General features: G+C 51.8%; 38 protein-coding genes across 38 annotated transcripts in view; 16 read left to right on the forward strand and 22 right to left on the reverse strand.

Annotated features, from left to right (window-relative positions):
• Positions 1–1,067: 1,067 nt before the first annotated feature.
• On the forward strand, positions 1,068–2,696 carry PV08_05736 (uncharacterized protein; the record flags this gene model as incomplete). Its single annotated transcript, XM_016380075.1, has 1 exon — positions 1,068–2,696. One exon carries the CDS (start codon positions 1,068–1,070, stop codon positions 2,694–2,696), a length of 1,629 nt encoding a protein of 542 aa, XP_016235902.1.
• A 654-nt stretch (positions 2,697–3,350) lies between these two features.
• PV08_05737 (uncharacterized protein) lies at positions 3,351–5,615 on the forward strand (the record flags this gene model as incomplete). The annotated part of the gene is made up of 2 exons (XM_016380076.1): positions 3,351–4,882; positions 4,997–5,615. The coding sequence occupies 2 exons, from the start codon at positions 3,351–3,353 to the stop codon at positions 5,613–5,615; spliced, it is 2,151 nt and encodes a 716-aa protein (XP_016235903.1).
• A 1,452-nt stretch (positions 5,616–7,067) lies between these two features.
• Positions 7,068–7,696, forward strand: PV08_05738 (uncharacterized protein; the record flags this gene model as incomplete). The annotated part of the gene is made up of 2 exons (XM_016380077.1): positions 7,068–7,187; positions 7,307–7,696. The coding sequence occupies 2 exons, from the start codon at positions 7,068–7,070 to the stop codon at positions 7,694–7,696; spliced, it is 510 nt and encodes a 169-aa protein (XP_016235904.1).
• Positions 7,697–8,457: 761 nt separating this feature from the next.
• PV08_05739 (uncharacterized protein) lies at positions 8,458–10,473 on the forward strand (the record flags this gene model as incomplete). The annotated part of the gene is made up of 1 exon (XM_016380078.1): positions 8,458–10,473. One exon carries the CDS (start codon positions 8,458–8,460, stop codon positions 10,471–10,473), a length of 2,016 nt encoding a protein of 671 aa, XP_016235905.1.
• Positions 10,474–11,108: 635 nt separating this feature from the next.
• On the reverse strand, positions 11,109–12,668 carry PV08_05740 (uncharacterized protein; the record flags this gene model as incomplete). The annotated part of the gene is made up of 1 exon (XM_016380079.1): positions 11,109–12,668. One exon carries the CDS (start codon positions 12,666–12,668, stop codon positions 11,109–11,111), a length of 1,560 nt encoding a protein of 519 aa, XP_016235906.1.
• A 430-nt stretch (positions 12,669–13,098) lies between these two features.
• Positions 13,099–14,838, reverse strand: PV08_05741 (uncharacterized protein; the record flags this gene model as incomplete). Its single annotated transcript, XM_016380080.1, has 3 exons — positions 13,099–14,033; positions 14,083–14,167; positions 14,260–14,838. 3 exons carry the CDS (start codon positions 14,836–14,838, stop codon positions 13,099–13,101), a joined length of 1,599 nt encoding a protein of 532 aa, XP_016235907.1.
• An 836-nt stretch (positions 14,839–15,674) lies between these two features.
• PV08_05742 (uncharacterized protein) lies at positions 15,675–17,174 on the reverse strand (the record flags this gene model as incomplete). The annotated part of the gene is made up of 1 exon (XM_016380081.1): positions 15,675–17,174. One exon carries the CDS (start codon positions 17,172–17,174, stop codon positions 15,675–15,677), a length of 1,500 nt encoding a protein of 499 aa, XP_016235908.1.
• Positions 17,175–17,861: 687 nt separating this feature from the next.
• On the reverse strand, positions 17,862–20,288 carry PV08_05743 (uncharacterized protein; the record flags this gene model as incomplete). The annotated part of the gene is made up of 1 exon (XM_016380082.1): positions 17,862–20,288. The coding sequence occupies one exon, from the start codon at positions 20,286–20,288 to the stop codon at positions 17,862–17,864; it is 2,427 nt and encodes an 808-aa protein (XP_016235909.1).
• Positions 20,289–20,892: 604 nt separating this feature from the next.
• PV08_05744 (uncharacterized protein) lies at positions 20,893–22,437 on the forward strand (the record flags this gene model as incomplete). The annotated part of the gene is made up of 1 exon (XM_016380083.1): positions 20,893–22,437. One exon carries the CDS (start codon positions 20,893–20,895, stop codon positions 22,435–22,437), a length of 1,545 nt encoding a protein of 514 aa, XP_016235910.1.
• A 460-nt stretch (positions 22,438–22,897) lies between these two features.
• PV08_05745 (uncharacterized protein) lies at positions 22,898–24,324 on the reverse strand (the record flags this gene model as incomplete). Its single annotated transcript, XM_016380084.1, has 3 exons — positions 22,898–23,232; positions 23,435–23,873; positions 23,989–24,324. 3 exons carry the CDS (start codon positions 24,322–24,324, stop codon positions 22,898–22,900), a joined length of 1,110 nt encoding a protein of 369 aa, XP_016235911.1.
• Positions 24,325–25,749: 1,425 nt separating this feature from the next.
• On the reverse strand, positions 25,750–26,298 carry PV08_05746 (uncharacterized protein; the record flags this gene model as incomplete). Its single annotated transcript, XM_016380085.1, has 1 exon — positions 25,750–26,298. One exon carries the CDS (start codon positions 26,296–26,298, stop codon positions 25,750–25,752), a length of 549 nt encoding a protein of 182 aa, XP_016235912.1.
• Positions 26,299–28,737: 2,439 nt separating this feature from the next.
• On the reverse strand, positions 28,738–30,255 carry PV08_05747 (uncharacterized protein; the record flags this gene model as incomplete). The annotated part of the gene is made up of 2 exons (XM_016380086.1): positions 28,738–29,944; positions 30,005–30,255. 2 exons carry the CDS (start codon positions 30,253–30,255, stop codon positions 28,738–28,740), a joined length of 1,458 nt encoding a protein of 485 aa, XP_016235913.1.
• A 1,107-nt stretch (positions 30,256–31,362) lies between these two features.
• PV08_05748 (uncharacterized protein) lies at positions 31,363–33,002 on the reverse strand (the record flags this gene model as incomplete). Its single annotated transcript, XM_016380087.1, has 2 exons — positions 31,363–32,622; positions 32,694–33,002. The coding sequence occupies 2 exons, from the start codon at positions 33,000–33,002 to the stop codon at positions 31,363–31,365; spliced, it is 1,569 nt and encodes a 522-aa protein (XP_016235914.1).
• A 305-nt stretch (positions 33,003–33,307) lies between these two features.
• PV08_05749 (uncharacterized protein) lies at positions 33,308–35,743 on the reverse strand (the record flags this gene model as incomplete). The annotated part of the gene is made up of 1 exon (XM_016380088.1): positions 33,308–35,743. One exon carries the CDS (start codon positions 35,741–35,743, stop codon positions 33,308–33,310), a length of 2,436 nt encoding a protein of 811 aa, XP_016235915.1.
• Positions 35,744–37,738: 1,995 nt separating this feature from the next.
• On the forward strand, positions 37,739–38,857 carry PV08_05750 (uncharacterized protein; the record flags this gene model as incomplete). Its single annotated transcript, XM_016380089.1, has 1 exon — positions 37,739–38,857. The coding sequence occupies one exon, from the start codon at positions 37,739–37,741 to the stop codon at positions 38,855–38,857; it is 1,119 nt and encodes a 372-aa protein (XP_016235916.1).
• Positions 38,858–39,899: 1,042 nt separating this feature from the next.
• On the reverse strand, positions 39,900–41,063 carry PV08_05751 (uncharacterized protein; the record flags this gene model as incomplete). Its single annotated transcript, XM_016380090.1, has 2 exons — positions 39,900–40,780; positions 40,832–41,063. The coding sequence occupies 2 exons, from the start codon at positions 41,061–41,063 to the stop codon at positions 39,900–39,902; spliced, it is 1,113 nt and encodes a 370-aa protein (XP_016235917.1).
• Positions 41,064–43,160: 2,097 nt separating this feature from the next.
• Positions 43,161–44,208, forward strand: PV08_05752 (uncharacterized protein; the record flags this gene model as incomplete). Its single annotated transcript, XM_016380091.1, has 2 exons — positions 43,161–43,586; positions 43,633–44,208. 2 exons carry the CDS (start codon positions 43,161–43,163, stop codon positions 44,206–44,208), a joined length of 1,002 nt encoding a protein of 333 aa, XP_016235918.1.
• Positions 44,209–45,403: 1,195 nt separating this feature from the next.
• On the reverse strand, positions 45,404–47,219 carry PV08_05753 (T-complex protein 1, theta subunit; the record flags this gene model as incomplete). Its single annotated transcript, XM_016380092.1, has 2 exons — positions 45,404–47,077; positions 47,127–47,219. 2 exons carry the CDS (start codon positions 47,217–47,219, stop codon positions 45,404–45,406), a joined length of 1,767 nt encoding a protein of 588 aa, XP_016235919.1.
• Positions 47,220–47,965: 746 nt separating this feature from the next.
• PV08_05754 (uncharacterized protein) lies at positions 47,966–48,490 on the reverse strand (the record flags this gene model as incomplete). The annotated part of the gene is made up of 2 exons (XM_016380093.1): positions 47,966–48,220; positions 48,308–48,490. 2 exons carry the CDS (start codon positions 48,488–48,490, stop codon positions 47,966–47,968), a joined length of 438 nt encoding a protein of 145 aa, XP_016235920.1.
• Positions 48,491–50,607: 2,117 nt separating this feature from the next.
• PV08_05755 (uncharacterized protein) lies at positions 50,608–53,354 on the forward strand (the record flags this gene model as incomplete). The annotated part of the gene is made up of 4 exons (XM_016380094.1): positions 50,608–50,681; positions 50,730–51,330; positions 51,380–51,532; positions 51,582–53,354. 4 exons carry the CDS (start codon positions 50,608–50,610, stop codon positions 53,352–53,354), a joined length of 2,601 nt encoding a protein of 866 aa, XP_016235921.1.
• Positions 53,355–59,714: 6,360 nt separating this feature from the next.
• PV08_05756 (uncharacterized protein) lies at positions 59,715–62,932 on the forward strand (the record flags this gene model as incomplete). The annotated part of the gene is made up of 3 exons (XM_016380095.1): positions 59,715–59,970; positions 60,021–61,707; positions 61,759–62,932. 3 exons carry the CDS (start codon positions 59,715–59,717, stop codon positions 62,930–62,932), a joined length of 3,117 nt encoding a protein of 1,038 aa, XP_016235922.1.
• A 1,587-nt stretch (positions 62,933–64,519) lies between these two features.
• On the forward strand, positions 64,520–79,042 carry PV08_05757 (uncharacterized protein; the record flags this gene model as incomplete). Its single annotated transcript, XM_016380096.1, has 1 exon — positions 64,520–79,042. One exon carries the CDS (start codon positions 64,520–64,522, stop codon positions 79,040–79,042), a length of 14,523 nt encoding a protein of 4,840 aa, XP_016235923.1.
• A 517-nt stretch (positions 79,043–79,559) lies between these two features.
• Positions 79,560–81,485, reverse strand: PV08_05758 (uncharacterized protein; the record flags this gene model as incomplete). The annotated part of the gene is made up of 1 exon (XM_016380097.1): positions 79,560–81,485. One exon carries the CDS (start codon positions 81,483–81,485, stop codon positions 79,560–79,562), a length of 1,926 nt encoding a protein of 641 aa, XP_016235924.1.
• A 235-nt stretch (positions 81,486–81,720) lies between these two features.
• PV08_05759 (uncharacterized protein) lies at positions 81,721–83,325 on the reverse strand (the record flags this gene model as incomplete). Its single annotated transcript, XM_016380098.1, has 1 exon — positions 81,721–83,325. One exon carries the CDS (start codon positions 83,323–83,325, stop codon positions 81,721–81,723), a length of 1,605 nt encoding a protein of 534 aa, XP_016235925.1.
• Positions 83,326–84,295: 970 nt separating this feature from the next.
• Positions 84,296–85,649, reverse strand: PV08_05760 (uncharacterized protein; the record flags this gene model as incomplete). Its single annotated transcript, XM_016380099.1, has 2 exons — positions 84,296–85,248; positions 85,334–85,649. 2 exons carry the CDS (start codon positions 85,647–85,649, stop codon positions 84,296–84,298), a joined length of 1,269 nt encoding a protein of 422 aa, XP_016235926.1.
• An 884-nt stretch (positions 85,650–86,533) lies between these two features.
• PV08_05761 (uncharacterized protein) lies at positions 86,534–88,987 on the reverse strand (the record flags this gene model as incomplete). Its single annotated transcript, XM_016380100.1, has 1 exon — positions 86,534–88,987. One exon carries the CDS (start codon positions 88,985–88,987, stop codon positions 86,534–86,536), a length of 2,454 nt encoding a protein of 817 aa, XP_016235927.1.
• A 1,142-nt stretch (positions 88,988–90,129) lies between these two features.
• PV08_05762 (uncharacterized protein) lies at positions 90,130–93,998 on the reverse strand (the record flags this gene model as incomplete). The annotated part of the gene is made up of 4 exons (XM_016380101.1): positions 90,130–91,703; positions 91,753–93,196; positions 93,252–93,662; positions 93,720–93,998. The coding sequence occupies 4 exons, from the start codon at positions 93,996–93,998 to the stop codon at positions 90,130–90,132; spliced, it is 3,708 nt and encodes a 1,235-aa protein (XP_016235928.1).
• A 736-nt stretch (positions 93,999–94,734) lies between these two features.
• On the reverse strand, positions 94,735–95,985 carry PV08_05763 (N-acetylglucosamine-6-phosphate deacetylase; the record flags this gene model as incomplete). Its single annotated transcript, XM_016380102.1, has 2 exons — positions 94,735–95,589; positions 95,677–95,985. The coding sequence occupies 2 exons, from the start codon at positions 95,983–95,985 to the stop codon at positions 94,735–94,737; spliced, it is 1,164 nt and encodes a 387-aa protein (XP_016235929.1).
• A 367-nt stretch (positions 95,986–96,352) lies between these two features.
• On the reverse strand, positions 96,353–97,363 carry PV08_05764 (uncharacterized protein; the record flags this gene model as incomplete). Its single annotated transcript, XM_016380103.1, has 1 exon — positions 96,353–97,363. One exon carries the CDS (start codon positions 97,361–97,363, stop codon positions 96,353–96,355), a length of 1,011 nt encoding a protein of 336 aa, XP_016235930.1.
• Positions 97,364–98,779: 1,416 nt separating this feature from the next.
• Positions 98,780–100,611, reverse strand: PV08_05765 (uncharacterized protein; the record flags this gene model as incomplete). The annotated part of the gene is made up of 2 exons (XM_016380104.1): positions 98,780–100,214; positions 100,265–100,611. 2 exons carry the CDS (start codon positions 100,609–100,611, stop codon positions 98,780–98,782), a joined length of 1,782 nt encoding a protein of 593 aa, XP_016235931.1.
• Positions 100,612–100,996: 385 nt separating this feature from the next.
• Positions 100,997–101,786, forward strand: PV08_05766 (uncharacterized protein; the record flags this gene model as incomplete). Its single annotated transcript, XM_016380105.1, has 2 exons — positions 100,997–101,275; positions 101,331–101,786. The coding sequence occupies 2 exons, from the start codon at positions 100,997–100,999 to the stop codon at positions 101,784–101,786; spliced, it is 735 nt and encodes a 244-aa protein (XP_016235932.1).
• Positions 101,787–101,953: 167 nt separating this feature from the next.
• PV08_05767 (uncharacterized protein) lies at positions 101,954–102,781 on the reverse strand (the record flags this gene model as incomplete). The annotated part of the gene is made up of 2 exons (XM_016380106.1): positions 101,954–102,188; positions 102,240–102,781. The coding sequence occupies 2 exons, from the start codon at positions 102,779–102,781 to the stop codon at positions 101,954–101,956; spliced, it is 777 nt and encodes a 258-aa protein (XP_016235933.1).
• A 511-nt stretch (positions 102,782–103,292) lies between these two features.
• Positions 103,293–104,198, forward strand: PV08_05768 (uncharacterized protein; the record flags this gene model as incomplete). Its single annotated transcript, XM_016380107.1, has 2 exons — positions 103,293–103,428; positions 103,495–104,198. 2 exons carry the CDS (start codon positions 103,293–103,295, stop codon positions 104,196–104,198), a joined length of 840 nt encoding a protein of 279 aa, XP_016235934.1.
• A 1,261-nt stretch (positions 104,199–105,459) lies between these two features.
• Positions 105,460–107,647, forward strand: PV08_05769 (acetyl-coenzyme A synthetase; the record flags this gene model as incomplete). Its single annotated transcript, XM_016380108.1, has 4 exons — positions 105,460–105,501; positions 105,555–105,583; positions 105,655–107,128; positions 107,180–107,647. 4 exons carry the CDS (start codon positions 105,460–105,462, stop codon positions 107,645–107,647), a joined length of 2,013 nt encoding a protein of 670 aa, XP_016235935.1.
• An 851-nt stretch (positions 107,648–108,498) lies between these two features.
• Positions 108,499–108,770, forward strand: PV08_05770 (uncharacterized protein; the record flags this gene model as incomplete). The annotated part of the gene is made up of 2 exons (XM_016380109.1): positions 108,499–108,589; positions 108,658–108,770. 2 exons carry the CDS (start codon positions 108,499–108,501, stop codon positions 108,768–108,770), a joined length of 204 nt encoding a protein of 67 aa, XP_016235936.1.
• A 164-nt stretch (positions 108,771–108,934) lies between these two features.
• On the forward strand, positions 108,935–114,862 carry PV08_05771 (uncharacterized protein; the record flags this gene model as incomplete). Its single annotated transcript, XM_016380110.1, has 5 exons — positions 108,935–112,411; positions 112,635–112,856; positions 112,910–114,399; positions 114,484–114,655; positions 114,761–114,862. The coding sequence occupies 5 exons, from the start codon at positions 108,935–108,937 to the stop codon at positions 114,860–114,862; spliced, it is 5,463 nt and encodes a 1,820-aa protein (XP_016235937.1).
• Positions 114,863–119,229: 4,367 nt separating this feature from the next.
• Positions 119,230–120,867, reverse strand: PV08_05772 (uncharacterized protein; the record flags this gene model as incomplete). The annotated part of the gene is made up of 6 exons (XM_016380111.1): positions 119,230–119,896; positions 119,947–120,046; positions 120,100–120,161; positions 120,210–120,321; positions 120,376–120,570; positions 120,618–120,867. 6 exons carry the CDS (start codon positions 120,865–120,867, stop codon positions 119,230–119,232), a joined length of 1,386 nt encoding a protein of 461 aa, XP_016235938.1.
• A 4,561-nt stretch (positions 120,868–125,428) lies between these two features.
• Positions 125,429–127,222, forward strand: part of PV08_05773 (uncharacterized protein) — a gene marked incomplete at both ends in the record, with an annotated part of 12,194 nt that continues 10,400 nt past the window's right edge. Inside the window, 3 exons of the mRNA XM_016380112.1 lie at positions 125,429–125,762; positions 125,842–126,484; positions 126,561–126,941. Of these exons, the coding sequence (XP_016235939.1) occupies positions 125,429–125,762; positions 125,842–126,484; positions 126,561–126,941 (1,358 nt within the window). The remainder of the gene's footprint in view (positions 125,763–125,841; positions 126,485–126,560; positions 126,942–127,222) is intronic.

A 127,222-nucleotide genomic window follows, 5' to 3' on the forward strand; every position in this document is an offset into this window, starting at 1 on the left:
ATCATCTCGTAGGCGATCGTGATGGTGGTAGATTTCGTGCCAGTGGAACTCGTTTCGAGTTTCTGAGCTAATGGAGTCGCCTCTTGTCCGGATTGTCCTTCAACTTCATGACTATTCCCTCGTAGAAGATTCACAGTGTGAGGCAAACGAGTCTTAATAATACGGAGGACATGGAACATTCAAGCGAAAGGCGCGACAGGGGGGATGATTATGCCATTTAGATAAGAAATGGCGCTTGGCTCTGTAGCTAAAATAAGGCCGTGAAAGGGCAACAACTTATTACAAAGTACCAGGACACAAGTACCTGCTGTAGCTAGGTAATCAGCAGATAATCCTTTGTACGCCCAGTGGGTAATAATTAGGCCAGCGAGACAGGCTCGTCAGGAGATTTGCATTGCAGCGTCATGCAGCACGTCTTCGCCTGCGGACTGGAGGCATCGTTGATCGTCTTCCGGGGCCAAGGATGGCAGGGAGGCCAGTGAGAGATTCTCCGTGACGAAAGGATGCCAGGTTCGCCCTGTTCCAGCTTCCCAGATTCACCCGGACCGTGCATTATCGCCCGATTGATTACATGCAAAGCGATGACTCGGTCACCACCAACAATTCAAAGCCAGCCCATCCATCCATCCATCCATCCATCCAACGCATAGACACCTAGACTCCTGTCACTCAACCCCCGTTCAACATTGATTAATATCCTCTCTCACTCTCTCTCTTTCATTCTATCAGCCGTGACATCCGCGTTTTCGGATGTCCCTATGTCTCTGCGATCGCTCCGAACTATAACTTAAACTTCGACTCTATCATCCCCACCGCATCTTGTGACTCTCTTGTCCAAGCTCATCACTCAGACTGCCTTGCGCAGCCTATATCGGAGCAGGCCCTTCACGCTTGGTCAACCTCGCGAACTTTGGCAGTGTCGATAGGACACAAAGACCACACAACAAAGAACCTCCTCCTCCTCCGCCGCCGCCGCTCTGCCTCGCTGATTCTCGCGAGTATAAAGACCGCCGTAATTATCGTGCCCCTATAGCACGACCAACCCGTACAACTGCGGGTTGGAGATAATGGCCTTCCAGCAGTCCGCCGCCCCTCGACCCATTGTCGTCAATCATGCTCAATCACCAGAATCATCATCATATCATTCCCAGGCACGAGCCACAGTCGAGGACTCACAAGAATGGATCCTCTTCACTCCGTCCGTTGCCGACTCAACCATCACCCGAACCCATACCACCCAGACAGCTGGTCTGTCCAGGGCAAGCGATGTGTCATTGAATACAGCAGGAAGGTCGGGCAGACTTGAGGCTTCAGTATTTGAAGAGGATGTCACAGAAGATGGTGAGCTCGATAGCCTGGACGATGGGCTACATGCGTTCCGGGAACCACCACTATACCCCACTATCTCCCAACAGACTCAAGGCGCAGTCCTACCGACCCATGATGGACTGGGAACTTTTCCAGCCTCTAGCCCCCCGGTCCTAGAACAGCTATGGCAACATGAAGCATTCAACTCGAAACGAAAGCATGATGGCCATCATCGCCGGCCATCAAGTGTACAAAGAAGACTCGACACTATCGACGAGATCGAACAACAAGCCAGTGAAGAGAAACGCATGCGAATTGAGAGATGGCGCATGGAGCAAAGTCAGGCTCTGATGGAAGAGGTAGAGCGAGAAACCCGTCGACGATTACGACGGGGATCTCGGCACTCCACTTATCAAGACAGTCATGCCTCGATTCACGATGATATCCTTGGGTCAACGCCTAGGCAAAGTGATTATCTGTCGAAACCTGAGGATGAAAGCGAAGAATCCGAACCTTTCTGGAGGCGCATCACGAGAAAGTTCATCCGGGATGTGATCGGTATCGATGAGCCACTGCTATCTGTCATCTTCGGAGAATCTCTCCCGGAAGATGTTGAGAATGTACCATCATCCAGCGGAATTCTGCCTACCATTCCCGAGCAAATACCAGATGTCCTCAGCGCCGAGGATTACACTTGGAGAGACAAGCTACTACAACGAATTGCTCGAGAGCTGGGTGTGTTCGTGCACCAAATCTCCCCACAGCCGGGACCCCTTACCACCTATTCTCGCAGTCCTGACTATGCTGGCATGCCTGTAACTGTACCCCAATCAAAACCTCGAGGAGCCGCAAGCCGTCGCCCAGAACCTCAAATCAAGGACACAATGACATCGGTCTTGACTCCCAACTTCCCACCGACTGTTCAGGATCCTGCTCATGCTGAGATCTGGGGATTCGAAGAGGAACCGGCATCCAACTCTTCTCCACCTGACTCAACAACCAATTTACAACGAGAGCGAGAGTATTGGGAACGCGAGCTTGATTTGAAGATGGTGTTCAGGTATCTACGAGACAAGTTTGCCACGCGACCAACTACCCAGTCACCACTACCATCTCAACAAAGGGTGGATGATGCGGCTACCAGAACCGCCATCATTCGTCAGCACCACCCACTTGTTGCTAGGGCACAACGGTCTCCTGTCCGCTTACGGCGAGAGTCACGAACCAGTGTGAGACGACCGACTAGCAGCTGTGCAAGTGAAAGTGTTCGAAGTAGTCGAAGAGCGTCGCTGGTGAAAAGTGGCTCGAGCCGTAATTATTGGGATATTGGTGGAAGTGTCGGCAGTGGGAGTATCTGGGCCAGTGGCGGCGGTTGGGGTGAGGTGTAATGTTCTAGCGTGCGACGGGCAATGGCTACACTACCTTATAGAAGGGGTTTTCGTGGGTTTTCATGTCTCTGTGAGAGGGATGACTTGTACGAATATATGTTGACGACTTACACTGGGTGTTTCACGGCTGATCATGGGCATTTATTGGAAACGACACCTGAGGGAATTGCATCGGAATCCCCAGGCTCAGGATAAGAATATATCAACAACCTACTCTGGACGATTTACAATGACTAGGCAACCGCACATGGTTTTCTGCTCTTTATTGCGGATCGTACTCGTATCGTGTCTGCCTTGAGAGATCGTCTTCTCGTCTTCCTTCTCACTGCCTGTGACGGCTTGTGAACAAGCATCAACCTTGGAGTTGCCACCTTCACGAGTGACTGCCAAATGACGTAGAAGCGCTGTCAGGTCACATGATATATTTCCAACTCTCTGATTGGTCTGTCTGTGGTGGGGTCTCCTTTTCGCCTCTAACTTTGCCTTTGTTTACTTTTGCACTTTAGCCCGACGTAAAGAAGTGAACCATCATCCGCCTCCACTGTTGTTCTGTTTCCTCTTCTATCCAAGTCTGTTGCGGTTGCGCAAGATCTTTGCTAAAGTTTTTCCAAGTGTAACCGGCCGCAGCGTTGCAGACCACAGGTCGTCGCCGTCATGGCCGAAGACAACGAACTCTATTATCTCCAACCTGGATTTGACCTCAGCACCCTCACGATCCCAAAGCTGCGGTCCATCCTCGTAAATCACGACATTCCATACTCATCCGCGGCTAAGAAGGGTCAGCTGTTGGAAACAATCGAACAAGAACTTTTGCCGAAAGCTTCCAAGTTGCTAAAGGCGCAGGCCAGAGTTCGTCGCACGAGCAAAGGCATCACGGATGTTCCCAGTGGCCAGGAAAGTACCATAGACGACGATAATGAAGGCGACAAACAGTTGATGCCACCTCCGAAGACGCCACGAAGCAGGAAGAGTAGATCAGACTTGGCCACTGAACATACTGACTCCGCACCATCGACCTCCCGCCGCCGCACGAAGACTCCAAGCCGACGGAGCACGACCCGAACACCAAGGGCCTCCGACACAGAACCAGAAGTCGAAAGAACAGCACGCAAATCTCGCAAAAGTATACCGCAGCCGATCCTTCCACCGGCCGTGAAGATTGAAGAGCCCGATGCCCGGTTGAAGCGAGAGTCGTTAGAAGCCGGAACCAGTCCGTTTTCAGATGAAAATCCCTTCCAGTCTGGCTCCAGTCCTCCATCCGGCGCAGACCGACGAAAATCTGCTTCTCGATCACGCAAGTCCCTGACCGCGACGAGCACAAAGAAGAGTCCTACCAAGCGTCGAGAAACGCGATCGCCACCGATCAAATCTGAAGACGCCGAGCCGTCCCGGGCATCTTATTCCTTCCCAGTATCAAGAATCACGTCAGACGAGCAAGAAGACGGAGTTCAGATCACGGAGGAGTTCACAGCCGACGCCGCTCGTGAGCTGGCCGAAGAAGAGAGGAATGGACAGGTTGTACCGAGTAGACCGTCGGCGCTGGTGCGGCGGAAGAAACAAAAGCCAACGAGTACAGTCGCCAAAACTGCGCCGTGGGCGGTGATGACCACCGTCCTGGCGGCACTCGCAGGCTGGTACAGACAGGAAAAGATTAATGTTGGCTATTGTGGAGTTGGAGAGCCTCACTGGTCGTTGGCTCAGAATCCACACATCCCTGCTTGGGTGCACCAGAATCTTGAACCGACATGTGAGCCATGTCCACAACATGCAATCTGCTATCCAGACATGGAAGTGCAGTGTGAGACGGATTTTGTTCTTCAGCCGCACCCTTTGAGTGTCAATGGACTTGTTCCTCTTCCGCCGACGTGCGAACCGGACAGCGAGAAGCAGAGACGAATCAAGGCTGTAGCAGATAGGGCCGTTGAAGACCTCCGGGAAAGACGGGCAGCATATGAATGTGGAGACACGGTCAGCAAGGCGGATGAAGCGGCTTCAAGTGCCACAGCCAACGCTCAGGCAGTTGCGAAATCTACGGCTCCTAAGCTCGAAGTGACGGAAGAAGATCTCAAGAAGTCTGTCTCAAAGCTCAGAAGAAAAGGCATGACGGAGCAAGAATTCGAAGATCTGTGGCGTGGAGCCTTGGGAGACATAATGGGTCGCGACGAAGTTGAGGTCAAGCACGATAAGTAAGTCATGTTTTCCTCTTGCTTTGCAAACAGCACGACATCGGACGTGTCTCCTCTTTTCTCACCTCATGCGAATCGCTGACTGACCAAGTGTCGCTACTTCTGTATCTGCAGATCCGGACGACTTGTCCTCTCAAGTACTTCCCTCGCCCGACTCCCCTTCGGATGCGCCGTCCGACGATCTCTGGTCCGGACGATTTCGCAAAATCGAATCCCTCTTGGAGTTTTGACGGGGATCATTGTGGCTTTGTTTTATGGACGAAATAAGATCATGGCGTACCAACGCGCCACGGCACAAATTCCGGGCCTGGTGGGCACGACTCTCGATAGGCTCGCGACGCAGGCGGCCTTGTACCACGACCAACGCACTCCAGAGGCGTTCATTAGCGTTGGACAGCTTCGAGATGATGTGTTGAGGCACGTGTTCAGCGCGAGTGAGAGGGAGAGAGTGTGGCAGAACGTCCGCAAAATCGTGGAAAGCAATTCGAACGTCCGAGCTGCGACAAGAGAAGGTGGGAAGACGGGAGAGTGGTCTCGAGTCTGGGAGTGGATTGGACCCGTGGACCTGGCGCCTGGGTTGGAAGGGAGAAGGAGTGGCGGGGGAGGGTTGATTGAAGCATCATCGTCGACTAGGAGAGCCGAGGGTGGTGTTGAAGAAGTATCGCGGACCCAGACTCCGGATCGATCGAATGTGGAAGTGAGACGATGGGATGAAGGACGTCCGATCTATTGATGTGTTTTGGATTTTGAAGAGACCACAGAACGTGTTTTATTTCGAGAGCTTTTAGGATGCACTCAGCTGTGTCTCGAGTGTGCGGATGAATGGCGCTTGCCATGGTGTCCGGGTTTCTCTTTTTTTCTCTACGCCTGTTTGTGTTTGTATTCGACACTCGGGCATGATGGAAAGCCACGGCGATATTTGCTTGGGCCACGACGCAAAGGCGTGGTCATCTTGTTTTCTCTTTCCTTTTTTGACTGCTCTCTTTCAAGTCTCCAGTGGCGGATCTGGATGGTTGACGAACATCACAGGCAGTGTTAACCCTGTTTTCCCATGTTTTTGTTCTTTCTTTGATCTCGGCTTTTTCCCGCGTGAGAATTGAAAAAGGCCAGTCAGACCGATATGGATGTATCGTTTCGGTTTGACTCTGTATCATAGGGAGCACGGACTACGACACGACTATGAGCATGACTCGAGGATGGTCTATCGGAATAGCTTGACGGTGTGGTTTCGGCTTACGGACACCCGATGCCGGAATCAGAATGAATGAGTTTTATTTATCGACGAGGACTGTGAAGCACACGACAAAAGAAAAGTAATATGTTACAAAATGAAGACTTTAGGCGATTACATTCTGTTATGGCGAAGGCACGAACTGTATCTCGACGATCGTGTCGTTCGTGTATGAAAGCACGTAGATAAATCATCTGTAGGTAGTATTGATGTTGGTTTCTCATCGTCTCCCGTGAAGCGCTGTCTCTCATGGAACATTGAAATGGCTAGGTAGAAGTGTAGAAGTACAAGTATAAACCATTCATCTGTTCGGCCCAGTACTTTCAGTACTCTTGTGTGTGTGTTTGGGGGGGGGGGGGGCGTGGGTGTGATATGCCTTGTCTAGTGAACCTCACTGGATACGAAAATCCCTGGTAGGACGAAATTAACGAAAGAACAAGGATGATCCCTTGCCCATATCCCATGTTCCCGTCCCATGACCGTTCCTTCAGCCTTACAGCCTACAGCTCACGAGCCTACGAGCCTACGGAGTACGAACCACGCAATCAGGCAATCCGGTCTCTCAGCCATCAGCCATCAGCCATCAGCCATCATGTGATGATCTGGACAAGCCACCCCTGCGCTTCCTGTTTGACGGGACCATGAAACAGGTTTTTGGGCTCTGGATCAAAAACACAAGAGAGGTGAACCCCATACACACGTGTTACGAGTGAAGAGGAACATGATGGACAGGGAGGGGCTCCCCGTTTCTCGTACAGTACAATAGCACCGTAGCGTCCGAGGTTTCACAACCAAGGCTGAAACAAGTTTTGAAGAAGCGTCGGCCAGGATCGTTCATGTCGAGTACTCCGTGTGCAGACGACGAGTATCTTATTCATGTCCTCGGAGGCACTGCGTATCCCATCCGAAAAAGCAACACATCCACACAAAGTCAAATAAATGCAACCTCTCGAAATGGCGACAACCGACCCGCGTGATCCTCCTGGGTTACGATGGCTCGAAACACTCATTCCGGGTGTATACTTTATATCGGGGTTTGGGAGTCTAATCACATTCACGTCGACGGTTGGAATTGTAAGGAGACTTTTGTCCTTTCTTTTTCTCCTCCCCCATCATCCATACCTGCCTGACCTTTAGCCAGCCGGCAACCCACCTTGAGTGAGTCCTGCTGACCGACTTCTTCTGAATGTCAGTTCGGATCCCCCAAACATTACTACTCCGAGATTCAAGTCTTCATCGCCCTGTCATGGCTATTCTTCACGCTTTCATTGGCCCTCGCGACCTTGACGTCCATGGCTTTGACGTTTCAGCGGGACCACGTCCGTGACGCCTTCTCGCGCGGCTACAAGGGATGGCGTGGCGGTGCCGGGAGCCGGACCGCGGGAGAGAGGAGTGTCGTGTTCGGGATTGTCGTGCTGGGTTCCGGAATGTGGTTGATGCTGCTCGTCTGCTTGGCCTTTGTGTTTTTGAGCCTGAGCGTGGCAGCTTATTGCCTCGCTGTGGGTTGGATCAGTTTCGTGGTGTGTCTCGGCATGATGATTTGCACTGTGTTGTTTTGGATCTTGATGGGTCAGAGAGATTGAAACCAGAGAGAGAAACGAACGCGCCGAAGAATATGAGGAAATGTACATTGACGAGAGTGAGACCGAGGATGAAAAAAATGAAAGTGATGACTTGGGGTGGTGTTGGAATGGATCGAGTTCAATCAACTGCACGAGACGACTTGTTGTGGTGTTGCCGCGTACGGCGCCGCTTGGGCTTGATTTTTGTACTTGTTTGAGATACCCGTGTGCTCTTTCTTTCAAGCACATTCATATTGAGGCTGGAAAGGCCTTTGCTTATGTTCCATTGAAGTGACCATTGTTTGGAGATGCCTTGACTCATGTGATACCCTTTTGCAATCGCAATTCCAACGCGCTTCGACTTTCCACGTCTGAGCTTACACTGGCTCAGAAGTTTTCGCATACATCGCACAAGTTTTCTAGGAATATCCTTTAGATGGGAGATCTCGGTAGTAATGAAGAGACATGACGATGCTTAGTTTACGTCCTTGTTGATTCCCGCAAGGTGTAGAGGAAATCCGGGATATGGTCACGTGGTCTGCATTGTTAAGACTTCGCAAATCCGCTTGGACGGCAACAAACCTCCATCCCCAAGATCTGTGCAGGGCAGCGCGAACTCACCAACGCGACAACCCCTGTCTCAATAACTGAATCACTGTGGTCACGGTCACTTTGTACACAGAAATACGCGTTCGGGCTGCACATTTCCTTGCGCGATCCTGGGCCCTTTGGTTTTGGCATCCCTCAGACCCTCCCTTCGATGAGCTCAATCCGAGCCCATCATGGCAAATGTCTTCGATGACCAGGGAGATACGGGTTTCCGTCGAAGAAGACCAAGACCCATCACCGACTACGGTTCGTCCATAATCCAATGGATGCACAATCGGAAACCGCCGTACCGAGGAAGCTATCACTATGAACAAGAACGACCTAGTCTCAGCTATGTTCTCGACATATTACCTCCTCCAGCGAAACGAGATTCACCAGCCGAATCAATCCCCGTACGTCACTTACACACCTCGTTGGGGAAATCGAAGAAACCTGTCACCGTGGTGAGGTGGATGCCCGAAGGTCGTCGACTTTTGGCTGGCGTCCACAACGGCGAATTCATGCTCTGGAATGGCATGTCTTTCAACTTCGAAACCGTCACAGCAATGGGATCGAGTTCACTCCGAGCGGCAGAATGGTCCAACCGCAAAGATTGGCTGGTTGCCGCCAACGACGAAGGCACAGTCTACTACCTCCAAGCCACACTTAACAACCCGCACCAGTTCAAGGGCCACGATGCTCCCATACGCGACATCGCCTTCGCGCCCGGCGACACCAAATTCGTAACCGCGTCCGACGACAACACCTGCAAGATCTGGGACTTCACCTCTTCCGCCGTGGAATCCGTCTTTAAAGACCATGGCTGGGACGTCAAAGCATGCGACTGGCACCCGACCAAGGCCCTCATCGTGTCCGGCAGTAAAGACCACAGCGTTCGGTTGTGGGATCCTCGCACGTCACGCAGCCTCACCACACTTCACGGGCACAAAAATGCACTCACCGCAACAGTCTTCAGTCGTCTCCGCGACCAACTCCTCGCTTCGTCCAGTCGAGACGGGCAGACGCGCATCTTCGACCTCCGCATGATGCGCGATGTCGCCATCCTCCGAGGCCATGAGAAGGGCGTGACCAGCGTATCCTGGCACCCCATCCACCCCAGCCTCATCAGCACTGGTGGCGACGAGGGTTCTCTCCACACGTATCTCCTCACCGAGCCAAACACACCACAGGGTGTTTCCTCTACTGTCATCTCTCCATACACATCGTCCGACCAGCGTTCTGTGCCTGCCCAGTCAATCTACCCTGCCCACCGCATCCCACACGCTCACGATTCTTCTATCTGGTCCCTCGACTGGCACCCGTTGGGCCACATCCTCGCAACAGGCTCCAACGACCACTTTACGCGGTTCTGGTCCCGCGCCCAGCCGGGCGAAACGACCTGTTTCAAAGATAAATTCCACCTGGGCGAAGAAGGAGCCGAAGCCCAAGGCACATGGGACCGTAAATTCGGCCAGCGCCAAGCAAAGGAGCAGGAAGAGCAAGAAGCCGAAGACGAAGCAGAGGGTCTCGAAGACCAAGCTGTCTCCGGCACCCAATCTGCCGCCGCGGGCTTTTCTATCCCGGGTTTACCTGGTCTGGGAGCGCTCGGCAACGGGTCAACACCGTCTCTGCCAGGTATTGGTGCCACCAACATTCCTCCTCCGCCCATCAACCTCCTTCCAGGTCTACCGAATCAACTTGGGGTTGCACCACATGGTCACCCCATCCCTCAGATCCCAGGTGTCGACGCCAGTTCTCTTCAACGCTTACTAGCCATGTCTCAACAGCAACAACCTCCTGCTTCCTTTCAACAATCACAGCAACAACCTCCGCCGCCGCCGCCGCCACCGCCACCCGGTCTGGGTATGGGTATGGGAATGTCCATGTCCCAACAGCAACAACAACCACCGGCAATTGACTTCTCACAACTGAACCTCCCACTGGGCTTTCCCCCACCGCCACCTCCACCCGGACAATTACCTCCTGGTCTTTCTGGTCTAGGAGGGACTCCGCCCATATCCATCTCTGGCATCCCGGGTCTCGGCGGTGGTGGTCCTCCCGCGTTGTCTCACCAGGGCGGTGGAGGAAATGGAACCAATTCCAGCACGCCGGGTAATGCTGACGGCGTTCGTAGACGAGCTCCTTTACCCAGCCAGCGTGATGGATTCAAGGCAGAGCAGGCGAGAGGGAATTACCGTGTAGCCAGATAAGGAGGAAGCTATCCAAGATGGGTAGGTGGCGTTGTGTGTAGCTGCTTGCCCTAATAAGAATATGGACCGTCTATCTCCATTTCCATTTGCACGGGTCTGATGGTTTGTATTGTTAGTATGCTTTGTGTGTGTGTGTGTGTGTGGTGCGCGTGAGATTTCAGTCAAGGCCTGTATTTCTAGTATTTCTATTTCAAGGTGTCTGTCTACATTAGCAGCTACGTACGTGCTCAGCCAGCATCTATTTCGAAGATTTGTAACTCTTCTGTACTGACGTACGTGGTCGGCCAACATCTACATCTACTACGTCCATTTTCTATACCACGGTCTCTCGCCCCCTGTCTATCCCGTACATCCTTTGCCTCATCCTAAAAATTAAATGAAAACCTGGGACGAAAACTATGAGTGCAAGCAAACAAGCAAGCAAGCAAGCATCAGGGCCCCGTCGGTTGGTTGACTGGCTGGCTGGCTTGCGAGACGAAAGAAATCAACATGCGTCTCAACAACGATAGTGGAAGAAAAACAGCCAGCGCCAGACACCTCCCTCATCATCTAAAAGGTATATATATTCTGACATGGGGGAAAAAGGAAAAGAAAGGGTATCTTCTTGCTCTCGTTTTTGTCACTAGTCTCGCCCTTCACGTATCTACCATTCTCGTATCATCGTCGTCAACTCCATTCATACCATCTCTCACACCATCACCATCGCCATCCATCTCGATACCCATATTCGGATCCATCTCGTCATCCCCTCTCGTCTTATGGCCTTCATCCCGACGTAGGTCGTCCTCCTGGAGAGTCCACACCTTGACATCCCTATCCTTCCCACCACTGACCAACAACCCTTTCCCGGCCTTGGTCCTTCCCCAATCCATACAGAGCACGACGTCTCTATGCGCCTTGCCCCTCCAGAGCACCTCTTTACTACTGACTGCCCAAACGACGATTTCTCCGTCTTCACTCCCACTGGCCACGAACGCTTCTTCTTCCCACCCGTTCATGCCCGCGGTTCTGTAACCCCCAACCACCCCGCCCAGAGTGTACTCGGCATTGACGTGGCCCTGGTACGTCTTGACACACGTTCCCTCGCTGTACCTCCACAGCCTCACGCAGCTGTCGAGGGTCCACGCCAGCAAGAACCGGCCGTTGGGCGTGAACCGCACGCTCGACACGCTCTTCCTGTCTTCGTCGACGAGCGTCTTGAGACACTGGCCCGTGCTCGCGTCCCAGATCCGAATCAGCCCATCGGAGCTGCAACTGCACACCATCGTGCCGTCGCGGAGAAAATCGACGCCGCGTACCGGGTCCGAATGCGCCGGCAACTTCCTCATGACTCGTCCGGCGCGCACATCCCACAAGAACACGGCCTCGTCGTAGCTCCCGCTCACCAGCATGTTACCCTTCGGGCTGAACGCCAGACTGTAAACGTAGTTGCTGTGTCCGAGCAAGGGCGAAGGCGATATCGGAGAGTCCGAGCTCAACGGCGACCACAGCAGGATGCTCTTGTCGTCACTGGCCGAGGCAAGTGTGTAGTGCGGACCTACGGGCGACCAGGCGATCGCATTGACCCCCGCGAGATGGGCACGCAGGGTGCGCAGGTGTTTGAAGGGCGTATCGGGCGTCGGGTTCGCAGGGACAGAGTAGACGTGGATCGCACTGTCGGCGGAAGCGGTGGCCAAGAGTGCCATGTCTGGTGAGAATCTCATCGACGTAATGCCTCGGGCGTGTGCTCGTGGAATCGTCAGAAGCGGGGAGAAAGTTACAGGCTTCGACTTTGGTTGGTCTTCGCTGCGCCGGGCAGGGGGAGACGCGGAGCGTGGAGAGTACGAGCGTTCGCGGGAGGACGACGAATATGACCGACGGCGACGTGAGCGGGATCTGGGGGACCTCGACGAGCGTCTGTGTCCGTCGGGGTGTTCTCGTGCCGAATCGTATGCGGAACTGCCTGTTGGGCTGCGGCTGGTTCGGGGTCTTGCAGATCGGCTTCGTGAACGTCGACTGCGAGGCGACATGTCGCGACTCCCATCTCGGCTTCGGGAGCTAGAGTATCGTCTTTCTCTTTTTCTGGAGTTGGAGTTCTCTCGTGAACGTACCGAGTCTGTATGCCGCAGAGCTTGACGGTGCGACCGGCGAGATGAGGACGAATCGGCGCTGGAGGTCCGACGTCGCTTCGTCGGAGGATATCGATCTTGGTCCATTGTGAGGTGCAAGGCAGGCTCGATTCAAGTCGAGGCAGGGAAAGGAGCCGTTTGTGTCTGTGTGCAATTCGCAGTCTTCCACCTGTTCAGAAAGTCGAAGACGGTGCAAACATGGAAAACACGGTAGACGCGCCAAGTGCAAGGCTGAGCTATTCTAAACCGGGCACGCGAGGCTGACGGATCGAGGCATGCTGTTGCAACAGAAATATATAATTGTCAATCTCCTCCGTTTACCATTCTCGTCCTCGAGCCGAAATTGTTCGCTACCCAGAGTGCATCTACCTAGAGCGCCCTCGAAATGCCTATCCTGGAATTCTCTCCACTCCTCATATACTGTTCTAGGATCCCTACAACTGTGGGCCGGCCCAGTACATACATCGATCGACAAGACAAATCCTCCCTTCGCTCCAAGGTGTCAGAAGACAATGTCTCACTCTTTGCCCTTTTCAACTTCGCTCGATTGAGTCAACATATCGACCACCTCCACTCCGGCTGTGATTGTTGTTCCGGAGATGCCAGCACCACTGTCAATTCTACGTGACAAACGCGCTGTTGCCAGCCGTTCCCCAGAGGCAGCCGAAGAACCATCGATGGATATTGCAACATCATGCTTTTCAGGTGTTATCTCAACTGTCTCGTCTGTCTCATCGGGGTATGGCTTTCTTGTCTTATTGGCATGCTCCGCAAGAATACTTGTGAGTCGCTCATCGTACTTCCAGTCGCGTATTTTGTCTCGAATGATGATGCGCCGTTTGTCCCTGGCATCTGGACCGGTTTGAAAACGTGTCTGCCTCCAGTTCGTGCCTTGTCGAGGCAGAGCCGACGTACGGTGCGGTTGGTGCCTGCCTTCAAAGAGATCAATTGGCTCGACTTTGGAGTCGGCTTCGGTAATCCACGCTTTCCACGCCCCATTCACTGGAGCGATCGCTGTCGCCTCATTGAGCCATTGCGCGGTTCCCGTCAATACGATGGCTGTCCACAGTGCTGCTGTGAAAGTCCTCGCTCCAATCTCGGGGTCCACGAATGTGCGGGAAATTCTGGCCGGTTCGACCAGGCCCCATGACCTTTGGAAATGATGCCAGTCATGGCGAAGCTGTCGAACCGACCTTTTGACAACGCCTTTGTAGTCCAGTGCCTTGTCGTGAGGTCCGGGCAGCGGCGCGATATCGAGGACGCGAGTCTGATAAGCATGCTTCCAGTGGAATCTGCAGGGATTCAACGCAGAGACACCCCAGTAGAGCACGTTGAGCAGTACGTAAGCAGCCGTAAACGATACTTGCAGTTTGTTGGAAGCATTCGCGAGGGATACTACTCCTGCTATGAGCATGATGGTCGAGAACAGCGCAAGTGTCCTATAAGGCGTATCTGTCCGTCTGCATCAGCTCGGTCGTTAATGCTTCATGGTCTTACAGACCGTCAATCTTATATCTTGCATGCTCTGTCTGAAAGTACAGACGAGCGATCTCCTCATAAGCAGGACGAATGACTCGAATAGCGCCCTTCACTTGAAATCAATCATCATGCAAGAAGGTGTATGCCTCAGATTCCCCATGTTGGGTTTGAATATTGCTCTCTCCACAGAAGTACTTACATTTGGGTAGTATATTAGAACATCCGAACGAGGCATCTTGTTCTCTCGCTCTTTCTTGATCTCTGGTTCTGCGAAAACCAATTCCCAACGTGTACCAAATCCTACCGCACAGCTCACCATCGATAGCATGATTGTTGCGAGCAAAGCGAACCCATCGTGGTAGATCACCGACAGCACAACCAGAGCAATACTCATACTGAACCCAAGCAGCGAGACCCAAAGTAACGGTCCGAATGTTTGCGCGCCGAAGGCATCCTTCGCTTCTTTCCTGCGCGTGACTTCGACCAGCTCGACCTCATACTCTTCAAGCTGTCGCGGGTGGACAAGTTGAGCGAAGAAGTTGATCTCCTTCTTTATATTTCCCGAGTAAGCACCTGCAACTATACCTGGCGCGGTTGGTAGTCGCGATTTGCGCTCATGCTCCAACAATGCTTGAGGGGCTGGCAGGAGACGAGGAATGGCTGACCACCAAGATAGACTAGTTACCTGAGCATTTCTCGTAACCGATGCCTCGCCCAAGACAGCGATGATACCGACGATGTCCAGCTGCAGGTCGTCGAAACTGTCGATCCAGTGCATTGTTGGTCAGATACTGTAGTTCGCAGGTTTTATTGGTGTCAACCTGCCTGGAGGCAAATGGTTGAACTGGGCAAAACGCATGCGTCAGACTGTCATTGTCTACTGTTAGAAAGGTGGGAGGAGAGGAGGGGAAGGAGGACGAGGTAGAATAAGAAAGAACATCATCTTCAGCCTCATCGTCAAGCACAACAGTCGGTAGCGCATGATCTTTACATGGATTTGATGTTACACCATACTGTATGCAGAAGGCCGCATGCAGAAATGGCATTGCACTTTTGCACACCTGCTGGCGCTGATCACGCTGGTGCAAGCTTAACCAATGCCAGTGGATGTGTTGACTAGGCTGGGTTGCTGCTTATCGCCTAGCTGAGTAGATTGCATTCAGCCTGACAAATGAGTGTGGCCTCATGAGCGTTGGCACTAACCCAAGGAGTCGGGGGGTCCATCATCATCGCGTACGATTGTAGGTCTCGTGCCGCCTAGCATGTATAGTCAGTAGTCTGAGGAAGCACAATGAGCATCGAAGGTATCAACGGACGAAAAAGGGGAAAGGATGAGGTGGCACAGAATGGGGCCAAACGCTTCAAATGCGAGAACATGCACACCAAGCTCCATATTCAGAGACTAGAGGCGCCATCTAGCGAACAAATCTTCAGCCTTGTTTTTAAAGCGCAATGTGGCCCATGTCGGGGGCCTGATACTCGCTTGAGCAAGTCGAGCCGGAAGTGGGATTTCGTTCCTTTCGGGAGAGGGGGGAACTCAGGTTGATTGATCGGACTGATTTGCCATATATCTGTTATATGTATGTATATAACGCAACGTCTTTGCAATCTCAATTACCTCTTCGGCATTTCACTCAAGTCTCCGTACTTGGCTTGCCACGAGAAGAAATAAATCATCGCAGCCAGAGGTTGTCCGACGAACACGAAGTTAATCCAGAAAATGCAATTACCAATAACCTTGCCCGTACCATCTTTTTTGGCTAATGGCTCTGTACACATGATGAGTGGCAGCTGGAGAACCATCCCGAGAAATGCCACCCCGAGGATAGAGTGAGCCGGGACACCAACAGCCAATTCATGCAAAAAGCCAGAGAACACAAAGACCCAAGCACTCGCAGCTTGTGATGACCAACCGCGTCCTACCAGCGGTGAGTAAATATGCCGTCGCATGAAGTGATAGACAGGTTTGTTCCAGGTCGACCAATACATCTTCAGGTTTGTGCTGTTCCACCAGTCCTCGTAGAATACCCGGTCTCCAAATCTCATTATTTCAGCCAACGCGTTCAAAAACGACTGGAAAAGAGCGAAGAATCCTGCAAGCCAGACAATAATCGAAATCGTTGACAATTTCATCAGTCGTTCGGCGATGGATGGAAAGTCGAGCGAGACCATTCCACCAAGCGAATTGCGCAGCACAGGTACTGCATATTGTGCGCAGACAAGCCAGATAAAGACGGACAGGGCGATAACCTCACCAACGCGCTTGGCGAGAAACGTCCATCGAATGCTCTCCGTACGAGGGTAGTAAGGCTGGTATACCAATGTCGGTGCCCACCAAAAATAGCACAAATTAGCCAACGTGATATTCTTTGGGTAAGGACATTTGGAGTAGAGCTCTGGTAAGGCCGACTCTGGCCCTCCAGGATGCAGCATTGCGTGTCGCAGGTCCCGGTTGGTGAACGCGTAAGAGCATGTCTTTAACCAGAGGACGATGGCATGCAGCTCGCTGATCATGCCGAGGCCGGGATTCTGGATCTGATAGTATACCACACAGCTCGTGATCAACAGGGCCAAAGAAGCATTGAAAGTGTGGGCTACAGCTATCCACCACCATGTATAGTAGAATTCCTTCTTCTCTTTCTCGGTCTCGGGCTTGCTCTGATCGGGATCATCTTTCTTCCTGCGGCCCACCAGACCTTTCGCATTTTCCATAGCAACCCGTTCGATAAGGTAGGCCACAAATAGGTGGCAAGGGGTCAGCGCATAGAGAGCGAGGGCGGTCTTGATATCCGTATCCCGCAGATTCATCTTGACCGTGATAAGCAAGCCATACTTTTTGGCATTCTCGACCACAAGACGAAGGTTCATGACAATGATGACCAAGACCATCAGGTTGCGGAAGCCGATAAAACTCGGAGTTTCGCTTGTCTCGTGGCTGAGGCATGAAGGTTGGACTTTGGAGTGCAGGGCTGCAACGTGCCGGTACTTGCTGCGGACCTTGGGACGCTTGTCTGAGGTGCCATCGGGAACTTGCACGGGTGCTCGAGGTCCGGCTAGATCATCGGCTGTGATATCTCGAGTCCGTTGAAGAAGCGTTTGTACGTTAGTGGCCATGATAGGCTTATTGGAGGTGTCGTAATATGAAGAAGCGTGATATCATCCACAGTCTCCTACGCGTTGCTGGTGTGTAGACATCAACGGCCGTGGGTGGTGGTCAAGGCTCAACCAATCGACATCTGAAGGGGAGCAGTGTGTAAACAGAGGATTGAGAGTGACATGGCGGGAAATATAGGGAACCCCCGAAGCTCGTGTCTTTTTCTGGGCGGATGGCAAAACGTGGAAAATTGCACACTGCAACATCTCGAGACAGCCCAGACCCTTGTTGTTGTTGTCATCATAATGCGAGCAACAAGCGGAACAACGAGGGACTAGATTTTGGTTTTTGGTGGGGGAGGAGAAGCTGTTGGGGCCATACAATGAACTCGCATGTGAAAGTTTTGAGTACTCGTATCTATACGTCTATACGAGTACGAGTGCGAGATGTTGTCCTACTGTTGTCCTCTGAGATGGTCGAGTCAGGGGGATATCCAGAATGCAGACACTCTCCCCATTACGTCCTGATATGCCAGAGAGAATCAGAGTGGCTTGAGCTGGGAGTCTTTTCTGTATTCGTGCGACCTTGCTAACACATTTTCCAATGGGTGCGTTGTACCGCAATATACATGATTCGTGCCGCTCTCAAGTCTCGATAGTCCTTTTGTCCCAGTGCACGTCGTATACCATTGTCCTCTGTAACACTGTTTATTGCTCGGGCTTCTCCTCGATAGCCTTTTTAACAGTTTCTTGAGCCTTGCTGCCCTGGATTTCATCATCGGCTTCAACACCGTCTGCCTCTTCCAATTCGACTTCAATTTCGTCACGCTCATTTGGCGGTCCTTTGTGCTCTGCACCAATTGCCAAATTATCAATGTCGCTTCGTGGTGCTTCTCCTCCACTCATCTGCCACTCCATTAGCTTGGTGAAAGCGCCGTCAGGGCGACTGCTCAGGTCTTTATAAGAGCCCATCTCAGCCACGCGACCGTCGCTACCCAAACAAATGATAGTGTCGGAGCGCTTGATCGTGGAAAGACGATGAGCAATGGAGATGGTTGTGTTGCTTCCTTTGAGTAGGGAAGCTAATGCTTCATTGACTAGAGTTTCGGACTCAGCGTCAAGGGCAGATGTAGCTTCGTCGAGGATTAGAATATCCGGTTGCTTTACCAGGGCTCGAGCAATAGCAATACGTTGCTTCTGTCCTCCGGAAAGTTGCGTCCCACGGGCGCCAACAAAGGTATCCAACCCATCAGGAAAGTCGCTGATGAACTGGCAGTTCGCTCTTCTCGCGGCTCGCATTATCTCAGCTCTAGTGGCATGTGGTCTACCATATGCGATATTTTCTGCGATTGTCCCAGAAAACAAAACTGGCTCCTGCGAAACAATACCAATCTTTCTCCTAAGTGACTTGACGTTCAGTGTCGAAATGTCCTTGCCATCAATTAAAATACGTCCCTCTGATGGGGTATAGAATCGCAGGATCAGAGACGCGATCGTACTCTTGCCACCACCTGAAGGCCCGACAATGGCCACATTAGATCCTTGCGGGATCTCAAAGTCAAGATTCTGGAAGATCTTGACGGCAGGTCGCGTGGGATAACTGAAGGTGAGATTCTCAAATCTGATGGGACCTCGTGCAGAGACGACCTTGGTACCTTTAGTTGGCGAAATGGTTGGTTCCCTGTCTTGCAGCTCAAACAGTCGGGACGCAGCACCGACGCCCTTCATCAATTCGGAATAGAACGAAGAAAGCCCAAACATAGATGACCCGGCATAGGCCGTATACATGAGGAAAGAGGTGAGCTCACCAATGCTGATCGTGCCGTTGGAAACCATCCCACCGCCCACATAGAGCAGACTCAGAATAGTCATGTTGCCCATGAAACCGGTGGTGGAAAAGAAGGTAGCGCTGATCAAGGACTCTTTCTTTCCCAACTCGAATATTTTGCGAACCTGTGTGTTGTAGCGGTGGACTTCGAGAATTTCACCGGCAAATGCTTGTGACGTTCGGACATTGCCCAGCCTCTCTTCTGCAATTTTTGTCAATGTGCCTAGATTTTTCTGTATCTTGCGGCTGAGATTTCGTATCGCTCTGCCATAGAAAAATGCGGCCATTGCTACTGGAGGGAAGAGCAAGGCCAATATGCCTGTCAATTTCAGAGATACCCAGGCCATGAGACCAAAGCCAGCTGCACCGCTGACGAATGCACGCAGGCCATCAGACAAGTTCTGAGTGATAGACTTGCCCACGATAATGGTGTCGGAACTGAGTCTCGAGATCAAATCTCCCACTCGGTTTGCGTCGAAGAATTCCGCATTCTGCACATACGTTTGGCGAAAGAGTTTCGAACGGAGGCGAGCGACGATCCGCTCACCCACAATTCGCAGAATGATGATACGACCGTAGTTGGCTGCTGCGCCAGTCGCAAGCACGGCAACCAGGCCGGTGTAGAAAGTGGTCAGGCTCAACCCAAAGAGCATGTCCGACTTCTCTTCAGCTTCTGGACCCTCTGTTTTGGCACCTCCTTTTGTAGCAATATCCATAATCTTACCAATCGAAAACGGTATCGACATGGTGATACCTGATGAAATCAGCAAGAGAACAAATGCCCACACCAGCACTTTGGCCTCTGGCCGAGCAATCTTGATCAATCGCCAAACTTCACCAAAACCAGCGTTCTTGACGGTGCTTCCCTCTTTCGACAGTCTCGCGCTCAAGTTGACGTGCGAGGCTTGGGCTGCCTTTTCAGACTTCTCAAAAGCCTCCTCTTCGTCGGCGTCATCATTGACCTTCGACCTAGACTGGTCTCGGATCACAGGAGTAGGACTTTCCCAGAATGCAGGAGACCTTGAAAAATATCTGACCTGCGTTGCGATACCCAGGAAGGCGGGTGACGTGACCGATTTCGGCGCTGGGGCGCCATTAAACAGGATTGAGGTCCGCTGGACATAGTGGGCGTTTTCGAGCCGCCTTGTTTTCGCAGATATATGAGAACCGCGCCATGTTATCCGCGAGTGCCTAGGAGCTGAGTTATAGAGAGAGAATAGGATTTTCTGGTCTAGCTGGCGCAATTTTGGACCATGGTGTTGAAATGGACTGAAGGGTGGCAGCAGCGAGCTGCGCATTAGGTGCATGGCCAAAACTGGAGCTGGTGGGACTGGTTCAACGAGATATAAGTGCCTCCATCGTCCTCTGCATATTCGGTAGCGGACTTAGGAGAGGTAGGACAGGCGCATAGATGCGTCTACAAGATGTAGCAGAAGGACTGTGAGAAGAGGAGAGAAGGCGCCTGCCGTTGACTCGGCTTTAACTGTTTAGTGACGATTGGGATACCGATTGCGGCCGAGATGGAGCCCCGAGCAATTTGTCGACTCGGGGCCAAGGCCAACGAGCTTTCGGGCGCCGCTGGGAGCTGGGTGGGAGTTACGGCTCCTAAAAGCTAAGTTAGTGCCCGCGCAATGAGGTAATGTATTTGGTGCAGAATGCGAGTATTGCAATGGGCCCTGCACTCGCCAAAGCCTCGAGGCCCCCGCGCTCTGCAATCAGCCTCATTCCACCCACAATCCATAACCACTCAAGCAATCACAGCTGCTTCTAGAAACATCCTTTTCAAGGCCCAACCGCAACACTTCACACTGTTGGTCACAATTCTCCCATGAACGACTAATAAACTAGGTCCTCGACGTTTCCTTGTCTCGTTTCCGCCCACGCTCTGTCGGAGACATACCCTTCTTCACTATGCCTATATCCTATGATAAATGGGACAAGCTCGAAGTCTCAGATGACTCTGATGTTGAAGTGCACCCAAACGTCGATACCAAGAGTTTTATTCGAGCGAAGCAACGGCAGATTCACGAGCAACGTGCCCAACGGAAGCTTGAAATCGAAACCCTCAAGTACGAACGAGTTATCAATGATGGACTATTGGAAAGAATCAATGCTCTACTAGACGCCCTCAAAAGACATCAAGCAGAAGCCGCCACGAAGAATGCAGTGGAGCTTGTCTTCCAGTCTTTGATTGAAAGCGCTGGGGATCCTGCCAAGGATGAACCTCCCAAACCCCCAGAGGGTGTGTACACACATCAGAAAGAGCCGCAGCCAAGGTATTCCAAGATGATGGGTACCCTTGTGGACCAAGTCAAGAAAGAGGTGGACGAGAAGAACTCCTCCGACAGATTCAACGACTTTGTCGTAGGCGTCAACGGCCACCTATCCAAGGTCCAAAAATTGCAGCAAGAATTGCTGAAGAGATTGGCAGAACTCGAAAAGGAGGCGACCGCAAAGATCACGAGTGAGGATATTCATGAGGGCTTCAGTTATTCTTCCGTCAACAAGTCCAAACCTAAGAGTACCTCAACGGAGAAGCCGAAGCAAAGTAAGAAGACTGAATCCATGGAGCTGCTGAACACACCCAAAGGCTTGAGCGCTAAGACCAGGGATGCTCTCAAGTCTCCAGACGAGGGTGTTTCGTCTGGTGCCGAGGCAGATGTCGAAGACGGCGCACTCCAGCAGCATGAAGACGAGGACGAGGGCGAGGACGAGAGCAGTTTCAAGCTTTCCCCTGAGGGAAAGCAATTCGCGAAAATCAAGTTGGGCGATTACAGAGCATGCCTGCAATTCATCTCGGAGCATCCAGAAATTGTCAACGAGCAAACCCAAGATGGACTGATGATTGAAGCTTTCAATGCCCAAATGAAAGGTCAGGACGAATACGCAAAAGGCTGCGTGCATCAGAGTTTGTTGATCCAATATTGCCGACAACTTGGCCGTGATGGGGTTGGCGTGTTCTTTAAGCGCATCACCACGAAAGGCCATCAAGCTCAACAAGTCTTTACCAAAGACCTGGCGGAAACCTACGAGCGGATCAAGACACGAGCAGCAGAACTCAGCAAAGAAGAAGGCACAGACCCGGCAGGCGTAGAACAAATCCAGCTGCATGCAGTCGAGCCGGGCACCGAGATCCACATCAACGTGCCACAGGCTGGGTCAGAGGACCCCGTTGAGCAACAATCTCGAGAGATCTTTGAGAGATTCCCACCTGGGCTCCAGCGTGCTCTGGAAAGTGGTAGCCTAGATGAAGTTAATGTCGTGCTCGGAAAAATGAGTGTTGACGAGGCCGAAGAGATTGTGGAACTCCTGGGACAAGGTGGTATGCTGAGTCTGCAAGAAGGAGTGATCGACGCGACCAATGAAGAAGGTCAAAAGAGACTAAAGGAGATAGAGGAAGAAGAACGACGAAGGAAGGCATCGGAAGGCGAGCCTGGTGAGGCTGTAGAGGCATGAGGGATGAGCTGCTTTGGACTCCGCGGTGTGCGCCTGTGTGTCTCTACCAGAATACGAATTGTTGCCAGTATGAAGCAATGCAAGAAAACAATGACCGATTTCTTTTCATCCTTTTGACATTATCACGGAGTAAACTACGTGATGTATACATGTATGGACCAATGTCTCGAATGCCATTCTATTTACCCTCCTCGGCTCCTTGTATAGATGTAAGCCACTCTCCCCAGAAACAATTAGTGGCGTGCACCATCAAGCCCGACGAAATATATCAACGCCAGCGACAAAGCAAGCGTCAAAATATTGCTCGATTTTGACCGACGGGGAACCACAACTCGACAACGACATCGACAGCGAGAGTTGAATCAATCGTACAGACCCACCTTGCCACACGAGTCCTCCCTCACCCACCCCCGTTTCTCTCGTCTCTCTTTTCTCTCTGCCGGACCAGGCAGAAATGCCCTCACAACCTAGCCCTAAGCTCACCGGCAGAGTCCACCACCACCCTGGAACCATCCTCGTTGAACTCGATCTTCTTCCCGCTGATCAAGGCCTCTTGCAACGCACACCCGATCCTCACGGCGGTCACGGCGCCTTCAAGCTTCATAGGCAGAGGCAGGTCGTCCAGACAACACGCCGTGAACTCGTTGGCCTCGGTGATGAACGCGTCTCTGAATCGGCCGTAGTAGTGCGGTGGGATCTCGCGTCGGATGCCGGTCGGTTCGTAGATGTTGACCAGGTTGGTTAGCGGTTGCGTATTGATTGCCAGTTTTCCCTTTGTGCCTGTGATCTCGGTGGCTGTAAAAGGAAAAAAGCAGACACACCCGAGAAAGTCAGTCATGGAGAACGAACACCCGGGGAGAAGAACAAGTCATGAAGAGCAAAAACACCAAAGAAAGTCTGGGGAACAAAAAACCAAACAAGTGAGTTTTAACTCGATGTGGGTAAAAAGGCTTTCTTCGGGAAACGTGGAGGTGGTGGCGCGCGTCGTCACACTTACAATCCTCCTGTCCAGCGGCCATCATCCTCGAACAAAACAACTGTGCGATCTTGCCTCCATAAAACTCCACCAGGCCCAGCGCATTGTCGCGGTCGTTGTACTTTCTCAGGCCCGGCTCGACGGCCGTGATGCCAACCGCGGTCACGCTCTTGACGCGGCTGTCCTCGCCGAAAAACCACAGGGCCAAGTCAATGTCGTGGATCGAGCAGTCGACGAAGATGCCGCCGGAGAACTGGGCGTACTCGACGAAGAACCCCGTCGGGTCGAGCTTGTCGCACGTCTGGCTTCGAAACACGGCCGGGACGCCGATCAGGCCGGCGCTCATCTTTTCGTGGGCGTCGCGGTACGAGGCGTCGAAGCGGCGCGAGAACCCGCAGACGACCTTCTGCGACGGGTACCGTTGAAGCGATGAAGCGTACGCGTCGACGACGGCTTGCGACTACAAGGGGACCTCGGTTAGTGACCGTCATGTCCCACCACAAGACAACAACAGAGGAAATCCTCGGCCGGTTGGTGTGGCGGTGATGGTGGGCGATGACGGTGTTTGTTCTCACCTTCTCGACACCCGTGCTTAGGGGCTTCTCGCACAGCACATGCAACCCTCTCTTGATGGCTTTGATGGCCTGTTCCGAATGCACGGCCGTGGCGCTGGCGACGACCACGGCCTCCAACCCGCGGGTACATTCTGCGTCCAGCATCTCGTCATAGTCGAGGTATGTTCGGATCCCCGGGAAGTTCTCCTCGGCGGCCGCGAGCTCGTGGGCTTCGGGCGACGAGGCGGCGACGAGATCTGCTCGCGGAGTCAGGGCGTAGAAATGGTTTGCGTGACGGGCGCCCATGCGGCCCAGGCCGGCGATGGCGACCTTTAGCTTTTGTTGTTGGTATGGCATTTGTTTTTCTTGTCTGGCCACCAGAGTTTCCTGACTCAGAGGTACAGTGTATAGATCCTTCTCCTTATTCTTCCTCTCTTTTGTTTGAAAGGAAGCAACATGCGCTTAGCGGTGTATGTCGCGTGAAGATGATGTATGCGTATTGTTCAAGAAAGTCCAGGCATATATATATTTGTATATATTGTACCTAGGTACCCTGAAGAGACCAATTTAGGAGTGTGGTTTGTATGGTTGGTATCGAGGATGAGAGACAAACGTTGACGAGAAATGAAATATCGACAAATTGGAAGTTGGTATGTACAGCATGGAGTTACGGGACCAAGTATCTATTTCTACCTACGACAAGCCGGCCCAAGACATGCCTAGGGAACTACCTGTACTCTTGGTTGGGAGACTCATCATGGAACGCTGAGAAAATATGGAGTATTTAGTACGGAGTAATGAGGGCGTATGGAGTAAACTACCTGAAGGAACGAATAGGAAGCTCTAACATACGTGGAGATTGTTACGAGCTCGATCCATATTCTTATCCATCCCATGTCTCTTCCGGAGTCTCTTTCGGCATGGATTTCCTCCCTACTTCATGTAACACGCAATCGTACTTCTGAACTACTACCAGAATAGTCCTGTGAATAAAGATGTCCTGACAGGCGCGGCCATAACATGCGCAAATGCCTACCAGGCACTTATACAGACATCCCTCACACCAGACAATGCCGAGTCCCTTTGCCCATTATCGAATCCAATTTTCAAGAGTCCAAAGGTTGCTTGATTTGGTAGGGGTTAAAACTATACGGATAGTACAAAGATCGGTTACTCTGCAACCATATCAAGATAGGTCTTATGTAAAACAAATCCTTCCTGTCGGGAAGCCAGGTTTGTGGATTGATACCTGACCATTGGATGCCGGAGACAATCACCTCTTATACTCCATAACTCCTTGGACAGATCTCTCGGTCGTCGCAGGCCGATTGTATATGCTGGAGCCATCCATCCCGTCCGTGATACATGGTACCAACATATTGGGTTGCCAGAAGTGTTCCGTCACGCAGCCGCGGCCACGTTCTTTCACAAGAGTTCCTTTTCTTCTTCGCAACCAGAGACCACCAAACGGTCAAATCGATCTGAGTGAAGCCCGCCGAGCCATGCCACCAACATTGTTGTTCGGGTCCATACAGTTTTCTCGTTCCAACACTCAACAAAATGAGAAAAAAAAAACGCCCAAGCACCTTCCTGCGCCTAACACAATCAAGAACAGAAAAGATTTTCTTGCAAAGTGTCTCTCTCTCTGGCCCCATGACAAGATACAGAGTGTATGGCGCAATGCCCAAGGGTTCAAACAGGGTATAGTATAAATTGGTTAAATGTAGACTCGACTCAAATACACAAAAATGATGCACTGAGATGCACACACACTCAGTCTGTTCACATCATCATCATCATTCTGGTCGCTCGCTTGCTACTGAAACTCGGTCGGGGTGAGCTGTCACCCTTGGCCCATGGCTTGTTGATGAATGAGTCTCCGTCACCCAGAGTCATGGTGCTCTGTCGGTTCGCGCCGTTCGTGTGTGCTCTTGGGACAGGCATAAGATCGATGGTGCTGCCTCGGTACATGGGCCCCATGAGGCGGTCCTTGACCGACTTGTTTCGTTTGGGTATGCCGCCTGCTTTCGGTGCCTCTGGAGCGAACTTGTCGACCTTGTCCGAACCGTCCGCGTTCTTTTCTCCTGCGAGGATAGCTCGCTCTTGATTGATTCGTGCCAAGTGACGAGAACGGCGGAGGTGGATGGCGAAGAAAGTAATCATGAGGATGACGAGGACTGCTGCAACAGCGATGCCCACACCGAGACCAGCTTTGGCACCGGTGCTCATGTCGCGCCTGTAGAGGCGAGATACTGGCATTGCTAGTGCCGTGTGGGATAGGCTAGTTAGAAGCAGTGCCACAAAGGCTGTTGGAGTCTGGCGTCGAGACATCTTTGTCGAGTAGAACCAGGAAAGAAGGACGGGATGCTGCGTGCTGGAAGAGAACGGGACGTAGATGGTTTTGTGTCCCGTCTTTTCTTCTTTTCTTCTTTGTACAGATCTAAGTCGACCCGGCGTCTTCGTCCAGCGAAAGAGAAGAGAATGAGGTGCTCTTGGGACGAGGATCGGTATGGAGGGAAGTGATTGCAGAGGAGGTGTGGTAATGGAGGAGGGCGAGCAGGACCAGGAAGTAAATAATAGTAGGATCGACGGAGGAAGCGGTAATGACTTGTCTGAGGGAGAAGGAACAAGGAGAGCACGGGAAAGAGTGTCGTAAGCACTTGTCTAATAATACGGAGCACAGGTTCAAGGAAGCAAGGTGTAGAAGAACTGTTGGAAAGAAGTACAGTACGGAGTAGTTGAGTGGCTCTCATGAAAATGACACGCGCAGTGTACAATGGGCTGTAGCTGAACTTTCGGGACCCTCCCAGTCGGGGGTGCTTTGATCAGTTTCGGGCCTGGTCAAATGGTCACAACGCCAGCACGGCGCGACGGAGAATAACATCAAATGGCGCAGAGCTGCAGATGCAAGTGACTAGCCCGCATTGGCTGGGGCGCCTGTTCCTGGAGTCCTGAAACGCTGAGTTGGGGATAGAGATTGGCTGGTGGAGACGGGAGATGGATCTGCTGCTGAATTTACCTGTTTGTCAGGCTGGAGAAAAGAATAGTAACAGACCACAGAGAGCCACAGAGAGTGTATTCGCAAGCGCAAAAGTGTAAAACAGCCATAGCTGAAAGCGTGACAAGGCTTGGTGATTGGATGCAGGGGGTGCATTGGTGACCCAAAGGCCGGGGGGATTCGAGTCCCTCAGGTTCCTCTTGAATTCCAGTCTGTGCACCCAGCGCATCTCCCAGTGGATGAGTGGTGGTACCAAGGTCTGTTTGACAAGGTACAGGCTTCGATCGACGCCTGGGCAGCGCTTCCTACCTCTTGGAAGTTGAGAACTCTTCCTTTGGCCACAGTACTTGGACGGAGGCGGGAGGATGACTGGCGGCACGGGAAAAGTCAGCCAAGCCAAGAACCGTCCGATTGCCGCTGATCTTCCTGGCTGGTGCGCCTCTTGTCAGGAGTCTTTGTGGCTGCGTTTCTGCGTGTCGGGTTCCCAGTGCGCGGTACGGAGTATGATGGCCACGATGCGAGTATGAGTAGCACCACCCATTGATCTCAGCAATTTGCTCTGTGCAATTTCACGGGGATCAACAGCGTTTCAGCCTGCACCTCCTCTGCAAACCTCCAGAGGGTTGCAAGGGCTGAAGGGGATGTGATGCGAGGCTATTGGAAGCCGCACTGAGAGGGGGACTTGGGGGAGCCTTGAAGGACCAGCCGTACCTGGCATTGCGCAGGGATTAACGCTGCAGAAAGATTCGCTCTATGATTGGTGTGCCTGAATGTTAGTCCACCGCGCGTTGACTAAGGTTGACGCGCTACGGACTTTCCGCTCGCCGACACTCCGGCGCTAACCGCTGTTGACACGTGATTTGTTTTGATTGCTCCCGCCATGGGCTTCTGACACCTCACAAACGAGTACGAGCAGTGTCGCCTGCGAACACCGAGCCTGGTGATTCATTCACCTTCGCCAAGGCAACTCCGTGACAGCGCCAACGACGATGATCATTGCTATTGAATGAGCTGACAGGTCATCGGCAGCCCAACAACAAAGTCGTCGGAGTCCTTGACAGTCAGAAGAATTCGATACATTCGATGGACCAACCAACCCAGATATAGAACCCTTCGCGTCTGGCTCGATGGATGATGGTCGCCCACTGTCACCACGACACTACTGCAGTCAATCAACTGCGTTGGTTCCTTCGAGGGGCCACGAGGCTGCCTGTGTCTGCTCTATCACATCACGATTGCCATTTGATCTTCGTCTGATATCTTGTTTCCATGCGCCGTAATTATTGTTGTACAGCATGAGTCGTCGTCTTAAGGAGAAGTGCTCGAGGGACAGCCGACCCCAATCTGTGTACGGCCACCTGATAGTCCATGCCCGTGAGTTCACAGACCTACTAGTGATGGACTTGGTGAGGAAGGAAGGATTCAGGGGCTCCTTAGGCCACCAGGCGTTCCCCCGCCCCCACCAGGCTGAGGATATTGTAGGAAAGGACGTCATTCAGCTGATCCGCCAAGCACAAGCAATCGCACCAAATCAATGCATTCACAAGGCTAGTAGACTGGCCCGAGCAAACTGGTACGGGACTGTGAGCGGTCCAAGTTTAAGACATCGTTAAAATCGCATTCTATCATGACACGCAAAATTAAACTACTATACGTCTGACAGCGAGGCTGAGTCTATTTTTGTAATTCCTTGCAACGCGACTCAGCGACCTTCGCAGCGCCACCACCAACATCAACGTGTCGGCAGCGCCCGAGACATGTCTCAACAATCTCTACACGTCGCCAAGCAAGAAGCTGAGCAGACTGCCAACGGTGAGTCCACCAACGAGCATGAGTCCCATAAAGCCTCCAGCGGCCTCACGTTCATCTGGCGCGACCCATTCTCCAGCACCCATCATGCACTCGCTGCCAAGATACCCGTTGGTGAGGCCGAAGAAAAATTGCACAATGACCAAATAGAAGAAATCGCTGCTCAAAACAGCTCCTTTCCCTTTGATATTGCACAAGAAGTAGAGTGGAATGAAGAGCAGTCTCGCCATGGCCAGACAGAAGAGTGCAAATGGATAGTGCAGGAGCGAAATCCGCTTCCACAATGTTGACAGTCGCCCGAGCAAGTCTCCCAGGTTCCAGACCAAAAAAGCCACAGGCACAAAAATGGCAGCATCGACTCCACCGACAGAACGGATAGACGCAGTGAAGACCGGAAAGACCATGGTGACTGCGAAGCAGACGAAGACTGCTGCCGATAGGAATGGCAATTTGCGGAAAAGAGTGCTGAGAGGAACTGCTGGACGTTCGCCAGCTCCACTCTCGGTCTGGCTGCTCGTGGTGATTCTGCCATTGTCCGCAAGCACGTCTCTTTCAGATGCTTCGTCGTCGACTGCGGCTTTTGCCGCTGAGGGAAGGTTCCTGTGGTGTGGATGGCGCCCCAAGAGGTAGAAGAACGCCAGTAGAGACACCATAGAAATCATTGTCGCCGTCAAAAAGTATATCAGCGCCGAAGTGGGCGAAACATCCGCACTGTCTGCGTTGTCTGACTGCTTTGGAGGTACCACCAGGACCGAAACAATTTGTGCCAGCGGCGGCAGTACTCCCGCGATGGCTTGGCCAGTCATGATGGCCTGTGTATATTCGCTCCTCCCAAACCCTGACGCGAACGAGAAGAGCCCATTCTGTATGAGGCCTGTAGAGAAGCTCGCGAAGAAAATCGCAAGGAGCAGGAACCCAAAGTATACTCCTGCAGGCGCATGGACTAGCGTTGAAAGGGAAAGGATCCCGAACACAGCGGTATTTATGAGCAGCGAGCTTGAAATTCTCTTGGGATATGACGCCCCCTTTTGTAGCTCCGCCAATACTATCATCGACACCAGATTTGTGACGGTCGAGACTGAGATCTCGGCGGCCTGGAAGTGGTTGAGGATCCATGGACTCGTGCGAAAGCGGTTCTCGAAATACGATGCGGCAGCAAGGAACATGTTCCTAAACGTATGCGTTAGAGACCCTGTAATGTCTGCCAGAGGCGGTGGACAATCAACATACCATGCCCACAACATTGCAATTCCCAGAAGCAGAAAGATGCCATACTCGAGCCACGAGAACGCAGAGCCATCTATCACATCGCGCTCGGCATCATCATCATCATCGTGTGTGCTGCTCACGTCGTCTCTTTCCCCGCCATCCTGAAGAGGCTCATAGTCCTGCCTTGGCGCGAAGATACTCTTTATCCAGCCCATCCCGGACAGCTCTTGTAGTTCGATTGCTTGGTGTTCGGGATCAGTGAGCGTGGGCATGCATGGAAATGAACGGGCGCGGCCCGTCGTCGTATATATATGGTCGATTGGCTACGATGTCATATCGAGGACCAAGTCATCCACCTATCTGTACTCCCACGGGATCAGGTAGTCACAAGATGCGCTCCGTTGCCACCGTCGGGTGTATCACGTTGTTGGCACATGGCGATAGGGTGCAGCCGAAGGAGGATGCGGGTCATGAGACCTAATATATGTCGTACGTTGCACCGTAGAATAACAACGGTGGGGTATATGGGCATCCTTTGCTCCTATTGAGCTACAAGTATTATCTCAGCTACCTTATCGATCCATAGGTCAATCTCTTCTTTGGTAGAGTTGAGTTACACTTTGTCCCCGTTCTAGTGCTCGTCAATACCAAGCATACACCGGGACAGTGCTGTGTCGATGTTTGATCCTCTCACTCACCGTTGCTGAATGCGAAGGCGAGTGGAAGCATGTACGCCACAACCATAGGACATCCAGAGCTTTCACTCCCAGAGAGAGAAGAATAGGGATGTTCATTGGAACATCCTCGAAGGAAGACCTATCGCAATCCCCTCCACCGGGTATTCATGGTGACCTTGAAACCTCAAGACACTCTTGTCGCGGTGTCACCAAGATCTTGACGTGGTCCTTGTTCCCAGTTACACGCTGACTGTAGGCCCCTTTTGAAGTTTGTAGTACAGCAGTCTGAACTTGAGGTGCTCACCAATCTCAGTGAGTTGTCCGGCGTCGTGCAACTGATGTGCACCTGAGCTGAGTCTGAAGAGCGACCGAGATGGATGGAACATGGACGAAGCGTGATAGATTGATCCTGTACGTGTACAAGGATATTCTAAACACGTTTCAAAGGTGGGATGATTGTTCTTTGTCAAAGACGGGCCATCTGTGCGCAGCTGACTCGGCAAAAAGTCTCAAAAGAAATCGAAAACTACAGGTTGGGTATGAGACATCTCAACAGTCATACTTGGGCTCTGATCGCCCGCCCCTTCTAAACGCCCATGCTATGCTATGCTTCGCTATGCTCAAACAAACAGACTCACACAACCACCCACGCACCCGCTCGCCACATACCCTCTTCTACCTCCCAACCCCCTCCACCACCACCTACTCCTCCAACTCGGCCTTGTACGCGGCCACGTCCTCCTGGCTCAACCAGCCAAAGCCAATGGCGCTCGCCAGGAGCTCAGCAACGTCCTCTGGCATCAGCGTGGGGACGGCGTCGAGGTAAAGCGACACCGTCTCCAGCTTCCGCCAGAGGGCCGTCTGCAGTCTCCTGGCAGCGCCGCTGCTTCCAGCCACCGCCCGCCCCTTCCTCGCCAACAGCTCCTTGACCAAGTACCAAAGCCACATGACATTGGTCTTGGGTAGGAACCGTTGGTACTTGTCGACCTTTTCCAGGCTGACACCGACTCCACCACTGTCCTCGTCCATTTCTGCCAGGGCTTCCACCTTGGCTTCAACCGCCCTGGCCCAGTCTCTCACCTTTCGATAGGTGTTGAATTGGCGCTGGTCAGACGCGTTGGTGCCGACGATGTCATTGTCTTCCCAATATTTTATTGGGTCGGCGATAATGACCTCCTCCCCAGTCTCCCTTTGGACCTTGGCGCGGGAAAGGGTATAGTCGATGACTGTGATGTGGAGGTTCGAGAGGCCTAGTCTGGCTTTTGGTTCTTCCGTCATGCTCTGGACAACCTCTTCCTCAATATCGGTTGGGCCGTTCAACACTCGTGGCTTGCAGCAGATGTTGCCGGTGTGCAGGTCTCGGTGTTCGAATTCGACTGATTCTTCGGCACTAGCGAGAATCATGGCCGTCTTCCAGAAGATGTCATATGCTTGGAACGCTGAGAGGGTTGGGAAGCTGCCCATTTGTTTTCCGGCATGGTCCATTTCGATGAGAACGTACGTCTGGTCAGAGCTAAAAGCTTCGGTCGGGTCTCGGTTCTGTGCGTCCGGGGTGCCTGTGGCTTTGAAGTTGCGGAACGCTTCGAGAAGCACATCGGGATAGCTGCCGCTAACAACGTGGACGCCTCGACATCTTGCAAAACCATGCACACGGTCGAGAGCAAGGAGGAGCTGAACTTCTCGGGTGATCGAATCCAAGTCCACAATGTCGTCTGTGTCGGTTGACTTCTCCACGCTGAAGGGAATGACTTTTATGACCAATCCTCCACGCTCTTCAACTTTGATGGCTTCGTCGGGGTCTTTGGGTCTGAGTTCAAAGACATCTGCGAATGCTCCTTCACCGAGTTTGGTGCAAACAAAGTTCCGCCCCATGCTTCTACCAAACTCCTGGAAGTCTTGGACTGTTCGATCCACAAGTGAGAGGAGAGGAGCAAGAGATTGCATCTTGTTCGGACCAAGTGTCTATATCAAGGCCGAGTTAGCATCTGAGATATATCCTGTCCAGCGAGGAGGGTTGTTTCCTGGTGACTAACCGCCATTTTCTTTGACGTTGGTTTCCGTCGTCCTCGAAGATGTGGATTGTGTCTCGTCGGTGCCTTTTGCTTTTGTGTTGACTCTAGGGCTTTCTCTACAGTAGGCAAACTCGGCTTGACTGAATGCTCTTTGACTGTCAGTTGATCCATCTTCTCAACGATCGCGTTCTCATCGCCCCCTCCAAAAAGATCATAGTGTATGTCCCTCGACGGCGCCCAAGACCCTTTCTTTTTGCCATACGTCTTTTCCAGGCGGCGGCAAGGCCGCTGCTGGTTTTCGAGTACGCTCAGAGCCTCAGGATCCGCCATCTCGACGTTCGGCCTATTTTCTTGCAATATTTTAACAATGAAGGAGAGGCTCACCGGTCAGGGACGTGTTAACGTGACAGATCCAAAGTCTAGCCTATTGGCGTTAGCGTCGGATGATGCCGTGACCGCCTCGTTGCCCGGAAACTGAAAATGACTGAAGCGGCGTGATTTTCTGTGATGTTCACAGCAGTGGGAGTGAGCTCTTGGCGGAAATCTTGTGCCGCCGCTTTGTGACAGGTGGCAGTACAAAGGCCATCTTGATTCACCATGCAATTTGTTCTATTGACTTCATTTGTCTACTCTATTCACTTTCTATAATCGTCCCAAGATGGATGGAAAATATCCATGTACTGAACAACATCTTGCGGCATTACCTTGGCAGGGGCTTCTCGAAAAGGTAAACCCCGTTGCTGGCCACGATCTCTGCTAGCCCTCGGCTTCCCGCCTCGAAGGACGACCTCAACTCGGTCATATGCGTCAATGATTCTAGCCGGTTTCATGTCCCACATCTTGTCGTACATATTCCAGTAGCGCTTGAGAGCAATTGTGCGGTACCGTCGCATCCATCCTTGTGGTTTCGACAACATGCCAGGACCAAATATCCAGCGGAGACTGTATATGTAGGCCCAACGAATACGATGCTCCCGAATCTGCACACCATAGTTGTCGCGGAGCCTTTTCAGAATGCGAGTCCAGCGTAGACATTGCTCAGGCGATACCTTGCGCATCCCTCTGCGAGGCTTGAAGCACCATCTTACCAAAGCCATTTGGAATGTTTCGTTGAATAACTCATCCAAATCGGAGTTGCGTTGGGGTAGGGTGGTGTTATGTTCCTGTTCGTACAGGCCATTTGCTCTGTAGACTTCTGCTAGCCAGTATATGAGAGCCTCGAGTTCTCGGAGACGGCCTGTCTGACCCAAAGCCCTTAAAGAAACTCGCCAGTACTTCACTGGAAAGGAGAAACCAGAAACCAGCAGATCTTGAAGCAACCCCGTCACAAAGGCGGTCTGATCCACCCCTGTGGAACGAAGAAGTTCGGCCATATTTTTGGCTCGTAACATCTCAGTGACGTCTGATGGAAGCGCCGCAGTAATGTCCTTGCGACCCTTTGGGAGGTTCCTCAAGAGGGAGGCAGCCGCAGGCCAGTCACCAATCTGCAGCATCGATTTGACCATTAGCACTGCAGATCGCAGTTTGGCTTCTTCATTGAATTCTCCGTGACAAAGTATTGTCAAAGTGCGATTGATCTGCTTCCAATCCTTGATTCGACAGTACTCTACCAAGAGTTGCTTCTGCAACTCCAAGTCCTCGAAGACTTCATGATGCATGTCTGTGTTGAGGATGTTTTGGATCATTTCCCATTGTCCCGAGTAGCACAATTTTTTGATGATCTGTACAAATGAGGACGATCCGGTATCGATTTCAAGTTCCTTCAACTTCTCAAACCTAGCCTGCAATCTAGCGTTGTCTGGTGCCGTGCTCGCTATTTCTCGGACGGCGAGGGGTCCAACTTCGATTAAGCCAATAAGCCTTAGACTATTGACCGCAAAATCAAAGGAAAATGCTCGGGTAGCGAAAGCTCGAGCTATAAATTCGTCGCTCAACTTCTTGGGCGCAGTGCCTAAGGTATTGCTAGACACGACATCCATGCTGCCAGGAGAGAAGCCTATCACCTTCCTTCTTGCTCGCGACCATTCTCGGCGCGCCTGTGCTTCAAACGAAGCACCGGCCGCACTAAGTGGTCCCAGGAAGCTGCCGAGCTGTTTATCGTGAGCCGCCAGGTGCCTGATGAACGGTACGAGGACCTCGAAATCAGAGGGTAGATCTCGTTTTGATATCAAATAGGCATGTACCTCGAAAGCATCAGAAGCACGACTAGATTCCCAAAGTTCAGCGATAATATCGTCATAGATATGCGCATTTGGGACTAGATCGTAGATTTTGCAAAACTCGCGAAGAGCTGATGTTTTTGAACGGCAAGCTGCCGAAAATGCGCTTAAGAGATCTTGTCGGCCCCGATAAAGGCGATACTGAGGCTCCAGTAACCACCTTGCGATCTTCGAGGCATTTTCTGGTTGTTCACCTTCTAGACTCGCATCCACAACCTCGGAAAAGAAAGCCGGCCTGTCCGCCTTGTATCTGAGAGCAATTTTGCACATTTGGGCGAGAAAAAGGTAATCATTGGTCCCAGCCGAAAGAAATGTGAACCACAAAGCATTCACGAAAGGATCCTTATTGTCGAAGCGAAGAGAGTCTCCGCGATAGATTGCTCCACGCCAAACGGCTTTGATGCCTTCGTGCCCATTCATGAGAGCTTGCACTCGGGTCAAGAGATGCCATAACTCTATATTCTGACGGTGCGTTGGCTTGTCAATCAAGCGGGATCCAACCTCTCGCTGATGGCCAATATCCGCTTCGAAGCATAGTTGTTCTTTAGTGCGAATGCCGTAAATGAATGCCTCGTCAAGCAAGGAGTCCCATTCTCTGCCTCGCGGATCGTTTCCACAGGGAGCGTGAGCACCAGACTCTAACTCTTGCTCTCGGGCAGGGAGATTGATCCCAGGGGTGGGAGAGGCTGAGTAATGCCGTCTACAGGTGCCATCCCAAGGCCGACCCCCGAAGAATCCTCGGGTGGATTTGGAGAGAACGTGGTCTTTGGCACAAGCACTTTCTCGAAACCGAGGCGCGCAGAGAAGAAGAGTAGTAGGCCGTCTGAGAAGACCTCGTGTGGCTAATCGCATGTAGCGAATCAGATCAATGTCGAGGACGACACTCTCGGAGAGCGTTGAAATGTCAAAAGGAAGGCTTTACTGATGCAAGATGCATCTTGTACGATGCCCAATGTGGTTGTATGAGTTTGCAAAAAGGATCAGGAGACTTGATTACGAGCAATACGGGGAGTCACGTGTTGTAGCTTTCGGCTTGGCACAAGCTTTCCGTCTGCTGAACCTCAACTTCACGGCTACTTCAGTTGATCTTTCAAGCTGCACATTGTCAACATTCAGTATAACCGAGTCCAACCTTCCGAGACGACAACATGGTTACTCCTACAGCTGCCCGCATGATGCAGGCCACCCGAGCCCGCATGTTCCGTCAAACCCCAGCTCAAATGAAAGGGTCAGTCATTCCTCTCCAGCTTCTCTACACCACCACTCCCTCGACCATCCAGTCGTTCACGAAGCATGAAAAGGAGAAACCATGCTGACTTGAGTGTGTGTACAGCTTTGTCATGCGCGAGAACCGAGTGCCCTATTACCAACGCCTCTTCCAGAACCACGATGGAAAAAGACAATGGTGGAAGGTTAGTGATGGATCTATGCATGCCCCAAAATCCGTCAATGCGTGCTTCGAGTGGCTGCCGGACCGATGAAAGAGTAGAGCTGGATATGGTGCTACTTCAGAATGGCCAGCATTAAGTGCTCAGCCTTGCACATTCGATCCCGACATTGCCACGCTGCATTACTTCATGCGCACTTGGTTTTCTCCAAGATTATGTCTGCGCAACCAGGAACCGAAAGATTCTTGATGATTGCCGTATGCGTCGCACCAAAAACATCGACATGGCTCCGCGAAACTCGACCACAGCTCCGTGATAGTGCCTGGGAAGGGCGTCTTTCTGATATCCGCTTATCCGGGCCGTATTTGATCCCCTTCGTTCCGGGGTTTCCTGTTGATGTTACACAATGTCATTGAGCTTGCTGACTTTTCTGATGCTCTAGACGTCACGAAGCCCATACATCCTTTACCCATATTACACCTTGTTGATCGGCTCTTTGACGTACTCGGTGTACGGCATGACCCGCATGCTTTTTGGCCACAAGACAGTCTGGTAGATGGAAACTCCAGTACAGGCCGGAGTAAGATTGAGGTTGAAGTCCAAGACACAAATAGCCTAAGCAGACTCCATTGTACATATTTGATCACACGGTCGTTATCGATAGCAAAGAACACTGGAAGATCATATCGACCTTGACCAAACTGGTGGCAGCTCTTTCGCCCTGCTTCTGTGTGCGCATCTCTGAACCGTTCCCAAGGATAGACTTCTTTGGAAGCTGCGGCGTGATAACCCAAAACACCGCAGCATAATACTCTGCCATCATTGCAAAATGATACAGACAATCACAAACCCATGATCATCCTCGACAATGTCCGAGGTGAGTCCACTGATCAAATTGGTTATTTGCGTTTTCAGAGAGGTCTACGAATGGAAAGGGCTTCGGCAGGCACGTTGGGACTGTATTCACGTCGCTTTTCCTTTCTCCTGAACCGATTTTCACATGGTCGTTTATAGCTGCACGTTGATTGGTGGTGACGTCGGAGATTGCCTGATGCGAGCTTCACGTCGAAGCGACGTTCATCTAACCACGTCGAGGTCATACCCTGGTTCTTATGAATTGGAAATTCAAGAACATTGAAGGCTACGTCCAAAGAAACCATGCGCCGTCTTCATCTACCGCTTTCGACTTCGGTCATTTTGCTCTTCTCAGACGCTGATACGCTTTTACCGCATGACCACTGGCCTCGAGATGATCACAAGGGGTTTGTGCAGTAACTATGCGCCTGTCTATGATTTGCTGAGAGCCTCTTGATGGTATTGTGTTCAATACTAAATACCTAGATACCCGGACCCATCGAATGTTGACTTATTTCTATACTTAAAGGGCTTCCAAACGCCGTCTTTGATGGATCTGCTCAGCGCTCGTTCCCTGTCCCTGTGCCCGCTGAGCTGAATCACGATGTTTCGTTTATGTTTCGTTCCTTTGCTGCTTGCAAGTTTATCCTTTTCCTTTCCCTTGGGGAGCTCTCTGGGTAATATTCAGAAGCGAGACGTTCCAGACTTTGTACGGCGATATGGTAGGCTGCATAACTATTACTTCTACTACACGCGATCTAAAGGCGCGGGGTGGAATCAAGCATTGCTAACTTCTTATCTACATCCAGCACCCCTGGCATACCTCTGCTCTTCAGAGATATACTTCCCCAGCGACATAGGAGCGCAAATCGCCCATACCTATCCTGAAGACGGGTCTGGAAACACCATCACGCCTCCAGCCCCGTTGACCTTGTCCAACATCGACACTCTGAACTCCTTTTCCGGTGGCGGCACAGATGTGTACCTGACTTCTGACGAGGGTATCCGGGCCCTTCCATCCTGGTTCAGAGGCTCCCGTCCCCAATCCGACGGCAGCACGCCTTCAATCGTCGGCTGCGCGGTTGTGACCGTGTCCAAGCCCAACGGGGTCCTTGACGCGTTTTACTTCTACTTCTACGCCTACAACCAGGGGAACTGGGTCCTCGGGCTGCCGGCGCTCGAGTTCGGCGACCACGTGGGCGACTGGGAACACACCATGGTGCGGTTCGTCGACGGCGCCCCGACGGCCGTGTATTACTCGCAGCACAGCGGCGGAGAGGCCTTCACTTACGCCGCGACGCAAAAGGGCCCCGACGGCGTTAGGCCCCTCGTGTACGTAGCCAACGGGACGCACGCGAACTACGCAATCCCAGGACCGCACGATCATACGATTCCCAACCTGAATACCCTCGCCGGGCCCCTGACTGATCACACCGACCGGGGAGTGCTGTGGGACCCGGTGGCCGACGCGTATGTCTACGGCTTTGACAATGCGACGGGCGTGTTCGAGGCCTATAATGGTGTCGATCCCGTGGGGTGGTTGAATTTCGCGGGGTCTTGGGGAGATAATCAGCTTCCTGACAATACCCCGGGACAGATTGATGTGTTTGGAGAGAGAAAGTACGTTGCTGGACCCACGGGTCCGCGTGACAAGGGCTTGACCAGGACAGGGGTGTGTCCTGACGGGAAGAGTTGTACTGTTAGGAGCGTGTTGGTGCCGTGATGGTTGGCTACAGTCGACTTTGGAGGCCGGTGGAGGGTCGATCGAGCTTGGGATACCTGGGTCATAGACCGGATTGCACACGAGGGCGGCATGTGGTAATACCACATTGTACATACGGAGTGGAAATCGGCAGAGATGTCCAGACCGGTAAGATATATGTATGTTACTTTGTAATGTAATTTAAGATTTATTGAAGATGTCAGCACCGAAAGGGTATGGACCTCAGATCAGACTAGGCCGATATTGAGGAAGAAAAGCCAATCTTCACGTTTTTATTCTTTTTTTAAAAAAAGGGAATTGTGGCTAATTGATTTATGGCCGGAAAGAGATGTTGTCCAGAAGAACTTAGACAAGCTTCCGTGAAGTTTTACATCACATTCCCCTCGCCGAGGTACCCTCACGTCGTGATGAAGTTAAACTCGGATTCACATTAAACAATCAAAAAGTCACGACAGCCAGCCCGCTTGTGTACAAGTTCTGCGTATCTCCCCCCACCCCTCCAATATGAGAAAAAAGAAAACAGTTTCGCTCAGAGACCCGACCAGATACAAATTTGCAATAAGGCTAAAGGTACAGTAGATAATTCTGAGGATGTGAGAGATGAAAGGGCGATGGAACACCAGCTGGCTGAAGTCAATCCAGACTCTGCTGGCCCGTTGTTTATTTGGCGGTAAGTATCATACTTCTCATCCCATCATGCAAGAGACGTCATGTCGTAAAACTCGTTGTGATCTGGTGCTGAAATCGGTCGACATCTCGGACATTACATGACGGTCGAGGTAGAAAAATTTGAACTTGAAGAATGGACAGGGCGACCTCATCTCGCCCTTCAAGAGAAGATATCGCCGTCCGAACGTCGAGAAACGCTTGCGCATAGAAAAATCTTCTGAAATCAAAGAACCCACCAGCAGTTGTGGGATGGACTGGCTTTTGCTCACCGGTAGAAGGCCAGAACGCTCGAGAACAAAAGTTGCAATGTTTGAATAATGAGGGAATGGCTGTGAAACTTCCTTTCCAACCTCAAGGCACTTGCGCTTAGGTGTTAGATAAAGTTCTTGGTGGTGACAAACGAATCTGCTTTGATCCTCGTGGGGACTGGATGGTGGAATGCCGTCCAGCCTTCCGGAGCCTTGGTGAGCTCATGAGCTTCTGAGTGGCTTGAGCCGAGCCTGGGCGAGGAGGGATTCCCTCTTGTGCTAGGACGGCCTGATGAACCTGTGTGCGAGGTTTTATCTGGTAGCCAGTTCTTGAAGAGAGGCTTGAAGCAAGGGATGCAGGCGCAGATGATGCCGGTCCCGACTTCGACGACGGACCATTTCATGGTCGGCACCGAGCCTTGAGTCACGTCGAGACTTTCGACACCTTGTAGGACACTGATCCGCAATGCCGAGGCGACGGTGGCGAAGAGGCCGATGGCGAAGAGCAGAGACACGACGTACTTCTGCCGCCGCGGCAAGTTCAGCCTCCAGAAGACAGGGAGCGGTAAGGTGCAGAGCAAAAAGTCTGTGAAGATCGAGAACGCCGTCGAGAAATAGTAAAACTTGTCAATTGGGAGGCAGTTCCGGGGAAGGGTAAAGTCCCATGCACCCTCGACTGGCTTGCATTGGAAGATGGTGACGAGGATGCTGCAGAGCCATACGCTGAGGATGGCTGCACTGAGGGCGTACATAATTCTTCGGAACGTGGCCGTGGGGAAGACTCGAATGTAGGACACGACGATGCTGATCTTGACCAACATCAATGCCGTCACGTACATTACTTGACAGATCCATAGTGTCTGATCTAGTAAGTAGGTGTTCGCGTAGGGCGGTAGTAGCAGCAGCAGCAGCAGCAAGCTCACCTGGACTGTTTTCTTAATCTTCTCAACGAGGTCGGCATCCTGTGGCAGATCCCAGACATGATCGCCGAGGCCATATCGTACGCCTGATCCTGAATCAACACTCAAACCCCATCATGTGTGTAAAGCGGACTTACCAACTATAGCCATGGCGGAGAAGGCTGTGGCAAACAAGCCAGCGGCTACCATAAGATAGTCATCGGCGGCGACATGCTTGACGACGAATGCCCGCACGATCAGCCGTATGCCAATGAAGACTGAAGTCACGGCAATGAAGCAGATGTTCAATGTCTTCAGTTCTGCTTGCAAGGAATCGTGGGGCAAGAACTCCCCTTTGAATTGGTTGGGGTTTGTGATACTGCTGCTCATATCGAATGTTTGTGGAGGGCGCTTTGCCGCCTCCCTTTGTCAGGCTGAACGTGTTTCGTTGCGAGATGCCCCACGAGCGAGCGGTTAGTGGTTCCCGAATGATACAAACAAGAATCAGAATCAACAGCACCGCTCATATACAAACGAAGGACAGAGAGTTGCTCTCTCATCTAGGCCGCACCGATCAAAAGAAAGGGCAACGAACGGTATAAGAGGAGCCATGATGCTCCAGACCACCTTACCGTTTGGTGCGGCACATGGTGTTTGTCCGGGATGTTGAGGAGAGGGGTCTTACCATGCTCGAGGACGACAACCAATGTTGTAGCCAGCCATGGGTGGGATCTGCTAGAGGTAGTACACTGACTACACTGACTACGAGGCAACAGTGCGTGACTGAGGGCATGGATGGTGTGAAGGCGGTTGTCGAACTGACCAACACCACGCAAGAGAGTCAAAATGCATCTACTAGCGCCGTATGGCTGCAGCCGAATCCGGTGTCTTGGCACGGCCCCTGAACGGCCTCGACGTGAAAATCAGCCATTGTCCTCGTTGATTGGCGAAGCTCCTTCAATTAGATCTTCCAATCCGGTCGAAATAGTCTTCTGAACAATCGCGCATCCCAGTCAGTGGACACTCATCCACGAGGCTATTGTGCTTCTCCCGAGCCCTCTGGGGCCTCTGGGGGACATGGGCACGTCGACCAAAGCCCCAGCGTGGGATGATGTCTGCATGATTCTCTCCTTCGTCTAGCGAATTGGCGGACTCTCGACGCTCCCCTCACGTCCATGCGGCATATATTAAGGGCCAATAGCTAAGCCCACATTGTGAGGAAGAACCTCATTGAGGGGGAGTTATCGAGAGTAAGTAGAATGGTATGATGTCTTGAAACGCGAGGCATTTGCACAGAACACTCGTTGAAAGGATTGTCCGACATTCAAGCATGCTCCATGCCGTGAAGTCTCGATCCTTTCATCTATTCCGACGGAGGTTGTGCTTCAGAACTGCGAAGCCCCAATATTGAGGCGAAGGCCAGGCTACTGAGAAGTCAGGACGGGCAACAACACTTCCGAAATTGCAATAACGATCCTTGCAGGGCAGTGGTCGCTTTTTGGATGAGGCTGAATGTGGTAGTTCAACATGGGGTTTTCATTCATTTCAGCATGGTGGTTTGGATTGCTGATGGTTGCCAAGATTAGTGTCAAGACTCCAGGGAATACATTCGGACAATTTTATACAAAAAGGTGCATGTCGCCAGGGGTAAGTGAGGAGCGTCCGGGGCATGATGACAGGACGCGCAATGCCCTGCTACCCACCCTCCCGAACGAAGTTGATGTTGGTGGCTTATATACTGTGAAGCTCCGATTGACGCGGTGTGGTGGATCATTGCGATTACCAGGAGCAGCTCTACATGGTGCGGAGATGGCAGACAAACACTCTTTGGTGCGGAATACTGCTGCAGGAGTTTCAGACGAGAAGCTTTCCTCCTTGATCCCTCCACCACCCCTTGGAGGCTCCTGGGTAACGAGCAGGATTGAATCTGGGTTGTGCACAGGACGCTGCATCTCATCAGAGCTACTTAAGAACTCATCACCCCGAAAGCTCAGCTCAGCTCAGCGATATTTGACCGTGTCGGCTCAGAGGTCTGACTTTCGAGATGTTGGCCTCGATGTGTTCTCCTGAAGACAGGATAGTTCAGGCTGCAGGGGATAATATTGTCCGAACAATGGTTTTGGTGTGCAGATGCCGTGTGAGAAAGTTCAGTGCACGTTACTTGTAGGACAAACTCTAGTTAAATGACGCTTCCGTCCTCTGTAGGCCTTTCACGACCTGACATTGTCACACCAGTGGTGGCTGCAGTGCATCTTCATCCTCGCCTCACCTTCTACGATTCAGTATAGCGACCACGTGACTTCTCATACATATCGCTCTTTCTGTTGCCCTTCACCAGCTCGAAGTTAAAGTCTTCATATGAACAATTGATACTGTCCCACGATCTTGTCCCAAGTTCAAATTCCTCATGTCGCAAATAACATCATAAGCCCAAAACAGTCGCGCAGCCACAACATCGCGTTGTCTTCTCTTCATTGTCACTACAAAATGGAGTCCTCCAAAGAAACATCCTTTCCCCCTGCCAGCGATATCCCCCTCCATCGAAACGCGCCCCTCGCACCTTCGCAAGAGCTTGCGTATCGGAAAAAGTGCATTCAACTCAAGAGACGGCTTGCCGAGATTGAAGCCAACAACGACTCGACGCGCAAGAGAATCACACAAGAAAAAGATCATATCAAGAAGCTACGCTTGCTGCGTGCCATCCTCCTCAATAACTTGCAGGAAATCATGAGCACTCCCGCGAAGAAGTTGACCCCCGAGCAGCTTGAGAAGATCGGTGTACTCTCCAACGGCAGTACGGATCTAGCTGAACTTGCGGGCACCGGCATAACTCAGGAGTCTCGTAATCCTAGACCTGACGGGGAAGGATTGCTCGACGACAGCACAGACGAAAGTGAGGAAGAGGAACCTGAGGTGAGACTGCCCTTTGCTCCCAACAGCATGCACTCACACGACACAGCCTGCAGAAAGACCCGAACGCCGAAGAAGAGTCAACAACAACTACCGTGAAACCATCATGAACGCCAACGCTCCAGGCGAGTCCGCATCGACCGCGTATCAACAGCAAACTTTACCCAACCTTGCTCCTGCAAGCTCATTTTCCCCCGCCCGTCCACACGACCATACAGGCCTGACTTCGTCATTCCGTGTCTCGTCTGGCACACCTCACGCCGCAGGAACATCCAGCTCTTATCCACCCCCTGCTGAAAGTTCTCACAACGGAGGATCTTCACCAATTTACGCCGGTGATCCACGCGCCGTTTACTACGGACCAGGTGACATCAAGCCCATCCGGCCTGACCCCCCTTATGTGCAATTCACAGCACATATGACACCACAACTGGCAGCCAATGGCGAACATCCAGACGACATTCCTGACAGAATTCAATCCGAATGGGATGAACTTACTCCAGACAACCGAAAACTCTGGGAAGTCCGGTATCAAGAGCAAATGGCAGAGTACACGGCTGCAATGGATATCTACAAGAGAGCATCACGACGTGATACTTCGAGCGGGTTTGCCGGTCCTTCATAGAGTGACAAGCGAAAGCTCCTACCTCACCTCCTCGTCTGGCGACTCCGCAGATGAAGATGCTTCTTGCAAACTCACACCAGCCTCTGGAGATGTACGAATCTTAGCAACCTCCCATCATGGACCGCACGATCACACATCAAACCAACGCTGTATGGTTGGAACCCTCAGCCCAACAAGTTCCTAAGGTTCGCATTTTGTACGTCTTCAATCGAGCATCTTCACCACTCTAATGCGTATCTGCACCCCAAGAATCCCAGCACATTCACTTCGCATCGCCAGAGCTCTAGTCAGCAGCGAACGATACAATGGCTTATGGCAGCTACTACACCGTTCACATGACCGTTGAGGACACGGCAGCGATATCGCAAGGACCAACAGAAGCACACAGGAATGATTCATTTGTGCAAAGGGTATCACCAAGATTATACTTCTCCAAGAAAACGAGCATGGTCAGGTAGAGCGTACCTGATCGTCCAAACGTAGCCAACTATGGCAGTCTCAAATCTGGGAGGCATTCGAAACTGATGTAGCATGACAGCGGGAGCACAGTGGCAGCAGCTATTAACCTCCAACGGCTCGAATTAGTATTGTCTTTGCACTGCTCGGGTAGTCTTCGTCCTTAACCAATGATACGTAGCCCCATCGAGGCAGAATTCCTGGTGGTCCTAGGACACAGTGCTTAAAGCAGAAATGAAAATATCCTCTCTTCACGTCCCAAGCTTTGATGTCTTTTTCATTGTCTTTTTCTACATTTCTTATAGTCCTGCGGAAGATCTGACTGAAGATTTTACGATGTCCTCATGTCTCCAAGGCGCTGTCGCTGCACACGCCTCGTCCCATGGAGCATCGACTCACTTGGCCTGTATCAAAAAAGTTCGAACTCCATGGCAGATTGCAGAGCAGAAACCGGTAGAATACGCAGCGTCTAGGGGTAATACATTCTTCCAAGTTGCCGATCCCTGTCTCAGGGTCCAGGGTGAAACCTATACAGGCGCTCCATCTCACAGGCGAGACCTGTTCGGGGGTGTCATCACAGTCAGCGATGACCAGCGAAGTCGATCAGGCACGACACTCTGTCCGTGCCTCTAGCTCTCAAGACAAGGACACATGGGATGCAGAGATAATAGGCGTACGAGTCCTTACTCAGCCGCCACGTCCATCGTCTTGGCCCTCTACCAGTCTTCTTTTTTCCAATTTAGTCCTCGTCCCAGTTTGGGTTGGGACCGGGAGGTTTCGGCCCGCCAGCTTGTCTCGCGACGATGATCTGATCGACGCTGAGGACGGTACGTGCAGCCTCGGTGGCAAGTCTGATGGCCCAGCTCTTCGTCACGAGGAGGTCCAGGATTTGCTCGTCCACGGCGTCCAGGACACCGGTCGCGTCTGAGCCTTCCAGATCGACGCCTGTGGTCCAGTAGGGCTCCTCATCTGACGTTCCGGACGAAGACGACTCTTCCTCGTTCGAAGAGCTTTCGTCCTCATCGTCACTGCCCTCCTCGGCCGTTCCTGTGCGGCGCTTGACTTCATTTGTGTTCAGACGCTGTTGGTGTGCGGTGTACAGACGAGCTAGAACCTCGGTGGCATCGAGACCTGCGCTCTCGGCCAGGGTGCGGGGAATGACTTCAAACGCCTCGGCGTATTTACGGATTGCGTATTGAGGAAGGCCGGGCGTCTTGTCGGCGAAATGGGTTATGCGTTCGACGAGCTGCATTTCAGTGGCACCAGCGCCAGGAACCAGTCGGGCGTCTCTGGTCACGGCTTTGATGACGTTGACTCCGTCGTCGATCGCGCGTTCGACGTCGTCGAGGTGGTTCTGTGTAGCGCCTCGGAGGACGATGGTCGCCGTTCGTGTCGTTGCGGTGTCCGAGTCCTGGCGGAAAACCGTAACTCGATCGCCGCCTATCTCGGTGGTTTCAACGACATCGATACTACCCATTTCGTCTGGCATGGGAGCGCCGAGCCGTGCGAGGGGCGTGGCGTTGCAGACACGACAGAGGCGGCGGAGTTCGAATTTGGAGAGGATCTTAATGACCAGTATACCCATGCGATTGAGATAGTGGAGGGCAAGCTCGCCGATTGTCGATCCGGCCACGACCACTCGCAGACCCGAGTCGTACAGTTCTTTGATCGCGGCTTCCAGTTGCGTTTCTTCGCCTTTAGAAAAGTCCATCATTTCTTGTGCGTTCTTGAGGAGCACCGTGCCTTTTGTCTCGGTCTGGGAGGTATCAATCGGACAGGAGAAGACGCCGACCTTGGCCTTCTTTGCGCGTTTGACGGTTCCGTCAGGCTCTCGGCCCAGGACCATGCCTCGAACGACTTTGGAAGACGACAGATCTCCTCCCATGATCTTGACAACCCTGATGTTGTCAACGTTGAAGTTGGCGGGGTTCTTTGGAAGAACCGCCAGGACTGCTTCTGCGATCAACTGTGACACGACGTCTTCGCTCCCAGACTGTTTCGAGGCAACAACAGTGCGTAGGGCCTTTGTCAATTCTTCTGCAGAGCGCATATCTGAGACACTGTCGACCTGGAGATCTTGTAGGCACTTCAAAGCATAAGCCTGGGCTTTTTCGTAGCCCGACACAATGTCACTGGTCTTGAGACCCATTCGTATTAATTCCTCCGCCTTTTTCAGCAGTTCGCCGGCCAGAATTATAACCATGTTTGTGCCGTCTCCCAGCTCCGCCTCTTGCTGTTGACTAGCCATCACAAGTAATTTTGCAGCGGGGTGGACAACTTCCAGTTCGCGGAGAATCGTAGCGGCGTCGGACGTGAGAATCATCTTTTGAAGGTGGTTTATGACAATTTTGTTCCGCCCATATGGTCCCAGGGACGTTTGGACCGTCTGAGCAATCGTTCTGCAGGCATCGATCTGGGGTATATTAGAACGGTTCGGAGTGTGTTTGAGGGTCTGTCTATACATTACGGATCACGGCTCCATCTTCAGCATCGTAGCTATTGTAGCCGGGCTTAAAGAGACCGGCCTGAGAGGCCTGAGGTATCGTGAGAGACATTGTCGTGGTTTGGTTGCTTGGTGGGAGAGAGATATGTCCTTGAGGCCCTGAACATACAGTAATTTTGAGATTTGTTGCCCGCAGCCTGCACAATCGCAAGGCTGCGAGGCTGCGGAGTCACTAGTTGGTTAGCGTCATATCACGGCCACAAAAGCAGCGTGGGCGAGGGGAACACCTTCGACACTTTACTTGATGCCGCTTCTTGTAACCCCAGACATCCCGACGACGTACAAAGGCAACTGAGGGCTGCAAGATTTCTGACTTGCTTGAACCGACAATACGATAACATACATCGCGCCGAGTAAACCTTGACGGGGAAAGCTATTTGTGTAATACAATACGATCCACTCCCGTTTATGCCTCCCAATCGAGATATGGCTGTGGAAGAAAGTCCAGGGCTACATCAACATCCACCACAGATCCATCTCGCAGACATGGGTGCGATGTTTGGTATCTACTACTATACTATTGAATGCTTCCGGGATAAACAAACATGGTGCGCCCTGGAAATTCAGAGAACCGATCCGCTTTGGCACTTTTACTCGATTTGAAAGGTACTACCATGGGCAAGTGATTAATTGAAAGCCATTGGCTTGAAGTGGTTTGCTCTTTGCCCGGAAGATTTCATGATATGGCGATGGCTTCCATTGAACTTGCAACTCTAAACGCACCACCCTTAGCCAACTGTCGCGGTGTCCTTCACAAGGGATGAACCCGGTATCGAAGCAGTTACCCTTCTTTTTGCATCACGACAGCTCTATTCGACCAGGTAATGCCGCAAACACACTCATCTCGAACTTGCCTATCACCAAAGTCTCCACTCCAATGGCAGCCCAGGCAGGTCGATGGTGTCCCATATACTTCCTCGCAACACTCTGGAGCGTCAGCATCACCTCCTCTCCGACTCCGCCGGCGTGGTAGGTTGTGACTTGGTACACAGAGTTCCAAATCTCTTCGGTGCTTAGCTGAGGATCACAGGCTCGAATCGCCTTTTCTACGTTCTATCCGGCCCATTAAGACGGGGCCCGATGTCAACATTTTGAGCAGGCACCAAAACCAGGGAAACAGGTAGGGATGGGTTAGCATACCTGGAAGGAACATTCAATCTGTTCACGGAGATCAACTTTCACGTCTCCGTTGTCATCCATCCCGACATGACCTGACGTTGCCACCAGGCGACAACCCGTCGGAATGCAGACTGCTGCAGATATGTGAAACTGCTTGGAGATCTCCTCGTAGGCTGGGAAATTAACGCTGTGGAGGTGAGACATCGTGGGTAAAGCGTGGTTTAAGACGCGAGAAGGTTGTGATTGTTGGGTATGAACGAGTTGTGGAAAATGAATCGAGGGCAGTGTTGCAGGGCTTGTCTATCTGAAGGTCCGAAGTGCGTAGAACATCACTAGAAGGCTTCTTTACCTGGAGATATCAGGATCATTTATAGCGGAGAGATTGTCTCTGAAATCAAAGTGGTCCTACGTTCGAATCCACTATCCTGCCAGAAGGAGAAGGTGAAGCATCAAAGATTTCCTAATGGAGCAGGAGGGTCCTCCGCAACAATATGTAACTTGCTAGGGACATACAAACTGGTAAAACACTTCGTCCCTTCACCGGTGCCTCAACAAAGAGCGTTAACATCTTTAATGTCCGCGAATTTCTCTCGCAATCGGGTATCACACATTTCCCCTACGGCTGCCCAAGCTTGCCTACGGATTTAAAGGGGTAGTACACCGGACCAGCAAGGAATGCATAGTCTATGATTTAAAATCCGACAACATCCTCAGCAGGTAGGTCTACTGAGAATTCTACGAGGTAAGTTCCTTACAGAATTGTTAGCAAGGTATTTTCGTGGAGCGCAGGAACAGAAGCAGTTAAGCATGGCTATGCTGAGGTTCGACTTTCATTGAGGCCGGTTACGGGAGTTGTTCTGTCGGTTGGTTAGTTAGACTGATACTTTCAGATGATCTCGCGAATCCTTGGGGAGAGACGCAGTGAAGTGAAGTGGAGGGGAGGGGTGGCAGCTAGGTGGGTACATAGGTAGGCATGTAGATACCACTACGCAAGGCGAATTGATTACCTGTATGCCGACGTTCGACCAGCGGTGCGCTTGGCGTCGATTCACCTCCTCTTATCCCGCCAAGAGGAGTCGAAAGGATACCGTTTCGCCTACATCTAGCAGCGTGCTTCGTAGAAAAAAGCAAATGCGGTTTCATGGGTAGAGGCCTCGCATGGTTCCGACTCCACAATGCATCAACCTCGTCATGCGATGATGCTTTCAACCTTTCCAGGACCGGAAGCGGAGGGTTACTGTAGGCTAGAGGCTCTCCGCAGAAGTACGGTCACTCTCTTGCCGCGAGCTACGGTGTACATCTCAGCAGGCATCACCTGTCATGCAACGTTACGTTAGCTTATAGAATATGGCTCCCCTAGTCGGTCCGGGCACTTCTGTATACCTTGGACTTTAAACAGCAACTACTAAGTCTGAAGCAAGTCACATATCACATATCTACTTTAGATAAATACTGACCCCAACAGGATTTGTCGACTTGATCCTCAACGAATTCTCCCGGGCTGAATATTACCCATTTACACTACCTCTAACGGCCTGCCGAATATACTTCATTATATGTTCCTTGTTGACTATAAGTGAATACTCACTATAGTTAAGGGCTGCACTATTAAGGCATCAAGACCTCAGCCTTACTTACTAGATATAATTTAGTGAACTTTTGCACCTAACTGTTCATCCACCACCAGTGCCATTATAAAATGTTTCTTGATCTAGCTTATAGCGGACGCTAGTATCTGAGATGGAATCAACATCGCAGGTTACCCAACAGAGGAGTCGAGGCAGCTGCCGCCCGCGCATGGTCCATGTCCTGCATTTCGCACCTTTTCCATAAGCTGCGAAGGACGTCTTTGGTTGGGTGTGGAAGGCTATGTTTCTCCCACAAGAGCTTGCTGTATGCTGTCATATGGCAGAAGAACTTCAAGAGTGAAGGAGTGGAGACACGGAGTAATTTAGAGCTCCTTGTATTCGTAGATAGAGGTGTGGTCATGAGTGATCTCAAAAGCGGCGCAGAGTACGAACTCAACACGGTTAGCCGAAACCTCCTAACTCTCGAGTACTCCGTACTTGCAGCAAAGCTGGCCGCTTTACGGAGACAGAGTATTGCGTACAGTATTGCGTACAGAATATTGGTGGCCTCTACAGGGACACGTACTCTTGACCAAAGGAGGTGCCACGAGGCGCCGACAATTGTGCGCATACTCTCCTCTTCGCTTCTGTGATGCGTGCCCATCATGCGCATATGATCAAGACTATGGTACTCGTTCCCGATGGACGGACTGCGTCTTGAAGATCACGAAATCGGGGACTGCGCTCGCCATAATGGCACCCTCCGACTTTGAGAATGAACTCCATCAACTTTTGTCCGCCGATGCGGACGCTGATATCTCGTTGAGGTCTGCTGAAGTTGCCGCTGAATAAACAGTGAGCTAACATGCGCATAGCAGTCCGCGGCAGAATTTAGGAGCCAGTTCGTCATCTCATCAGAGCGCTCCAGACCCTATCTCTTCTCACTCGACCACCCCAAACGCTCAAGCTAGCGTGCCGACCAATGGTACAAGACAATCCCACTCAAGAAACAGCAGCCTTGGCCTGAAGGAGGAACTCTCATCGGATTGGTACGTGGAAGGGCCTGGCCGGAGAGTTGGCTACGATAATTTAACCGCAATCGACTGGATCTATGAATACACGAAAGAAAGGCAGCGTCTGAGGAGACTGGCAGCACTCAATTCAGGCTTGTTAGGGCAACTGAGACAACTTTTCGAAGTCAGTCAGATATGGCTTGTTCTCGTGGCCACTGGAATCTCGGTCGGTTGTGTCGCTGCCGGCATCAACATAGCCTCCGACTGGTTAAGCGACATCAAAACAGGGTACTGTAAGAAGGGTACTGGCGGAGGGCAGTTCTATTTGAACAAGCAATTCTGCTGTTGGGGTCATGACGACCTCTCTCAGTGTCAAGATTGGACTCCCTGGCCCGCCGCGTTAGGGATCCATGTCGCGGGAGGACAATATGTCATAAGCTATATGTTCTTCATTGGGTTTGCAGTATGCCGGTCAGCCTTGCTTGCAGAAGGGAGGCTTACCCTATGTCTAGGTCCTTTTTGCCGTATCGGCTGGCGTGTTGGTACAGAAATACTCGATTTATGCTCGACATAGCGGTATTCCTGAGATCAAAACCGTTCTCGGAGGTTTCGTCATCAGGCGCTTCTTTGGTGGCTGGACACTGCTTGCAAAATCGCTCGGACTGGTAACAGACAATGTTCCTCCCTCGTTGTATTGTCACTGATCGTGTCTAGTGTCTTTCCGTATCGTCAGGCATGTGGCTTGGGAAGGAAGGACCATGCGTGCACCTTGCTTGCTGTTGCGCCAATATTATAATGAAGCCTTTCGAATCCCTCAGCCATAACGAAGCACGCAAACGCGAGGTACTTTCTGCGGCCGCTGCCAGCGGCATCTCTGTCGCCTTTGGAGCTCCTATTGGGGGGGTGCTCTTCTCATTGGAGCAACTATCATACTACTTTCCCGACAAGACCATGTGGCAGTCTTTCGTCTGTGCTATGGTGGCGGCTGTCACGTTGCAGGCCATTAACCCATTCCACACTGGGAAGATTGCGCTTTACCAGGTCACTTATACGACAATCTGGCACAGCTTCGAGATTGTACCATTTGTTCTATTGGGCATTACAGGCGGACTTTTTGGTGGCATGTTCATCAAGCTCAATATGCTCGTCACGAGAATCAGGAAGTCTCAGAGTTACTGGCTTAGAGAAAAACCACTTCATGAAGTACTCGTGGTGGCCGCGATTTCAGCGCTTGTCAACTTCCCTAACACCTTCATGCGAGCTCAGCTTTCAGAGCTAGTTTATTACCTTTTCGCGGAATGCGCTACCATTGGCAACAACGACATATTTGGTCTATGCAAAGCCACTACTGGCGGGGCTTTGTCGATGTTGTGGCTATTAATTGCGGCCTCTGTACTGGGTTTTCTGTTGGCCAGTATCACATTTGGACTCCAGATCCCAGCTGGAATCATACTACCCTCTTTGGCCATTGGGGCACTCTACGGGAGATCTGCAGGTGTTGTCATGGAACTTATACACAAGCATTTCTCAACATCATTCGTCTTTGCAGCATGTGAGCCCGATGTTCCATGTGTGATCCCAGGGACTTATGCCATTGTCGGCGCCGCCTCTGCTTTGGCAGGCGTCACACGCATGACGGTGTCAATAGTTGCAATCGTGTTCGAGCTCACTGGTGCACTCACTTATGTACTGCCGATCATGATTGCGGTCATGCTTGCCAAATGGATTGGCGATGCATGCTCGACTCGAGGCATCTATGAGTCTTGGATCCAAATCAACGAGTACCCATATCTTGACAACAAGGATGACGCGGCCATACCCCAGGTATCGGTGTCAGGCATCATGACGAGGGTGGAGGACATGACCTGTTTGAACGGCAACCAGGCATATTCAGTCGAGAAATTGCGAAAGATTCTTCGCACCACTTCTTTTCGTGGATTTCCTGTCGTTGCTTTTAAGCATTTGGCGGAAGATCCAGCTTCTGTACCTACAAGCTTTCTACCATCACCACGCGAGAATACGTTTCTTGGGTATATCTCGCGGACTGAGCTGTCTTTTGCGTTGGATCGTGTCACAACCTCTGGAGTCTCTTCCCGCAACTCTCCTCCCATCACTCCTCAGACACCCTGTTATTTCAACTATCACGCCGATATTATCTCCGGTCATGGGGTAGATTTGCGTCCTTGGATGGATCAAACGCCGATCACGCTCAATGCGAACAGCTCCCTTCAACTGGCTGTCCACATGTTTCAGAATCTTGGTTTGCGCTACCTTCTCTTTGTCGATAAAGGGGCGTTCCGAGGCATTCTTACGAAGAAAGATGTTTGGTGGATCCTATCAGCAGCCGAGGACGGGCGTAGAAGGGATGAATTTGTTGCTGGGTCTGGAGTGCTTCGAGGCGACGATGAAGACGATGACGGTCGCGACGAGGCTAGAGGTCTTCTCCAGCAAGATGGAGCTTTTGAGCAACTTGTAGCGCCAACATAAGACGCAAACATGAGTTTCACGTTGAGCCTTTTTAGTCGTTGTCGTGGCCCTCAAACTCGATACGACGGACGCCAAAGTCTCTAAAGGTACAAGTAAAAGATGAGGATCCCTAAGCGAACGTAATACTTGCAAGTTGCGGGACAGAGACCCTTGGTCAATGATATAATAATATCCTACACTTGCAGCGGTGTTTCTCCCTCACCGGACGCGTTATGGACGAAATTTACACGGCTCCAGACGACATTCACACCAGCCTGTATCAAGGAAACAAGTGTCAGACCACCTCTGCGCTTGTCGCAAGAGAAATAACGGGCAAGGTCTCGTTAGTCACCTCGGCTACAACATTTGAACGACCCAAAACAGCCTTTAGAGGTGCGCGAGATAGGAAGGTGGGATGTTTGTGATCCACGGCGGCGCTGATTTCGACGCAGCGAGGATCATCCCAAATGAGTGTAGAGGGTCGGCTATAAAGTGATAGACCCGGCCAGAGGACTTTCCCCTGTAACCACGAGGCAAGACGCAATACCACCGGACTCTTGACCATCAAATGCGGACCATTGAATTTTTGAATCAGGGGAAGCGAGCAAAGCTTAGCTACCAAGGAGTCGACCGACGACGATGCGAAATTGACCCTGAATCAGACTGCATTTTGCCTAGTGATGGCCTCGGTAGTTTATGCTCCTCCTCCGCTGCTGATCAATTGATCCCTCTGGCTGTTTGACGAGGATCACCTGAGTAAAGAGGCAGTCGATGGAGATGCAAATGTTGACCCCCGAGACGAGCGTTTATTCTGCATGCCGCTCCGTACTCAGTACGACTCACCAGTAGTCAACCAATGTCTCCCGCAGCTACAGAACCACTTGTCGCTAGTGGGAATGGAAGCTTGTAACTAGATGATCGCCCTCGAAATTTGTAGTTGCATGCTGGCGTGCATCATTCTGCACCTCTAACCCTGATCAGGGACCAGCTATCTGGACGGACATTCGTCGAACAACAAGGAAAGACATGCTCTCGGGATTCCGCTCCCAAAGCGGGACATCTAGTGCGATTCACGCCCGCAAGTCTGCAGAAGCGTCCGGGTTATTCTCTTCTCGTGGCATGAGGCTCGAGCTAGGTCCAGAGAGCGCCCTCTAACTAGCCTGAGCGGGTTCATGAAAGGCTACGGCAGCGAGCGAGCTGCTCATTGCGCGAGAGCAAAGAATCGGGCATGTGCACCTGTATCTTCCCCTTCAACGACGTGACCAGTGGTGGCACCAGCTGCGTCAACGGGCCCAGCGGACCAAAGGCCTTTAGTGGCTAGCTTATGACTGTAACCCAGAGCCACAGCAGTCCCTACATTCGGTAGAGATTTTCCTGCCACGAGAGCCACGAGGCGCTAGGAGCTCGTGCTGACTTCCCGCAACTTCTAACTAGCGTTATGCGACGCAAACCCAAGAGCAAGCGAGAATGGCAGATCCGGTACAAAGCCATACGATGCCCCATCTAGAGCTTCAACCGTCCGCTGCTGTTGGTCAGTGCGACTGCAGAGGATCTGAGGATGTGACCTCCAGGTAGAGGAGAATCCTGACCTCTGAGGGGTTCTAAGGACTCCGGTGTGACTACAGTCTACTGCAAACGCTCGCCCAGCTACTCTACCCGTGATGTTTCTACATCGAGGCCCAAGTGACGACGATCCAATGCTCAAAAGGTCGGGTTTGGACACACCGCCTTTCAGCGCCTTGGTCCTGGTGTGATGAATCTTTATTCTACTGTGATGTCCGTATGGCCTTGTGGTTTCAGGTCGCTCCGTCAAGGCCACATGCAACACCAATGGGATGGCTGGTAACAATGGGCCACCGTCGGGACTTCTAAAGGCGATTGCTGAAATCTTGACTCAAGATGTCAAACGGAGCGGTATTGTCGATCAAACGCTGTAGAGCAGCAGCCCGGGTTGTATCTAAGATTGGTAAAATGTACCTCCGTCCTACACATATGGTGGCACCCAAGCTGCCGCATTAGGACCTTGCATTCCGTTGCACTTGGCCCTTGTGTCAGTGTCGATCGCTGCATCTTGACGTACAACACCTCTACACTTCTCGTTACCACCGCGATGTTGGTTGGTACTTGCATGACGCCAGTTGATCCGGCAAATATTGAGCGAGTTGAAAGGTGGAAGTCCTCGTCCGCCTCCTTGTAGCTAAAGAGCATAGTGCCCTTTCTCCCGCCGTCCGAAAGTCATGACATGACGGCTATGACGGCTTACTGTGCGATGGCTCCTGGAGAAGGGATTTCGCACCAACCCTGAAGGAACGATCTTTCTTCATGCCCGAGACATACCAGTGGCACACCACGCGGAAAGTCTTAGACAACCTCCTATTGTTTTTGATATCTCAATACGGCTGGCTCCTGGCTCCTGGCTCTGGAATTTTCATCCGTTGCCCTCTGGAAAGCAACTGGCAGGGCTAGAGTGAGGCTAGCGACGATGCAGGAACCGTTCCTTCAAGGCCCATACAGATTGACCAACGGCGTCCAAAAACTTGGAAGTCACAATTTCTACACGAACAAATCCGAGACAGACGGGATTAGGGGTTGCACCAGAGAATTGCTACCGCATGTGTTGCGTCAACCTTCACTGGTTAGGGGTGAACATCAATGAGGCTCGTTCTGGTCACTCTCCCGTGCCGGCGTGGTGGCTGAAATAGGTGTCTTCGCAGAAGCGACTGTCTCCAGACTACTGGTTCAGCACCACAAGCCGCTGACCATGGAAGAGGGTCCTTTTCTGTAGTCTGCAGGATGCAAGTATAGTACAGAACTCCGTCTTCCGTGCGGCATGCAACGATGCATTGTCCGTTTGGGGGCCAGAGAAGGTGAAAAATCCTCGAGGCTCCAGCCAACCTCGCTTAACACTGGAAACACATGTGGACAAAACCCATTCTGATTCAGACGGCATCCAACCGAACCCAATGTTCCAATGCCTCAAAAAAAGGCTGGCTCCAATTTCCCTGCGAACACAGCACTCTTTTGCACCAAGACTGTTTCTCTATAGTTCTCCTTTAACTTTCAAGTCGCCTTTAAACTCTTAAACTTTGAAACGATCTGACGAACTGCAGCAGAAGCTTGTGGCTTCTGAGATTCGTGGCCCTCCATCAACGTTGGAGGGGTGACCCTGGTAGCTGTCTCGAACAGTGACAAAAAATCGGATGGGCACCCGTCATTTCACACCACCAGCTCCCCCGTCCGTGTGCCGTACCACTGGACCGAGCCAGTTGGACCAAGCCACAGAAAGGGGAGCCAAACAGGCGGTCTTAGGAGCCCTCGGGCGTTACACTAAGGGATAGGTTGACATCTACGCGATCGGGCGGCCTTTGAACCGTCCCTGACCGCCAGAAAAGGTTACGGATGAATTTTTTCCTTGTTCCTGTCACTGGATTCTAGCTGGGATGGGCAGCTCGGCTCGCCGACCCCTTCTGACAGTTGACAGGTACGGAGCATCAAGTACATCCATGCCGGACAGCTCGCGGTCTAGATCAACCGCTGGTGCACAATCATGTTTGCCTTAAACTGTAAGTTAACTGGGAGTTGTCTGGCCAGGTATGTTGACTTTTCCCAACCTACACTGTGCAGAAATAGTGAACCTGCATCTATACTTACCGATAATGGCACACTAAGGTAAGTCGAAACGACGACGTCTGCTTTTTCTTCTCGCCACACAAAACACTGCATGGTCACTGGTCAGTGTTCAAACCTTGAAATCGAAATCTAATCCGCCAGCGACGTTTCAACACATTAACATCTCTTACGAGGCACTCCAACTACCGCGGGAAAAATTCCGGTTGGGCAGGGCTTCCAAGGGGGATGTCTGCGACTTCTGTCACGTCAGCCAACCTTGCTCGTATGCGAATAAAGGACGGGTTTATCCTGGTTTGTGTGGCTTTCGTCCAGCGCTGACGCACGGAAGGGGTCTCGTGCAGGGGTCATCACGGTCGCCCATCGACCAGGATCTTTCCAACGCACAGCCCAAGGCCCCAGAACAATGGAAGCCCTCGACAGGTGTCTGGATCTCAAGCTTGGGTCAAGGATCGACCCAGAGTATGACAGCCATGCTGCCAACGGGATGCTCGAACAGCCCCGGATCTTGAGGCGTGCTGCAGACTGCAGTGAAGACAAAAGACCCGGCATCTTTTCCTGCATCAGCAGCAGTGATAATAGGGCAGTGTATTCTAAGAGTCCTTGATCAAAGCCAACAGATACTTTGCGTTTCATTATGGAAGTTTCCTGTAGCAGCTGGTGTTGGCGGCTTTTGCGAATTCCCAGTAATGCAATCATCGTGTGTTTGGGCACCAACTGCAATCAGCTGGATCTCAACTCCCCATATCCCCTGTGCTTGAACAGGGTGGGAGATTCTTGTGATAGACTTTAGCCTAGAAGAGGCATGCTAATAACTCCGACGCGCAGTGGGGAGTTGGGGATCCTTGCGCGTTCGAAACTCTGATCCTTGGAAACCCGTTGACAATCGTCTGGAAGCCTGTCAAAACTCGGCAGCTGGGCATTGGATCCTTACATGGCGCTCATGATGCTGGCTTCCCCGGAAGCCACAACAGTCACAGTCCCAGAAACGAGGCCAGTCATCGCGCGTAGATGTCGAAGACAGACAAAGCACTCTGCTCCCATTACGGCGTCTGATGCTGCATGCAAGCTCCCCGGCCGCTGTGAAGTTGACGTGACGATTGAGCGTACAGAGGACTGCTTCCCCTCCAGTGTGGCACACATGCAGTCACCAGAAGGAGAATGGAGGATCGAAGACAGACTCTAGCGTCTTCCTTGCAGGTGGACTCTTGAAGAGCACGAGGTTGACAGGCTGCGTCCCACTGTCCTCCCATACTGTACTCACTCAAACATCGGAGAATGAACCCGTCTCATCTGGAAGCTGTAGCTAACTACTTTGGTGTGCAACTCACGGGGTATACAGCACAGTTACACAAAGGCTTCACACACCAGCAAAGACATCTGGTTTCTCGGTGGCCCGCCACAACCGCTGATCCTGTGTCAATTGATGCCGACGGCGACCCTGCACGCTTGGACCAAAGCGCAGAGACACACAGCAGGCCCTTCTTTTGGCTTTCCGCCTAATGCCCTTACTGCGGACCTCCGCCAGGGCCGGCTCTGAGCCTTTCCCTCAGCGGCAAGGTGCCAAGCGGCGGGTGCAACACCATACGGCTACCCTTGCCCTTGGACTGCGAAAGTGCCGCTGATCCACTGCACTGCTTCGCACCCTAACTGTGGACTGCGTGCTCGAAAGGCTAACTAAGCCTACTCCTAGCCAAAGTCCTGGGTACCCTTCTTCCCGCAATCAGTGGCGGTCAAAGGGCCGTCAATCATGCCTGTGTTTCTTCTCCTCCAGGCTCTTGTTGCGCGACGCCAATGAACCCACTGCGCCGGTCATGACAATGGGATCTTCCCTTGCTGGTTTGAAAACCATCCATCAAACCGTCCCCACCGAGAACCTCGAACTCGTCTGAGAAAGCATCGAACCCACACAGAAGCTGCACCGTCTCTTTACCAGGCTTGCGACCCGCGAGACAGTGCTTGTCCTAAATCCCAAGGGAGGCAGCGTTGCTAGCACTACCGCTGCCTACTTGTGCTGCTACGTATTGTAGTTACCAAGCGTGTACCCTAGCCCTTTTATTGCAAGTAAAACCCTTCCGAGTTGAACTTCTGTTGTCCCCCGATTCCCATAGAACCCACTGAAAGAAACAAGGACGGGAAGCGTCTCCACGTGGCTCCCAAGGCCTGGCATCTCTGCGTGTTTCCTGAGCTCTCCGTTCTCATGATTTACAAGATTGCTCTGCGACGCTACTGCGCCTAATCGAGGGACACTGCCAGTCGGGGCCTCTTGTCCATGAACAAACACGACCGATCCCTCTCCAGCGTCGAGGTGAGCAGCGTGCACAGCGCGACCACCCAAAACCTCTACGATCTCGGGCTCCTCAGCCGCCCTCACTCCAGGTCACGATCAAGCACGAAGAGTTCGAGGACGGTGCAGTGTAAGGACCTTCCAAACAAAGCCCGTGGTCTGAGCCTTTGCGGCTTTGGACCCAGGAACGTCTGTCTCGGAACGGCCAAAACCTTATACTGACACATGATTTACATGTCGCAGACAGTCACCACCACCAACATCATCCGCGCGCCCGCTTTGACGGCTATCCCCCTCGCACAGGCTCTTCATTGAGCGGCGCGACCCTCGACGGCAATTTCAAGCAGTCTAGCATCTCCTCCGGCACTTTGGGGAGATCACACACCCCTAACGAGAGTCGCCCTCGCACCAGAGACCGACGAACTCCGGCCTCGCCTGCCGCGAGCATTCCCGGTGCGGGATACCCTATGGCTGGCATGTTGGAATCAGATCGCGCACGGTCGAGGAGAGAGAGGACCTTTGTAGGCGGAGAATGCGCGGCCTGTGAGGAGCTGTTGGAACATACACTGAGAGGGGAGAGGATCTTGCAATTCTCCTGTGGCCATGTAGCACACGAGGCCTGCTTCTATGAATACATCAAAGATTCGGACGCTCAATACTGCCCGGTATGCGACGCTCCTTTGGGCCTGGATTCCTTCCGTGGGGGAAGCATTCTGGATCTCAGTAAGTTCATCCATAGGTGTCCTGGACAGCAATCCTAACAGAGACCCTAGGCAAGCTGAGCAACATGGTACGAGCGGTTGCGCAGAAGGATGTCACCTCCCCAAGAAGTTCACAGAACACCCCGATGCCATGGGATCGACAAACAACCCAAGGCCAAGAGGATAGCTTCAGTACTCGTGATTTGGCCAGTCGAGAGATGTCTACTCGAAATAGTCGAGAAAACCCCAATCGAGACAGCCGAGATAGTCAGAGGATGCGGATTGAGCGCTTAGGAATTGGACAAGCGGCCGCCAACGGCCAAAGGGGTCCGCTTCAAGCACCATCTACCATGACCAAGAATACCAGCCATACGCGTAATGACAGCGGCGGCAACAACTCATCGACTGACGACGCCAACGATCATCTAAGTCACTCACGCAAGCATGATTACGATCTTCATGCAATGGAAACAACCGTATCAGGCTCGCAGCTGAAGGACGCAAAACAGACGATACCGTCGCCAATTGTCACCGTGCGCAGCGAATACCCTACGTTGACCAGGTCAAGACAACAACAGAGTCTCACGTGTCTTGTGACGATTGAGGTACCTGAGCTTAAATGGCTACCACAACTTGAAGAGGTACAAACACCGCCTGTTCCTCCTCTTCCCACAGACTCTGGAATCAGCATGCCGGGCAGGCAACGACCTGAGCTTACACCTGACCACCTTGCCTATGAAACCCCCGAAGTTCTAGAGGAGAAAACTGAAGAACTCCGGATCCGCGTTGATAACTGGCATGGACTGGAATTTCAGCGATTTGGAAATCTTCGTCTGCATGGAACGGTGCGGGTTGGAAAGGATCGGCATTCCTGGCAGGAGCTCGAATGCTATTTATTTGGGGAGATGTTGATCTGTGTCAAAGAGAAGAAAAATTCTCATCCACCAGTAATCCTCGAATCCGGACGGAAGTTGACACGGTGCACCCTCAAAGGATCCATCTTGATCAAGAGGCATCTGAGGCAGGTGCATGCGTCTCTCGACGAGAACATTCTTACTTTGAATCTCTCAGTGGCGGAACTACCAACTTTCCACCTGCTCTTCCAAGAGAGAGAGAAGCTCGAATTGTGGCAGAAGGCTCTACGGGATCTCAACTCGTCAGACAGCTTGTCAAACTACCCACAAGACTATGAGCAAGATACTTCCGGTACCGATGACGATGAATATGGCCGACAAAATCGGACGGTCCGGCGAGTACCCTCTATGACATCGTCATATGGAGGACCAAAGTCTGCCACGACAGCGGCTACGGAGTACTCGATGCAACGAGCAGTTGTGGATCGCAAGATTCCTCCTTCACTGCACGTTCCTATCGATGTCGTAGTCGTGATACCGGTGTCTTCTTCGATGCAAGGTCTAAAGATATCTCTTCTCAAAGATACCCTGCGGTTCTTGGTTTCCAATCTAGGCGACCGCGATCGTATGGGTTTGGTTACTTTTGGTTCAAGTGGCGGCGGCGTTCCCGTGGTTGGGATGACCACGAAGACCTGGCAAGGTTGGAACAAAGTTCTCAATTCGATACGTCCAGTCGGTCAGAAGAGTCTGAGAGCTGATGTGGTGGAAGGCGCAAATGTTGCCATGGATCTTCTGATGGCACGGAAAGCTGCGAATCCGATTTCAACCATCTTATTGATCAGTGACTCTACAAGCTCGGACAGTGACAGTGTCGATTTTGTGGTGCAGAGGGCGGAAGCGGCCAAGTGAGACTCCTCTCCCAAATGACTCGTCTTCATAGTTGCTAATTTGAACAGGGTCGGCATCTTCTCGTTTGGTCTAGGTCTCACCCACAAGCCCGAGAACATGATCGAGCTCTCCACTCGGACAAAGGCATCATATCTTTATGTCAAAGACTGGATGATGCTGCGTGAATGTGCTGCTGGCGTCCTCGGTGCACTTCAGTCCATGTCGCACCAGAACGTCAAGCTAAAGCTCAAATTACCGGAAGGATCCCCAGGCAAGTTTGTGAAGATCAATGGTGCTCTGCAAACGACGAAGAGATCCACGGGAAGGGATGCCGAAGCCACATTGGGAGATCTCCATTTCGGCGACAAACGGGACATCCTGGTACAGTTGGCCATCGACCCTGACATCTCATCACAAGAGCCCGCACCGCAAGATCCGTGGGAATCCATTGTGTCTGGACTCGAAGCTCTAGGAGGCTCGCTGGACACAGAAGATCAAAGAGTACAAAGTGTCGAAGAGGTACCTCTCCTGCAGGCCGACCTCTCGTATGGTGATCTATTGAAAGATGGCTCGATTATGCAGCTGCCACGCCCGTCACTGCTTGCGATCACCATGTTGCCTGCGCACCCACAATCCCGTTCGAGTAGTGGTCGACCTTCCTCTCCTCCAATCCCCCCCCACCCGATGATAGTACAGCGACGCATGGAGCTGCTCACGTCCGATATGCTCAGCCGCGCGCTGACGCTGGTAGCACGGGGTCAACATGAACGGGCACATCATCTGCTCAACGAGACGAGAACGATACTCAAGGGACTAGGCAAAGGCGGTCTCCCGCCACTACCGCCTGGCCCTCCCGCAATGAACAAGCGACACTCGCCACCAGCGAAGGCGTCGAGCCCAAGAAGCGAGACCTCTGTAAGTATGGGCGTCCGGGACCAAAGTCCTCACTCAGACTCGAGTACACCCATTCCTCGCACGACAGGGGTAGACCTCGCCACGATGAATGCCCTGGACGCGGACATCGAAACCAGCCTGGAATGGATCAATCACCCCGCAGTATTCTCTCGCGATTCTCGCAAAGCTGTCCTTCAGGCCATTGGAGTCATATCCTCTCAACGCGCCTACACGTTCCGGTCCGCCTCGGAGTCAATCTGGGCTGAGCGTCTCCCGGGAGTCAAACGACTGACCGACCAGTCCAGGGAATGGCGAGAAGTGGGAGACGATGCTCTGACCGAAGAATAACGACCTAGTTCTCACGATACTATTGTTTTGAAATGTTGTACAGAAACCCTTTTTGTATGAGTGTGGATACGGGCCATTCACTCGTCGTATTTCTATGTCTCTCTCTCTCTCTCTCCCTCTCTCTGTATCCGGTCTACTATGTTCTCCAAGTTATCCATGTCCAGCGAAGAAGTCATTTTTTATGTTGTCGAGCAGCTTTTGGGTTTTCAGGGTTGGGTCCCCGATGAGGAAAGATTAAGAGAAAATGCAGCTTGAGCGACTTGGCCAGGTGGTTACTTCACGGTGTTTTTTGGCCTTGACGAGGCATTGTTGTTATGGTTGCGAAAGCGAAAGACAGCGAGCGATTGGGCGACTTCTTTCATGACGGCGATCAAAGGTGATCGCAGCTTACGAAGCTTGTGACTTTGCTATTATTCCATACCTTGAGATATTAAGTTGCAGTACTACTTGGCCCCCTTGCGCGTGGATAGTGTGAAATGGGTCTTGCAAGACACATACATAATTGGTTTCTACATATAGAGTACGACGGAGCAATCTATGTCAAGTGTATGATGGGCAAGAAGATACATATCCGAGGGTACCAAGTATTTTGTTTGTCCAGACTGACCTCTTCGTACATGTGCGGCTCTAGCATACTCAATCATTTCGTTTTGGTGTTGTAAGAGCAGACCCACTGTAGTATGTAACTGAGGCGAGAAAAGAAATGCTTGCGGTGATAAGGTAGATTGGAGGTTACATTGATTGACCAACTCCCACCAGTCTACTGCAGAACACATCGCGGATCTCGAACATGCATCCGGCTTCCCGATGGATCACCGTGGGTACTCGTCATGACGGTCTGTGAGTTGGGGCAAATCGTACCCCATCATGAGACTCTCTAATCCGCAGCTAACGAAGATCCAAAGGAATAAAATTGCTACTGGGGCGAATTGTAACATCATCGATGGTCGATTGACCTTTTCCCCTGGGCGGTCCTAACTAAGAACTAATTTTACGGATACTTTCGCTTTTGATGTGGCTCATGGACACTTTTCATTTTGAAGTTTTAATCAAGTAGTAATGACGTACTGAGTGAAGAACTCTATGCTTCGCGAAAAGTGTGTCCGGTGGCGCCTGATGTTCAGAGTCAGGAGGGACAAAGTCCTTCCGGGAAGCTTCAGACGATCTCACTTGGTGAAGTGGACATCAGTCATAGCACTCGTACTTGGTACCTGCTGGCTTCCATGCTCGTACCATCGCAGACCACCTCAGTCATTCGACTCGTGTCGGGACCAATACTGATCTGAAGTCAACAGCAGAAAACTGCATGAATAATATAGCTCGATAGGAGATTTAGTTGTAATGCGTGGCGATGAATACTACTAGTAAGTACCTAATCCTTAGAAGGGCAAGACTTTGCAGCCTCGCGCAGCCTCGTGAAATCCGAAGTTTTGCCGCGAGCAACAATTTTTTGATGCCAAGGCTGGACATGGATGGCAAACCTTTCGACTTGAGATTTCGTCCACGCCCATTCATCGAGATCAACAGAATTCCTTCTTCTCTGGATGAGAGGAGATTCCTCAAAGACTTTGCATCACATCTGGAACCATGGAAGACATAGCAGTGTACTGCTCATGGGCTGATGCACAAGTCCAAAGTGAAGCCAGACTCCCGCCCGAACTCCAGTCGATCATCCTTCAGTCAACGGGATCGCAGTATTTCGAGGCACTCGCGCAAGCAGCCCTAACACCACAACATGCAGATGCACTGTTCGCTTTGTACAGACCACTGTATGCCGAACTAGTGGCTCGCTTTCCAGCTTTTGGTGCCTCGCCCTCGCTTGGCCAGCTGGTAAACTCCGTTTCATGCCTTGCGAGGATACTACCGTTCGCCAAATATTTTCGGCGTCATGTCAGAGATATTTTAGTGAAACAATCCCTGTTAAATCGAATACACGAGCTGGGAGGGCCCTCCGTCAAACATAACACGGAAGACTTGCAATCGTTCATGCTGGCCTTGTTTCGCATTCTATCCTTCGATCGAGATCTACTTGCAGGCACTGCGGCTCCGGTCTTCTTTTCGTCTTTGCTTCGTCACCAGGATGGGACGATACGATACCTTGCGGTACAATGTATTTGCATGGTCATGCACTTCGCTGATGCGTTTTCCGAGCAAATGGTCGAATCATATGTTGGCAAAGGAGCTATTCTGGGTGATTGGGAAGGCAAACAAATTGATTTCCGCTTATTGAAACTGTGGGAAGAGCACCGATGGGTGGAACTTTCTAAGAGACTTGCGGATATGGAAAATCTGTATCAACGTGCCGTCCCATCTTCCCAGGTACGACCTCTGAGCCTCACCGATCTGAGCACAACGACTGCAAGCATTGGAGGCGTTATCCTTCCTCGGTCGAACCCTCCCGAGCCTCCGACATCTAGCTTTGGACTCACTCCTACGGCGAAAAGAAACTTGCAGCATGTTGGTCGTTGTCTGCTTGCAGAAAAGCCCATTTTGTTATCTGGTCCGCAAGGTTCGGGCAAAACTGCCATCCTACACGAAGCTGCGAGGGCTCTTGGCAAGCTCTCTACTTTGATCACGCTACATCTAAACGAGCAGACAGACGCGAAGAGTCTTTTGGGCATCTACACATCCTCTGCTGATGGCGAGTCATTTACCTGGCAGGCCGGTGTTTTGACCAAGGCAATTCAGCAAGGACGATGGGTGCTTATTGAAGACATTGATCGTGCTCCTGCCGAGGTCATGGGTGTGCTTCGCCCTATCATCGAGAGTGGCGAGCTGTTTCTTCCGAGTCGAAAAGAGACGGTTCGAGCGAAGGACGGATTTCGAATCCTTGCGACGATCAAGTCCGCTGGTCGCTCTTCGTCGACGTCCAGCTCGCGCCAATCCTGGCTGTTGAACCCTCGCCTATGGTCTGCGGTTGATGTAGCCAGCTATGAGGTGCATGAAATCGAGACTTTACTTCGATCGAAATACCCTATTATCGATATCTTCACATCTACCGTTCTACATGTTCATGAGCAAGTTTCTGCCTTGTACAAGTTCGACCCGCGTTTCAAAAGCTTGCAAACTAGGTCGCCCTCCTTGAGGGACCTACTGAACTGGGCGCGCCGAATTGCTAAGAGACTTCCAGAATCTGTAAAACTTTCCAAGTCAAGCCCTCTCGCTGAGGCTACGAAATTCCACATCTTCAAGGATGCTGTTGATTGTTATGGCGGATATCTGAGTGATGACGAGCTTCATGACGTCGTAGCTGTCGCCATAGCTCGCCAGATGTCCATATCTCCTCAACAGATGCGGCATTGTCTTGATGAAGGCTTTGGAAGTGTGGTTGACAATGGCACCTCCGTTCGAATAGGTCGAAGCAGTCTTCACAAGATGTCCAGCCGGCGCCGACATAGCCAAAAGACACCTTTTGCCCTTACGAAATACGCCCAACGAACTCTCGACCGTATAGCCGCTGGTGCAAGTTGCTCGGAGCCCTGCCTCTTGGTTGGTGAAACAGGCGTGGGAAAGACCACACTCGTTCAGCATATCGCCAATCTTGTGGGCCAGGAACTTACAGTTGTGAATCTTTCGCAGCAAAGTGAGATCAGCGATCTACTTGGCGGTCTGAAGCCTGTGACTACCCGATCCCTTGTCTTGCCTCTCGTCGACAAGTTCACAATCTTGTTCGAAGACACTTTCTCCACCAAAAAGAATGAAAAGTTCCACATTGCAATCAATAAGGCAGTTGCAAAGCAAAATTGGCCAAGACTGATGATACTCTGGAATGAAGCTGTTCAGCTGGCGGCCGGCTCGCTAGCTCCAGCCACAGATCCTCCCAAACCTGATGATCCCGAACGCGCTGCTAAGAGGAGAAAGCTTGCAACACCAAAGTATGACGCAATCCGCAGAAGATGGGCAGAATTTTCGGAAGACGTGAAGAGAATTCGTGCTCATGTCGAGCGTGGCGACAAGAGCCACACGTTTGCGTTTGTCGAAGGAAGACTGGTTCAGGCCGTTCGCGACGGTGCCTGGGTTCTGCTTGATGAGATCAACTTGGCAACACCGGACGCTCTTGATCACATTGTCAGCTTGCTTCATAATGGCGACGACGAAAAACCCTCCATTTTACTCGCGGAAGCCGGCAACATCGAGACTGTTGTTGCCCACCCCAACTTCAGACTATTTGGAGCCATGAATCCTGCTACGGACGCAGGCAAGAAAGATCTCCCTGCCGGTCTGCGATCACGCTTCACGGAAATCTACGTTCCATCTGGCGACAACAATCTGGAAGATCTCACAAAGATTATCCAGTCATACCTAGGTTCCCACCTCGACAACGACAGGCGAGCTGCTCCTGACTTGGCAAGAGCATATCTGGATCTGCAAAAACTGAATAAAGAGCACAAGTTGACGGATGGAGCCGGCGATGTTCCACATTTCAGCATTCGGTCTCTCGTCCGTTGCCTCTTGTATGTGCTGCAACACAGTGCGAGTCACGGCTTGAGGAGAGCAATGTACGAGGGATTCGCGATGAGCTTCTTCACAGTCTTGAGCAGAGCGTCGGAAGATCTTGCGCTGCCTACCCTCGAAAAGCACCTGCTATCGAATGTCAAGAACAAGCAGTCTTTCTTCCGCCAGCAGCCAAAGATGCCTTTCAATGGAGAAGAATTCATCGCTTTCAGACATCACCTGGTCAAGAGAGGATCTTTGAGCCTTGATTTTCAGCCACATTACATCAGAACCCCCTCGGTTGAGCGCAATTTACTGAATTTGGCACGGGCTGCTTCCATGCGCCGCTTTCCTATTCTTCTGCAAGGTCCCACGTCTGCAGGGAAAACAAGCATGGTCGAGTACCTCTCAAAGCTGTCTGGGAACAAGTTCGTCAGAATCAACAACCACGAGCATACCGATCTCCAAGAGTACCTAGGAAGTTACGTATCTGATGCCGACGGCAAGCTACAATATCGAGAAGGTGTGCTCGTGAACGCCCTTCGACAGGGTTACTGGATCGTTCTTGATGAACTCAACTTGGCTCCTAGTGATGTGCTGGAAGCACTCAACAGATTGCTCGATGACAACAGGGAACTGCTCATACCGGAATCTCAAGAAATCGTTCGCCCACATCCCAATTTTATGCTCTTTGCAACGCAGAATCCAGCTGGCCTGTACGGTGGCCGCAAACGTCTCTCCCGAGCCTTCCGGAATCGTTTCCTGGAGCTTCATTTCGATGATATTCCAGAGGATGAGCTTGAGATCATTCTGCGTGAGCGAGCACAGATTCCTCCTTCTTTCTGTGCCGAAATTGTTGCGGTGTACAAGAAGCTTTCCCTGCAAAGACAATCGTCACGACTGTTTGAGCAACGGAATAGCTTTGCAACGTTGAGGGACTTGTTCCGGTGGACGTCGAGATCGGTCGATGATAGACAGCAACTGGCCAATCATGGGTTCATGCTTCTAGCTGAACGAGTACGGGAGCCTGCAGAGCGCGCCGTGGTCAAGAAGACGATTGAGGAGACCATGAAAGTGGTCATCAACGAGGACGTTCTCTACGGAATGCAAGCCATTCCAAGCTCTGTGCAAAGGACAGGTGCCATCGTCTGGACCTCGGCCATGCGAAGACTTTTCGTTCTGATTGACCAGGCATTGAAGAACAACGAGCCTGTTCTGCTTGTTGGGGAAACGGGATGTGGCAAAACTCAAATCTGTCAAGTCATCGCGGCAGCATTTGCTCGACCTCTAGACATATACAACGCACACACCAATACAGAAACTGGAGACCTCATTGGTTCTCAGCGACCCATCCGAAATCGATCTGATCTTGAATTGCGTATACGAGAGGACTGGCGACGCTTGTTCCCAGCACCAGCCCAGGAAACACCCGTTGATGAAGTTGAGATCAATCAGCTGATTAAGGGGTTCTCAAATATGGATGTTACCAACCTTGACCCTGACGCTGTCGCACGTACACGTGCTAGTATAGGAGCATATCAGTCACTTTTCACATGGAGTGACGGCAGCTTGGTAAGAGCTATGAAACAAGGAGATCATTTTTTGCTGGATGAAATTTCACTAGCTGATGATTCTGTGCTGGAACGATTGAACAGTGTCCTTGAACCTTCAAGAACTATATTATTGGCCGAGAAAGGATCTGACGACAATCTCGTTGTTGCACATGCAGACTTCCAATTCTTAGCTACGATGAATCCTGGCGGCGACTACGGCAAGCGTGAATTGAGTGCCGCTCTCCGCAATCGGTTAACTGAGATCTGGGTTCCGCCTCTATCGCAAGAAGCAGATATCGTGCCAATCGTCCAAAACAAACTGATATCGAGAAGTGAGAAAATCGCACGGCAGATGCTGACTTTTGCTTCCTGGTTTCGCCGTACATTCCATTCTACTGCGTCCGACGCCATCCCCCTTCGTGACTTACTTGCTTGGGCAGAATTTATCAACCGTGCTTCGGCTATCGGAGAAGAGCTTTCCTTCATCCATGGAGCTTTCATGGTCTACATCGATTCTATCGGAGCAAATCCTGCGGGGTTGACTTCCACAGGATCCCAGGATCTGAATGACTCCCGACGAGCCTGCCTGCTACACCTCCAGACTCTTGTGAACATTGATGTTTTGCAAACTTATTACGAAAACCCTGAGATTCAGAGGACACAAAGCCACCTTCGTGTCGGGGCTTTTGCACTTTTTCGAAGTCAGGATAATGGGCAGGATCACTCAGAGCTCGTGTTCGACGCCCCCACAACACTGCAGAACACTATGAGAATCGTTCGTGCGTTACAGATGGCTCGGCCTATTCTTCTGGAAGGTAGTCCTGGTGTTGGTAAGACAGCCATTGTGACTGCGCTTGCTCAAGCCTGTGGCAAACAGTTTACTCGTATCAACCTTTCAGATCAGACTGATCTTATGGATCTGTTCGGTGCCGATACACCTTCCGAAGGCGAACACATGGGAAACTTTTGCTGGCAAAATGGCCCTCTTTTGGATGCAATGCAGAATGGAGGTTGGGTTCTTTTGGACGAGATGAACCTAGCCTCGCAGTCCGTATTGGAAGGACTGAACTCTTGTCTCGATCACCGGAGAGAAGCATATATTGCAGAACTGGACAAGTCTTTCACTTGCCATCCTGAATTCACTTTATTCGCTGCTCAGAACCCCCATCACCAAGGCGGCGGAAGGAAAGGTCTTCCAGCATCCTTCGTCAATCGATTCACGGTGGTGTTTGCGGACTCTTTCCAAAGAGAGGATCTTTTGCGTATCTGCAAAAGCAAGTTTCCGAAGATGCCTTCAGATCAACTAGAGGGGGTTATTGAAGCAACTGCGCAGATTGACCAACTAGTCACTCAGTCTCCAGCGTTCAATATAGGAGGCCCGTGGGAACTCAATCTTCGCGATGTCAGTCGATGGTTGACACTCTGTGAACGGCAACCCACACTTCCAGCATCTGCCCAATATCGCACTATAGTGGCTGAAAGATTTCGATCCGCGCCCCAGAGGACTCTCTCCTTCGAGATAGGCGAACAGGTCTGGCAATCAAAGTTTCTGGAGAGCTTCTACAACACTCTCACACCGACTTTCTTTCAGATTGGGACCTCATTCTTGACTCGAGACAGCAATCAACAGCGAACGAATGGGCCCGACTCCACTATTGCTATATCTCATCTTCCGGGCGCGAACTCTATCATCACTGCTATCAATAATAACTGGCCCGTTATCATTTGTGGCCCTTCAGTGTCTGGGAAGACAACTCTTGTCCGTTCGCTTGCCGCTACATGTGGGGCGGAATGTGTGGAGTTTTCCATGAACGCAGATGTTGACACCATGGACCTTGTTGGTGGTTTCGAGCAGTATGACGTCCGACGAGATATTGTGAACCTACAGGACAAGATGAGAGACATCCTTCGAGGAATTATTGCCCAATCGCTAAACACAAGAGACTCTCAACGTCTTCACGAAGCTTCACTCGACGTATGGCGTCTGGTTGATGCCGAGCAGATCAACCTCGGTGAGCTCTTACGAGTTATGCCCAGCATCTCAAGGTCATTCCCAGAACTCGAGGAATCTATCCACGCAATTGTGGAGCTTTTGAAGACCTCCAACAATAACAAATCACGCTTTGTCTGGAACGATGGTATTCTGATTGATGCCGTTGAGAATGGCTATTGGCTGGTTCTGGACAATGCGAATCTCTGCAATCCCTCTGTCCTAGATCGTCTCAATTCACTTCTGGAGCCTAATGGTGTCCTTGCTGTGAGTGAACATCATAATGCAGGCACCGCTAGAGTTATCAAACCGCATCCAAACTTCCGAATATTCATGACAGTTGATCCTCGCTACGGCGAGTTGTCAAGAGCGATGCGAAATCGCTCGTTGGAAGTCTTCGTGCCGCCCTTGAATGAGGACGAGGTCAAGTCACAGGTCATTCAATACCCATATACGTCGTCTATCGCTCGGTTGAGACAGTTGACACGAGCAGCACTCCAAAATCCCCCGCTAGAGATCATCGAACCTTTTGTCTACAACCTTTCAAACGAGGAGATGTCTCTGAGTCTGAGTAAAACATCCACCATGCCTGGCAGTGTTGTGCTTGAGGAATTATTGGCCTCGATGGCTAGGTTTGACCCTCTTAACGCCTACCGACTGTCATCACTGTCTGGCGACACAAGCTTACCACACATTCCGCAGCTTGTGACTCTCGATGAGCCTTTGTTCCAACTCAAATTTCCAGTTGGCCAGCAAATTTGGAGTCCTGTTGCGGCGGAAGTGTTTACTCGAGCATGGTACGTCACTCTAGGGATGGTCAAGATCAAAGCCTGCATAGCCGCTGCTGCTGAGCACGCCGCGGTGGTCCCGGCTAGAGAAAGAACCGTCCTGGAACGTTCTGTGATGGTCAACGGCCAGTCAAAGACTCTCGCAAGTCTCCCACAAGTTTTTGGCTTTGCGAACAACTGCGTCACTGAACTAGAGAGATCAAGCGCTGGGGGCGTCGTAGATGTGCGCTTTATAAGAGCTCTTGAGCAGATATCTGCGTTTCTGAGTGACATCATTGAACTCTCCAATGCTAAAACCGTGGATGCTACACTTCTGCAAGCCTACAATCAGATATCTTCTGGCATGGCTCGCGATATTGAAGTTTCCTATCCGGGAATGGCAACCGCATTCAGGAGTTGTCTTGATTCACTCGCACCCCGAGACCGAGAACTCAAATACGGCCGGGGACTCCAGTTGATGTGGCCAAAATTCCGACCGGAGACAGCGCAAACCCCTTCCCAGTTGAAGATGCAATTAACATTAGAGTCACTAATTGCGAGATTCGACGCGGCATCTCATTCACTGCCACAGTCTAGAGCGTCGTTGTCCGTTCTCAGATCGAAGCTGCAGCAGACCTATGATTCCGTTCTCACTTCCAAAGATGGACTGTCTTTGTTGGAACCTCTTCAAAAAGCTGTTTCAGAACTCGAGATGAAATCTGAACATGGATTTCCCCTTGGCGGTAAGTTCCAGCATACGATCGACTACATTTACCAGGTCATATTCCTTGGTATTGGAATTACAAATCCCTCCGAGCTACAGGCATTAGCGATGTTCTCGACTCTGCCCAGCATGACATTAGGGCTTGCGGGAGAGAAGACTGTGCCATTCTCTCTTAATCAGCTAGCCTCGCTTAATATTCGTCTTCTATGCAATCAGGCCTTGGTCGGCACCACACTTGTGTCGCAATTATGCTCCGTACTTGACCAACCACTTGGTACTCTTCATCATGCAAAGGAAGAATTGTCCCTTGTTGCACGAGAACTTTCCTGCAACGCGAGTAATCTCGCCAGATGGTCGAATGCCATGATTGAACGTGTCCAGATTGTTGTCTCAGGCATGTTGTCAGCGCACTCTGAGATGCTTACAGAGCGAGGAAAAGCTTGTATATCTGGTCAGCACATCGACGGTCTCAAGCAGCTAGCAGGTTTATCTCAAGACGATATCATTTTACCTGGTCGTGACCGACAATACTTTAGAGAGATCTATTCCCGCAACATTCATCCGATTCTGGTTTTGCTGGTTTCTCACGATCATTTCAGTCTCGGCGAGCTCTCCGATTGTCTCATCAGATTGTCCCTAGCCGGTCTTGAGCTCATGGTGCCGGACAAGATTACGGATCCAGCCATCTATCCATCTGTTGCTTTCCAGTTATACCAAAGGCGTGTTCACGAACTTGAGAGCAGAATTGCATGCCAGACAAAGTTCCACCAAATCATCATGGGACAAGACACTAGCATGGTGATTCGGACACTGAAGGGGGCACTCTCTTGCCTTGGAAGAGTCTCGCCGCCACCAACTGTCCTTAGACCTGATAAGTCGGAGTTAAACAAGATTCAAGAGACCTTCACACGGATCACTCATGGTCTTCTGAGTACCCAGACCAGTCACGACGATGCGGTTGGTCACTCGGGCAAGGTGCGGCAATGGGCAAATGAACAGGGCCAAGTCAATCTACATGCCATGATCGAGCGTCTCGAGAGTGCGAATCGAAGTTATGACGATTTCGTAAAACCAATTCTATGGTTCTTGAAGTGCTTTTCTCATGGGATTGATCTACTAGCAGCACAAGCAAAGGGAAAACACGACGATGCGGTGCTTGGTAAGATTGTGCGACACATTCCAATGCTAGGAGCTCATCCAAACAACCTACAGCTCTGGGATGTAACGTTTGAGGACGTCTCCAACTCCGCACTCAATTTTCAATGGCTGGAATTTGTTGCGGTCGACAAGTGCTTAACGCCAAAAGACAATCTTACCTACAGTCAAGGTTTGCTCGATGTCCTTGACCATTTTTATTTTGATTGGAAGACTCGTCTGGCCAAAGATCAAGCGGAGGCTGCTGTCCAGTCGCGGTATTTTTCCTATCGAGGCGATGGTGCTAAAGATGCCGATGACGAATTGCGTGAGATGCAAGAATTGTTCCCAGATTTCGCGGATGCGACGAAAGAACTGGAAAATCTGGAATCGAAGTACGATGCTCGAGCCGTCGCAGTCAAGCTAGCGACTCTCCATGAGAAGATATACACCTTGCAAGACCCGCAACGTGCCCTAAGAAGTTATATATTGGGTACATTGGAAGAAATCGCCAAATACAGCAAACACACAAGTGGCGACATTGGAGGCAACTTGGTCGACCTTTTGCCTGGTATATTGCTCCAAATGGAAGACAGGGCGGCCGCCTTGCATGGCACTAACCAGCGTCAGGATCTCAATATCTACAGCGATCCCAATGTTGCAGAATATGAGAAGCTCTTCACCCTGGTTTACCAAGTTCAAGCACGATTTGATACCATTGCAGAGAGGTGGCCAGAGCACACAGTTCCTGCCGAAGTGCTTACCTACTGCAAGGAAGTTTTGTATTTGAACCTCGGCGATCCACTAGCCAAGTTCATGACCAAAACAGAGAAGCTTTACGAAATAGTTTCTCAGTGGCAGAGTGTTGCTAGCAAAGAGTGGTCGGTTGTGCCGCTGATTGATCAACTAGCCGCTCTCATAGTCAGCTGGAGACGTCTCGAACTGCTCTCATGGGCTGGGCTTTTGGACGAAGAGAAACGCCGACACGAACAGAACGCCGCTGCCTGGTACTTCATCGCCTATGAGTCTGTACTGCATAACTCTGCGAGAATGGTCGCAGCTGGCGAAAACATGCAACTGTACGGCCAGGACCTGGCACGGACCATCGAAGTCTTCCTTGAAACGACAAGCCTGGGACAATATTCGTCTCGACTCAAGCTGCTGAATACTCTGAACCACACTCTTATGGATATCTCAAAACGTGTTACTGGCATGCTGCCAGTTCACAGCTGTGTTTCAAACATCATTGAGCATTACCGACGATATGAGCCCGGTATTGAGGCAGCGCTTCAAACTGGACGTGGCAGTCTAGAAAAGGCCCTGAAAGAACAGATACAACTGGCGAGCTGGAAGGATACAAATATCACTGCTCTTCGTGATAGCGCGCGCCGATCACACCATAAATTGTTCAAGATTGTAAGGAAATATCGTGACCTACTCAATAAACCTGTGGTCATCTCAAAGTCAGTCGGAGAGTTGGTGGCCGAGCTTCCTGCAACAATCTCAGAACTGAAAATGGCCGAGTCATCGCTCGATGTGTCGACGATACAGCATGCGCTGGTGAAATGTGGGCATGCGTTTCCGGACTGGCACGCAAGACCGGCACGGTTGACCGATACGGTTGGGGCTGCAAAGAGCATGCACCATCTGTACACCAAGAATGTAATCGAGCTCGAGGTTCATCTTGAACTTGCCTCTTTCAGGGACGATTTGAAGAGCGCCATCAAGCAGTTGAGGTCTGAAACTCCTTCGGCGTTGACAGAGGAGAATACTGCTTTGGTTCGTCATCTCCAGGAGAGGAAGAGGCGTCTACTAGCAGACACACTGAAAACAGTATCGCAGATGGGCGTCAGACGGAATCTGCCAACATCGGAGCTCGCCAAGCAATCCTCAGCGGCTCTCATTCTGGCTTCGTCGCCCGACCTTTGCTTGACCGATCCGAAGTCCAATACCTACCAGGCCAATGCTGCGTTCCATGATCTACTTGATGTGATGTCTCAAGTTCGAGCGGGGCGGACAGAGCATTCCGAAGACCTCACAGAGGGCGAGGTTGGGAGGAGCTTGGGCCTATTGGAGGGACTTTTGTTTGTGGTTCTCAATCAACGTCAAGTTGTTGCCGTGTCCGGAGAGAGCTCGGTCAATTTGGAGAGCCAGTTGGCTCTTCTGCGTTCTTGTTTGAGCCATGTTCCTGACCAGCTCTCTGCCTCATCGGATTCTCAAGGTCAAGGTCACGCATCATTGGGCCGACATTTGGCATGGCTGGCAGAAGTCTTGACTCTGTCCTGCAGGATTTTGACGTTCCAGGCGCAACATACCAGCCTTGGAGTTGACCCACTCCTGGATGGTCTGCGTGACTACATCAACCGCGTCAAAGATCACCAGTCCAAACTCGAACAATTACCAGGTCTTCCTCGGGGATTGAAAAGTGAAAATCACGAGATTCCGAAGAAGCAAAGTTTGCAAACACTGTCAGAGCTTGCCACGTTCTTAAGAGAATGGCAAGCTAAAGAGCCTCACGTCGACTTTGTCTTGCGTCAACTTATTCCGTGGACTGAAAACTTGCAAGCTCTACAGCAGGTGAACGAGAGCAGTATTCGCAGCACGACTTTGTCCTCGTGGGATGATCACCTCAGAACCCTGATCGACCAGATTTTTGTGGCCTTACAGAGATGGTCCTCGGCACAAGAGGACAGGCCAAACTCGGTCGAAGACCAGGGCTGGCTCACCAAGGCCGACCGATGTGCTGCTCAAGCAACCCGAGCAATGCAAATTGATTCTATCAGCGCCGGAATTGGATCTCTACTCCACAGTCTCCATTGTTTGGGTCCAAACGACTTCGTAGTTGCCTGTGATCTATTGCGAGTGGCATCTCCAGTCTTTGAGCAATTTTGCGATATCTGTGTGCATTCACACAGCCAACAAGAAGTTGTCCATTTGGAAACATGCCGCCTGGCGCTCCAGCTGGCTAACTCGTTCAACGCACTTCTCTCCCAAGGCTTCTGCCGTCCTTCAGAACCAAGCGAAGGCGAAGAACAGTCTGGCAAACTCGAAAGTGGTACTGGCTTAGGTGAAGGTGAAGGAGCTGAGGATATCAGCAAGGACGTGGGCGAAGACGAAGATTTGTCAGAGCTCGCGCAGACAGGTCAGAATGACGACCGCGATGATGAGATGGAGAACGCAGAGGATGCTGTTGATATGGGCAAGGACGATCTGGAAGGGGAGACGGGAGACAAAGAAGAGCAGAAGTCTGAAGAGGAAGGACAAGAAGGATCTGAAGATGAGGGAGACGATGACGTCGACGAAGAGACTGGATCGGTAGATGACCTTGATCCCACCACGGTAGATGAGAAGATGTGGGATGACATGAAGAACGAGACTGAAGATAAGCAGATGAAGAATGATAAGGCCGAGGGACAAAAGTCAGACGATCAGACTGCTGCTGATGGGAAGAAGGCCGAGGAAGAAGACTTGGAAGGTCAAGAAGGCGAAGAGCAAAAGGACCAGGAAGAAGGGGAAGAGGGCGAAGGCGCCGAACGACCTGAAGCTGAGAATATGGACCCGCATACCGAAAATCAAGACGCTCTAGAGCTGCCGGAAGAGTTGCAGCTGGCTGGAGAAGAGGAAATCAAGGACGATGACATTTCTGACGATGGCATGGATGAAATGTCCGACATTGATCAGCCGGCAGAAGATGACACAAAGGATGGTGAGTTGGACGATGTCGAGAAGGAAGAGGGGCGTCTTGATGATGCCGCTATTGAAGATGATGTCGACGAGAACGACGAGGCTGAGAACGGCGTTGGACAAGACGACGAGATCATGGAAGACCAGGAGCCTGAGCCAAATGAGGACGAGACGGGTGACCACCAAACGCGCGATGACGATGCTGCGCTGGACCAAGATGAGCCCGCTGGAGGCGACACTGGGGCTGCAAATACCCGCCAGGACACAATTGATCAGCAACAAACAGCACAGGGCATGAACGAAGCCGAGCAAGAGCCTAACCCCGAACAATCTCGACCCGGCAAAGCACCCGAGAACCAAGAACAGGGTGAGACAGGAAAGGGTGCTGCCGAGCTCGGAGCCGGGCGGACTGATGAGGTCGAGTACCAGCAGGATGAAGCATTGAGAAAGCTCGCAGAAGTGCTGGACCAGTGGCACAATCGCCGAGAAATATTACCAGCGTCCGAGGAAAATGTGCAGCAGCATGACAAGGAGCAAGACGTTGATATGGCAGATGTGGATTTCGAGCACGTCCAAGACGAAGATGACGAAGGAGATGCTCAAGCCCTAGGTGCTGCGTCTGGCGATCAAGCTCAGAATCTCGACCAGAGCAGAGCAATCGAGGACGACAAAATGGCTGTTGATCAGAATGCGGACGTGCTTGATGCCCTGGAACCAGAAGTGCAAGACAACATCGCTGAGAGATTGCATCGCCTGCAGGCTCGGTCCCATGCAGAAGACGCCAAAGGATCAGGGGCATTCCTCCCCGGTCAAGAACGATGGATCAATCCACCCAGGGATCCAGACGAAAATGCCGAGGCGGGTCAGGATGATGCCCTGTCGGACATTGAAGATATCGACGACCTCAGCAAGAACACTACCGTCCCTGCGTCTCCTCCAACGAGCGCCGCCGACGCGGCACAACTCTGGAACCAATGCTCCGCTGCGACGCATCAATTCTCGCTCATCCTGACCGAACAACTCCGACTCATTCTCTCGCCCACCACGGCGACGAAACTCCGCGGCGACTACAGGACGGGTAAACGTCTCAACATCAAGCGCATCATCCCCTACATCGCGTCCAACTACAAGCGCGACAAGATCTGGATGCGCCGGTCCGTGCCGAGCAAACGCAACTACCAGATCATGATCGCGGTCGACGACAGCAAGTCGATGAGCGAGTCCGGCGCCGACCTCCTCGCGTTCGAGACCCTGGCCATGCTCACCAAGGCGCTCTCGATGCTCGAGGCAGGCGAGATCTGCGTGGTCGGGTTCGGCGACGAGGAACACGTCCGCGTCGCCCACCCGTTCGGCACGCCGTTTTCTCCGGCCGAGTCCGGGGTGAACGTCTTCCGGTCGTTTGGGTTCAACCAGCGTGGCACGAACGTGCGGAACCTGGTGAAGGAAAGCATCCAGCTCTTCCGCGACGCCCGGCTCAAGGGGCACGCGGCGTCGGAGGACCTGTGGCAGTTGCAACTCATCGTCAGCGACGGGCACTGTTCGGACCACGAAGGCATCGCGAGGCTCGTCCGCCAAGCACGAGAGGAAAAGATCATCGTGGTCTTCGTCATCGTCGACGCCGGACAAGACAGCATTCTCGATCTTCAAGAGGCGGTCTACGAGGCGGATCCGGTGCAGAGTGGGGAGATGAGGTTGCGCACGAAACGCTATCTGGAGGATTTCCCCTTCCCGTACTACCTGGTGGTCAGGGACGTGAGGGATCTACCTGGTGTTTTGGCCACTGCTTTGAAAGGGTGGTTTGGGAGCGTTGTTGATGTCCAGTGACTGGTAGATACTTGAAGTACGTTTCATTATTGGGGCGGGTACCAAGGGAGGCAGGTAGGTTGGTGGGTTGGTTGGTTGGTTGGTTGGTAGGGAGGCAGGTAGGGTAGATAGGTATTTGATCTACAAAGACCGTACCGTATACGTGATGTTATATTCTGTCGAAGCCTACGTAATTCGGGTGTAGTAGTAGTAGGGAACGTTGAGACGCCATCTTACCTTGAAGATTCAAGGATCACTCTCGCGACATGCTGACCTTGACTTGTCCTATCACTTAACTCATCCAACTCATCTTGAGATGTAGGTGTTTGTTACTTTGTCGTCATCATAGACATCGTCATGGTCATTATCGGTAATGTTATTTTCCGGGTTTTGTGGAAGGGGGAAGGTGGGTGGGAGTTAATGCTTTTATTCAACTCCCAAGTCCGTCTGATTATCTCTACCAAATTTTGTATTCCAAGGTCGATCGATTCATTATTCAAAGATGCAGTATCCGAGACCCAAAAAGAATTTCAAAGATTCAAGCTTCAGATTCAAGATCCTCGTCGATCTTTGTTCCCAGATCCAAATCTTCAAGAAACTTACGCCCCCTGAGCTCGTCGGGTAGGTAGTCCTGCTTGACCCTCCCGCCCCTGTAGTCGGGGTTGTACTTGTACTCTTTGCCGTACCCGAGCTCCCTCATGAGCCTCGTCGGGGCGTTCCTCAAGTGCAAGGGGATGGGCAGGCCGCCGGCCCCGGGCTCCCGCTGCAGGGCGGCCATGGCGTTCTCGAGCCCCCGGTAGGCGCGGGTCGACTTGGGGGCCAGCGCCAGGGCGACGGCGCAGTGGGCGAGGTTGATGCGCGCCTCGGGCATGCCGATCATCTGCACGGCGGTGTACGTGGCCGTGGTGAGCGGCAGGAGCGCCGGGTCCGCGAGCCCGACGTCCTCGCTGGCAATCACCACCATGCGCCGCGCCACGTACAGCGGGTCCTCGCCCGAGGTGAGCATGCGCGCTAGGTAGTACAGCGTCGCGTCGGCGTCGGACCCGCGCACCGACTTGTGGAAGGCGCTGATGGTGTCGTAGTGCTGGTCGCCCGCCCGGTCGTACACGAGCGTCTTGGTGAGCGACTGCTTGAGCTGCGTCAGCGTCATCCCCGGCCGCGTCGAGAGTGACATGGCGAGTTCGAGGAGGTTCAGCGCCGTGCGCGCGTCGCCGTCGGCGAACGTCGAGAGATATGTTAGGAGGGACGTGGTGATTAGGTTTGAACTTGATCTTGAATTCGAGGTTGACGAGTCTGAAGTTGGTTCTGTTTCGATACCTGTTGTTGTTGTTGTCGCTTCTGGAGGTGTAGGGTCGCCGTCGTCGTGACCCTGGCCGTGCCCGTTGGTAACATTCGTACTATAAGACTGATTGTTCGACACCGATGCAGACGTCGACACAGATGAGGATGTAGCTGTGGAGGTGGAGGCGGAGGTCGATGTTGAGGTGGACGTCTCGGACAGATATACTCCATACTTTTCGCCTTCCTGCCGTACGGCGCGTGTCAAAATCTCGAGAATATCATCCTGCTCCAATTTCTTCAACACAAACACCCTGCACCGACTCAACAGCGCGCCTTGGACGCGGAAACTGGGATTCTCCGTGGTGGCGCCGATCAACGTGACCGTGCCCGCCTCGACGGGGCCCAGGAAGACGTCCTGCTGAGACTTGCTGAAGCGATGGATCTCGTCGCAGAAGACGATGGTCTTGCGGCCCGTCAGGCCCAGCTCGCTCTTTGCCTCTGCGAATATCTTCTTGCACTCTGCCACGCCGGACGAGGTGCTGTTGATCTCGACGAAGCGGGAACCGACCATGCTGGCGATGACGCGGGCGATGGTGGTTTTGCCGGTGCCGCTGGCGCCCCAGAGGATCATGCTGGGCACGCGGTCTTGCTGGATCAAGGACGTAAGCACGCCAGAGGGCCCGACGAGGTCTTGGCCCAGGATGGATGTCAGGCTGCGCGGCCGCATGCGTTCTGCGAGGGGGGCGGCCTTGTCGTGCGGCGAGGTTGTGGGTTTGGGCTTCTTGGGTGGAGGGCCGTCATGGTCGCGCTCGTGGTCCGTCGCCGCGTTGGGCTCGAGCAGCGATGGGGTCCGTGTTCTGTTCTGCGTGGGCTGCGTACTAGATGTGAAGGCCTGGTCCAGGGACCGCTTCACCGAGGACGACGACGGACGAGGGCCGACGAGACTCGGTGACGAGTGGACCGGCTGACTTGAGGAGAAGAACGACGTCGAGGATCCATCACGATCACGTTTCGAAGAGGGCGTCTTGAAGAAGGACGAGACCGGCGCAGCGGTTGTGGTGATGGTCGATGAGGAGGAAGAAGTGCCGTTGTCTTGTTCGACGTCTTCGATACAGTTCGAGTCAATGTGGTTGTTGATGTTGGATTGTCTTACCGATTTGCCGCAGATTGGACAGGAGACCATTTTAAGTCATTCACCCATGAGTCCGCCGTCCTCTCCTCGATCTTTGTCGGTGGCGGCGGTAGTGTCATACGAAAAGCAGCGCAGTACTCGTACTCGGAGACAACGCGTTCGAACCAGTTTAATTATTTATTCAGCCTTGCGATGAGATCATTCGCTTCCGGCGCGACGAGGCTGAGGATCCCCATCATGCTACATAAATACCTGACCCCTGCAAATACTATCCAAGTCGGTCTACTTATTCAACTTCCGTTAGAGTACCATCATAAACAGGAGGCGGCTCATCACTCTCATAACTCGGCGCAGCATATGCCACTGTAATGGGCAACTCAAACTGGATTTCTTTGGTTCGAGGACCCAGGATTGCGCTCCTCCTGTCCAAGCTCAAAGAGCACGTCACCTTCGCCCTGACAGAGTAGGTATGTTGCATCAAGTCTGTGTAAAACGTGGGGGTGAGGCACTGCTGCCGAGGTAGGGGGAAAGAGACTTGGCTTTCCTCCTCGGCGTATAATGAGAAATATGCCGTTGTCATACTCTCTACATCGTCACCGTTATCAACGCTGACCTGTCGGAGCGGTGCGTAGTCAGGATCAGTAGAGTCGGTGGTACAGTTTCGCCTTCGCCATTGCGTGACCAACAGTTCCGAATCCGACGGACACAAAACACATTGGTCATGTATTTGAGACGCCGAAGCCGGGGCCGGAGATGGCGCCGACGTCGACCTGGATTCGGAAGGCATTTGAGGCCGAGGACATTGAGGATGATATTCCGTACTAGATGCTAACGTCCACTGTACTTTGACTTTGAGCTTCGGCATGACCTGGCCATCATCTGTATACGGCATGCCGCTGGCGCCACTGCTGCACACAATGCCCTTGCTCAAACTGGTAGTCATACTCGGATTCGCACTCGCAGTTGTAGTTGTATTCGAACTGCCGAGTCTCAATTTCCAAGACACCTTGATACACGCGACGTCGGCATAACATTGGATTATGAGCGGATCGTAATCCACAATGTTGATATTGAGAATATTCCAAGTGGCCGCAGGGACTGGCGTGCGCAGAAACGGGATCGCCACTGCTTTCAGTGACATGGTCCTCAGAGACATGGTAGGGGTTAACGACACAGTCTTGCACCGACCATGGAGAGACTGGGTTTGTAACATGGCAGTCTCCTCCCTGGCACGTTGTTCACTCAGTCCGCTTCCCAAAAGTTGTATTTCTCGACGGAATGTTCTTGCGCCGCCACCACCGCTATCGAGAGTCTGTACTTCCAGCAAATATTTCACACTCAGCTTCATGATTCGTGGAGATGCACCCGCCGCTGTGACTGTCTCTGCTCTTGCCGTGGCTGCGTATGCGTTTCGGCCCATGACCACAAGCGACGAAGGGATCTGAGACGGGTCGTTGATCACACCGTGACTTGAAGAGAAGGGATCAAAGGTGACTCTGACTCTTGCCGTACTGGTATCTGAGGGATCTGTACTGAGCTTAGCATCGTCGTAGTTATGGCGAACGTCAACAATGGTGTCCGAAGAGACAATGCGTGACCTGTACTCAAACAAGCCAGATTGAGCAGAAGGTTCGAATTTAACAAGCTGCACAGTCCCGGTGAGTCGCACATGGACTAGTTTTGTGTCTGTGTGGCAGAGGGTTTGCTGGTCTCGGGTCTCGGAGTCGCCATCAAGACATAGACTGAACTTTATAGGTTCCGACGAGTAGAAGACAGGGGTGGTAGCCGAAGGTTGGATTTGTGTTTTTGTATTTGCATTTTCATTTGCATTTGCACAGGTACTGCCACTTCCGTCAACGATTCGCAAGGTGTTTTCGAATTCAACCTTCATCTTTATTGTCCCTTCTGACATTTGAAACGTCACAACGCTAGTGAACAATGGAGAGTATGTTGATGGCGACTGGATTGGAAGAACTGAACTCCGGCTTGGGTGTAAGGAGACGAAGTTGATGAAATCACAAGGCACAAGGACGAAGAAAACAGACCTGTACACAAGGCAACGACAGGGTCAACAATATGAAACTTATACTTGTGCTCGCACCGTGTGTCAGACAAGCGTGTCGTTTGCTCTACCTCCGCTCCCATACCGAGACGCGGCCGCATCGAGGCCTTTGCAACACCAGGGCTTAGTCTTAGACGCGGTAATGCCGGCGACGACGAGAGGATCGCAAGAGGCGGCGAGCCAGAGAGTCTTCTTTGGCCATCACCCATCTTCCTCTTTCTCATCACCCTCGACGATGATCAGCCCTCGGTCTCCACCTCCATCTCGACTGGATCGTCGAATCAACGACCCCAGACGATACTGGGCGGAGTGCCGGATGACAAGTAACGGACGATACCATATCGAGGAAAGGATCGTCGAATTTCGAAGGAGAGATGATCGAGGAAAATGCCAAACATGACGGACCAGGGTTCGATAGCAGCATGCAGCAGTGACTCCTCGATGGTTGTGGTCGTTGAGTCAGAGTTGGGATGGATAATCTTCGGGTCTGGAACAAAATAGCGCTAGTGTTCGCTCTTTACAGCACATCGACTCCGGAGATACCTTGCTTGCGGGACATGCCTCTGCCTCAATATGAATACTGATACGATTCTGTTGGCCCCCTTGTTAGTCCAGTCCTTCACCAAAAGAACCAAGAAAGAGAAAGAGAATTTCCTCATGGGGGTTGGCCTGCGTAAGCAGAGCTCTATGGCACACCAGAATCTAGGGAGGTACGTACACTCTATATTCGCACGATAGAAGACGCTCCACCCAGTGAACCTCTCTGCCGTATCTATCTCAGATTCTCTCCTTTGAATCCTCAAACCATATACTTCTTCAACCCTCTCAACCGTTCCTTGGCCTGTTCCAACACATCATCATTCTTACACACGGCAAACCTCATCCAATCCTCAGCAAGATGTGCCCTTTCATCCGTGTAAAACTCGGTCGGTGGAATCGCAGCCACACCCAACTCCATGATCAAAAACCACGACATCTTGAAATCCCGCGGCCGATCCTTGACGTGATCGGGAAACGTATACCCATCAGGCAACTTGACTCTCTTCAGGTTGGCCAAGACGAAATAGCCCCCCTCGGGGATTGAATACGGGATTCCCAATTCATCAAACACCTCACAAAATCGATCGACTTTGCCCTTCATCTCTGTCACCGCCTGGTCCCAAAACCCCTCTTGATCCGCCACCTCGAACCCGATCGCCGCCGCCTCTTGCAGCGGACTCACGCTTGAATAACATATCCTCGTATGCGCCGCCGCCACATACTTGATCAACTCGGGGGGCCCGATCAGGTACCCGACACGCCAGCCCGTCGCGTAAAAGTTCTTCCCCGCGGAGCCCACCGTGAGCGTGATCTTCGCCAGTTCCGGAGACAAGCTCGCGATGCGCGTAAAGGGCACATAGTATAATCGATCGTACACTTCGTCCGACAAGATAATCACATTATGCTTGAGACACAAGTCTCCAATCTTGGTGAGTTCCTCTTTACTAAACACCTTCCCGACCGGGTTGTGAGGAGAGTTGAGTACAATCATTTTCGTTTTGGAATTAAACGCCCGTTCGAGCTCGTCAAAGTCGATGCGCCAGTTCGCCGCGGAGCTGGTCTTCTCAGCTCCGTCCGCTGGAGGGTGTAGGGGCACGTAGCGGATCGTCCCGCCCGGCATTTCAATGTTGCTTAGGTACTGGTCGAAGAATGGTTCAAAAATAATGACCTCGTCCCCTGGTTCAATGAAGCCCATGAATGCGCTTAGCATGCCTAGAGAAACGAGGGTCAGCGGGTGTGTCTAGATTGATCTGAGAGCCAGTGGTATGATTGAGTAAAGGCAGGAATGCTCACTCACCCTCATTAGCACCAGTCGTAATGGTGACTTCTGTCTCGGCGTCCAACTCGCGTCCAAAGAATGGTGAATACGCCTTTGCAAGTGCCTTTTTCAGCCTCGGCCGCCCCTTTGTGGGAGAGTACTGGTTACATTCGACCCTGTCGAGCGCACCTTTTGCAGCGTCAATGATGAACTGCGGAGGGTTGTATCCAAAAAATCCCTGTCCCATGTTGACAATGGGCTGTACCGGACTCGCGGCCGCCGCTTCGTTGACAATACTCCATACATCCTGTTTCTGGCCCGCGACGCGCTTCGCCGGGGCGTATTTCTCTGACATTTTGGGCGACACGGAGAAGAAGGTGCGGCGCTGACGGTGCGAGTATGGGGATGGGGAGGGAGAAGCGGAAGGCCCCGAGGAGCTGTCGTCGCTGCTACAGGGCACTCGTGCGCGGAGACAACCAACGGCGGCAGTAAAAGGTAGGTAGGCTGGACGATGAGAGCGCGCAGATTGAGCGAGAAGTAATCTACTCGGAGATATGGTATAGATATAGGAAGAAGCCGACGAGCGGGAGACTGTCATGAGGAGGAAGGGATTTCAGGATCGGTTTTAGGGGAGATATGAAAAGAATAAAAGACTCGACTCGCCTCTACTCATGCGAAGATTACTCAATGGTGCGATGTCGAACTCCAAATCGAGTGAGAGAAGTCGACGTTCAACCAGTCAAAGAGGGCGGGATGGAATTGCGAGATCGGATGGAGCACGATGATGCCATCAGCAAAAAAAGGACTTGCACGCCCTGTCTATCAATATCCGTAAAATCACATCGACTCACTCACCCACTCAACTGGCCCACTCAACTATTCCATCCAGGTACCATCCATGACAAAATACTCTCAGGACACTTTCCAACACTGTCGGGTCATTTAATTGCTTTCTTTGGATTCATCATCGCTAATCATGGACGTCATGTCTAAAGTACAATCCAAATGCAACCTGTGCTGCGTCCCAATGGCAACCAGCAGTGCAGTCCTGTACATTGTTCACCCTTTTCAACGCCAACCTCAATGCAATATGCACCGCTCCTGTCCATTATATATCAAAAAACAACTCTTTTCAGAACGCCATCCTCAGGTCAAACTTCAAGATGATAACGCAAATGCTCGTGCCCAGTCACCTTCCAGGTCTGTACATATGTACCTGTATCCTCCTAGTGTCTGTCTTCAAGCATATCGCACACTCGCCCCCCTGTTGCCATTATCATAGCCTCCGCCTTGAGGCCAATGATTTTGAGGCGGTTGATTTGCCCAGTACGTCGGTGGTGGTGCTTGTGGGGTCGAATCCCAGTTTCCTTGGCCGTAACCACGACTTTGCATCTGCATTGGAACAGGTGGCCCATCCCAGCCGCGGGGTGGTCTGTTTCGTTGACGAGGAGCACCAGCGACCATTTGCTTCGCTCGAGGTTTTCGACAAGCCCGTACGCAACAACCGAGGACTGCAAGTAGTAATAACCCTCCGAGGGCGGAGGCGAGCGCAATCACGAGTGTCTTGTTGTGATCGATCCATGATCTGACTTCTCCTCCAACAGTGCTGCCTCTGCACACTCCATTTCTGCATTTGCCGTCCCCACCACAGGGCGTCCCATCCAGGAAGTTCTGCTGCATGCTATAGCACACATTCGCCCCAAAGTCGGGACTGCCGCAACTGATAATGCACGTTTGACTATTGCAGGCATAAGTGTCGTTGGTCGACGTATAATCGCCCATCAGGGTCTTGCATTGCAGGTCACGACTCGTGCACTGACCGCTGGCGCAGTGTAGACCGGTTGCGTTTCCACTGTTGCACGACGTCCCATCTGGGGCAGTGGTATCGGTAGGACAGGTGCCATTCGTACCTGAGCATGTTTCCTGGGGATCGCAAACACCAGTGCTTGCACGACAGATAGTGTTTGCGCTCGCAAATTGACATTGCGACGTGCAGCAGCCTTCGTTGCTGGGATCGCACACCGCGCCTGTGTTGTACTTGCAAGTATCAGGATTGCAGCACGAATTACCACTACAGCCTTCGGCACCACCACAGTCGCAATCTTCTCCTTCCTCGACAATCCCATTGCCACACTGATTACCGGTAATGGTAACGACACCTTTGTTATCAGTAAGACAACCCGATTGTACCGAGTTGCGGCCTAGGGCGCTGCAGATGTTGCCGATCGAACAGGGGGAAAATCTGGTGATACCTGGAGATGAATAGGGATTCATCATATACTGCGCATTAGCATCACATGTGGATGACGAAAGGGGGCAGCACTGGCCCGAGTTGACAGTGTTGGCATCTCCACAGGTGCTCGAGTCACAATCGTGGACAGCGCCAAATGTATGGCCCGATTCATGAGCAAACACTTGCCATTCGGTAGAGGTCTTTGCAATCACATTTGCGCCCGTGACGCTCTGAGATGTACCACTTGTGTCTTGTTGAGAAGTAGCACCGCTGTTGCACAACTGTCCAAGCCATGCGAGACCGACTTCAGCGCCAGTGTTACACGTAGTGAAGAGAGACCAGTAGGCGTTGCTATCCCCACGCTGACCTCGCCACTGAGAAAAGAGGTTCAAGCGAGCAGTCATGTCGGTACTGCCGCTGCAGCCTACGTTCCAGGGGGTCTGAGCTGCAGCAGTAGCGGGACACTCAGCCTCGGACACAGTCAAATTTCTCAGACCGAGAGTGATGTTGAAAGTAGATTGATAAAGATCGGACGCTGTGTTGACTTGAGTGATGATGTTCTGTCGCACACTGTCCGTCGAATTGAAGCTGGCAGTGTAGGTACAATCGGTTGCAACCCCAATCAAGGCCACTCTTCGGGTCGTTGGACATCCGGCCGTACTACCGATGGAATCTTTGAGGTTGACACCAGCGGAATTCCCGTTGCCAGCACCACCGCCATCAATGTTCTGGCGTTTGCCAAACAGATGCGATAGGGGCATGGATCCCCAATATCCTTCCTCCTTTTTAAGCTTCAGGTCACGGAAGAGGGGATGTTCCGGGTCGGTATTGAAAGGTAGCTTGTCCGAAGCACAAGTTAAATCAGCGGCAGCGCTTCTCCTCAAGTCCCGATGTGGTTGTCGGCTAACATCAGTGTCTCGCCAGACAGCCATGTATTCGTCTTCTTCATCCTCTAGATGAGGATCTTGCAGGTGTTTGGTCGCCATGTAGGTAGACTTCATTTGAATGTGATGATGGTTGCCCATGATAGTGAAAGCACCCTCAAACAGAGGCCGAACACCGTCTCTTCTCACCACCACGCGAGCCCAGCCTACGTTGGTAGACAACCCGTCTTCATCAACCACGAATGACTTGCCCTGATAGACCTTGAAGTCCCCACGCTGCATCTTCTCGGCATGCCTGACAATGCCATCTTTGTCGACAAACTCGACGTATGAGTCGTCGTGGATGATATCATGGTTCGGTTCTAAACTTAAGCGAATGTGTTCCGAGTGTTTGTGGAGGTCGAAAGTGAGGTCGAAGTGGGAGGTGGCATGGACTCGCTGAGAAGGAGTGTGAATTCGAGGGTTTTCGATTAGAGAGAGGTAGTTGAGAGGATTTCTTGATTGTGAATGCCCTTCACCAAAGGAGAAGAGAAGTATCGATGACGCTAAAAGAGCGAGGCGATGGAGGAAGCGCATTGCGCTTGGGAGCGTGGACAAAAAGGTGCCTCTGCGTCCTTATGACCGCATTAGAACAACGAGAGGCCCTCCTCGATTGGATTTTGTCGATGATGTCTGGCGCAGATACCAACAGTCGCATGGAAATAGACGAGGATGTGCTGTTGGTTGCCTCAAGAGTGGACGCTGGACGGGGTGAAAAGGCTGGAGGGAGATTTCAGATCCGGAGCACCAACGAGCGTACTGGGCCTCGCAAGAGGAATTACTGACAGTAAAGATAAAGGACGGCGACAGACAAACGACTGATGGGGCTCGGTAGCAAAGAAAGGCGGAATGGTAAGAGAAGGGTGTGAGGTGTACGAATGCCCAGACGGATGAGTCGGACTCCAAAATGGTGACAATGATGGCGGTGGTTGTGGTGGTGATAGCAAAACGGGACACGGGCAGACTCTGTAGAGGCACTGTACACGGTAGGTGGGCGCCGACTGGGGATGAGAGTAGTGAGCCCTAAATCCGGACCTGTAGGGTTCCTTGGTGAGTAGCGCCGGGCTCCGTTAGCAAGCCGCGTTGAGGCTGAGCACAGCAACACAAGCACGGTGTCTTGGCTTGCGAGGCTTCTGACGAACCCCTCGTCTGGCCAAGAAACGCTAAGGCGAACATGGTGTGCCCCGCAAGCCACGCCTGGACCTCACTAAGCGGCTTCTCTATAAGCTAATAGCCTTAGGCATGCAATAGGTACCTACCTAGGTAAGTTTTAGCACCGACTCTCGTCATTGATCTCATAAGCTGGTCTGGGCGGGAGAGCAACGAATCTGTGCATGCTAACACTACCATCCACGGAAACTTCTCTACCGAAATCGCCAGCGTCCAGCGTTTTACACTTTGTAACAGATGCTCCCAATTTGACTTCCATGCGTTTCAGGCTGTCATCTAGGTGGACATCCGTCGTTGTAACGAGTACAAATCTCATACGAAGACGCCCCTGAACAATACAAATAATGCTCGGCGCCCCTGGAACCATCGGTCTCTTTACCAACCGTCATTGTGCTGTTAGAACTACACGCAAGAATGAAATCAAGTCATCTTGCTCATGATATATTCTCCGACATCTCCACAGGTGATGGCTATCGATGTGGAGGTTCTGACCAGCATCGTCGCCTCTCTTAAGCCTCAGTCTCAACACCAGGCTCTCTTCCAGCCAGGCCACCCATTCCGAGCCTCCTCTTAAGTTTGCTCACTCCAATCTTGGCCTCGTCCTTTGCGAACTTGACATTCCTCGCCGGAGTCCATTGAGCCAAGCCACGATGCTTACGTGCCTCTGCTCGACTGCTGGCTTTCTTCTCCCATTTGGAGTCTCTTCTAGACACTGGTTGCACAGATCCCGACGAGCCCTCTGTCATGGTAGTATAGTTGGTGTCGGTCGTCGCTACCGTTTCACCGCTAGGACGTCCATTGGCGCGCCCCTCAGCGTTGCCGTCGATATTCTCCTGCGCATTATTGTGGAATCCTCCCTCGGGCGCATTGCTGGCGTCGGTTATGCCCAAATCAGAGGATGATTCAGAACCATCCGAATCATAAGACACCTGGTCATGCTCCTCGTCGTCGGACGGAGCATAGGGGTCGTGTGGAGGGTCGTCCTTCCCGGGTTCAGCGATCTTCTCATGCTTCTTGTTGGTGTACGCTCTGGGATCATGACTGAAGGCTCCAGACCAGTCTTCTCCAGACTTGCTGAGCCACTTGTGTTTCTCGTGCTCTGACGTCTGCTGCTTGAGCACGTCACGCCCTTCGGTCAGAGATGCTTCGTGCATTTCTCGGATGTTGTCAGGGACCTCGGCTTCGACAACGCGCTGTCGGACACCCTCTGCCAAGCAGCACTCCCAGGTCTCAAACGTTTCGCGAGTGTCGTTATCCACGATGAAGTCCCGGTGCGACTCGTCCATGCCTGCTTTGAAGCGACCCCGGAACTGAAGACGTCCCACCTCTTCTAGATCTTCAAGCCCCTTATCCATGAATGCTTTGACGTTTTCTTCAGTGATGTAGTTCTGGCAGAGACGATTGCCATTCTTTGTTTTCCAAATTGGGATATCAATCGGGGCCTCCTCGTTGTCCACCAGATTCTGCAGCCAGATCGACGCGTACGCAGCAGCGCCACGCTTGCCCGCCACGTGGAACTCGAAGATGACAGGTGATCGATATCGGTGCTTCACAGGCAAGCGAACGTGATGGTTATTCTCAGGTGACACGTCGAAAAACACCCCATCGCCTGCCTCAGTCTTGTGGCAACGCTCTCGAGGAATCTTGCCCACACTGCCACCAGTGCGAAGCTTGAGTTTCGTGTTATGATCCCAACCCTTGGCAATGATCTGGCTCGAGAGAAACTCGAATGTGCCGACGTCCCAGCCCAGCATGTTTGGTGGTAAGCGAGTTTCGACGCTTCGGAATAGCAGAGAGATTCTGATACGCCCAAATCCGATGCCTCCATCGAGTGGGTACCATCGAGTTACTTGAGAGCTAGTGGTAAGGATTTCTGACAAACGAAGAGGGACAACACCCAGAATCGGGTCATGTTCGCGGTTACGTTGATCGCGTACTGTGACAGTGACTATTCCAGATCTCCAGTCGCGCATGAATCTCTCAGTGCCAGCATTGAAGATGGGCTTGCTGCTGACAGCTTTCGCTCGAGTACGGTAGACCAGAGTGTCGTTGAACAATATTGTGCAGTAAGATGTGGGCAATTCTGTATCTGTCAGCTTATACTTTTCATACGTAAAACCAAACAAACTTACTGTTGGATTCTTCGTCGGTACCCTCACCGAATGGTTTGGCGGGCTCGAATTCCTTGCCCTTTCTATTACCATCAGAGCCTTTGATGTTCTCCAATTCCAGGTTCACAATCTGATGGACAACCACACTCAGTACGCCACTGGGCCACAGGGGATCCGGAGGTGTGTGTGCCACGGCGTCAGCCTCTTCAGTATCAAGTGTGCCCTTTTCGTCCTGGAACTGGGCATCGTTCTTGAGCTTGTCAGGAAGGTTTTTATCCTTGCCATCCGTACGAAGAGCGGGTCGAAACTTGGGCTTTCCGAAATAGCCAACTTCCCAATGCAATTCACCTGGCATTTCACTTCCATCAGCCACACCAGCCAGCTTCGAGATCTGAGGATACATCTTGCCAGGATGTTGAATCATCTTCTGAATTGAGAGTTCGACCTTTCCAACCATGTCGTCAGCGGAATTTCGATCCGAATCCCAAAGCTCAACACTGAGCTGTTCATTAGCCTTGACGAGATCGGGAGTAACCAGGAGTGCGGCAGTCTCTTCCCACACGGGGTTGAGATCGTCAGTGATTACACGAGTGCAGTACATTGGCTTGCCGTATTTCGAGAACGACAGGTTGATATAGGGGTCGCTGCCGCCGTACTTGCTGCCACGACGATCCTGTTTACTCAAACCAATAGCACGATGAATTCGGATCCACATAACGCCAAGGGCCTGAACATCCTTGGTGATGTCGTCTCCTTGGAGGATGGCTTTCAGATCAATCTGCATTGACTTGGGAGCCACATACATGCTTGCCGCAGCTCCGATTGCATAGTTGACGAAATTTGAGATCAACGGTAGGTTAAGAATATTCACTCCACGTTTCACCATCGGGATGCAGCCTGCTTGGACATGGGGAACACCCATCAGAGTAAAGGTGAGACTCTTAGCAAAAGGTGGCTCCGGAGTCATCTGCAAGCGGAGACGCACAGTCCCAACCAGCTCTTGTAGTTCAACAAAGATTGGCAATGGTACACCGATCAATCCCTTGATGCCCAGGTAGAAAACAAGATTCATGTGCATGTTTCTCGCACGAGAAGAAGCACTCTGGCCAGTTGGTTTGGCATGGTAAGCGAAAGCAATCTCAAGATTGTAGTAGTCACCCCCCTCCTCATCAGCAGCCGCTTCTTGGGGGTCTTTAGTCTTCTTGTTCTCTTCATGGATGCTCTGTTTGAGATCTTGCACTCTCGAGTCCGGTAGAGCTCGCAAGCTGAGAATTCGAATTGGATTATTACCTTGGTCGATCTCGGCCACTCGAACATTGTTGATCACAGCGGGCACTGAGGCTTGCATGACATCTTCGAGTGTGTCTGCAACGGCAGCGAACATCTCAGGATTGATTAGTCCCCAGACGACAGACAAAAATGTGTTCATCCACTCGACAGATTCGGGGAGGAGATTTGCAGTGGCCTATCGTCATTAGTACAGCTCACACAGAAGACAACGGGATCCGGGTTATTCTCACAGTCTCGCCTCGAGTTTGTTCACTAGACCACTCAACTTCGCGGCCACTTCTGACCACCTCCTTCATCCATAACCACACGCCTGAAGCGAGGCACATGCCCAGGGGTACCAAGCCTTTCAAAGAACCGCCAAACATCTTTCCCAAGAAGACGACGGAGAGCAAGATGGCAATGCACAGGCCCCCGGCGCGCTTCTCGAGGACTTCAAACATCGGCTCATAACTGACAGAAGGGGTTGGATGGAATAAAATGTTGGTCTTTTCACCGTGGATGGGTACATCGGAAGTAGATCCTTCAGCGATTGGATCCGGAGGCGCAGTGATATCTTGCTTTTCCTTGTACTCGGGGTTCTTTTGGGATGGATCTGTCGCCACAGGCGTAGGCTTGCCAAGGTTTGCATTAGGTACAGACAACTATCCGACAAGTCAGCAAACAAAAACAATGTTTCCCACCTGATCTCTCATCCGTACCACGGGATTTTCTGCTCTTTTCATGTAATCCTTGCCGACATCTGCGATGACGATGTCCTTTCCGGTCACCGGGTCCGTCACAGTTTTGCCCTCCTTCTTTTGCTGCTCGTTCTTGTGAGGAGTGATTTCACTGGAAGCTCCTAAATTTCGTCGCTGTTCATCGATGTTCTTGTCGCGGTTTGCCTTGTCCCGGTCGAGGTTTGCTATAAATTGATTGACGGTAGGAATCTTGTTGTTGCCGCTCCACGGCTTGCCGCTTTGCGGCTGCTGAGCAGCCATGATGGACCGGAGGCTGAACTGTGCTTCTTAACCAGGGTATCAGGGTATCGAGGGACAAGAATTCAATGGGATAGGGCTAAGTCAAGGAGGAGGACCAAGGAAGCGTCCACCACAGTCCACGCTGCTAAGAGGAAGAGTGCATGAAAGAATGAAAGAGCAAGCTTCACCGACATGGACCTTGGATTATCAAAAGGCCTGGAGAGGTGCAAGAAATACATGACATCGACCTTGGTGGTTTCGAAATGTCAGTGACGTAAATGTTCCTTTCCTGATTCTCAGCACCTGCAAGTGCAGGCAAAGTGTCGTCAACGGCAGCCACAGCGGGGCCAGACCAGAGCCTGGAGAGAACCACAATAGGTGCCAATCAAGCCTGGAGATGTCCAGAGATGCCCCCAACAGGCTCATCCGAATGCCTAGTGGCTCTGATTCCCCTCGCCAACCCCTCCACTACAAACACGCCTAATCTCGCTAGTCGGCGATCTGTCAATGCCAACGACAACCGAAATCTTATTTGGCTATCGTCGCCACACCACAATCAGAAGTCCAAACAAGGCTCCAACTAATGCAGCCACAGACGACAGTGTCCAACGGTCTCCGCCGATGATTCCAACAACTAACAATCCGACCAAGTTAGTATCTGTCGTCACTCCGGGATCGTCTTTCCAGGCTATGAGCACATACGAGTACAAGCCTCAGCCTCAGACCGACATAATGCGAAGTACTTCTCGTACCTTATTCAACTGGAGACCACCGGCCACACTCGATTTCCACTCATCCAAGTCTCCTGTACAAAACCGTCCTTATTCAGAATCACAAAGTCTGCTCTCCGGCCTGGCTCCAGCTTCCCTCTCTTGTTTTCGCCCATCATATCTGCAATATTCTCAGTCACGCACTGAACAGCCTCCGCCAAATTACACCCACTGAATGCCACTGCATTGCGTACGCAGTCATCCACTGTACAACAACTACCAATTAGAGTATTTGTGCCTTCAATCGTGACCTTGTTTCCTTGCTTATACTGATTGCCCGGGATCTGTCCATGGCCCGGGTGCACTCCATCAAGCAAGCCGGCCAGCTCAATGCTGTCTGTGATGAAGACGCATTTTTGGGGATCCGTTCGCATGCACATTGTCAACACTGCAGGATGAAGATGGATTCCATCTGGTATTATGGAGAAATAGCACTTTCCCGTCGCCATTAGTCCTGCCAGTCCTGGGTCGCGGTGATGGAGCGGGTTCATGGCGTTGAACACATGAGTTAGTGCTCGAGCACCAATCTGCACCGCCGCAACGCCCTCGTCGTATGTGGCTGCCGAATGGCCCAAGGAAATCACGATATGAGGATATTCCTCCTGCAATTGACCGATCAATGCAGTTGAGCCAGGTAATTCAGGGGCCATGGTGATCAGCTTGATGGGGCCCTTGAGGTTTGCATCCCCATACAGTTCCGAAAGCGACATCTCTGCCGGTATTTGCAGGTGTTGAGCACTGTGTGCGCCTTTCTTGGATTCATTCAGAAATGGCCCTTCTACATGGGCACCGAGAAGCTCGGCTCCTGACGAGAAGGCTCGTGGTGTCAGTGTCGGTACGATCTAGGTGACCAGGGTCAGTTGAGTTATTCCCAGGTAGTTCTGTCCCAACAGGGGCCCGATGTGGACGAGAAAGGGTGTTCCTCTTACCTGTTTCCATCTGTCTTTTGCAACCGTAGGCACGGTCGCCCACCACCCAGTGACACCGTGAGCTATTTCCATCTCACTGACAGCTTGGAGCTTCTGTTCATCGTCCTCTGCGTGGCCCTTTTGACCGGCCAGCTGCGTAAAGTGGATGCCTTGCATGCCGTTGGTTTGCAAGTCCAGAAAGCCCGGGGCAACAACATAGCCGTTCATATCTATTCGTTCCACGCCATCTTCTCGGAAGTAGTAGTTGGGCGTGATGATGCCTGTTTCAGAACTGAAGTAGAGATCTTGAGCTACAAGTTCGCCGGACATGCAAATAAGGCAGTTAGTGAAACATTTCAATGGCTCGTTCATGATCAGCGGGGTTGGCCTCGGCCGGGAAAGAGATGAGCTACAGCAGGAGGCAAGTTCAAGAGAGGGGTGGTTGGTTTCACGGTGTCATACCGCCGCAAGTATATATATTGCTGACGCAGGGAGATAGAGTGATGGTGTTGGTGACCAGCTCAGCAGGGTTTATTAGGACACCTCGCGGGGAATTTAAATTATCCCGACGACCAAAGCCGGCGACTCCCTACAGCTTCCGAGGATGACTCTGTCAAACGCAACGGAAACTCGAAGATGGAGCAAACATCCATATATGACAGATTGGGCTCTTCATTCTATTCTGTGAGAGAGTCATCTACAACCTCGTAGCTTCGTTATCGTCCCCAACGTCTTTAGACCGAGGAAGTATGTCTCCGCCGTCTCCCGTCTCACCCTCTACGTAGTCCTGTACTATAGCTGTACTGTCCACCTGTTTGCCTTTTAGGTCTGTGGGTTCCGTTTGTACTGGCGGCAAGGTCCATTCCCATCGCCTCTTCTTTCTCTTGCTTCTTCGTGCTGAAGTGCTTCTCGACCTTTCGTCTCTGCCACGATCTATCGACTCCGACGATGTTTCAGAAACCGGCCGAACTTTGCGTTTTCTCCTGCCCCGCCCATAGCATTCATCTACTCTTATCGACAGCATCTCTTTGACCTCCTCTGCCTCATCCATAGAGCCACTGCTTGAATCTTCTGTCTCGGATGAATTCGTCTCCTCGGAAGAAGAGCTCAGGTCAACGTGACGCAATATATATTCCCTAGTCACGATCTCTTCCTCCAAGTTCGAACGAAATGTGACCTTCTTGAGGGCTGGGAAGAAAGCTCGTCTGCCTGGAACAGGCAGTGCAGGACTGGCACCGGCAGAACAGGTCGAGCATCGAGGGCCATATTGCGGCACAGGGGAGTTCTTAAGAATCGAGCGCACGCCAAATGGCAGGCTCAAAGTGTACGGCGCCTGAGACGTCCCTGTTGGAGATAATGATTTGTGGATCGATTTCTGTTGGGGCCGTTTTGGAGTGACCGGCGACGAAGCTGAGATAACCGGTGATGGTCGGAAAGTAAGATCAAAAGCATTGTTGAATGTATTGAAGGTGGTTGGCGTCGTAGTACCCAGCTTGTTGGCCATATCAACGGGGCCACTGCTGGCATGAAAGGTCGGCGTCAAATTCGAAGTCTGTAGTGATAGTTTCGGCCTGCGTGCTTGGGTTTCCGACGACATGGACACAGGTGTAAGTGTAAGCGCATCATTGGGCTGAAGTACAGATGTGGACGCCAATTCGATCGGAGAGAAAAGACGAGGTGCGGTTGTAGGCATTGATATCGTCAGCATGGTCGTAATGGTGAAAGCATAAGATTGACGTGCTGTTAAAGTAACCGGTTCAACGCCGACGACGACCGCCCTTTTTCTGTCCAGACGCTTCTCTTGCCCCAATCGATACGATAAGCCCGTAGAGGCTGACGGACCTCACTCGCAAGGCAGTCACTTGAACAGGCTAGACGTAAGCACCCTGGTTTAGGTCCTTATACGTCCTCCGGTCACCCATACGAGCTGAAGTAGTCTCTTTGGAGTCAAGGAGTCTCCGAGACACCCGAAGGGTTCAGCTGGCTTTGATAAATAAAACCTCGAAGCATTAGTATACGAGCATGCTTGGTTTAAGAATCTGTAAAGGAGGTAGAGTGCAGCTGATCTGGTCCGGGGCGCTTATTACACGTCATCCGGCCAGAAACCACGAACGACAATCCATGTTTCGCCAGACATACGCTTGTGAGGGCCAGATTGTCAACGACGGACAGTCCCACTCCAGGCGACTATCGGACCTACCGTTGGGAAAAGGATCGCCGCCTAGCTGAGATCTGGACTGCAAGAGGTTGCGGACGGGCCGTGATTTTGACGGAGCACTTGATAGCTGGGGTAAACATGGAAATCTAGACGAGCGAGGCAAATATTCACCAAATCGAGGGAGGAATCGCAGCCACTAAGCATTCCAGCAAGAGGTGATGTACCCACGGCATCCTGCATTTCGTAGCCGCCATGGTCTATTTTCAGCTTTGACGTGAATAGTTGGGAGGAAGCGGGCGGCAGGGAAGCGCCGCGAGAGGAGAGTGGCTGAGAGGATGAGAAAGTCAAAAAATAGGCGCAGATGAAAATAGCCACCATGCGGCGGACTGCGACGAGTGGGTGGCCCCAGTGATGGGTCTGGATGCTCGATTTGTTTCGCAGTTCCACCGAGAGTCCTACTTATAGTTATCGCGTCCAATCCACTGGCGGCCTCATCGAAGGTTGATTGCACTCCGAGGGGCATCATTACTCGTAGTCGCATTCGTACTCGCACTGACGAGCCCAACAGACTGACACAGCGGAACGGGAATGCCATGGTTCCAAAGCACAACGTTGGTAGCCCGTGGACCAAATCAGTCGGCAGCCTGAGAACCGTCTCGCAGTTTCAGTTTCCCGTTCCTCCTTGACTAGCAATGATTCTGCCCGCCAAAACTCTGTATGAGCGTCCGGACACAAGCAGGATCTGCCTGAGGCACGGCCCGCCCATCCGAGTAAATTGTAGCTCGGCAGTACTGCGATGGTCTCTCGTGACAAGTATACTCCCATGACGATACGACAGCGGGATTGAACTATCTTATTTGCACCTAGAGGTTGACGGTTTTTAACCAACGACCTGTCACTGCTATAACCTCTTCAACGGCAGCATACCTACGGTAAGAAGACAGGACAACTCATCGCCTCAGCACTTCACCCATTCATCTCGTGGTACTGCAGATGAGCAGCGAGTGCAAAGGAAGGGATACTGTTCTGGCACAGTGGGCATCTTTCCACTTCCTGGCCGTCACCGTCGTCCGATTCCCACCCCCCCGCCATTACAGCCTTCTGATCCGACTGAGAAATCGGAGGACTAGGTGAGCCGCGATCAGAAGGATCGGCCACGAGACCATGCTCCTCCTGTCCATCGTGTAAGCCATCACTGATGACCCTGAAGTTTCTGAGGACCGCGTCTTGAGTCCGGAACATCCTACCAATATCTCGACCTTCGCTGTCCTTGCTCTCAGCTGCAGTCTCCAACATGTTCGTAGCGGCAACATTAATCAGGCTGAGATTCCACCCGCTTGTTTCGTGGTGAAGCTTGCGAAACATCGGCACCAAAGCTTCTTCAACAAGCCGCTCTGCCAACACAGACGAAGCTTCAGAGAGGTTGAACACAAAATTGGGCATAGGTAGGGAGCGCGAAATTCGATGAGACGTTCTGGCTCGGACACCATCTGGGCCAGGCGCCGGTCGAGGCCTTGTTGACAAACGTAATGTTCGGGGATGTGCCAGCCATCGTCGAGAGTTCGAAGGTCCGTCTTCACCCGTCTCATCATCCTCAAGGAGGTCTATATGCATTCGACGAATCAAACGGTCACCCAGAAGATGTAGTTGCTTCTTGACCTGCTCAAAGGTGTGCAAATATTTCATATACGAGTCCTCCTGGCTGATTTGAGAGGGGATCCGCTTAACCTTGCCAACCTCGCTGTGGTCAATACCGTGGAGCAATTCCCACACTTTTCCGCCGATGCCCTTCGGAGAGCCTGGACCGCCAAGAATATTCTCAAGCATTTCCGGGCCCATGCCAGGATGAAAACGGATGTCGAATACAGTCACCGACTCCTTTGTATGACCGTAGACGAGACCGGTGGATATTTGTCCCTCTCTTCCAAGAACGTGGGCTCTGATCTTTTGGGCTAATTTGAACCCGATTCCCGGTACTTTCCCAACATCATGGGCATCGAGGAACTGTGTAACACTGCTTGTGGCGGCAGCTGTAGGACCCAATGGCGGCATAAGTGTGGTCTGGTTCTTCGGTTTGTGGACATTTCCCACTAGCTTGGATAATATCTTGTTGGTCGCGACACCCACGGTTGAGGTATACCCCATCTGGGCTTCGAGCTGATGGCGAATATGTCTTGCGAGATGCGATCCGAGTCTAAGGCGTAGGTGTAAGCGTCGCTCCTCATCATTCAATTCTGCCAAGGGCCCCGGAGCAGGCGGGTAGGTAGGACCGAAGACGTTGGACGCGTCGTATTGAAAACCGGCGGTAGGGTCGGTCTTGTTCAAGCAAAAGAAGGAATGGCCAAGATCATTCTGATTAAGAAGATCCATGTTGTAATCAATCATGTCTGTGCAGTCGAGCCTGCGACCAGTCAGAAACAGATTCCGAAGGGCGTTCGAAGTGTAGCCTACCAGACCTCGTCGAAGCCCAGCCTCTCCGCTCTTCCGCTCCAGATACTTTGTTGCAGAAAGGTATAGAGTTCCTTTGAGGCATTCCGAAATTTGGTCAAGTCCTCTCCTAGGACAATGACGGCTTCTGGACACACTTTCTTTGCCTCAGTGATCAATTGCAACTTGCGAAGGCCACGGCGGCGTGCTTCATAGTTGCACGTCACCACAATCTGCTTCTGTTGTATGGCCAGTGGTACGAATTTCAGGGCTGGGTTTTCGTTCTCGACGACCGAAGCATAAAAGCAGTCATAGTCGAAATGGACGATTATCCTGCTGTCATCCCTCCGAAGAGTCCTGCCGGCCTGCATCTTTGTTGCGGCAACATCGTCGGCGACAACTGTGCAGCCTCAGGGACACAAGACGAGCATCCGCGAGAATTTCAGCTGCGGCCGCTGGTACCGGAAATGAATCAAAATCATAGTGGAAGCGAGGTTCAAAGATAATGCGAAAGAGCAGGCAGCGGGCGAACCGAAGTCTGCTGAGTAAACTCATCACTTAGTGGCCGATCTGTTGGCCGATCGCGTCGTCGCGAAGCACCCTGCACGCGCCCGAGCCAGGAATACCACTCAGCGTAAACAACAACTATTTCCATAGCCTCGCACATATCTGTCGCAACAACAGTTACCCATATGAAGCCACGAAGTCCACGTAGCTGACACTCGGCGCGCTTTCGCGCTACTTTTGTCATCTTCAATGTCTCAAGCAAATCCCGCTTTCCCAGGTCGCAACGTGTATGCTTCTTCATCGAGTAAACTGCCTGATCGCACAGGCCAGAAGCCTCCAGGAATCGCGCCTTCCCAACATCACTCTCAGTCGGCCTTTGGGAGGCGTGCAGATCAGCCTCACCCATTTAACCAGGCGCTCGCATCTCAGCAGCAACATGGCGCCCAAGGCGCAAGACCAGGCTTGGAAAAGGAACCAAACGTATTAAGCGAGCTGAGTGAGGAGCAGAGGGAGGAGATCAATGAAGCTGTATGCGCGAGTATTCTACCTACTGTACTGGTATCACTGACTTGGCATCTTATAGTTCTCCTTATTTGACCTCGACCGCGATCAACATTTAAACTACCAAGAGGCGCGAATCGCCTTACGGTCGCTGGGCTTCACCATTCCCAGGCCTGAAATATCTCAAATAATGCACACGCATGGGGTCCCGAAGCCACAGTTCAAGAGAGGGTTGCTAATGAAAGGGCAAACCACATACCATGCGAGCCAGCTGCTGTTACCACAGAATGCGTTCCAACGTATCGCCGCGCAAAGAATATTCGAGCGCGATCCTGGTGACGAAGTTGAACGCGCTTTTCTCCTGTTCGATCCGCAACAAAGGGGATACATCGAGGCAGACGACATACGAAGGGTGGCCCGCGAACTGGGAGAGACCGGCCTCGAGGACGATGAGGTACAAGCCATGATTGATATGTTTGACTACGATGGGACTGGCACGGTTTCAAAAGAGGCATTTTATACCATTTGTCTTCAATGACTTTTGAATTGATTCAACTTCGGCGATAACGAAGCGACGATTTACCAGTATCTGGATGGTTGTTTTGGATGATGAATTGACTGTCATCCAAGGATGCGGCTGACATTCCTACACTTGGGTGGAATTTAGCCATGTTGGATATGCGCTACACTTGAGCCTGTCATATCTCACCACGGCAGCTGGACAGGGCCTTCCTTCGCCGTCGACTTGCCCATCACCGCGTCCCAGTTTCCAATGTCACGGGTGCCTCGTGGTGCCCAATATGTACCAGACTGTTCCAGAGAGAAGTCTTTCTCAACCCAGTCTGCCAATAATCGCGCAGCATCTTTGGGGTCGAGAGCGCCACCGGCGTCCCAAAACTGATCGAATCCAACTCCCTTGGTCATCTCAGTTCTCATGAAGCTTGTAAATTGTCAGTTTGGTCGAAAAGGTACCCGACTGCTGGAGCCTTACCTAGGGTGCACCGAAACGACAGCTATTCCTCTATCTTTCAAGTCGAAGGACAGCTGTTTAGCCACCATGTTCAATGCTGCCTTAGAGCCATGGTGGCCGAAATTGCCTCCACCTTCCTGCTCATGCCTCAGAGTAATGGAGCCTGACTCTGAAGAGACCAAGACGACTTTGCCGCCTTGAGTCAAAATTGAAGCTTTAACCAGTTCTTGAACCACAAATACTGGTGCGACCGACGAGAGAGTGTACATCTTGACCTCATCGTCCCAATTGGCATTGCCGAAGTCCTCCGTCGCGAAATACCCTGCAGTTATGATACAGCTGTCGACGGTCTTGCCGCGCAATGCCGTGGCCAAATCCTGGCCACAGCTTGACTTGGACAAGTCGATGTTCGGTATCCAGCTTATGTTGCTATGGCCGAGACCCGTAGGAACGTCTGATGATCGAGACGTAGCATATACGCGATGGGAGAGGCTGTCGGCATAGTATAGTGCCAACTCCCTCCCAAGGCCACGAGTAGCACCGACGATCAAGGTGGAAGGCATGTTGCTCGCGTGGAACTCTATTTTGTGAGAGACTGAACTCGGAATGAAGACTCACGATGATCTGCGCAACACCGCCTTCAAAAAGCAGATGGCGACAGTTTATTCTTGACCTTATTATCAATAGTGTATTCACGGCTGCTCTCTTGATGGCGTAACTGGCGGCTCTCAGATTGCACATAAGGCGTTACGTCAGACCATGATGGCTCGCTAAGTGAGTCTGCACTTCTTTTATTATTGAGTGCGGAGAGCATCGCATTTACTTGAGGCCATTTTGTTAGGATCAAACCCAAGTCACCGCCACCTCTAGAGATTTATTTCTTTCCAGCTTCGACTTGATCGTGCCTTCCCTGTTCGTCGCAGATAGTTGGTGGTCTCTTTGCATGTGGTCGGTGAGACCTTGATTTATTGCGCCAAGTCCAGCAACTGTTGCCTCTGTCGCATGTTTGTGTACTGCCCTCGAGTTCACTTTGGAACACAACGCAATTTGGCACCCTGACTTTCAATATACACGATGGCGGACAGCGAAGAATCTCCAGCGCAACGTCAGGCAAGAATACGACGGCAGAAGCGGGAAGCAAAGATCACAGGCTCCGCGACTGAGAGACTCGACAAAATCACCAGGCTCAGTGGAAGGACGCCAGAGAGCAGTAAGGCTATCTTTACCCGCCATCAGGGCGATGCCCGTGAGCAAAGACTAATGTGACAATCCACAGTGCGTCATGAGTCTCCCGCTATAACTCCTCGCTCTTCGACACCGTCGGACATTCCATCGCCTCCCAATGCCATGCAAGATGCCTCTGTAAATGCCACTCCAGAACAAATTCGAGCCCAGGAAGAGTTCCTAAAGGCGATGCTTAGGCAGCCAATGCCACAAGACGGGCAGTCCCAACAAGCACAAGCACAAGAAGACGATCCTATGTTGAAGATGTTACAAGCCATGATGGGAGGCACGGATGGTGGCTTTGCTCCAAATGCCCCGGGTGGCGGAATGGGTGGCATCCCCGGTATGTCTCCCGACGACATATCAAAGATGACAGGACTCCCGTCCTTCCTCACTAGCATGTTCATGGGAGGACAAAAAGCACCACCCACACAAGCGGAAACTCGAACGAGAAGGCTGTGGAAGGTAGTGCATGTTATTTTTGCCATTTTCGCAGGGCTCTACCTAGTTTCCTGCATCAACACGGCGACCGAGACATTTGGCGAGAATCCTCCGGCCCCAGCAACTTTCCAGAACCCCTTCACACTGTTTGCGACTGGCGAACTACTGGTTCAAGGGACGAGGGTACTTACGAGCGGCCACTCGGACAAAAGCGGGATTGGTCTGTGGATACAGATGTTCAGGGAATTTATCGGGGACGGCGCAATCGTGGTATTCATGTTAGGCATAGCGTCCTGGTGGAAAGGAAGCATATAATTGATTATAGTCAATAATGAACAGAGATCTGGATCCCGGCAAGGTGTCCGCTGGCGAACAGTTCCGCAATCTTAAAATTGTGTCCAAGATTGTTGGGTCCAGCCTTGCGTCTGACCGATGGCTTGGACGAGGAGCGGATTGCCCGGGCAAGTCACACCACGTAAGTAACCGGGACTGACACATGGCAGATGGCTGCCCATATCGCGGGTGTTCCAGAGGTGAACCCTGGAGATGCGCTCTAGGCGAGAACCCCGTCTGGAGAAGGTGGCAAAGCTAAGAATCGTGGGTCGTGCCAGCGGATGGAACGAGTGCTCGATACACGATGCGGACGAAGTACGGTTGTCCTCGTAGCTTATTTGCGACATCAATGCATGCCTCAGGGAGGCTCACTAGGCCTTGCCGTCGCCCGAACAGGTGCTACTTTGGGATGCCCAAACAAGTGAACTAGAATATACTCAGATTGTACGGATACTCGCGCGAGCAGACAGACATGGCTCTTGGCTGTGTAAGCGCTGCTTCTTGTACGCGAGGTAGGGGGTAGTAGTCCTCGTTCGGGATCCTGAGAATTGTCGTCATGATGAGCTTCATCGTTGGCCCTGAAAATGATGGACGGTCTGCGGGAAACAGGATTGCCATGGTGGCTTGCCGGACGCAGGCTCGGCGTCAGGTCGGGAACAGGGACGGCAGAACTACCTATAGGCTAGAGGGCAGAAGAGGACAGACGATGATGGGCGGCGTGGCGGAGCTTGTGTATCCTCGTGCAGGTATGTAGTCGTACCGCAGCTCGAGATAGTTAGACTGCGCTCACGGATAAAAGGAGGGATGCAAGATGGAGGGGCCAATTGACGACTGACGCACAGCAAATGGCGAAGCTCCAGCTTTCCCCGCAGCACCAGATGCAGCGCCCGCCCGAATCACAAACTGGTCTGACGATGCTCGAGGATGGTGCAAATCCCACACGCGAGAACCAGGTCACTCGATCAACCACGGATAGAGAAAAGGCACGTTCGTCCTCTTACTCCCTTGTCTTCGCTCTTCACCCTTCACCCTCCCTTCGTCATCCGTCCTCTCGGCCTCGTGCCTATATTAGAGCTCCAGACCTCCGCCCCGATCCTGGTCCGCTTTTCTGTATCATCCTAGCGCCCAGCTGTGCGTATCTGCGACTTCAATAGCAACACAGTTAGCTGCCTCCCTGGTGGCCCCTTGATCCTCCATTCTCCTGTGTTTGCTATCCGTCCTTCACTCTGCTACGCCAGTCACCATGTCTGAGGGCAAGGTCCAGCCTCCAAAGGCACCTGTAGTGGTAGGATATACTCTTCTGCACACCTCTGTACACCCTTACTGACCGTGCTTCAGGCCGAGGCTCACGAGGTGGACACTTTCCAGTAAGTGGTTCGCAAGCCTGAGTTTGAGCTCGAGGCTTCCCCGAGTGGTACTCGTACTGATCTGCTTGCAGCGTTCCGAAACCATTCTTCACCAAGGGACCCGGAAAAGCCCACCTCAAAGATCTCGACGAGTACTGGTCGATGTACAAGGAATCGATTGAACAGCCGGACAAATTTTGGGGAAAGATGGCTCGTGATCTTCTGTCGTGGCAGCAAGATTTCCAAACCGTACATACTGGCTCCTTGCAGAATGGTGACAATGCCTGGTTCTTGGAGGGTCGTTTGAACGCCAGTTTCAACTGCGTTGATCGTCACGCAATCAAGAACCCCGACAAGCCTGCCATCATCTACGAGGCCGATGAACCGAACGAGGGTCGGACCCTGACCTACGGCGAGCTCCTTCGCGAGGTATCCAGGGTCGCATACACTCTGAAACAGATGGGTGTCAAGAAGGGCGACACCGTTGCCCTCTACCTCCCTATGATTCCGGAGGCCGTTATTTCCTTTCTTGCTGTCACACGTATCGGCGCAGTTCATTCGGTCGTTTTTGCCGGTTTCTCGTCTGGCTCATTAGCTGACCGTATCATTGACGCTAACTCCAAGGTCGTCATCACAACCGATGAGGGGAAGCGTGGCGGAAAGTTGATCGGGACCAAGAAGATCGTCGATGAAGCTCTCAAAAAGTGCCCCGACGTCAGCCACGTTCTGGTGTACAAGAGGACCGGCGCAGACGTGCCCTGGACCAAGGGCAGAGATTTTTGGTGGCACGAGGAGGTTGAGAAGTACCCCAACTATATCGCACCCGAATCCATGAACTCTGAAGATCCTCTGTTCCTCCTCTACACTTCTGGTTCAACGGGCAAGCCCAAAGGTGTCATGCACTCGACCGCAGGGTATTTATTGGGTGCAGCAGCCACCGGTAAATATGTATTCGATATTCACGATGACGACGTCTTCTTTTGTGGCGGTGACGTGGGTTGGATTACGGGACACACCTACGTCGTCTATGCTCCATTGCTGCTGGGGGTGGCCACGGTCGTTTTTGAAGGTACTCCAGCCTACCCGAACTTCTCCCGGTATTGGGATGTCATCGACAAGCACAACGTTACCCAGTTCTATGTCGCGCCGACCGCCCTTCGTCTACTCAAGAGAGCCGGGGACGAGCACATCCATCATAAACTGCACAAACTGCGAGTGCTTGGTTCTGTTGGTGAGCCTATCGCCGCAGAGGTCTGGAAGTGGTACTTTGAGTCGGTAGGCAAAGAGGAGGCACACATCGTTGATACATACTGGCAGACGGAGACGGGTTCACATGTCATCACTCCTCTAGCTGGTGTCACCCCGACGAAGCCCGGTAGTGCTTCTTTGCCATTTTTTGGTATTGAGCCCGCCATCATCGATCCCGTTTCCGGTGCAGAGATCGAGGGCAATGACGTTGAAGGTGTTCTGGCGTTCAAGCAAGCTTGGCCCAGCATGGCACGCACTGTCTGGGGTGCTCACAAGAGATACATGGATACATATCTGAATGTATACAAGGGATACTACGTAAGTTTCACGCCAATTATGGCCGGTGGATCAAGGCTAACAGGATGATAGTTCACCGGCGATGGCGCTGGACGCGACCATGAAGGGTACTACTGGATCCGAGGTCGCGTCGATGATGTTGTCAATGTCTCAGGTCATCGTCTGTCCACTGCTGAGATCGAAGCTGCCCTGATCGAGCACGATGGTGTTGCTGAAGCCGCAGTTGTCGGAATCAACGATGAGTTGACCGGCCAGGCAGTCAATGCTTTCGTCTCCTTGAAGGATGGAGTAGATCCAGGTGAGGCCACACGAAAGGACTTGATCCTGCAAGTCCGAAAGCAGATTGGACCATTCGCAGCACCCAAGGCCATTTTCATCGTCGACGATCTTCCCAAGACGCGGTCCGGCAAGATCATGAGGAGAATTCTGAGAAAGATCTTGAGTGGCGAGGAGGATAGCCTTGGCGACACGTCGACTCTCAGCGATCCAAGCGTTGTGGACAGAATCATCGAGACAGTCAAGTCTTCGAGAAAGAAGTAGTTGGCTCGTGGCAACCGTTGGATATTTTTGTTGATACGCTCAATTAGCCCGAAGACAAGGGGAAGGAGAAACGGTGAATATTTTGAAGGTCGCGAAAATACCAGGATAGTAAATCTCGAATGTATTGACACCTAGCTTGCACACTGTCTGCCTGAACGCACCTTTGGCCTACTGAAACCACTTATAGCCACACGGGAAGATACCGAGCGTGTTATTCCGTAGTCGTAACAATAGGTGCAGCTCGCTGCCTGTCACTCCGCCGCCGAGCACGTCCCGGCGATGGAGGCCTAGACCTCTGGAGCCTCAGAATCCAGGTACCACTGGGTGATGACTGGAGTCGTTCTGTTTCTCGATTCCAGGCTCCGAAACTGCCAGCTCGAGTGCTATAGTGTTAGAATGACTACCTGCCGTATGGAACGTCCCAGCCAAAGAGGGCTCTGGGCTGCGGACCAATCATAGTGCATGAGTGGTCGGGCTCCCCAGGCTGACACATCCTTCTTGGCACAAATTAGGTCGCTGCGCTGGAAGACGGTGCGCTTCCTCATCCCCGTGTCCTTCGCAGGCGCGTCGACTTTTACTTCAAGCCCATCATTTCTGTGACTTCCACCTCGTTCTAAAGCTCGTTCGCAGTCGAGCGCTCGAGTGCTGCCAGCTGTTCCAGACTTAGAGAGCGGGCGCAATCGTCTGCCGTCTCTGTCTGCCTTTGCCTCGATTCTTCACTGCGGCGCGTCACGAGCTTTCCACCTCATCTTTTTTAGTCCCTGCATCTTCACTCGTTACTGTTTGACAATACTGCCTCCTGTTTTTCTCCGTCAAACATAGCTCAACGACGCTCTTCCATACCCGCCAGCATGTCGTTTGGCGGCGGCGGATTTTCTTTCGGCTCTAATGCCAACACCCAGAACACCGGTTTTGGTGGGTTCGGCAACAATACAAACAGTGGTAAGTCCATGTCTTTGCACACCCTCAATCCCCCTTCTTCGCCCTGACACGCTTTTGATTTCATCTAGGCTTCGGCACAAGCACAAGCAACGCCGGCTTCGGTGCCAGCACCGCTGCCTCGAATCCCTTCGGTGGTGGTAGTGGCGGTAGTACTTTTGGATCCCCAGCGGGAGGTGCGTGAAACAATTCACTCGTCGTTCCTTCTTGCCTTCGTCGACACAAAGACATTCCATGATCAGCTATTCTGGGCATTGTTTGCGGATCTCTCATATCTGAAGCATCTGCCCACTACATGGCTTAAAAAGATATCCTACGCCTTGCGTCCTTCAATCATGCATCAATACAATGGATGAGCTAACTCCGCTACTTGTAGGTTTCGGAAACACCAACAACACATCCGGCTCTCTCTTCGGCAATAAACCGGCCTCGAATCCCTTCGGCGCGAGTACAAATACGGGAGGCGGCTTGTTTGGCAGTTCAACAACGACACAACAAAACACTGGCTTTGGGGGATCAACAGGTGGATTCGGTACCAATGCGGGCACTGGAGGCTTTGGGAACAATACCGGTGGTTCATCTTTCAGCTTTGGCGGGGCCAATAAGCCGGCCTTTGGAGCGTCGAGCAGTTCAACGCCCCTCTTCGGTCAGGGCGGTAGTGGAACCACAGGTGGTTTTGGCTCAGGCGCATTTGGTGCTTCTGGATCTGGAACCGCGTTGAGCAATCAACCTGTTCCGCCTTCGGAAGGAACTGCCTCTACGCCTTATGCTCCGACATTGGAGAAAGATGCCTCTAACCAACAGAGCAATTACCAGAGCATTAATTTCATGCAACCTTATCAGAAGTATTCGTTTGAAGAGCTTCGCTTAGCGGACTATAACGCCGGACGTCGCTATGGTAGTGCCACAGGAACCTCTGGTGGATTCGGATCTAGTACTTTTGGTGGATTCGGTGGTAGCAGCTCTACTCCGGCTTTTGGTGGTGGCAACACTTCGTCGGCTGGCCTGTTTGGCTCGCAGACAACCTCGTCGTCAACGCCTTTCGGTGGCAGTGGTACTCAAACCACAGGCTTTGGTGGTGGAGGTCTCTTCGGAAGTAAGCCTGCTACAGGTGGTCTTTTTGGCCAGCAGCAGTCCACAGGAACTTCTTCTGGTGGGATCTTCGGCACTTCGGGCAGTACTGGCGGTGGCTTCGGGGCCGGAGGTTCAGGGACATTCGGTTCTGGAACGACAGGTGGCGGTCTCTTTGGACAACAACAAAACAAGCCAGGTGGCTTGTTCGGGTCGACCACCACCACCAGTGCTCCCTCATTCTCGTTCGGCAATACCGCTCCGACCAGTGGTGGTACTGGTCTATTTGGAAACAACAACCAGCAGCAGCAACAGTCTCAGCAGCAGTCTGGTGGTTTATTTGGTTCTGCAAACCAACAAAAGCCACTCTTTGGCGGCAGCTCAGGAGGCTTTGGCAGTACGACAAGCCAGAGTCAGCCTTCTGGTGGTCTGTTCGGTACCTCCACCTCCCAGAGTGGTGGTGGCGGCCTTTTCGGCAACAATACTGCAACAACTGGTGGTACTGGAACCGGCCTTTTTGGTTCCAACAATACTACGTCTAATACTGGGCTGTTCGGTAATCAAACTCAGAAACCTGGTGGGCTTTTCTCCAACAGCACCTTTGGAACAAGCCAGCCGAGCACCGGCGGTGGTTTGTTCGGCACCAGTGGCACCAACAATCAACAAAGCGGAGGTTTCTCCTTTGGCAATGCTGCGCAGAAGCCCGCAGGAACTTCGTTGTTCGGCAATAGTCGCACACAACAACAAGGAGGTCTCTTCGGCCAGGCCGGTGGGACAAGCTTGTTTGGCAACTCTCAAAATACGCAGCAGGGCCAGCAACAGCAGCCGGATTTCAAGCAGTCTTCTTTGAATGACCCTAATCCTTATGGTCAGACTTCAATTTGGACTGGGTTGCCCGTACCCACCCCGGAGACTGCGAAACCACTTTTCACCCCGTTGTCAGCAACCCAAAAGATGCGGGAAAGCCAGGCAAAGCCTCCACCAAGTCTCCGTCTAAGCCAGTCGCGGTACATGACACCTCCACGCCGTTCTGGCTTCGGCTTTTCCTACTCCACATATGGAACTCCTAATAGTGCTGCGAGTACTCCTGGCGGGAGTGGCTTGACCAACAGCATGTATGGCAGTCGAAGCTTTGCGGGCGGCAGCTTTGGACGCTCTTTTGGAAAGAGTGCCTCGGCGAGTAATTTGAGGTCTCAATTCTCAGGTGACACCGAAGGCATCCTCAGCCCCGGTGCATTCGCCCCAAGCGCAAGTCGTTGGTCCAGTGGCAACATGCGCCGGCTCACCATCGATCGAAGCATTAGGAATGACCTTTTCACCCGACCTTCTCTTCCTGGTCCACCAGCCAACGGCTCTGAAAAGCCTAACGGTAGTCAGGAGGAGGCGGTCATGATTAATGGTGCCGAATCTTCAGGCGAGATCAGCAAATTGAAAAAGCGGGTCAGCTTTGACAAAGGGACTTTCGGTGGACAGGAAGCAACCTTGAATGGGGAGTCGGGAGCTCTGGTACGTGCCGAGACCGATGGGGAAGACTCCGAATCAGGTAGGACTCTTAACGGCAGTGCCACACCTGAGGCCGAACCTTCACGGACCAACGAGCTTGCTATGGTGCCTGAAGATAGGGAATCCGACCATGTTTCTCCCCAGAAGGCGGTTCAAGCGAAGCCTGACCCGCAACCCGGTGACTACTGGATGAGACCTACTCGAGCGGAACTCGGGAAGATGCCACGTGAAAAACTACAAAAGTTTGTAGGCTTTGAAGTGGGTCGCAAAGGCTGTGGAAAAGTTACTTTCAACGGCGCGGTCGACCTTACTGCAATCCCCTTGGATGACCTTTACGAAAAGATTGTGGAGATCCGCCTTCGATCGGTCACTGTCTATCCAGATGCTAGTTCAAAGCCTCCGGTCGGTAAAGGTCTCAATGTGCCATCGACGATCTCGATCGAGAACTCTTGGCCTCGCTCTCGCGGCCAACCTTCATCTGCTACCAGCGGTCCAATTTTCGAGAAGCACGTTAATCGATTGAAGAAGATGCACGGCACTGAATTCGTCAACTACGAAGTCTCAACCGGTGTCTGGACGTTCAGAGTTCCTCATTACACTCGTTATGGTTTGGACTATGACGATGACGATGATCTAAGCCAGAGTCAGTTGTCTGCGCCGCCAGACTCTCTCAGTGGCTCAAGATCTGGCAACATATCGGCAATGGATGTTGATAGCGAGGACCACGATGACAGCCAAGATGACGACACCTTTGCTTTCAAGCAGAAGACCGTCCCGGGAGGATTTGGACGTCGATCTGCTGTTGACTACGACGTTGACATACCAACAACACAGAGTGATGATGACCTCCACGAATCTGAGTTGTCAGAGCAGTCTGCAGCCGAAGAAAGTGACAACGAAGTTAGCATGGTGGGGTCGTTTCCGCCTAGAAGTGCAACAGCCCTTCAGAGCCCCAGCAAGCCCACTCTGAAGGCGAGTCAGATGGGTACTCCTGGCAAACATCTTCTCAGCCTCGATGGTGATTGGGCTGAGCAACTCCAACAAACAATCAGTCCTCGCAAGCAGAATCGTGAGGCTCTCCGCGATGTCCAGAACAAAATTCTCCTCGATCGAGCCTATGAACCAATGAAACCGAAAGCGCAAAATCAGAACGAATTCCGTACGAGTATTGACATTATGAACTCCCTGTTCAGCAAACACGAGGCAAAAATGGCAAAGGGAAAGAAAGGACAGGCTGGGCCGGATTTTGAGGTTTGACATTCCCCACCCCTTTGCCTTTACCTTACCCCTTGTTCTTGATCTGATGAACCCTGGAAGAATTGAGTGTGGATGAGATTATGTACATGAGGACAGCAAAATCAGAAGACAGCACATGGTCACGAATGGGAATGTATGTCCAGGGTTCAGTCGTGGTCTCACATAGCATGTAGGTAGTCTCTGAATGAAACACATTGGCTAAAATTTTGTGTCTTAGTTTCCTTATTCGAAGCGCGCAAAAACCTTTGGTGATGACGAATCCGAAATGACCGAGAACGACAGACTGTGGCATTCTTCATTCAAACCCCAATTCACTCAACAGAACAAACTGGTATACAAGGCTGATGGTGCAGTGGAAAGCGACTCGATGTGGACCAGAGATCTTCTCGTCAGCAACGAAGGAGGTGACGTGGAAATCACTTCACTTCGCAATGCAACAGTATTACTTGTCATTCTTGATTTGGTCGTCATTTTCAACTAACATCCAGTCAGGTCGGAATGAGCACCGAAACCTTGATGGCGAACACAAAAGTCAAGCTAACGGAACAAGTCCCATTTGTGCACCACGATACCGTTGCCTTCTCCCAAGGCAAAGAGCAACTAACTCAGCAAGGCGCCAACGCAGACGAAATTGACGTCTACAATTTCTTGCATGTCCTTTTTGACGAGTTCGACGATGAATTCACTTGCGGACTAAGTCGGCAGCAGCAGCGGGAGTATTTGGCACGTATTCGGAAAGATCGTCTTTCAAAATTTCTTGCTGAACTGGTCTGGCGTCGACACACCGAGAAAATCAAATACGCCGAAAAAGAAAGTGCTGTAACCGCAGCGCTACTACAACTTACTGCTCATAACATCACCGCTGCTTGTGAGATGTTGACGCGTGAGCAGGATTTCCATTTGAGCCTGTTGGTTGCGCAGATCGAACAGGGAGACGCGACGTTTCAAAACGACATGGCTGATCAGATTGAGGCGTGGAGACAACAGGGCGTACTGAGTGAGATGTCGGAAGAGATCCGTGCCATGTATGAGCTTCTTGCCGGAAATACGACCATTGCCCAAGGCAAGCAGAATGTCCCCGTGGAGGACAAGGCTAGTACGTTCGCATTGTCAGAAAAGTTTGACCTCGACTGGGTACAGGCGTTTTGCTTGTGTCTGTGGTACGGACACCAGAAGAATGGTGACATTACGGATGCTGTGGCTGAATTTGCAAACAAAGTCTCCAGTCGCGAGGAATCCGCCAGTCCTGTTGGTGAAGACGGCAGGGAGGATCTGTTGTGGGTGATGCTCAAGTTGTTTGCCACTAGCGAGAAACCAGGCTGTGTCGATGTGCCTGTCTTCCCACAAGCTTTATCAGCTCTCGCTCAACCCTGGAACTCGACCCACGCATTCCAGCTACACCACTTCATCGCAGCTGCTGTACAGGGCGTCGAGGTCGACAACAACAAATCCGACGATCTAGCATTGTCACTGGCCTTCGAGTATTCGGCAAAGGGAGATGTCGTCGGTGCGATATATGCCGTCGAACACATCAGGAGTTCAGTTTCCCGGAGCTCGCATATTCGAGAATTGCTTGAAAGACACGCGGCTGTATTGCCGTCGTCTCCCGATCTCGACTCTGAAAAGGCGGCTTTCTCAACTCAACAAGGCCAATCGCAAGTCTGGACCGACCTGACCACTCACCTGAAGGTGCCAGTCAGCTGGATCTGTCATGCCAAAGCGCTCTACGCTCGATCTTGCACCGACGCGCACACCGAATTGACTTATCTCATCCTTGCGGGCGAATTCGCCGAAGCACATGAGTGTTTGCTCAAGCGTGTCGCGCCACGCCTTGTGATCGACGAGGATTGGGAGACGCTCCAGTCGACTCTGGCCAAGTTTGATCCGAACCCTGCGGACAAACTTGAGATTGGCGCGTGGGAAAGTGGAGGCCAAGTGTATGCTGACTTTGTCACGTTGATTTCCGCCGCGGCTGTTTCGATGTCGGCGCCAACCTCTTCTGCACCTGCGCAACGACGTGGAAGCATGCAGCGGGACCCCGATTCGAGAAAGGCATTATTGCTTAGATTACACAAGGCCTTGATTGAACTGAACTCTCGGTTCGTCAGCCGTCACGGGGAGACGCTAGCTTTGGATAAGGATAAGGAGAACCTCGAACAAAGAGTTGCACTGTGCGAGATGGGCAGAGCAGTCGCGAGAGCCATTGAATTGGATGAGGATGACGGGTTGAGTTCAAAGGTAAGTCTGCCCCTTTTTAAGTTTTTGGAAGACTGTTCATCCTTTCTTTCCTATCTAAACTATGTGGTCACTGACGTTGTTTGTTTGCTTTGGTGTCTTTTGCAGAAATCAATACTCGACCTACCACTCACTGCGGATGGGAGATTGACTCACGCTCGAGCTTTGGGAGTGGAATATTATCGTGGACTCATGGCTATGGCGAGATGAGGTTTTCTGAGCTTTCTTTGGTTTAATGGTGGGACAGCACGAACTCGCTCAGAGAACTTTTGAGAAAAGTGGTTTAAAAGAAATAGCGGGGTTGGTGCTGTCAAAGATTGAGAATTGAATAAAAGCGTGAGGATCGACTTCGTTCGTTCTTGTTCTCCCTTGTTCTTTTATGGTGTGGTATGCGGTGCCTGCCTGTTTGCCTCCCTGCTTGCCTGCCAGCGCGACTGTGTTCGTTTTGATCAAGAGTAGATAAAAGTATTTTGAGGACAGAGGCAATGGCGTCGGCGGTTCGAAGGTTGCTGGGTCGTAAAGAGAGTACGGAGTACGAAAGTACGGCGAGTTCAATGACAGTTCGTATCTGGCTGAGAACAACCTGTGATATGGCGATAAGCCTCCAAGCCTCCAAGCCTCCAAGCGCGTAGGAAAGAAGATTACGCATAGTACAATAATAGCTTCATTTGTGTACCTTTGTCGACACACCTATTGTGTTTTGAATTAGATGAAGAGGCCCGTACGACCATGCTCACCACCAGTCCCCGTCTGTACCTGAGGTAATATCGAGTTGATTGGCGGTGAGTGTTGATTGTCGTTCTTACTTCTTTCATTTCTTACTGGCGTCGTGACAGTAAGCAATGAATCCCGAGCTTCCCTTAGGTAAGCTGGTCTCGTCCTGCGTAAGGCTGACGGAATTCAGGGGGCCGGCCGCCGCTCGATTAGTGCCAGCCGTGCCTACATAGGTAGTTAATTGTCCCGTGCACATGCACCTACCCAGAGGCACCTATGTAATAAGACCGTTGCATGCTTGGATAACACGTCAAGCTGGCGCCAACCACGTGTCGATTGATGTACGTGTATGACCATCTTACCGTGGCACCGCGTACTGAAGGAGGTGGTACCCAGGGTTCCCCCCCCCCCCCCCCCCCCCCCCCCCAAAGAAGGATGGGTACGGCATCTTGTGAAAATGTTGTCGAGAGCGATTGTAGCAGTTCCTTTCCATCCTTTCGCGCGATTTCTCGGGGCTTGCCAACGTAGTATTTCCCCTTGCTTGATTCGGTTCAACTCGAGTTGTCTTTCCCCAACCGGCCGGGGTCTTCGAAGAGGGTGGTGCGTGTAGCCGGGTGCCGTCTTGTTCCTGGCCGACAACAAAGATGTGACTGTCGTAGATTCCATTCTTCTCGAGGAGGAGCTCGTGCTTCGACTTCCACATCCAGTTGCAAAGAAGAAACAACAACAGCACCAGCACCAGCACCAGCGAGAATCTGTATCATTTCATTCGTTCCTCCGACCGAACGTGAAAGCTCTCCAAAGATACAATCGCAGGCAACCTCATTATCTGATTAGAGGCCGAAAGCTTGAGACTTTGACATTGTGGAGCAAGTGTCACTGTCCGACAATAGGCACATTCACTCAACCAACTGAACCCCTTGCCTCATCAGGCCGGGACGCGTATTCGAGCTTCGTAGGTCATCGACTCGTCGTTGCAAGATAGTAATGGTTTCGAATATGGTGGACCTGAGTCGATCCCTCTGAATCGGTGGACACTGGTGTAAGTTTGACCTTCATCATCTCTCTATCCCGGGGGCTGGCGAAGCCGAAAACGTAAAGCTGTCCCTGCCATTCGTCTTCGACTCAGTCTGGTAATGATATACATCATTACAGGGTCATCCCAATGAGATTGGGAAAATTGTCTTCGACGACCTCCAGGACCAACAGAGAAGAAAGCACGTGAGGTAAAGAAAGACCCAGCTGGCAGTGAGTCATGATTCGGACAACCTCAAAGGAGCCAACGGTAGTTCTGTGCCTCGATGGATTCATGTCAGATGATGAATCAGATTCATGTGGAAGTGAACGCTCCATGAGCAAAATAGGCATGTCCGGGTTCAGAGTCAAAAGGGCAGCAGGCAGCAGCTCCAGGTGTATGAACACTTCGACGGACAACAGAAGACTTACGTGGGTACACATGGAGCCAATGGTAGACTTGCGCTGTCAGCGTCCTACCACCATGTTAAGAAAGCTATCAAGTCCGTTGATGTCCCTGAAGCTAACCAGTAGTGTAGGACAACCGGGTTTCAGGTCTGTGAACCACGGACTTGAAGCAACTCAGCGACTCCTCAAACATTTGGAGAAAGTCATGACAACGTACCAAACATGTAAGGGTTCATTCCGGTCGTTCCAAGAGAGTTTGCTGATCCTGGAAAAGACTGGGTATCGAAATAGAGTTTTCTCAGCACGATATCGAGTGATCCGTTCAATGAAAATCTAAACGTCGACCCATTCCAGCGGCGCAGAAAGGCTGTTGCACGTAACTATGAGAATTTGAGAGGGTTGTCCAGCCACCATCGGCACACTGGAAGATACGTGGTATATGTATAGTAAGCTGGCAGCCCATCCTCACAAATCTTCTTTGCCTTGGGCGTGGCTCGATGTATTGAATCCTAACAACAAACTATGTCCCCGATTACTCCGGGGCCGTTGCTTCTGGCCGTTCAAAGCCTGGAAGTACTTCGAAACTGAGATCTGTCGACTACGCACGGTCTCTCCGAGGGGGTGTGCTTGAATGAAGCGCACGTGCAGAGGCGAGCAGTCGTATAATAGAAAGATCTGGAGACAGCTCATCGCTGTGACGGCTGTCAGGGTGACTGGCCTCGCCGTACGATCGTGGGGAGCTGGTCTCCAGGGATACCTATGGGTCTTCAGGGTACGGCAGCCTTCCAGTGCTCGGTGGTCAAAATGCGTGAACTTAGTGACGCATTTCGTCTCCACGGAGGGCAATGAGTCGTGGACGCGTTGCATCAGCTCTCAGTCTGCCGTTGCCTTCGGCCGTCTCGTCCAAAGGCATTAGATAGCAGCATTAGATAGCAAGTGACTCCCAGGCCTCGATCAGGGTAGGTTCAGCCAACAAAGACACAGTAGAATTCAGAACAAGCCCAGGGTTGGTTGAGGGTGTAGGTTTCCCGCATCGATCGGAGATGCTGAGTCAAATCATGCCTGGAGATTGACAAGTTGAGAGTCTAGATTGCAAGATTCACTCTGGAACACAACGCGCCTTGCTGCCGGCATACAAGTTCCAGGGTCGTTATCATCGCCGCCTGTTCTTGATGGCTGCTTCTGGACAATTTGTTACACAGCTGTAATGCCAGAGGTTGAGGCATCCCTTGGTCGTTGGGATTCGATTCCCTGGCCTCTGGAATGAACCATAGACCGACCGGCAAGAACACGCCCTGTTGGTTTCAACTCTGCTTTCCAAGCTCACGTTGCGCAGAAGCCTCTCTTCACAAAGAGTACCGTGGCATGTGGCATGGTCATTACCTCAGCTGAACACCTGACGTGTGTACCAGCCAGAAATACAGTTGAATCAGGGCGATTCTGGAGGGAAAGGGTTATGCTCCTCGTGTTCGAGCTGTCAGATCCCTGTTGATGTATGAGAGTCTCGGTGCGTCTCGGTGTATCTCAATCGCATGTATGAATCTAGATAGTGCCGCTGTTGAGTATGTCACCACCCATAATGGTCGGGTTGTGTTTAGACTCACTGGAGGTCATTATGCCAACCTCGTGTCAGCTTTTGATTGTCGTCGACGGAGGAGGCACGAGTCAGGTCAGCCTGTGAAGCCTTCTGGAACCGGCAAAAGAAAACTCAAAAGGCCAGGCCAGATGCCACATTCTATCTCTAACTTTCTCTATTGATAGCCCCGTTACTCTTTTATACTTCAGATAATCTATGGTGATGGCGGAGCCCAATGGGATTCCTGTGGAAAATGGTCTGTCAGAGGGAAGTCCACCTACTGATCAGCCTAGTAGGCTCCATTGTACTCAAAGTTAGCTTGCTGCGCACGGTTATATGAGACTGTTGCTGATTCCCAACGTCTCAAGTCTCTTTTCTAAGGTCAATGTGCGATGAGTAGGATGCCCTTGAAGATGATGTCGACACAGTTCTATGAAAACATTTCCGGCAGTGCTTGGGGTCTGCATGGATCGTCAAGCCGTGCTTGACTCAGAGGAGATTTTATGTTGCATAGTAAGTAAACGACCTCCTCCCTGACTGCGCCAACCTGGACTCTCGAACTGACGTGAAGGTGAATTTCCCAGACCTACTTCCCAGACAACCTTACTCCAAATGACCGTATCCCCAAGACAATAGCCGAAATAGCATGAAACAAACCTCATCGTCCTTCTCATGTCACGGCTCTCGAACGGCAGAATTTGGTACCTTGGTACCTGCTGGTACCTTGCTCAGCCACATTTTCGGGGTCAAGCTCCAGCACAAGAAGATAACACCGGATGAATACAATGATGTTACTACTAGAGCATCTCTTTGTGACTGACCTGCCATAGCTGCACGGTACACACTAGGGGTCTGGACTCGCTTATCAAGAGCTCCAACCCGGATGGTAGTTGTTGATATCGTTGCTGCCAGCATCATTGTCATCAGCACCGCTGTGGTTGATATCGCCTTGGTTGATCCCATTGTGATTGAGACCAATGTGGTTGACGCCGTTATGGTGGGCATTGGTCGAGCTGATACTACCATGGCTAACACTAGTTGGGTTGACACTGCCATGGTAACCGCCGCTTGGAATGACACCGCCATGGTTGCTACCAGTTGGGTTGATACTGCTGTGGTAGACACCGGTTGGGTCGACGCTGCCATGGTAAACACCGGCTAGGTTGACACTGCTCTGGTAGACACCGGCTGGATTGACACTGTCATGGTGAACACCACCCTGGTAGACGCCGGTGTTGTACGCAGCTGGAGTTTGCATGAATGCATTTGGTTGTGTCCAGTAGCCCTGCTGCTGCGTGGCGGGCAATAGGTAGGGCGTGGCAGCGGTATACTGGGTCTGGGTGTGCAAGGACGCCGAGCTAGTCATGCCTTGGTAGGATATTCGGCGGCTGATATCCTCTCCGTTGTGAAGGTTAGGCATAGGGCCGCTGTGACCGGGCAAAGCCATGTAAGTAGGACTGAACGGAAAAGAGCCTGGAATTTTTGCACCAAGGACGTCTGCGGTCCAGTTTGTGGTCGCCGACTTCCGCTTACTGTGAAAAAGTAAGTTACTGCAACTCAAAAAAATTCAGGGACTACTGACCGTGGCTCCTTTCTGGTTCTGACCTTGACGCCTGATTCACGCATGTTTTTTGTGAACTGTGTAGACAGTTTGGAATACGCAGCATTCTTTTCGGTACTGACTTTTTCGAAGAGTGAGTAAGGGTATTCAATATCTGGCAAAGGCAAAACGTACTGATCAATTCGCTGCCATAGATCTCAGCGATCATCTCTGTGTAAGGCAACCGGAGCCTTCCACTAATGCATGATTTAGTGAAAGCACACAAAAGACTCCCGTCCACTCACCCCGTGGCTTCATCGAGGAAGACACCTTCATGGACTCTGTAAACAGAGAATATGAGGACAAATCTGCCAGGATATCTGATTCCAAGTGTCGGAAATGCGAATATTGATTGGTCTGGAATACCAGGTGAGCGCAGCTTCTGACCTATGAAAGAGAACAGTATCTTACCTCCTTGAGCATGTTTCAGCTTCTGCAAAGATGAAGTGGTGCATCCAATCAGAGTATCTATCCTCACTGGGTTTTCTGGATCGAGTGATTTTACGGTGACGACGCACATCACATGAGGATCAACGACTGCATGACCGTTACGGGCCCATTCGAGGGCAACTGGGGGCTCGAGAAAATTATTGGTATCTTTTTTGACTATATTCACGTCAGCACGAATTCGAAAACTATGGGAGCGTTCTCACCAGAGCTCTTCTTGCCAGCTTTTCCGTTGCCTATTGTCGGAGAGGCTGCGTTGGAAGCGCGCCACAACCTTGGTTCTTGTAGAATAACTAGAGAACAGGAGCTGGTGTTAAATTCGCGGGTAGACGCAGGACGCGAAGGTGCTTCCTGTTCAAGAACGCCATGTCCAGACCAGGGGTCTTCAAATTGCTGGAAGTAACCTCCTGTATTGAGTGGGCTGATGGCTTCAGCAGGTCTGCTTGAGGAGGCCATCCGTGCAGAATCACAGAGAGCGAGAGTGACGGGGTGTAGTAATAAGGTGCGCAATTCACAGAAAGACCACAGTCAAGTCTGGCTCGAGGATGTTGTATTTTGTGGTAAATATGTCGAGTAGGAAAAGAAAGGTTGGTACACATGAGCTGGATCGAAAAGGAATGTGCGAGGAGCCTTCGTCTTGGCTTTAAGCACTATCCAGAGCTGCTGAAAAAGTCAGTTGACGCGTGATGAAATTTTGTGAGGGCATGAAGCAATGAAATAGGAGTACCTGGTTGAAACGGTCCCGAGAGGATGGTTGCTGACTCTCTCGAAGTGGAACCAAAAAAGCAGCAGCATCGAATGACAATTTTGGACGCGTTTCGATGCAACCTAAGGCATATCAAGGCTGAGACGCTGTATACAGTAACGTTGTATCTGTGGGATATGTTGATTTCAATACCACGTGGTGGCTAGTTGGATGAAGACCGTAGGTTGTTCGAAATATGGTCGAGGGGCAGTAACTTCTTACCGTATACCACGAGGCAGGATGCACCACAGCGGCGCAGGTTCCGCTTGAGAGGCGTGCGCAGCGAGTCTGAAAACGAGTCCAACCCAAACGAGAGGGCAGAAGCTGGTGTTTTACTCGTCGTCGGCAACTTTATCGTTTCTCTCCTTGTCGTTATCTTTGCTGCGGTGTTTGCTGCCTTCATCTTCCAGCGGGACACAAGGTCGAGCTTAGGTTGCGCAGGCAAGGACACAACGCATCCATCGCACTAAGGACGACGACACAGTCTCTTCCTTAGCACAGAGCGGAGAGCTTGTGGACTCTCAGATACCGCTGGGACGACACAGGGACTTTCCTCCGTGACTTTGTCTCAGAAGAATTCCTCGTTATCAGGTTCTCTGCACTTGACATAGCCGCAGCCAAGTCATTTCTTGAGGGGTGAGCGATCAATAAGAGGACCAGAAAACACCTGTCGTGAGACCAAATCAACATTCACGGCCGTTTCTCGTGGATGGAGCAAACTTGAACATCGAGAGTGGTTGTGACGATGGTGACGGTGGTGACGACAAGGACTACTGATAATATGGAGGCATTTCGGTGAAGCGACCATCCTTCTGGATTGCAACACCGTGTTCGCACTTTTGCAGAATCCTGAGCCGCAGAGTGCACCAGCTGAAAGCCACGAACGTTCCCTCCCCTCCGATCATCTGCCGCTGTGTAGATGATGAACCAGCAGTCTAGTTTCAATCTGGTCTTGCATATTCGCTGTCCGACAGATACATTGAAAGCCCCAGATATTGGCTACGCCAGCATTGATATAGACCCTAAGCGGTCTAAGAACCAATGCCCCCAAGGATAGCTCAGCAACCTATACTCCGCGAGGTTAGACCAACGACCGAAGGCGAAAGATCCGAAGACCATAGATGAGCTGGGATACCCATAACCCAGACCATGGTGAGGCAGGACGAGCAGAAAAGACAGCCGTCAGAAAGATGAATAACGGATTTTGCGGATCACAGCCGAGATACCTGACACAAGAGCCTCACGTTGTGAATACCTGGAATGCGTGGTATTGTGCCGTAGGCTGGTCGACATTCGGTTCAACAGTATGTAAGCCTTTGCATTGTCGACTTGCATGCTAAAGCGCCGCTAGCGAGCATGAGCTGCAGGCCTTTTCATGATGTGGTTCCCGCAACAAGATATTCAAGATCAGCTTCAGTCCCCCACCCGGAGGTGGTCACCCAAGCTGTGCAACAGTCCAGCGAGGTGCATGGAATTCGCAGACATCCTTGCTAGGACCTGCGCAGCTGTCGTCGAATTGAGATGGTAACATTTGGTGTCAAAATCTGAGCCGGGGAGAATTCGACAGGCGCCTCCAAATGACTCCGGATCTCATTCATGTCTCGACTTTTCTCAGCCACCAGCGCGGCCAGGCACTGGTCACTTGGATCAACTCCAACGCAAATGCTCCTGTCACACTGGAGGTGAACATGGAGCGGGCGAGACCACGGGGTTGAATAATGTTAGCTTCGACTGGCCATTTTACGGACGCATCTAGCCAGCTCCGACAGATTTCTGATGATAAGATTGGCCCGGTAGATGGAATCATTGACCAGGGCTTCCATGAAGGCATCAGGCTTGGGTAGATCAGGCTATGTCGTAGCCTCAGACCCCTGTCCTCGAGGAGGTAATGAACGCGAAGGGGCGGGCTCGACAGCTCCACATTTGAGTAAGTTTACGGAAAATCCCGATCAGAAAGAAAGAGCCAGACAAGCCCATAACCATAGCAGAACGATCCCTAGATGGTGTCAAAGGTAGCACGAAGCACCGCGTGGCGAGCAACAGAAAGACCAGCGATCCCGCCATTCCGGATCCAAGCGAAAGGCTCGCTGCTCAAGCACGGCACTTTTGACGTTTATTAGCGGCATCGGATAGCACACCGCGACGCGTCATGCTGCAGAACTCTAAGAGTGCCACTATTACCATGACCGTACTCGTACACTTCTTTTCTTAGCTATGTCTGTCTCAGGCTATGGGTTGGAACAACCATCTTTGAGTCTTGCTGGAGGAAGAGCCGGGGATCTATCAACTACATTCACGAGCTTAACTTCGAGGAACGAGGATTGGGCTCTTTGAGGAAAACTCCGTCTCGCAAAACATTGGTGATGATGCTGGGATGACGGCTGGAGATGATTTCGTCCTCCAGTTATGAAGGATTGCCATCCTTCCCACAGCTGATGAAGGATCAATTCCAGGCCCTATCGATTGACTTTTCTGACGGCTGCTCCAGTCTCGGCATCAATGGTGTCTAATATGCGTGGATCTTCTTGGGGTTTGAGCACGACAATTGCGATGTTTTTCTCAGACTTCGTTCTGTCAACATTTGCGCAGCCTTGGCCCAAGTCCAGCCTCCACTTAGCGAGATGCTTGACATTGTGATATCGAGGCAATGTACCTGTCTTGATGCAGTCGGACGAGCAATCTCCGATTCATACTGGGTTGGTCTATCGGCTGTGGGCGTTTCGAGCCATTTCACAACAAGACGAGCAAAAGCCTGATTCTTAAATGGTGTGAAAGCTACTCAAAGCGGTTGAGTCGATGCAATTCCAGGCCAACCACCAGGCAGGATTTCTACCGCTCTTAGACTCGTTTTCGTGTTACATGAGTGACAGCCACATTTTCGTTGCACACTCAAGTCATGCGGCCAGAACTTTCGAGCAAGCGTCCCGACACCTTGGGGTGGCATCTGCAGGTGCCTCCCGTTTACTGTCAGCAACACCATCTTGGCGAGGCACGACGTAAACATTGGTCGTCTTAGCAGACTTCTTGCAGCCTGCCCGAGGCCTGTAGCTTTTTTGTTCTAACATGCGGGTTCATACTGACTTTGGTCCGGGATTAGGTACTAGAGAGGCCGAGAACGCGAGTGTGGCGCAATTGTCGAGTAGGACCCCGAGCAGCTGCCGGGCCAACAATAACGTTGCACACATATGCAAGCTATCTTGTACAACGTGCTCTGCTTCAAGCCAGGCCCCGATCAGATGTAAGTTCATATGCATTTCCCATGTGGTAACAAGGGCGACTCCAGGTAGGACTGGTGGGACAACGCCGTTCGTTTTGGAATTACTCCAAGGTGCATGGTGTGTTGCCCTCGTCAATTACTCTGGAAAGACCTCTCGTCGATGCAAATCGAAGTGAACCGTCGCTGATATCACCACAAGACAAGCCCATCATGTCTGCTCACTATTGCACCATGCATGCATACTAACACACCCGATTACTTTGGTCCGCAGGACTCGAGCATCATGTCGCCGGTATATGTGGCCGTCCTTCATCGGATGTTCCCACCTGCGGTCAACTCTCCCGGGGCTTGTCGAGGTCTATCATTAGAATCCGACGTTGATCAAATCTATATGACCGTGATAGGTGAGGTTTGATTACAAGAATTGAGCCTCTGAACGGTAAGGATGAGTCGATCTAACAACGCAGTATCCCATGCATCTTACCCACGGGTCAGGGAGGTAGGTACAAGTGAGCAAGAAGCACGTGAGGATACCAAGGGAGGGACCGGAAGAAGATCAAACTCGACAGCATCGTCAAGACTCTTGCAGAGAGTGGGATTCGTACCCACACCTTTTAGAATTCAGTTCGATTCATAGGCAATAGAAAAGGACACACGGGATTCCCCTGAGGAGGCGTCAAGATTTCAGAGCCCTAATCTGAGGCCATAATCAAGCTCGGCCAGCTCTCCAGCTGCAAAAATACATGTAAAATCATGAATAAGCGTCCTCTGCAATTCGCAATTGTCGGGATGTGAGCGAGCAAAGCCGTATATGTACAGGCGATGTATTCATTTGTTGGGGTGTCTCCATCCATGGATCTGCTCTCGGCTCGACTTTCATAGAGGGAGAACGGAGACGGAATATCGTCCCGCCGAGACGATCTTGGCATTGGTAGGGCCGACATTGGTTCCGTGTTCACATAGAGCCAACCGTCAAGCCCCTTGACCTGAGTTATGACAATTCAACGTCGTAGGAGGACACGAGCTACGAGTAGGTAGATGGAGATTTGCGAACCATGCAGACCGGATCGCTATTGCAGTACGGCTGTAGTCATCCCATCACCACGTTAACCGGAGTGTTTCTTGCGTGGAAATCAATTTTGCTGCTGGTTGTTGTGACCAGCCCAGGACTAGGATATGACACTTCTACCAGCTTGCTCTCGGCGGGTTTAAAGCAGAATGTGACAGGGCTCGCATCGGATACGCCGAACAATATCCCAACCCTGTGGCTGAATTTTGTACGTTGGGACGCCATCTACTTTACGCAAATGGCTCAACATGGACATGTCTTCGAGCAGGAATGGGCCTTTGGCATTGGCATATCCTCGGCTATAGGGTGGACTTCAAGAAGTGAGCAAGTGCCTGACCAGCAATAGATATTGTTGGTATTGGAATTCGAAAAACTAACGACACAAAATCCTGCTTCTAGTTCTCGAACGATTCATGGATATTGACTATTCGACATCATCCATGGTCGCCGGTGTATGCTTGTCTCATATCGCGCATTGGCTTGCTGTTGTACAGGTATGGGCCATAGGGAGCCATTTGTCGGGGGAAGGGAGCAAGCCATCGCAACAACAATCGCAATGGCCAATCCCATTCCTGGCAGGACTCATGCATATTCTCTCCCCTGCTGGAGTATTCTTGTCGACGCCAAACACCGAGAGTCTGTTTGCGTGCCTTTCTTTCTCTGGATTCCTGACGTTCCTGTGGGCTACTGCCTACTTCAACCAAGCCAAGGTTCTACGAGGCTGCGTCAGCATGGTCGCTGCAGGTGTGGCATTCGGATTGGCGACAATAGTACGAAGCAACGGCATACTCGCCGGCATACCGTTCCTGATCGAAGCGGCCACGATCGGGTTGGCCGCGCTCTTTCAAGTTCCCTCGTTGCCACGATTGCTCCGTCTCGCCTCTGTCGTCGTCGGTGGACTCTTGGTTGCTACGGGAATGGTAATTCCCCAATTCCTCGCCTACCAAGAATATTGCGCGGGTCGAAGTCCTGGTCAGCAGAGGCGGGAATGGTGCGAGTGGACAGTTCCTTCGATTTTTACATTCGTCCAGTCACACTACTGGTAAGTCTGAGACCTTCATCTGCCGACCTCGACCTCTTGTCTTGTTCTAGGTCTGATATTTGGGGTTGCGGTCTAGGAACGTCGGCCCATTTCGATATTGGACCTTGTCGAATCTTCCCTTGTTTCTCCTTGCTGCCCCGACACTTTGGATCCTGACTCAATCCGCGATCGAGGCCCTGCAAAAGCCAGAAACTATTCGAGGCGGATACCCATTGTTGGCAAGCACGAACGGCAGGCAGCAAAGACTTGTGGCAAGCCTGGCATTACCTCAACCTTTGCTAGCTGTCCTTGCATTCACGAGTTACCATGTGCAAATTATCACGAGAATTTCATCCGGTTATCCTCTATGGTATGTCTGGCTGGCTGCAAAGACTAGAGGTGAAAATGCCAAACACGCATCGGTTATCATTCGATGGATGATGGTCTATGCACTTGTTCAAGCTGGGCTGTACGCATCGTTTTTGCCGCCGGCTTGAGAGATACCCTCTGGGCATGTGCAAGGTTTTCACGTCCCCAGAACAGCTTGTACCAAGCCTTTTCCCTCTTGTGTTTCGATTTCATCTTTAATTGGATCCGATCCCTCTTGTGTCCAAGTTGACAGTGGCTGCGACGTGATAGAAGGAAAATATCAGTGTCTAAAATATCAGTGTCTAAAAGATCAGTGTCTAAAAGATCAGTGTCTAAAAGATCAGTGTCTAAAAGATCAGTGTCTAAAAGATCAGTGTCTAAAAGATCAGT

Source organism: Exophiala spinifera (assembly GCF_000836115.1).
Source record: "Exophiala spinifera strain CBS 89968 unplaced genomic scaffold supercont1.4, whole genome shotgun sequence".
Classification (NCBI taxonomy): Eukaryota; Fungi; Ascomycota; class Eurotiomycetes; order Chaetothyriales; family Herpotrichiellaceae; genus Exophiala; species Exophiala spinifera.